At 43.5% G+C, this 144,179-nt stretch overlaps 1 protein-coding gene across 1 annotated transcript; it reads right to left on the minus strand.

The window, feature by feature from the left end:
• Nucleotides 1-49,501: 49,501 nt before the first annotated feature.
• TES (testin LIM domain protein) lies at nucleotides 49,502-100,288 on the minus strand. Its single transcript, XM_090042240.1, has 7 exons — nucleotides 100,143-100,288; nucleotides 75,098-75,183; nucleotides 58,905-59,157; nucleotides 57,307-57,633; nucleotides 52,914-53,129; nucleotides 52,263-52,421; nucleotides 49,502-50,954 (listed from the first exon to the last, which is right to left on the minus strand). Exons 1-7 carry the CDS (start codon nucleotides 100,167-100,169, stop codon nucleotides 50,763-50,765), a joined length of 1,260 nt encoding a protein of 419 aa, XP_089898366.1. The 5' UTR covers nucleotides 100,170-100,288; the 3' UTR covers nucleotides 49,502-50,762.
• Nucleotides 100,289-144,179: the final 43,891 nt, after the last annotated feature.

Consider the following 144,179-nt stretch of genomic DNA (forward strand, 5'->3'; position numbering starts at 1 on the left):
AACACCCATCCACTCATGCACCTAAAATAAAGTGAAATGAGAAAAGTACTTAAAAAAATGTTTTTTAAAAAAAATTGCTTTAAACTAAAACAAATTCTTTGAAACTTTGGGCATTGGCTGGTGGATGAGGCTTGTTCTACTGAAAAGATGTTTTCTTTGAACAGAAAACATGAAAGGCACGCTAAAGGCCAGTAAAAGACTCCAGTTCTTTTTATCACAGCCCATCTGCCTCTTACAACTTTTGCTCTAGTGAAAGATTAATAGGTTTTAGGCCAAGGGCCATTATGATCATCCAATCTGACCTGTATAACATATCATAAATTCCACCCACTGAACCCTATAATCGTGACTGAGCTCTACTGTATCTTTTAGAAAGAAATGCACTCAAAGGCTCTGAATGATGGAAAATTTACATTCTTTGGAGATCTGTTACTAAGTCTAGTTACACTTACAGTTAAAAGTTTTCACTGGGATGGATCAAATCTTTATCAATCAAGTTTTTTTTCTCATCTCTCTTTTTCAATTTTTACCTCTAAAAGGGAAAAAAGTAAGGGAAGGCGTTCTTTGTCACTTTAACTTATTTACTGTTTTCTACAGGCGAAGCTTGGAATAAAGTAAAATGGCAAGAGAAAATGGAAGGGAAAACACTCTTTCACACTTTTTTAAACTAGAAAAGTATGAAAACTAGAGAAAATCCCTTATTTGTTTACAACACTTTTCTAATGGGAAAAATAAAAGCAATGCTTTCTTTCACCTTTTAATTTTTAAGTTATTTCACAACTTGGAAATTTTTGAGAACAGCAAAATGAAAAATAACAACTGAAAAGCAAAATAAAAAAAAAAATGAAACCACAGATCTTGTACAATCTAACACACTCAGTGATGGAAAGGGAGAAAAGGATAAAACAGTGAAAGGGCATGTATGGCAATGGTGCGACGGCACCATGCTTTAGTACATGCAGTGCATGGTTAGATTTTACCACTATGTCGCTGTAGCGGCACGCTATGCCAGGGGAGTGCACCAGTATGGTAGTGTAGGTGGTGATCATGTGTAGACCCATGTGATCGCTATGTCACAGTAGCATGCTGTACAGTGATGTAGCAAATTGCTATGTTACTGTAGGGTGATGTGTAGACATGCTCAAAAAGACAGGAAAACAACAGAACATAGTAATTCAAATAAAAAGAATGAAAAAAAGAAAAAAATTCTGTTTCAGGGCAAAACGGAAACACTTGGAAACGCTCAAATTCATTATATCTTAGTGGTAGCCTTTTAATGCTATTTTCAGATAAAAATTACAGTGTTATGTCCTTTAATTACAAAAATATTAAAAGAATTAATGACATCATAAATTTGGAAAGGTTGAGAGCTTCAAGATGATATAAACAAACAAAACCAAAGCACTGAGAAATGAAAAGATGGAAGGAAATCAAATTAAGATCAGTTTCCAGAGTACACAGTACATCTATTACCAGCTGCTAAACTAAATGTTCCAACTCTCAAGTATTTTCCTGGTGTCTGCAATTGAGAAGTCATTAATTTAGTCAATGTAGTTATTAAATGTACCCTCCTTTGCAGCTTTTTCCTTCCATAAACTATGCTGGAATTTTAATTTGTGTACTATGATCACATCACATGGGATGGCAAGTCATAGTACCTGAAAATAGATAGCACATATCTCAGGTCCTGCTTAAATTGACACTTCTACCAGTAGTCACTGCAGTTTTTGAACCATGCTTCTATTATATATGACAGTGCTTTTCAACTTTTTTAGACTCAAGACTCATTAGAAATGCCAGTTTTTAACTTTCACTTGTTTCTTGACTATGGAAAAATAATACGGCAATCCTTCTGTTGCAAAGAACTCAGAAGGACCACAGTTGGTCAAGATGTTCTTGACACTATGGATTTCTATTTGAAATTTCTGTGTTTATCATTTGAATCACGTGTGGGTATTTGCATACTTAACAGGGCTAATATTGAGCAGCACCCTGAGGAACACTTAAAAGCACATTGCAGCACCCATACCTTGACACCTTGGCTGGGAATCACTAATGTAGGGAAATTTTTATTCCTCCATGGAAAACATACTGATTTCCAAGGAGAAAAATAAATGGCCAGAATACTTACTGGAATAGTAGCTTGTAAACAAGACATAGAGTCTCAGCTGGCATAAACTATCCTACCTTCTTTGACTTCAGTGAAACTATGCAGTTTACTCCAGCCAAAGATCTGACCTTGGTAGTTGCCAAGACACCATGACCAGAATGAAGCATAAGGAATGTCGGTGACACCGTAGGGCTCCTGGATTTGGGGAACCCATCTGTTTGTCAGAGAGCAGAACCAGAGCTGGATGAAATTCATTATCTGCTCTCCCTTTTTAGCAAGAGAAGTGGAGACAATGCAGTACTCAGTCAGACCTCTGGCAACCAGAGTCTTCACAAATCACAAGGCTAGGTCTGCCACATAATCTTCTCCATAAAGTCCACTGGAGTCCATAAAGAGATTCAAGTAACATAAATTTTGTTCCTTTTACCTCCTTTTCCCATTTACTCAGACCACATCATTCCCCACATTCACACATTCTTTTGATATCCAGGAAAGAAACTAGTGGGTTTCTAACATCTGTGTATTTTAGGTAATTACTTATGTTTTTCTAGTGAATTGCGGTTAATGAATTGTAGTGGTTGGCAGGTTGGGATTCCCACAAGGCCATTTAAATTAGATTACATTAGAAGACAGTATTTTGAGTATAATTTTTACTATGGTTTCAGCTCTGCTGAAAGCACATTTCACATATGGGCTCAAATCTACATTTTAGCACATCTTCCTATTATTTGAATCACTTGTACTTGAACTTGCTCTGTTCATTCCTTTGGTATTTGAAAAATATACTCTTGTCTCACTTCTCAGTGGATACTATGCTGTTAACAGGAACAGGACCAGAGTTTGTGGTGTCTTTAGGAAAGATCCTGTCATTTTCTGTTTGCATCACAGTACCCACTACTGTTGTGATATTATTAAGTGATTATCTTTTTGTGATGGGCATTCTGTGCAGTAGGCATTGTGATGGCTAAATCATTTTGCGTACTTCCAAGTATAGTGGGCATAGGAGACAAACATCTTGCTTGTTATCATTTAGCAGTGTTGCTGTGTGGATACCACAGTATATTGTCTGCTCTGGGGGGTGGCTTGTTTGTGTGTCTTTTTTTATAAATGATTTGTCCCAGGTCCAGTGCTTCTAAGGTAATACATTCATTTGTTTGAGCTTTGTTGCCTGAAATTTCAGCTTGTAAACTTTTCCTATTCTGATTGTAATTCACATTGTTCTGGTGAGGTTATGATCCTACCATCACATAATTTATATTTGATTTGATATGACTGTCAACTTTCTCTTTTTTCTCTTACATAATTCCTGCAAAGTGTCTGTAATCTATATCATTCGCCAAAGCACTGTCTGTTAGGTGTTCAGTTTCCTGTTTGCTTCTTTATCACTTCCTTGGTTTCCATTTATTTCTGTGCTGTTGCATTGTCTTTGTCATATCCTGATTGTAACAGGGAACCCTAGCCCTGTCACCAGAAGACAGGTCTGCCCCTTTAAGGCCAGAACTTTCTGGGCACAGAGTGCTGGTAAGGAGGGGGTTAAATGCTGAGCTTGGCCGGCTGACCAGAAGGGGCAGGCCAGGACTATAAAAACCCTGGGCAGAGTGGCAGTAAGGGGCAGCAGCCAAAGGGGAAGGAGTGTATCCCAGAGCTTCAAGGAGAGGCTTGGTGAGTGGTCCAAAGGCTGGAGGTGGGGAACTATGGAAGACCCCAGAGAGACAGCAGCAACCCCAGAAGAAAGGCTGTAGCTGATGGTGAAGAATCGAAGCACGAGCCCTGCGTAAATGTAAGCTGGCATGCTGCCTTCTTTAATCACATTTTTTGGGGGCAGTTATTGCCCATGGACAGGACTGTTCATATTTCTTTTCATTATTGAATAATACTGGCAGTTTGGTTGAGGCTAATGGGAAAGGAGGAGGCCTCATTAGGACCCCACTATACCATGGGAGCCTGGCACCCATGTGGGTGTAGGATCTGGGGTGTACTGACCCTGGCACCAGAGAAGGTGCAGTATTTAGGATACATAGGCCCTGGTGCTAATGTAGGCACAGGATTTGCCGGGGGGCGGGGTACAGACCCCGGCACCAGAGGGCACAAGCCTAAAAGGCCAGAGTGGTCTGGTGCCCCTGAGGTACAGTTTTGTTAGCTTTTTGTGGACTGGGATGGCATGGGTTTGGGGCCATTCCCCGGCCTTGAACTTACAGTCCCCTGGCTGTGGGGCCAGTGGCTGGGCCTCTGGACCAGGGAGGCTGGGCTCCTGATTGGAGCAGAAAGGAGTACCATGAGCCTCAAGACAAGGAAAAAATGCTAGAGCCTCAGTCACACCCTGTTTGGTGGGTTTAGACAGGGGGGCCTAGCTAGAGAAAAGCAAGGGGTCAAGGCCCATGGAGGTGGAAGACCCCAACATATGAAATATAATAGGCAGTTTCCCGCTTACAAGAACATCAGTATAACAATTTTCCATCAAGACGTGGCAGGAGAGTAGAGAGCAGGACACAAGAAACCTTGATGTGGACATCAAGGGCGACCCATGTAGGGTACAGATAACAGAGAAGATGGCGCTGGGGAAGGCAACTTGTTACATTGAACTTTATAAAGTGTTTATTTTATCTGGTGTTCACTGCATTAATCTCATACACATGCAAAACCAGATTTCTTATGCTTACTTGCTTCTCAGGTTTGATGCATTTCCCTTTGCTTTTCTTGTCTTCAGTCTTTGCTTTTTTTTTTTTTTTTTTTTGCCACAGCAACCATTGCATTTTTACCTGACTTATATTTGTGTATTTGCTTTGACAGGAATTTTTGGTTTTTATATATTTAATTTATTTTTCTGTGCCACTTGGTGAATTATCTCTGCATCTGGCCCGGATAGGCATTAGGATATAAACGTCTTTGTTAGCTTTGCACATAGCAATAAGTGAACAAATTTATTTCTGAGCATTCTTGTTCCAGTTACTGCAACTTCCCTCTCTCCTTAATAATCTAGTATAATTGTTAATTGCATGAGTCATCCATCTTGTAATTTGGCACTGTACTAACTATTGTTTCTCCAAATTCTTGGTCATGTTTGCTGAAATGATGTCTTTCCTTTGTGACACTTTATACGCAAAGAAGTGGAAAATCAGCCTCAACATGTTAAACTCTAAAAGGACAATATGGAAAACTAAAGGAAAGTATTAGATAAAGACTTGAGATATTTACTTATTCTCAGGGCAGCTAAACAATCATCTTCTATTTTATTTCCCATGTCACATTTTTATATATAGCTAGGAAGATGAGATTTGAAAAATGAATTAAGTTGGCATAATTTTATTCCAACCAATAAATAACTTTTATCTGCCATGCTATTTTGATGGCTTTCTTCATCATTGCATCTGAGAAACTCTCAGATATTTATGGATTTATCCTCACAAGACTACTGTAAGGCAGCAAATTATTATCACTATATTGTAGTTGGGGAATTGAGGCACAGAAAAATTAAATGATTTCCAAAGTCACAGAAATAGTGTGGGGCAAAGCTTGGAGCTGAATCCAAATAAGCCTTTCCTAGTCCAGTGTGTTAACAAGACCATCCTTTTCCTCCTCCTCAGCCAAGAATATTCTGTAGCATACAATTTTATATGTGCTTTTGAGGTTATTTTTTTACGAACCCTAATGACTGCTTAGTAGCTACTGTCTTAATCATTTACTTTAAAAAAGATCATGTACAGAAAGGGTTAGTGCTGCTAACATGACATACAGAATTAAAATTCCTGGCATGTGAGTCACATCTTACATGTATTATTCACAGCTTTAGTAGACACTGAAATGATTGCAGTCCTCTCAGGGACACTTACTGATTTGCTCTAAAAGGACATGAAGAAAAAAAGTCTAGGCATGTGGCATCTGAACCAATGCAGGGGAAGTCATGAACTCTGCATTTTAACTCTCCCTTGATTCTTGTAACCGTGTAAGCTGCATCTCTTATGATGCTTCACAGATAATTGCTTTGGATTGTATGTATTGTGTATCAGCATTGTTGTGCTATGTGCAACTAAATGGGAGTTTTATATCAACAGCTGAACCGAAAAACATCACGCTACATAGTGACCTGAAGGTAACATTTCAAAAGGAATATAGAGTTTATTTAGAGGGGCTGGGGGCCGGAGGCTGGGGTGAGGAGGCACATAGCATCAGGGCTGGGGAGTGGAGCAGAGTCCCGGAGCCAGTAGAGCCTCATTGGCACAGGCAGTAGCTCCTCCCTGAGGTGAGGCAAGACAGGGATGGAGTCTGGTGCGGGTGGCTGGCATGGGGTTCACCGCTCCAGGGAAATGCTCCACTTCCCAGTCCTGATGCAGGGGAGCGGAGCACTTCCCTGGAGCTAGGGAACCCACACCAGGCTCCCGCCCCAGCCTCTCCTGGTGCGCGACCTTGAAAAGGCGGTGCGCAGCCACACTTTTAGTTGTGCATGGCCACGCATGCGCGCACCTTAGAGGGAACCTTGGTTGCAACCCCCTTCAGCTGTGCAGCACGTGCACTTGAGGTCTCTGAGCTCAATGGTTCATCAGCATGGCTGCTGCTGGAGAGCAGCTCAGGAACCCAGAGGGTGAACCCTGCTGCTGCTTGCCCCCTGTTTTTCCCCATGGCTGAATCTGGTGGTGGGCAAGGGGGGATGACAAAGGCAAGTGGCAGCAATGTTCACTCCCTGTGTTCTGGAGCTAAGTGAATGCAGACAGCTACACTGACAACCCGGTGAGCTCAGGGAGCTCACTATGTACATGCTACATAGACAAAGCAGGGTGTGGCTGTACCTCTGTCCATCCTCTGGGACCTCCTGATGGATGCTACTCATATAATATATAACTTAACAGGTAGGGCACTCACCAGAATGTAGGGCAGCTGGGATCAAATCCCTTCTCCCAATTCTGATAGGCTTTTCCCTCCTCTCAGGAGAGTGAGTACTTTAACTACTCTGCTGTAGGGGATTTTGAGATGCAGATTCCTCATTCTCTCTTGCTTAAGCTTTCACCCTTTATATACAAAATTAATTTTTTTTGAGTATGGACTCAGACTCTGTTAAGTGTCTTAAGTACTTAGTCTGTAGAGTTATTGTCACTTATACAAATTGGAACAGGTTTAGTAAGAGTGAGTAAAAGCGCCCCAACCCTCATACTCAGTTTCCAGGCAGTAAGAGAACTCGGCTGCGACGTGGGATATGGGAGGTGTTCATGGAATGTCGTGCATGTTTTCTTGAATACATTTTACTGATGTGCTGTGTGTGGTCTCTATGTATAAGTACCATCAAGCCATATTTAGCATTATCTTCGTGTTTATATACATTGTGGTATTTACTATAAAGTTATCTTTACATGTTATAGTAGGGCCAGGATTTCATAACATTAAAATGATTTTTAAGCATTATGCCTTCAACAATGAGTTTTGCACTGGGAACAGGATCAAAGCATAAACGGCTGTGAGAAGTTATCACTGGGAATAAGCATCTGCAATGGGAATGTTTAATGACCAGTCAAGTAGATGCTTGTAGATGTGGTCCAAAGGACATGAACCAGACCTTTCCAGCCAATGCTGAACAATTTTTACATTTTAAAAAGAGAGGCTTGTGGCAAGAATAACACCTGGAGAAAAGCTATTCAAAGAAAAGTCTGTCCATGGTTCTAAGGTTTTGAAAAGGGTGGGGTATACATGGTGTGGTGCATCATCACATATAATACAACACAATTTTCTCCAGGTAAAAAGAAACCAGAAGCTTTACTAATATCCTAGGGGCTTATGTCTATATTATGCAGTTACAGCTGAAGCAAAAACAAATTATACCTTTATTAGAATGTGCACTCATGTTCTATAGCATACTTTATGTGTTAAAAGATACACAACACTAGACAAAAATACTCAAAAGATGGTGTTTGTTTAGGCCTGTAGTCATTGGAATTAAATGCAGATCTCTTTAAGATTCATAAAACAAACTCATGCTTTGTTGAGCATCTTGACAGTGCATCTGATGCTTCACTCAAATTTATTGGCACACCTGGGTTAATGTTTTTAGGCTTAATGTTTTTAGCTAAGTTAAAAACAGTTTGCAGGTGAAGTAGGAGCTATATTATCCATCCTGCAGCATCCAGTAAGGGAAGCATTTGCCAGTTCTCCAACCTCTGAAGACATTCACCGGGCAATAAGACAGATAAAGAACAATAAAGCATCTGGCCCTTATAGCATACCAGCTGTGGTCTTCAAAGTTGGTGGGGAAACTATGACCAACAAGCTCCACATACTCTTTCACAAAATTTGGAACACGAGGAAATGCCTGCTGAACTAAGGAATGCCAGTTTTTAAAAAGGGAGATAGGTCTGATTGTGGAAACTATTAAGGTATAATCCTCTTCTCCATCGCTGGGAAGATTCTTGCTCAGAAAAATGGAAAATAGGCTAAAAAAAAAAAAAGGAAAAATGCCCAGAACAACACTAGGAACTGTAGGGTCTTTATCAGTTTGACCAAAGCCTTCAGCACTGTTAACTGTAAGTCTCTGTGGAAGATCTTGTTGAAGTTTGGCTGCCCAGGGAAATTTATCACCACCCTAAGACTCCTTCATGACCAGATGACTGCCTGTATCCTATACAGTGGCTCTGCTATAAAGCCCTTTACCATTCAGACTAGTGTCAATCAGGGCTGTGTGACTGCATCAATTTTGTTTTCCATCTTTTTTTGTGGTCATCAGGGTGCTCATCCATGAACATCTGCCACATGGCATGGACACTGAGTACAGGATGGATGGGACCCTTTTCTACCTCTCCCACTTCTGTGCCAAAACCAAAGTTACTTCACCCTCAATTGTGGAACTTCAGTACACTGATTGTGCTGTTGTTGCACATATGGCAGAGGACCTAACCAATGGCCCTTAACTGTTTCTCTCAAGCATATCAGTGCCTGGGAATGACCCTTAACACTGGAAAAACTACAGTACTTCACCAGCCTTCTCTGCCAATCAATTCTCCAACAAAGGTCCTCATTGACAGACAGGAGGTAAAGAATGTTGAACACTTCGCATATCTCAGCAGCCATTTCTCAAAGAAGGCCAACTTCAATGAGGAGATCCAGGATCTAACGTACCAGCTCTGCCTTTGGAAGACTGCATCATAATGTGTTGAATTATCACAACATCAGGACTCAAAGTTCCTACTATATAAGGCTGTGGTAATCCCAACTCTTTCCACAGCAGTGAAGCTTAGGTGACCTACAGGGACCTTCTGAAAAGCCTGGAAAAACATTACCAGGGCTAGCTTTGGAAGATCCTTGGCATAAAGTGGGAGGATCATTGCACAAATGGCAGTGTCCTCACCAATGCTAACCCCACCATATGTTTATTTAACGTCAGCTATGGTCGGTAGGGCACTATGTATATATACCTGATGTACATTTACCAAAACAACTGCTATACTCTCAATTCAGCCAAGGACAAAGGGCATGCAGGGGACAGAGGAAATGCTTCAAGGACACCCTGAAGTTGAACATTAAAAAGTGTGGCATTGGCACCACAAATTGGAAAGCACTAGCCTGGTACAAAGCTACATGGTGATACCTTGTGAGAGAAGGTACAACTATCTTGCCTCGGAGGCAAGAAAAATGACAGAAATGGAAGGGAAGGAAACAAGATTGAGAAAGCTGTGGTCTGACACTCTCTTTAACCACCACGTATGGCATTTGCCAGAGAGTCTGTGGCTGTAGAATTGGTCATCTTAGCCATCAATGGACTCATTTACAACCCTTTACTTGACTTGTAGGAGTAATTATTAAGGCTGTGCGAAGCGTCGGGTGGTGATTCAGTTCGGAGGAGATTTGGCCCGATTTGGTGGCTGAATCTGAATTGAATCAGGGGCCAGTTTAAAGGTCTGAATTGATACAAAGCTCTCCTAGCAAGTACTGGGGGAGGGGGACTGGGTGAAGGGACCATGGGGGGACTCCTGCCAGCCCCCCTGACCCCCACCTGATTCCCCAGCCCTCCCATGGCTGCCCCTGCCCGCTCCAGCTCAGTACTTTAAAAAAAAGCCCTGGTGCTCACCAGGAGCTGCCAGGTGGGAGGAGATCCCTGCTGTCCCCCACTGCCCCATGCTGCATGGGGGGCTCTGCTATAAGCCCCACACCCCCACTCACTCCCCCAGACCCCCCACGGGTGCCCTGCCTGGCCAGCTCTGGTCCTTTAAGAAAAAAAAAATGAGTAAAGCCCCGGGACTCACTGCTCCTGCAGCGGCCTCGGGGCTTCAGGGGCTTGTACAGAGCATGGGGCAGTGGGGATCACCCCTGCCAGTAGAAATGGTGATTCTGGGGGAGGGGTTGGGGTTTTTTTTTCCCCTCTTAAAGGGCCAGAGCTGGTCTGGACAGGGCACCTGTGAGGGGGCTGTGGGGGGAGGGTCAGGGATTCATGGAGAGCTCCCCATGCATCATGGAGCAATGGAGGGCAGTGGGGATCAGCCTCCCCATCCAGCAGCACCTGCTGAGTTGGGGCTTTTTTTAACAAGTACCTGGAGCTGGGGCAGCCATTGCTGGGCTGGGGGAGGGGTGGGGGATGGGAGTCAAGTAAACTAAAATGAGCCATGAAGTCAAGTAACTCCCTCTGTCCTCCCTGAATGTTGCTGTCATTGCCAGAGAGTGGGTGCGTCTATACAAGATGCTTTACTATGAAGTAAGTCTATGTATCTACACGTGCACATGCTTACTGCCCAGCAAACCTCTCTAATTGCAAGTAAATTTGCAACCTGCAAATGTAAAGAGCAAATTTACTTGTGATTACTTACTGCACATGTAGATACCTGATCAGATACCTGGATGATGTAGCTGGCCCAGTGAAGCTGATGTCAGATGACCATTGCCTCAATACTTGTCATGTTTGCTTGTGTTAGGACACTAATAATGTTGGTGCATCTATCTTCCCACTGAAGGATCTTCTGCTGGCAGTGTTGACGGTATTTCTCCAGTGACTTGAGATGTCTCTTGTACGTTGTCCACATCTCAGCTCTGGACAGTAAGGTGGAGATCACAACTGCTTAATAAACCATGAGCTTGGTTTCGGGTCTCATGTCATGATCTTTGAACACCTGTTTCTTCAAGTGTCTGAAAGCTGCACTGGCATGTCTGAGGTGACGTTGGATTTCTTTACTGATGTCAGATTTCTGTGAGAGATGGCTTCCAAGGTACGGGAAATACTCAGCGTTCTCTAGAGTCTCACCATGAATCTGAATTACCGCAGTTGGGGACTGCTCATTAAGAACTTGTTGAAGACCTTAATCTTCCAAATGTTATTTTTTTTTTTTTTTGTGTATGCCTCAGTAAAGAAGTCAATGATTGCCTGAAGGTCTGCTTCTGAGTGAGCACACATTACAGTTGTAAGAAACCAGTCCATTGTTGTGCCGTCGCACCTGCACACCACGCCCACATACTGCCCCGTATGTAGTATCCTATGTGTCGGCATATCGCCGCTTACAGCCCTACTGGCCAATGGGCACGTGCGGCCAGCATAGAATCATTGCGTGATTTCAAGTAATTGAGCGCGCCAGTAACTTCCGCACTTTTAAACTGCTGCACTTTTTAAATCAGGCCATGAATAGAATGCCTGAAGCTGATTGGATGAAAGCGCACCTCAGGGTTGCGACGAGTATAAAAAGCGGTGGTTAATGCCGCTCGGGGAGGACTTAGCAAAATCCACCAAGTGTGCAACTTCCACACAGCACAGGGACCGGCCACCCCTGTGCCTCCCGCCATCGAAAACTCCCGGTGTACCCCTTTCCTGGTTAGCGCATTGGACACCACGAGCAGTTCTGCTTCTCGGTAACTAGCGAATGGAAAACAAAGCGAAATCCTTGTAAGAAGTCTGCAGCCTGCACTTCTAACACGGAGCGTAAGTAAAAATAAACTTGTTTGAAACCATACGAGTGAGTTCCCTGCCTGCCTTTATAAATCCAGATACCTGTCGAGAGCGAATCCCTTTTGCGACCCACTCGGGGAAGCAACAGCAGTGTCATCAATGTATTAGAATTTGATGACTGAGGTCAGGGTGATCTTGGTTTTAGCTCGAAGTCAGCTGAGATTAAACAGTTTACAATCCATTTGATAGTTTAGCTCCACTTCAACTGGAAGCTTATTGGTGGTCAGATGTAGCATCACTGTGTAGCATCATTCGGTGGCCATCTGCACTTCAGATGGACCCTCTGCAGTGCTTCTTAGTCGACAGAGTAGAAGGCTTTCATAAGAATTTATGCTGTTCCTGGAATTTTTGCTGCTGCTGGTGAGTTGTGAAGATCATGTCAGCTGTGTCTCTTGATGAGCTAAACCTGCACTGAAATTCTGAGAGGAGATGGTACAGCAGCATTCTTGCAATGATCTTTGCTGTGGCAGGTAGCAAGGTGATCCCTCTGTAATTTCCACAGTTGGACTTGTCTCCCCAAGAATTCAATAGATATTATGGGTAAATAGCCAGATAAAAAAAACATAGTTAAGGCTTGCCATGGGAGAAAGTTTTAGTTTAGCTCCTCAGTAGCAGACTGAGTGAAATAGGGTGACAGGAGAATTTGCAGGAAGCTCTAACAGGAAGGTCAAGGCAGCAGTTGCCTTCTAGCCTGTTGAGCTGAGGAGGCTCTGCATTCATACAGCTTAGGGCTAAGAAGCAGGGATAAGGTAAAATCATTGTTCTGATATTTTTTTTTAATTTGTTTATTCTTGAAACATTGTATCTTGACATATGTTTACTGATTTCTTGATTCCTCATTTTGTAATAAATCTTTTTGTTATCTTTTATAACGTATCAGTGATAAATATGATTTCAGAGCATTTGACTATACAGGCAGGCTTCTTCTATGGAAGGGGTATCTACAATTTCTGAGCACAGGACCAGATAAGGGTCTGATTCTTTTAGCTAGCAAACTCCCTCTATTAAGAGCTGGCCAGAGCTGGGTGAGATGGCTAAAGCTGAAGTGCCATAGTTCAGGGACTTGACATTGGAGCATCTCAGACTGTTCTCAGTGGTTAAGCAACATATGGCATAGAGGGGTTGGGGGCTGTAGGGCACCCTGGAAGGTATAAGAACACCCCAGGAGTGTGTCTCAAGAGCATGTCTGGGTGCATCACAAGGGGTCTGAATCAATTTCTCATACATTCCAGTTGAGTGCTATAACCACTAGGATACTGATTATTTTTGGGGAGGGTGAGAATTCTCTTCCTCATTTTTCAAGAAGTGGGAAACCCTATGAGGAGGTTTGTGGCTGAAGATCCTGAAAGGCAAAAGGCTCCTGCCTGTCCAGACAGGTACGTGCACTTATCCCTGGACAGGTAACTTGCTTGTCCCCTAAGCTTTGTCCCCTAGCCCCCGCTCAGATCATTTCTGGGGATCCCTAGCACTGCGCAGACAACGTGTGTGAATTGCTCAGGGCTCAGGATTCCACTGGGTACTTCGTGGACTCTCCACTGGGTTCTTAGGTGTTCAGTATCTAATTATCTTGGAAGATCTGGGCTTCTGGGCCTCAGTTTCCTATTTGCAAAATAGGAATAAGAAGCCATTCCCTGCCTTGCTGAAGATAAATATCTAAAATATCGTGAGGGGCTAAGCTGATAGGGCTATTGTTATTAATGGGGGACTTTAGCTGGATTGCCTTACAACCAGGTGATTCAGTTAAGTATACAGTAGAAAGTGTGCATGGGTGAAATCTTGGCTTTCTCAAGTCATTGGGGAATTTTATCATTGACTTCAGTGTGGCTGACTTTCACTGGCTTTTCTAAAACCATAAAATGGAATTAATGACTTCATATCTTATTTAATAAAAAAAGATAAAGCCACGGTCTGACTTGATGCAACTTTTATTGTTTTCTCAGTGTTCACGCTTTCTCAAGTGTATTCATCATCAAACAGTTCTTTAATTCAAAAGTCCTTTTATCTGAACTAGCCTCTTTAGGTTTTTATTATTAAAATCTGGTTATCATAGTCCAAATGTAATTTGTTAAGGTTTTGGAAAGAAGCCTCCAGATACAGTATGTACTGAAGCTAACTGACCTGGGAGAGGAAGAGTTGAAGGGAGGGTGTTGTACTGTATTTCCAGACTTTTTACATCTTCCAAACTAGGAATCGAAAGTATTCAACTCTCACATTGTAGTTATGCATGTGTATACAGTAAAAGTATTTCAGTAGCTTCTACAAGATTAAAGTAGGTCCTAGGTTCTACTTAGCAGCAGCTGGGGTGGTCTAACTTTCCCTACCAGCACCTGTTGGACTGGGGTCTCACATCAAGTAAACTATTTTCACAGTACAAAGGGAGGCTAAACTATTGGGTACATTTTAATACTTTCTAGTATTAGTCATAATTGCAGTGACTCATCAATCTGGCTTAAAAAGTAAAAGCAGATTTACTCATCATTGGGTCTGACAGTTGGCAAATAATTGTTTTCCCTCCATGAATCAGACTTCTATTTATTTAGAATAATCATGAAGGAACTGGCTGTTTTGTGACCTTCTAGGCTGGTGAAAGGGAACAACTGATTGTTTTGGCATCATCATGTTAACAGAACAATGCAAAACTGTAGATAAGCAACTGCACTCCATTTGGCTGAATGCACTGGGCATCTCTGCATGTCACAGTATTCTAGTTGTCTGCATAATTCTTTCCCATTTGCAGAAACAACAATTTTTATAGAAATAAAATGAATGTCATACTTTAAAAAGCAGTTTTTAAGATAATTCTCCTTCTAAGGACATAATGTATTATTTTTTTAATATATAAGGCATCAGTGGTTTCTCAAAAGTCTGCTATAAGGGTCCTGTTGCAGAGCCAGTTATCAGGGAAGTTTGCAGCATGCCTAGCTATTGGACAGACATTACCCTGCCAGATGAATATGAACACTTCTCATGCAAATTATGTAGAAGAAAATGAGATGCCAGTAATGTTGAAACCAGTTTGAGGGCAGCAATCCATAGAGGACAAGAAGCAATATAGATAACAGACCTAAAATGTATTCTGTGACTGCTTCATGACAGTGGAGCTGACTGAATTTAAGAGGCTAAGAATATACTCTCCTGCAACAATTAACTGGTCACTGCCTCTTATTCAGGCAAGGGAAACCTGAAAATGGCACTTTCAAAATACATATTTTTCTTTTACTTAAAAACTGAATAGTCTTGCTACAGTGAAGTACACAAAATCATTTCTGAATCCTGGCATCATGTAGGCATTTTAATGAAGCTTTTAAATTACCTGGAATATGTTCTGTGAATGCCAGTAAACATTCTTCAGTGCTACTGTTGTGTTTGTTGCATGTTCTTTGCACCTTGCTATTTCTAAATTGTTTTTCTTTAGCTCAAGCTTTAATTTTAATGCTTTAAAATGTAATTTAATATTGGTGTTTACTGAAGTGAAATAAAGTGAACAATACAAATATTATTCAAAGATGAACAAACTGGAGATGAAATCATGGCTTCAGTGAAGTCAATAAGGGCTAAGTATAGACAGTCAAAAAGCCTGAAGCTGAATTGATTCAAACTAGGCAGCTTCCTCTAAGCTGTGTAGGTTGAACCCATAACCAACTGAACTGACATTCAGTTTTCAATGGGAAAGACAGGGGGAGATCTGCACTGACCCAGGCCAATAGGTAAGGGGTACAAGAGCATGTCTTCCAGCCTGCTGGCCATTGCCAGCCCAGGCAAGTGTCCCCATCCCACTGTTGTTCTCCCACAGGGGGTTCAGGAGGCCCTGCCTGGATGCTGGCTCACCTTGGGGGAGCCTCCCCCTCAGGCAGCTCTGGCAGCCCTGGGGGGCTCCCTGTCTCCCTTTCCAGCTGCTGATTGCTTCAGCCACTGCCACAGGAGCAAGGGAGGAGTCCTCCTGGCCAAGGGCCTACCCCTGCTGCCCAACATGGGGGCAGTGAGAAGCCCCCACCTTGGGGGGCTTCCCTCTACCCCAGCTCAGGTACTTCAGCCTGGGGCAGCCCCAGAAGCTAAGGGGAATCCTTTCTAACCCCATGCCTTTGCTTTAGATGCTGGAGTTTCAGGGATAGTTTAGGGAGTGGAGGGAAATTCCTCTGTTCCCTGCATTAGTTTTGTCCCAGACTCACAGCAAATAAGGCAAAACTGGCTGTGGAGGAGCAGGAAAATTTCTCTCTGTTCCCTCAAGCTGCCTGAGACTTGCAGGGACTAAGGCAAGGTTTGGGACAGAAAGATTCCCCTCAGCTCCCCGGGGCTGCCCCAGGCTGGGGGACCCTGGCTTGGGGTGGGGGCAAGCCCCTGAAAGGCAGAGGTTCCCTGGTGCCCCTATGTTGGGCTGCAGGTGCAGGCACCCGGCCGGGAGGACTGCTTTTCCCTCCCTCCTGCGGCAGCGGCTGAAGCAATCAGCAGCTGGGAAGGGGGAAGTGGGGAGAGGAGAGGGCTGCCAGGATCTAAAAAGCCCCTACCATGGAGGCATTCTCTCCTCCCATGTGCTGTGTAGGGCCTGGATAAGAGGGCTGAGGGTCTGCTCCTCTACCCCTCCCTGTCCCTATGGGCTGGTGGACACAGGCAAGAAGCGGGCTAAGGAGCACAGGGGCAAGGTAGTCCCTGCTCCACTGGAGCAGGCAGCATAACTCAGGGCTGCAAAGCATCCTGGGATGCTGGGGGAGTGTGTGTTAACTTGAGCCAAGAAGGGATCTGGGACAGAAATTCCATAAACTGGTTTGATCTAAATTAGCTAAGTCGGATACTATATCTGACCAGGTTTATCTTAAACTGGTTTTGGTCATTTTGAAAGCAGTTTATATGCACTGAACTTCAGTTCTGTTACAAGTTTAAACCAGTTTCCAATCACTTAAACCAGTTTATGTGCATCTTCTGTCCCTAGCCTATGAGTTTTTTGTTATTGATTTCATTTTCAATCATTTCCAATATTGTTCTCATGTAGAAAGCTTAAGTAAAACTCTACCAAAGTCAACATGTAGCTAGGCTCCCCTCACAGAAAGCAACTTGAAGAGTCTGAGCTCTGAGTGCTGTTAGGCCTTTGAATGCCACAGCTCATAACCATCAGTTGGAGAATTGTCCTCCTAGATGCATGCTATTAATCCCATTAATATCAGATTATTAATTTGAGAGTGATTATTAGCTAGGAGTTTTCTCATCTCGGCTGTGCTTTTCCCCTGTATTTAATAGGCTTCCTAGGGCTGTTGTGGAATTTCCTTTATTGCAGATTTTTAAGAACAGGTGAGATGAATATCTGTCTAGAATGGTTGAGGTTTAGTCAATACTGCCTCATTGCTAAGGACTGGACTAGGTGATCTCTTGAGTTCCATTTGAGCTCTGCATTTCTAGTCAATGCCATAACTTACAGCAATTCAGGATACTAGTGTTGACCTTAAATGGCCTGCACTGTATCAGGGATAGTCTTCTCCCTTCTACCCCATCAAGCAAGAGCAACCTCCTACAAGCAAGAAATGACCATTAAATGCAGCAAGTTCACTTGGGGAAAACACATGTAAGGTAATTTTTGGTAGTTATCCCTCTACTCTGGAACTCCCTTACCCTTGGTGCCTACAAAAGCCCAATTCTGGACATCTAGAAGTGCTAGGCAGATGTTTAGTAGGAGAGGCAAACCTACTGAAATGATCTAAGTTGTGTGGCTTTCTGTAAGTGGTGTAGTTTAGACTGGTAGCAAATAGAACACGCCTTTGGTGGGGGGAGGGGCAAATCTTGGACCAGGTTCCACCACTTTTAAACCAGACTTCTGGTGTATGTGCCAGACTTCTGGTCTGTAAGGGTCTAGAGAAGTTTTCAGTCACTTATACTGGTACAAGTGTAATGTCTGTACCTGGCCTAAAGGTGATATTTGGTTAAAGAAAGGGCCCAGTAAAGAGTTTCCCATTAAGAATTTCCTAAAGATAATTTGACTAAAGTTATAATGTACTTTACTTATTATATGATGAATTAATTTCAGTTTATTTTTCTCATGAATGAATGGTTATAAATAGGATCTGTAACTGACCAATCACATAAGTCTGAAAACAAGATATAAAGTCTATATTATATAATACTTGTGAGGTGCTCATTATGCATTTAGACTTGGATCATAATGTGATATTTATTACTATGTAGCTCAGAGAAGAGGATACTTCCTTGGGAGTAGTGGGTCAGGGCTTTCAGCCCTTTTTTCCAATGCTACTTGTGCATTTTATCCAATAACTTTGTGAAGCAAAATGTATAAATAGTTGAAGGGGCAGGAACTGAGAGAACTAGCCTGAGTGATCACTCTCCTTATAGCATTTTTCCACAGCTGTGACCAACTGAGATATCTGTGCTGGATCTTTATTTGCCTATAAAGGAGGAGGCAAAGCATTTCTTAAGAGGGTCTGAACTTTGGAACTCACTTCCCTCAATTACTGTTTGAATGAGTTCAAATCTTTTGACCTTTATTGAGGGTGCAAAACCAGTCTGTTCTCCATGGCTTATGGTAAGAAGAGAGAAGCATGAGAACGGAGATTGAAGTGAAAGAGGATTTTTAAAAGACTATTTTCTTCTCATTGACTGTGGGTCTAGAATGTTGATTAAATGGGTGGCATTGTAAACTATAACAACTGTATATTAAAATATTGACAAGAGCATGTAGGGTGCATGAACAAGAATTGTTATGCTTTTCTGTATAACAAAATTAATACAAATCCAGTGGATAATACATCATAATTTTGTTTTTGTTTTATTCAGCAGAATATTATATTCTTCCAATATGAAGAAAACAGATGGCCACATCTTCAACAGGTGTAGTGCCACCGCAGTCAATGAAGCAATACCAGTATATGGCATGGGCACATAGATGAGTGGGAGTCAACTCAAATGTCAAGTGTTCTCTGCAGCTGCAGAGGTTCTCAAAGATTTTCCCTTCCCAGAATCTGTCAGCTTTCCAACCAAACCCATTTTGTATGTCTGCAGCCGTATCAGGCTGTGATGTCTGTGAATCACTAGACTGGAATGTAGCATATGGACACTGGTGCTGTGAGCGAGTGGGTCAAATGATTAATTACCAAGACTATGCTTCACCACACTGGAAAATAGTTTTCCTCACAATACCTTTGACAGTACTAAAATCTAAGAAATAGATTTCTAGACATAAATAACATATCTGTATTATCAGCATTATTTATCTTCATTATGAAAGATATTTATTTGGGTAAAGAGTCTAAAGCTGTCCCAATAATATTTTGAACCCACTTCCTAGACAAATTGGATGTGTTCAGATGAGTGCACTTGTGCAGTATGTGGCACTGCAGACCTGCCTGCAGTACCGCATACCATACTTACCCTACTCTATCCGTCAAGTTGAAATTGTGCAGTCACAAATACAAGATTCATATGTCATACCTTTATTCTCAGCAAGACCTTAGAAAAAATCATAAAGGATCACATTTGACAGGGGCCAGCGAGTAACACAGTGGTAAGGGGCAACCAGCATGGGTTTGTAGCAGGCAGATCCTGCCTGACTAACCTGGTCTGTCTTTATGACCAGGTCGCAAAGTGCTTAGATGCTGGGGAGGAAGTAGATATTATTTACCTGGATTTTAAAAAGGCTTTTGACACAATGTTGCACCCAGTTCTTATGAGCAAACTGAGCAGCTGTGATGTGGATTTTTTCACAGTAAGGTGGGTTAAACATCCAGAGAGTGATGTTGGATGGGCTGGTTTCTCCCTGGGTGGGATGTGGGCAGTGGTATCCCCCAAGGCTCTGTCCTTGGACCAGTACTGTGTAATATCTTCATCAGTGATTTGGAGGAAGGTGTTGAAAGCACCTTGTCCAAATTCACAGATGACACTAAACTATGGGACATAGTAAACACACTGGAGGGCAGGGAGTGAATTCAGGTAGATTTGGACAGACTGGGAAAGTGGGCAGATCAGAATAAGATGCAATTTAACAAGGATAAATGCAAGGTGTTGCACCTGGGGAGAAAATTTCCAACACACCTATAGACTGGGATCTCTTATCCACTGAGCACCACAGCAGTGGAAAGAGATCTCGGAGTCCTGGTTGATGCAAAAATGAACATGAGTTGCCGGTGTAACAAGGTAATAAGCAAAGCTAACTGCACTCTTCCTTGCATCAGCAGGTGCATCATGAGCAGGTCTAGGGAAGTGATAATTCCCCTCTATGCGGCATTGGTGAGGCCACAGATGGAGTACTGCATCCAGTTTTGGGTGCTGCACTTCAAGAGGGATGTGGATAACCGTGAGAGAGTTCAGAGGAGGGCTACTTGTTTAGTTGAGGGCCTGCAGGTAAGATCATATGAACACAGACTGAGAGACTTGAATCTCTTCAGCCTCCACAAGAGAAGGCTGAGAGGCGATCTTGTGGCTGTCTACAAACTCATTGGGGAGGCCCAGCAGGGAATAGGGGGCACTCTGTTTACCAGGGCGGCCCTTGGGGTTACCAGGAATAATGGCCATAAACTGAAGGAGAGCAGATTTAGATTGGAAATCAGGAAGACATTCTTTACGGTAAGGGTTGACAAAATACTTAATGGGCTTCCAAAGGAGGTGGTGCTTTCCTCTACCCTGGAGGTGTTCAAGAGGAGATTAGATAGGCATCTGGCTAGGATTACTTAACCCCAGAGCTCTTTCTGCCTGGAGCAGGAGGTCAGACCTGATGATCACCAGGTCCCTTCTGACTCTAGAAATCTATGAAATGTCTCGGAAGGATGATCACAAGAGGGAGCATGACTAGGTTCTCATTTCTGCTTCCAGAATAACATATACTTTTAACTGTCATTAGTAAAAAAACAAAATTAATTCTGGGTGCAGAGTGGAAGCCAGGACTCACCTTTTCCAGCTGTGTGACCTCCCCATAAACTAAGAGTTCTTTGCATACTTATGCTCTTCCGTTTCCAATGACTCTTGTATTTATTCTCTGTGACACAGTTTCAGTAGTATGAATGGAAAGTCCTTTCTTAGCATAGAATGTAATTCAGTAATAGGTAAAGACCTACTGAAATAGGGATTTCATGGATTTGGCAGATTTTGTGAAATCCTGTATGGTCCATGAAATCCACAAAAAGAAACTTACTGAAAATAAAATGCTGGTTCCCCAGAGGGAGCCGGAAGTCCTTACCATGCTGTGGCCCAGCTGTGCAGCCCAACCGGGGGGAGGAAATAAAGGGGGTGCTCACATGATGGCTGCCACCCCCACCACTTGCCACTGATTGTCTGCAGCGGCTGTCTGTCATATAACCCCCTCACTGAATCATCTTCGTGCCCCAGCCAGGGGCCCTAGTGTCTACATGTGCATTGCAGCAGAGTTATTTACTCTGTAGGATAGTACTGTTTGTAGGATAGTACTTGTGTTCTGGCAGTACCGTACCACAGCAGTTAATTAGTTTACTCCATCCTAATAGCACTGCATATGAGATGTTGATGTTTTACTGCTGAGATAATTAGGCAACTCTACAGTAAATGTCTCATGTAGATGCACCCTGTGTCTCTTTGACTTTATATTTAGTTTAATGTAATCTGAATCTGGTTTTTTTTTTTCATTTTTTTGGTTTCATTCAAGTTTAAACTAGATATAAAATATTCTATTTTGTCACTAAATGTAAAATCAATGGGCGCGTACTGATAAGTGCTGCCATGTGGTATGTGGTGCCTTCAGAACCACATACTATACATGGATGTGTTCTCTGTGCTGCAAGGCTGCACTGCCCATACATGTGCTGCTCCAGTATTTTTTTTTCCCCAGGGTTATATTTTTACCCCTGGATACCCAGGGGTCAAAAAAATCTCCAGAATAAAAAACATGGAGCAGAGCACATATGGGTGGCATGCACTGCTGAAAAGCAGAGCTGGGTTGCCTGGAGCTGTGCTGTGGTTGCCAGCCAGGCTCCTCCTGGCAGGATCACCATGGCTGAGGCCCCCTACGGCCCCAGGAAAGGCTGCTGGGGCCAGCACTGTACTGCCCTCAGGCTCCTTTACCACTCCCAGAGTAACTTGCTGTGTACTAAAGCATGCATGGCGTGGGCGTTCCCTGGGGACAAGTAACTGTGGCGCAAGGTGAGCTGTGCCTTCTTGTCTGTGGGAGGCCAATGAAGGCAAGATTCAACTCCTTCCAGAAGTCTCATGCCCTTTGTAGGTAGCCCATTCTCTTATGCTAATAAAGTACACACCTTCCTGAATCTACTTTCCATTGCTATTTATACAGACAGGACGGATGTCATGATTCTTGTTTTGGAATTTTTTTTTTTCATTTAAAGGAGCTAAAGACCACACAAGCTCTTGGCAGATATCAAAATACATAGTTACCCAAAACATTGGCTAGTTACTTTAAAGCAGTCCTTTGTAACCCCTGGCTTTAGTTATGTTTGACTGGTTGCAAATGACTTTTTACATGCATGCATTATCTTGTTGATCCCAATGGGTTATTAGTAAATTTTTGATGGAGATAAATCATACAGTACAGTTCTTGATGACAGCTTCATTCCTTGAACAGCTAGCATTTGGGAGCAGCAGTCTGCCCCAAGCTTTTCAATTGCACAATCATGTACAAATGCCTTAAGTCTTATAAAAATGTTTAATACGTACTGATGAGGCTATACAGCTTCCAGGTCTGTAACTAGTATGTGCAGAGTTAGTATTGAGTATTGTCATATGGCACTGCCACATACAATATAGGCATATCTTGTGTAAGAAAAACCATAATTATTTTCTTACAGTTTTGGAAAGTAAATAATGAAACTTCTCCTATTTTTGTGTTCTATTAATGTAAAAAAGAAATAGGGAGAGATACTTGAAGTTAGATCACATATATTTTCTTTGACTCTTAATGTTCTGTGACTGTAACTAATAATGCACTTTGAAATAGTGAGACTTCCATTTTGCGTTTGAATGTGTTCAGACTGATAACTTTTAATATTTTTAATTTAAATTGTAAGTGACATACAAAAAGGTTTAAAGTACCAGAGGCATAACTAGCAAGGTTTGAGCCCTGGGCAAAACCCCTAGTGCAGAAGTGAGGAAGTGCTGCTGAGAATTAGAGAGAAGGGGATGCTGAGCTGGGTAAATGGGAGGCCAGGACTCTTATCTACTTGGGATTCAGAGACCCCGGCTGCTGCCACAGTGTGGTCTGCCTGGCCCAGATATTGCAGCAGTATGGTGTCCTTGCACCTCTCCGATGCTGCTACATTGGCCACAGCACACTCCCTAGGAACAACTATTTTGGTACCCCTCTAATTCAAGACTGATGGTGTCATGCCAGTCCATGGGTAACCTGGTTTGGGACAAGCAACCAAGATCTGAGGGGAGCATGCATTGTCCAAGTGTAGAGAAGCTATGAAGCCAGAAGCCAGGAAATCTGTTTGAGGAACCCAGTCAGGGATTCAGAGAGTTGAGCAGAGTGCAAAGTCAGGAGGCTAGCTGGGTCAGATATCCAGGAGATCAAACTGGAGTTGCATCAGGGAACCAAAGGGTCAGGTCAAACTTGGGGTCTGTGAGCAAGCTGGGACGGATAACCAGAGAGGGCCAATAGGAGCATAAGTCAAGAATATACAAGATTGAGCTTTGTTGCCCAGACTCTTCGTCTTCCAGATTAGGAGTTTTTATTGGAAGGGAAGAAGGGTTAACTGACCCTGGCTGACCACGCTGGTATCAAGGAGTGGATGTGTGGCTAGGCCTAGAAAGAGGACTCAGTCCATTTGTGTGTGACCCACTGTGTTACTGAGGAGGTGGCAGACTGAGATGACCAGCTGTGTTAGAATGAGAACCAAGGATCAAGGCCATAGCTGGTTGTAATGGTACTGGTTATGCTACTGGTTATGCTAGTGGTAAGTTTGCTGAGAAATAAAAGGTTTGGTGCTTCAAGGTAATGTATTATCTGGACTAATCTCAAAAAGGTCCTAAACACAAGCTTAAACTTTAGGAGTGTTTAAGAGCTTTGTTGTATCAGGGCCAGGGTGCTTAGCATATGGCAAGGTCAATCTCGTCATCTTGAATACTGTCTAGCACTTGAATTCCCATTGAAAGTAAAGAGCATTAATAACTTTAAAAAGATGTCAGGACTAAGTTTGTACAGACTTGCATAACGCATCTCTGTCTGTGTCCAGTTGCAAAGGGAACTGGAGAGAGAGAGTTTGAATATCTCAGAACTCTTCCCTTAAATAATATAAAGCTGCAAATAAAAACACCAAATAATATTTTCAGTTAGGTCTTATTAAAGCCTATGGAGATGAGAATGTTTCAAGCAGAGCCAGAATATTAATCACAAGCTCATTTGTTATCATTCAGCAGTGACATTCATGTGTGTATGTACTGTGACAAGGCATAAAATGTATGTGGAAAAATAGGGATATTTGAACACTTTTTGGATAAAAAGAATACTTTGGCTTATTCAGATACTATGTAGAAGCCAGCAAACCCAACTTCCCATTGCACCTCCTCAAAAAAATGAAGCCCCAAAGTGTTTGTCACAAGGTATTTACCATTCATTGTAGTACTTTTAGATTCATATTTACAGCCTCATTCCCAAAGCTGTTTTTATATAGCAGTCTTTTTATATAGTGCCAGGCAAAAATATGCAGCATCTTGACCTTGAAAAACTGAAACCATATTTATGGCCACAGACAGGCATGCATTTGAAGCACTCCAAATTCCACTTCAAATTTGGAGCACTTCACTGCCATACAGATAAGTGATCATGTGTTGGCATGCAATGGTGTTGCTCTCCAGCTGGGGTGAGATGGGGATTGCTTGCTCTACCAACATTTCCCTGTGCTCCAAACCTCCCACCCCAGAATTAGGGGTGGGGCAGGGGCGATGCATAGGGGGTGCATGTGGCAGTGCACCCCCTACAAAGGCACCGCTGACAGTGTCGACAGCACCTGCAGGAAGTCGCTGCTTGCCACCCTGCCGCCGACACTGCTGGCAGTATCTGTGGGCAGTTCGTGACCCCGCGCTGGTCACTGCCGATGCTGCTGGTGGCAGCTGTGGGTGGTTGCTGACCATTGGTTAGTGCTTGCCACCTCCTGCTGCCATCAGTGCCAGTAGCATCTGCAGAAGCTTCCTGCTCCTTCTGCTGCTGCCATGCCCCGCCAGCTGCTGGGGGCATGAGTGATTCATGGGGTGGGGTGAGGTAGACTGCCAATGAGTGGTCTCCTGTGCTGTCCTTGGGAACCTCCAAAGGTGGAGATACAAGGAATCTTTTCTCCAGCCTTGTTGGAGACCATGGATCCCTGCATGTCTCTCAGCCTCTAACCCAGTGGTGTAGCATGGGTCTCTAGCACCTGGGGGCCAATGCTTACATTTGTGCCCTCCCATCCATGGCCGATCGCTGATTGGGGGGGGCAGCGGCTGATCACCAAGTGCCAAGGGAAGTGCCAGCAGCGAAACTGGAAGTGCTGCCAAGGCACTGCATAGCCTCCCTCTGCCCCCCCGCATCACTATGCCACTGCTCTTGTCATAGAGAAGTAGGGCTGGAAGGGAGGTCATCTAATTGAACCACTTGCCTGAGGAGGTCATCCTTATTCAAACCAATCCATAGAAACCATAATCTAAACTCTAAATGAGACTGGCATCAACCTTGACACCACACAGACCTAACACCCTAACCTGCCACAGGTAAAGAAGAGGAACAATGGCAGCCAATGTCCTGCCTCTATGAAATGTTGTCAATATATGCTTATGAGGTCCTGGCTAGAGGGCCATACTCCCTGCTACAGAGAATGGCAACCCCCCCAGTCCATACCAATCTGACCATGGGGTAAAATTCCTTCCTGACTCTAAGTATGGCAATCAGTCTGGCCCTGAGAAGAGGGGAAAGACCCCCTAGCCAGGAACGTCTGGGTTTGGTCCCAGAGAGAGCAGAGAAACTCTAACCTACTGAGGCAGAGAGCCATGCAGGACCCTGGAGATAAGGATTCCTTGCAAGCCTCTCTGCATCTGGAGGTTCCAGTGGATAACTACATGCTCAGCAGAATATGGGGGACACTGGAGGGCTGAGCAACTCTCTGTTGCAATTGGTGGTGTAGTAATAGAGGCTATAATTTAGAGATTCTTCCTATGAGGAGACTGAGGGACTTGGGAATAGGGAAATGGTTCCTTAGTAAGAGAGCAGCTACCTAGTTGGTTAGAAAAAGATAAAGGGTCTGGCTCCATATTGAAGTTTGCTTTTTTGGTTCTTCTCATTCATGTATGCCTGGTGCTCAATACATGTGGGGTATACAGACATTTCAGGAAGTGCTACAAAAGAAAGTGCTTTAAACATATTCCTCATTTTTGAGGACCATTTTTGAAGTGCTTCAGCCATTTTTGAAACTCCTTTGGCTATATACATCTGTATACTTGCTTTTTGGAGCATTTAAAGATATTTGGAAGAGGCCAGCTTGCTTGCCTCCCCGCATAGTATCTGAATAAACCATCAAAAAAAAGGAAAAGATACTTTTTTATCCAAATGTTACATCTGTCTAAGTCTTATGCACGTTATACAGATAATTCTGTAAAACTGCTCCTATTTTATGACTGTTTTGAACAAGGTTAAAATGGCATGTATGTCATCATTCTGAGAACATAAGCATATTGCTTTGGTGTTAAGGCCTTGGAAAAAATTACTTTGAATTATTTTTCTGACATTTCTTTTCCAAAGTGGTGCAAATATGTAAAATACCACTTTTCCTGTCTAGGGTATTGTTTTTTTAGGCCAAGAGGAGGAATGGATTAAATAATTCTATTCTGACTTTTTAAACATATTGTTAGACTTGTACAGATCTAGTCAAAACAAAGCAAACACATCAGATTTGGAAGACTGTGTTCCATGCTTGTATTACTTATTTACCATTTATCTGAAAAAGTGCTTTACAGCTCTTCTGTTGACAGTGCTATCATAGTTGTGTGGCAGTCTGTGTATTGTGTGGTGGTTCTCAGAGCTTTGTTACACAGTAATTTTGGGCAGCTCTTGGAGCTCTGAACACCTGAATTGTCCTCGCATCAACACCTGACACTAGTTTTAAGCACTCCTTAGGCAGCTCAAAGTTATGCTGCTCCAAAGAAGGATTACCTCTGATCTGTGTTGCCCAGTTTGTGTTATACTAAGCTAAGGCCACTCTAGGCTACACCTTAGTGTAAACACAACCTCCCATCCCCTGCTGGCCCAGATCAGATCCACTGCTCACCCCACCCTGTCCAGCACCCCAGATCCCCACTCACTGCTCCTCCAACCCCCCACCCCTGCTTATGTGTGCCTGCCTGCACTGTGTCCTGGTGGAGCAGGTAGGGAAGGGTTCACCTGCCTGCCCAGCTGCCACCATTGCTGCTCTGGGTTGGGCTCAGCCTGGAAAAGAGCAGCAGCCAGGCAGTGGTGGTAGTGGGGGCTGGGCAGGCAGGTTAATCCTTTCCTGCCTGCTCCTTTGGGACAGATAGTGTGGGCAGCCGTAAGGAAGTGGAGTGGGGGGAGACCTGGGGGTGGGTGTATGGGGAAGGAAACCTAGGGCCAGGAGGGAACTGGGGGATCCTTGGGGGACAGGGGGAAAGTCTCTTGAATGTGAGGTGGGGAATTTTACTTTTTAGTCTTTCAGGCCCTTGCTGGCCTGAACATGTGTCTGCTCCAAACTCAAGCTAGCACTAACATTGATCAACATTTGAGCAACTCAGTGTAACATGTAACAAGGCCCTCAATCCCTCCTTTTGGAGCTGTTCCACTTAGTACATTAACATGTCTTGACGTGCCTAAAGAAGTGTTATTTTTCTTTGGCCACCTTTGAAGATTTGGGAATAATCACAGGCCTGGTCTTTGCAGATCGTAAGATTGGTTCTTGCTTTATGCTTTTTTTAGATGCTGAGGTATAAACAGCAAGGGTGTGAAGATTAAACCCTTCAAAGTTTTTAATTCCCTTGAAGGGCACCATCTGCTTTGGTGTTGAACAACTCTGCTTTCTCAAATAGCAGGTACTTCACAAAGGTTGGTACTTCCTTGGAAAGTCACATTCTTGCAGTGCAGATGGCTGCTGCATGACCACAGCTCTCACTGTTGAACAGAAAATTGTGTCAAAAATGAATCTCTTTGGCTCGTTGTTTTCTAGTGTATTTCTGTTTTTAGCAGGATTTTGCATTCACAACTGTCACTACTTCAGACAATGATACTGTGACTACTTGGGACAACGGCTGTCATAGATTTATAGTAAAGCAGGGCTAGAAGAGACCTCAGGAGATCATTTCATTCAATCCCCTGCTGAAGGCAGGATCATCCCTAGGTAAACCCTTCTAGAGTCTGGACAATTGTTTTTCTAACCTGTTCTTAAACACTTTATGAACAACCCTCTGGCACAGCTACCAGCCACAATGCCCAAAACATCAAAAGCACCCTAAATCATTTTTTGCTGTAATCTTATCATATAGGTATTCCCAAATTTAAAAAATCCCTTTGTCTGTATACTTCATACACTGTATTCCTGAATTATTTTTATGATGAAGACCAAGCCCTGCAAAACCTTGCTAAGCTGTGGTGCATGGTTTTTCCATTTACCTCTTTCTCTATAAGCAGAATCCAATAAAGTGATTTCTTCAACCCACTCACAGCGTGACTAATACAGAAACCCTCCTTGCTAAATGGTAATAAATCAAGTATTTAGGATATCAGGTTTTGGAAAGGCTTGGAGGTGCTGTGAACCTGCAGCACTTTTGGAACAGAGTGTGCATTCCAAGTTTGTTCAAGTGCACGTTGTACAATTATTCATGAAAGCAATATAAACTGCTTACATTAAGAACAGAACTGGGCGTAGGGCAGCAAATTCAGCAAGTATCTAAATAATGCCCTTCTTTCTCCTTCCCCAAGCTCCACCCAGTTTGAGAGAACCTCTATGTTCACTTGAGAAGACTGTTTATACTGCAGTGCATTGCAAATATAGTCAAAGCTATACAATAAAGTCTCACCCCAAAGACAAAGGTTGTACTATATTATTGAAATACATCCTAGCTGTACACTATGCTACCATACAAGGCAGCTCTGCATTCCTGCTTGTAACCTTTTATTACCTCCTGAATTTTCTAGATCACTGCCAAACTTCTTGTACTTCATGGAATGATTACAAGCTTTTATAAATATAAACCTCTGATTCTATTTGGCAGTTCTGTATGGGAATGCCAAAATAAGATAATAAATAACATATTAAAAGGAGGTCTGGGACTCTGGTTAATAATAACACTTAATATTTTTGCATTCTTTTGCTTTTCCAAAGGTTTAGCGAATTGATCCTCAAAATATCAGTGTGAGGTATTCTATGTTTATTATGCCCATTTTACATAGGGGTTTAACTGAGGCACAGAATGTTAAAGAATTCAAGTAATGGTTTGTAAGAAGACAATAGAGGACCCGATAAGAATTTCAGGCATTTCTGGGTTGCTGATCACAGTGCTTTGTCCACTAAGCCACATTGCCTCCTGTATTATCCTAAACACTGCTGTTTACAATAGTACTACACTACAGTTCTGGGCAACAGCATTAGATGAAGGGTGTCAAACGTATAGTTTGTGGGCCAGATTGTTAGCCCTATGGGACTCCCTGGGGGACTGGGAATTCAGGGACAGGTGAGCAGGGGCAGGGCCTGCCATCCCAATCTGGGGTACAGATTCACATTGGGGAACCCAGGGGCAAATGACAGCTGCGTTAACACCTGATACCACCATTGCCACTCCGGCCTGTGCAGGTGATTTGGTTAAGGCTTGGCGTTGTTTTAAATAACGAATTTAAGAAATTAAAACTGAGCTCTAGAAAGTATTCCCCCAAACTATAAGCAAAAAGAAGCCATAACACTTCTGTAAGTTTACAGAAGTCTTTTAAAGACTTTAAAAAATGTGCTAAATGGAAAAGAATTTTTATTTTTGAAAGCTTGCATTGAATTCCTGGAATGCAGGGAGATGTTGATTTGTATTCTACCCACAGTGTTGTTGGTGTCTTGTTCTGGTAGGTCATTTAAATGTTTTCTAAGAATTGATGAACTATTTACTGATTTCTTAGTTATTTGTAGCTATTCCTGATTCCTGTATTGCTTCACAATATAATAAAAAAAAAAATCATTGCTAAAACGTGGCCTTATAAACTTTCAAAATATTTGCTAGAAGCACTTCATAGCAATTATCACTTGGAACTTTAAAGCTGTATTTTTATTTTGTGTCCTTAAATACTATAATGTAAATCTGTAGATGATAGTTAAGTCCCTATTCACTTCAGTGAAACTAGAATGTCACACAATGGGCACATCCAGATGAGCATGTGCATACGGTTTGTGGTGTTGCAGACCCATCTGCAGCGCTGCAAACTGCATACATCACACATGCAGGTGTTTGCTGTACTGCTAATTTACAGTGCAGGTGGGTTTTCTGACACTAGGAGATCCTGGTGTAAAAAAATCCCATGGCAGGGAAAAGTGGGGTGGTGCACGTGGTGGCAGTGTGCTGCCAGAACCTGGAGCCTGGTCGGCCGGACCCACACTCTGGTTGCCAGCCAGAGTGCGCATGCCCAGATTGCCACTGCCACTGGTGGAGCCCCAGGACCCCAGGTAAGGCTGCTGGGGCCAGCTCAGGTGCTGGCCCCAACCTTTCCTACCCCACCTGGAACAATTTGCTGCATGTCAGAGTGCACATGCACGTTATGTGCTCCTGCATATGCACAATTCTGTGCTATTTGTCCCCAGGAAAATGTGCATATGTGCTCATCCAGACCCACCCAATGTGGCTAGAGGTGATGAACCTTTTTTGTTATGGCTTTATGTTTTTGTGCTAGGACTCAGGTCTAGAATCTGTATAGAAGTGCCTAAACTATAGATGCCTGAGTTGGACATCTAGGGTCCCTATACATGTCTGGAGTTAGGCATTTCAGACTACTTCCAAAACACAGAGTAGGGAGCAACATTGGCTACCCAATTGAGGATGTTGAAAAAGAAGTTTCCTCAACTGCATTGTGTGAGGGGCCTTATCCAGTTGATTTGTGTGACCCTGGGCTCAGAGTACATTGAGCAGAAGGAATGCCTATGTCCTGGATTATGGTCAGGTTTAGGCAGGAGACAGGCACTGAGATACTCAAACTGGAGAAGTTCTTGGCATGCACAGAAGCTTTGGCCAAGATTTTAAACAGGGATGTAGGCCTCAGGGCACTCGGCCAGAGAGAAAAATCAAGCAAGAAATTAAACTGAGGAAAGGGTGTCTTATATTGAAGTTCTTGCTCTTGATACTTGATATTTTATCTAATAATTCTTTATTGTAAAAAAAATAAATAAATAAAAAATCAGCCATCCCAGGTGAAGAAACTAAGGATTTTTCCCAGTGACACTTTTGTATAGCTGGTAGGATCCAACTTGAGCATCTCTGTTGCAGGTTTTAGGTTTAATTAAGGAAGAGACAAAGATGTACGACTTCTGAGGTAGAGCAATGCCAAAATGTTTAATAATTTCATAGACATCATAGACATCAGGGCTGGAAGGGACCTCGGGAGATCGTCAAGTCCAGCCCCCTGCCCAAAGGGCAGGAAGTCAGCTGGGGTCATAGGATCCCAGCAAGATAAGCATCCAATTTACTCTTGAAGGTGTTCAGTGTAAGTGCGTGAACCACCTCCACTGGCAGACTGTTCCAGACCTTGGGGGCTCGAACAGTAAAGAAATTCTTCCTTGTGTCCAGCCTGAAACGGTCTTGCAGGAGTTTGTGACCGTTCGACCTCGTCATCCCTTGGTGCGCTCTGGTGAACAAACGTTCCCCCAGATCCTGGTGGTCAACCCTGATAAACTTATAGGTGGTCATCAGATCACCCCTGAGCCTGCGCTTTTTCAGGCTAAAGAGTCCCATGTCTCTCAGCCTATCATCGTAAGATCTGTTTTCCTGACCTCTGATCATGCGCGTGGCTCTCCTCTGGACTCTCTCAAGCTTCTCCACATCCTTTTTGAATTGTGGAGCCCAAAACTGGGTGCAGTACTCCAGCTGCAGCCTCACCAAGGCCGAGAACAAGGGGAGAATGACGTCCCGGGATTTGCTCAAGAAGCATCTATGGATGCAAGCCAGCGTTTTGCTTGCTTTACTAGCTGCTGCATCACACTGAAGGCTCATGTTCATCTTGTGGTCAACCATGACCCCCAAGTCTCTTTCTTCTGCAGTGCTATCCAATGTAGCACTGCTGAGCCTATAAGTATGCTGCAGTTTTTTCCTCCCAAGGTGGAGAACCTTGCATTTTTTGGTGTTAAACACCATCAGGTTCTCGTCTGCCCATTTGCTGAGCCTGTCCAGGTCAGCCTGGATCACCCGCCTATCTTCTGGCATGGATGCTTTGCCCCAAAGTTTGGTGTCATCGGCGAACTTGGCCAGTCCGCTTCTGACATCAATGTCCACATCATTGATGAAGATGTTAAATAGTATAGGCCCTAGGACAGAGCCTTGAGGGACTCCACTGCTCACAGGGCACCATGATGAGTGACTGCCATCAATTACAACCCTCTGGGTCCGACCAGGGAGCCAATTTCCCAGCCAGCGGATCGTGGTGGAGCCAAGGCCACAACTGGGCAGTTTGGCCAAGAGGTGATCATGGGATACCAGATCAAAAGCTTTTTTGAAGTCAAGATATATGACATCAATCTCTTCTCCCTTGTCCAGGTGATAGGTCACCCGGTCATAGAAGGAAATGAGATTGGTCAAACAAGACCTACCCACAACAAACCCGTGCTGGCTATCCCTTAGAATATTAGCCTGGGCCAGTCCCTCAAGGATGGCCTCCTTAATAAACTTTTCTAAGATCTTCCCCAGGATAGAAGTCAGGCTAATGGGTCTGTAGTTAGCCGGATCCACTCTCCTCCCTTTCTTGAAGATCGGCACCACATTGGCCTTCTTCCAGTCTTTGGGCACTACACCAGAGCACCAGGAGTTTTCAAAGATCCGTGCCAGGGGCTGGGCTATGACGCTTGCCAGCTCCTTGAGTAACCTGGGGTGCAGATTGTCAGGGCCGGCTGACTTGAAGGTATCCAGCTTCTCAAGGTGTTCCTTCACGAGGTCAGCATTTATGGAGGGTAGGGGATCCCCATCACCCGGATCTCCCTGTCCCATAGCAGGCATGGGCATCCCATGGGACTGATGAAAGACTGACGCAAAGTACCTATTTAATAGGTTGGCTTTTTCCTGGGCGTCAGTTGTCAGTTGCCCCATCTGGTTTAGCAGGGATCCAACATTGCCCTTGCTTTTCCTCCGGCTCCCCACATATCTGAAAAAGGACTTTTTGTTGTCCTTGATGCTTGAAGCTAGTTGGAGTTCAGTTGCAGCCTTGGCTTTCCTGGTTTGGTCCCTGCAGGACCGGACCAGCGCAGAATAATCCTCCTTGGAGGTGAATCCCGTCCTCCATCCTTTGTAGGCTTTCCTTTTTAGCCGCAGGAGGTCTGCTAGGTCCCTGGAGAGCCAGGAGGGCTGCTGTGCCTTCTTGTTGCCTTTCCTCCGTGTTGGAATAGATTTAGCTTGTGCATTGAGGATCGCTTCCTTGAGAAGCAACCACTCTTCTTGAACTCCCATCTCCCTGGGGTCACGGTCCCTAAGGGCCTGACCAACAAGCCTCTTGAGCTTGCCAAAGTCAGCTTTTCTGAAGTCAAGGACTTCTGTGTTGCTGACTGACTTGCCAGCTTTACGGCGGATGGTGAAGATGATCAGCTCATGGTTGCTGTCACCCAGCTTCCCATCGATCACTAGGTCACTGATTAGGTCATCCCCCGTAGCCAGTACCAGGTCGAGCAGCACTTTGCCTCTCATTGGCCCATAGACTTCTTGAGTCAGGTAGAGGTCATCCACGCATGAGAGAAAGCTTTGCAACCGCTCAGATTTTGCTGAGTGATCTTCCCACGAGATGTCCGGGTAATTGAAGTCACCCATGACAACCAAGGTCCTGGAGCAAGCGGCCTCAGTCAGTTCCCGGGCGAACTCCTGGTCAAGCTCAGGACTTTGAGTGGGAGGTCTGTAGTAGACTCCCACCGTTGTGTCCCCTGTGCCATATTCCCCATGAATTTTTACCCAGAGGGTCTCTAGCTTTCCATGCCAGTCGCCAACATCAGCTTGCAGGGACATGTAGCTTTCCTTCACATAGAGAGCTACACCCCCTCCCCTTTTGTCAACACGATCCCTCCTGTACAGGGTATAGTCCTCTATACCCGTGGTCCAGTCATGGGTGGAATCCCACCAGGTCTCCGTTATCCCAATGATGTCATAATTCTTTGCATTGAGCAGGAGGATGAGCTCGTCCTGCTTGTTACCCAGGCTCCTGGCATTAGTGTACAGGCAGGCAAGTGTGCCCTTAGGGGCTCTTGCCTTGCCCACAGATTGTGCCAGGGCTGGGGCAGGGGTGGGATCCCTTAAGTGCCTTGGTCTGCTGGCTTTGCAAGGGTTGCTCAGTGGGCCAGCAGTGGCAGTAGTCTCCCCATCCCCCAGCGGGCTTAGTTTAAAGCCCGGTGGAGCAGGTCAGCCAGCCTGGCTGAGAAGAGCCTCCTCCTCAGCGGGGAGAGGTGGAGGCCATCTCTTCCCAGCAGCTCGCTGCCTCTCTTGCGAAAGAGCGGGCTGTGGTCATGGAAGCCAAAGCCTTCCCGATGACACCAGCTCCGCAGTCTTTGGTTCACTGCGTGAATCCTCCTCTCCCTCCTCAGCCCATAGCCCGAGATTGGGAGGATCGACAAAAACACCACCTGAGCTCCCAGACCCCTAAGCCCCACTCCCAAATCCCTGTAGCACCTCATGATCTGGCTGGGAGTGCTCCGAGCTGTGTCATTGGTGCCCACGTGAATAAGGAGCATGGGGTAGTGGTCTGTGGGCCGGAGGAGCTCTGGGATCCTCTCCGCAATGTCTCGGATGCGGGCCCGCGGGAAGCAGCAGACTTCCCGGGCTAAGGGGTCGGTGCGGCAGATTGCCCCCTCAGTCCCGCAGGATGGAGTCTCCCACAACAAACACCTTTCGTTTTGTCTTGGGGAGAGCGGGGGCAGTAGCTGCGGTCGAGCCTGGGTTGCCTGTGGGAGCTGGCAACTGAGCAGGCTCTGCTGGGGCTGCAAGAGGTGCGAACCTGTTGCTAAGCTCCGGTGAGCGGGGGGCCTTGGTGCGGCGGGCCTTAGGGCCCTTGACCACCTTGGTCCATGCCCCTGACTGGGCAAAGCAGGAGGTCCCAGAGTCCTCCTTAGTCCTGGAGGGAGACGGTGCTCTACCCTGCGGCTCCCAGGGGAGAAGGGCCTGGCAGTAGGAGTCTATCTCCTGCTTACAGTCCCTGATGGCATGCAGTCTCTGGACTGTGGCCTGGAGCTCCTCCAGCTGGTGAACCAGAGACCCCAGTAGGGAGCAGACCCCGCAAGGCGAGGTGGCCATGATCCTGGGCCCCAGAGCCTGAAAAAGGGACAGGCAGCCCCCGCAGCCAATAGCCAGGGGCTCTGTCTGCGTGGAGCCCGGAACCATGGGCTCCATCTGGGTGGCCGTCTCTGAGGTGCCCGGTGGGGGGGCTGCAGAGCCCGAGGGGACCCTCGGAGTGCGGCACGTGCCCATCCGTGTCATGTCTCTGGTAGGCTGGCTACGGCTGAGGCTGACTACTCTGGGGGGGTCGCAGGCAGGGTCTCATGCCCTCCCATGCCCTCTTCTGCGCGAACTCCGCGCTAACTCAGGCACCTGTTTACGCAGCCTCTTCTCGTGGCTCCGGTCACGTGGCTGGGCCAAGTAGGGGCCTGGGCGGGGGCTTGACCTGGCCCGGCTCCAGGCAGCTGCCTCCTCCCAGGGAGCGAGGAGTTAACCCCTTCCCACCACGAGCCCGCTTACCTCTGGCTGTGCTGGGGGTCGGCAGCAGGCTCTGCGGCTGCTGAGTGGGTGTCTGGGGGGCTTCGGGGGAGCAGGGGCACAGTGGGCTTCACCCGCGCATCTCTCACCGCTCCGGAGCCTAACTGACCTTTTTTTAGTAGCAAAATCCAGAATAGACCCTGTTATACTTAAACTGTAACTACAATAAATTAAACAAGCTCAAGTTTTTGGAACTCCAGGTCAAATCTTTTGTTAGCAAAAGATTCTGTTGTCTTATCTGATCTGCTATATTTTGAAATTTTCAAATTAGTTAGATTATTAATATCTTTAACAAACACCAGAAATGTAAATCTAGATTGAGAGAGAACCCCCAATACCATTTAATAATATCTAGATCTTACCTAGCACTTTTCATCTGTAGAATTCAAGTGTCTTAAAATAATCATTTATTGGTCTTGGGCAGCATGTGCTGCCTTCACATGTACCACCTCACTTTTTTTCTGCATTGGGTCTTTTGCCCCTTGGATCTCCAGGGGTCAGAAAAAATCCCTGTACTGCAAGATAGCAGGAAAAGAAACTGGCATGTACAGAGTGTAGTGCCACAGATGGGTCTGCGGTGCCACCTACCCCATGGTCACACCTGTGTGGATGCAGCCTCTGAGTTTACCTTGTGAATCATGTATAGGTGTTTGCACACACACAAGCTGTGTGGCACCCTTAAAAGGATCTCATGGCCCCCCAAGATACTGCAACACCTTGGTTGAGAATTTGCGAAGCTTTGGTAGCCGATTCAACGTGGAGGAAATTTGGCCAGTTCAGCAGCTGAAATCTCCAAATCTGAATTGAATCGGAAGACCCATTAAAAACTCTGAATCGAATTGAAAGCCTCCAAATTGATTTGCAGAGATTTGGAGCCGATTCAAAGATTTGGCCATAAACTAAACAAGCTGCAGTCCTCGGAAGGTGGCAGCAGGGCATAGCCCCCACTCCCAGTGCTGCTGTGCCCGCATACCGTGCCCCTTGCCTTGGCTGGATAAGTGGTGGCAGGGCAGAGCCCCTGCTCCCAGTGCTTTCTGCCACCTGCTCGGAGCACAGCCCGACCCAGCCTGCCCTGAGCAGATCCAGGGGCACACACCCATTTCCATGCCCTCCCAGACCAGCGGTGTGCAGTGGGGCTTAGTGGTAGGAGCCCCCCTACCTGAGTCCTGCACCCCGCCCCCCGGTCTGGCTGGGCAGCTTGTCCCAGCTGCAATCCCTCCCTCGCTCTGCAGGCATTGATCTGCCACTTCCTCCACCTCTTCCCCTCCCCCCCCCCCCCCCCCCCCCCCAGCCCACCACAACAGACTTACCAGCTGGAGGCAGCTGTGTCCAGTGTCCTCAAGGACTGTTGCCCGTTTTAGTCCATGGCTGAACCACCGAATCGGCGATGAATCTTCATATCTGATTTGGCCAAATTGAATCAGGACAGTGATTTGAATCACCAAATCAAATTACTGTCCCTCTGAATTGGCCAAATCCAAATCAAATACTTGCCGCTTCGCACAGGCCTACTGAGAATCACTGCTATACCATCTAACCAGTATATTGTCATATTGTATGATCTCAGTAAAGGTATTCTACCAGACTTACTCCAAGAGCTCCTTTTGACCAAATCCCACCCCTCTTGGGAAGGCAGTCATAACCAAGGTTCCTGTTTCTCTCTTTAAAAATCACAAGTTCTCTCATAAAAATTGCAAATTCTCTGATTAAAAATAGCAAAATCTGCAATTAAAGTGAAAAGCCACTATATATATAGGTATCAATTGAACACAATGTTTTATTGATCTATTTACAATTTTAAAGCGATTTGGAAGCCTACCAGTGCCTCAATCACTATAATAAAATAAATTCTAAGTAACTATAAATTTAGGTATGTGATTTTTGGCTTTTTTATCATGGAGAATCAGAGCTCCCACTGCCCCCATCGCTCACCAGGATGCAGGTCCAGACTTCTCATTCCCAAGCTACAGTTCCCCAGTCCTGCTGGTGTCCCTCACTCTCCACTCACAGCCTGCCCACCACCCCCATCCCTGCCAGCAGGGGCCTCCAGCTGCCAGGGCTATAGGGCCAGGGAGCTGGGTCCACAGCCCCCTGCACCCCGCAGCTGCATCCAAGCCCCAGTTGCTATGGCAAAGTCGAGTACGAAGCCCAATTCCCCCTCCCCCATGGGCAAAGCAGCTGGAGCAGAGCCTGGGGGAGGGGGGTGGAGGCTGTCCACTGTGGGTTCGGGGCTCCCTGCCCTGCTGTCCTCCCCCTGGGGCCTCCATGGCCCAGCAGGTGGGACCCAGCATGGAAGGACAGAGTGGGGATGGGCAGGGAAACTCCGTGCCACTGCTGGGAACTCCTCACTGCCATGGTTTTCATAGACATTTGGGCTGGAAGGGACCCCGGAGGATCATCGAGTCCAGCCCCCTGCCCTGGGCAGGAAGTCAGCAGGGATCACAGGATCCCAGCAAGATAAGCATCCAAATGTGTCCTGAAGGCGTTCAAAGTGGGTGCTTGAACTGCCTCCGACAGCAGTCTATTCCAAACCTTGGGGGCTCAAACAGTGAAGAAGTTCTTTCTTATGTCCAGTTTGAATCGGTCGTGGCGAAGTTTGTGACCGTTCAGTCTTGTCATCCCTTGGGGGGCTCTGGTGAACAGACTTTCCCCCAGATCCTGATGAGCATCCTGATAAACTTATAGGTGGCCACCAGATCACCCCTGAGCCTGTGCTTTTCCGAGCTGAAGAGGCCCATGGCTCTCAGCCTGTTATCATAAGGTCTGTTTTCCTAACCTCTGATCATGTGTGTGGCTCTCCTCTGCACCCTCTCAAGCTTCTCCACATCCTTTTTGAATTGTGGAGCCCAAAACTGGGTGCAGTACTGCAGCTGTGGCCTCACCAAGGCCGAGAACAAGGGGAGAATGATGTCCCGGGATTTGCTTGAGACACACCTATGGATGCAAGCCAGCGTTTTGCTTGCTTTACTAGCTGCTGCATCACACTGAAGGCTCATGTTCATCTTGTGGTCAACCATGACCCCCCAAGTCTCTTTCATCTGTAGTGCTAGCCAGCATAGCACTGTCAACCTATAAGTATGCTGCAGTTTTTTCCTCCCAAGGTGGAGATCCTTGCATTTTTCGGTGTTGAACACCATCAGGTTCTTGACCGCCCATTTCCTGAGCCTGTCAAGATCCGCCTGGATCACCCTCCTGTCCTCAGGTGTGGATGCTTTACCCCAGAGTTTTGTCATTGGTGAATTTGGCCAGTCCACTTCTGACACCAATGTCCACATCATTGATGAAGATGTTAAATAGTATAGGCCCTAGGACAGAGCCTTGAGGGGACCCCACTGGTCATAACGTACCAAGACAAGTGGCCCCCGTCGACCACCATCCTCTGGGGCCTACTGCGGAGCCAATTCCCCAGCCAGTGGATCGTGGTGAGGTTGAGGCAGCAGTTAGCCGGTTTAGCCAAGAGGTGATTGCGGGATACCAGATCGAAGGCTTTTCTAAGTTTCGATCTCTTCCCCCTTGTCCAGGTGATAGGTCACCTGGTCATAAAAGGAAATGAGATTGGTGAAGCAAGACCTACCTGCAACAAACCCGTGCTGGCTATCCCTCAGGATATTGCCTTCAGCTAGTCTGTTAAGGATGGCCTCTTTTGATAATCTTTTCCAAGACCTTCCCCAGGATAGAGGTCAGGCTGATGGGCCTGTAGTTTGCTGGATCTACTTTCCTCCCTTTTTTGAAGATAGGCATGACATTGGCCCTCTTCCAATCATGGTGATGTGTCCCCTGCCCACCCAGCAGCAGTGAGAGACACAACCCCATGCTGCCACTCCTGCTGTTGCTGGGCAGGCAGGGGGCACTTTGCCAGGGCAGCGTGGAACTTCTCCACCCAGCACTGCTCTGCCCTGCCATGCGGGTTGCATTCACTGGGCTATGGAGGCCATGGGGGGAGGGCAGCAATGTGGGGAGCCCAAGCCCACAGCAGACAGCCCACCTCCCTCCCTGTGCACATCTCTGGGGGCATGTACCCCCTTTGTCATCCTGGGAGTGCACGCAGTGGGAGGGAGCCAACCTCCCCCTCACCTCCAGGATGAGCTACTCTTCACCAGGCCCCTGTGGCCATGCATTCCAGCCCTGGGCCCCAAGCCACACACACCATCCTGGGCTGGGCAGCAGCTCCAGCCACAGCCCTGCCTAACTCACTCCCTTCCTCCCTCCCTTCATCACTGTGGGGGCCTCAATCCCACCCACCCCCAGACTTACCTGTGGGAGCTGCTGTCCAGGTTGCCTGGCAGCCATGTACAAGTGTATGCATGCACATGCAAATGGCACGCGCTGCCTGACGACCCTTCTCCTGCACCCCTCAGCCTCTTTCAGGCTGGAACTCTGCCAGCCTGCAAGGAGCTCTCTGCAAAAGTGAAAAATCAGAATGTTTCTCTGTTAAAGTGAAAATCCTTGTTTTTCTTGGTTTAGGGGAAAATCTATGGGGTTTTTTCATTTTTCTGTGGGAAATGGAAAACCCAGTTCCCTAGTCATAACAGTAGCAACAGGTGACTTTTTGGAGGAGGAAGACTACATTCCTCAAGAGCTCTGCAGAGTTGCACCTGTAGCTGAAGAGCCAGACCACCAACATGAGAGTCCCCTTTGAGCTTTGAGAAATAGGTGGTGATAGTGATTTGAAAACTAGCGACCTGAACTGCCACCAATCATTAGCCAACCAGTTTATTGTGGAGAAATCTACCAATGGATCTTTGAGAGGTGTCTGCAGCCATCCAGAAAATATCCACCCCATATTTCCTGAAATTGTTCAGTCCACAAGTTATCAGTGGATTTGTCCACATGAGCTTCCTCAGCTGCATTGGGATGATCAACAAGACACATTTCTGGACCCTTAGTTTTCCCTGCCCTAGCTCCCAGATTATCAGTAGAAAGACTTTCTCAGCTTTTTGCTTTCATTACTCCAAGGCTGACCAAAGTTACAAATGTGTTCTCAGACCTACTCAAACCAGGCATTGTACAGGTTGGAAATGACTTTTCTGTGGAGCTGTGAAAAGAAGGTAAATGATCAGTAGAAAATGTCAATATTTTTAGAATTTGGTTCTGCTGCAATTCAGAATGAAACATCAACATTTCTAAGTTCTGAATCAGAGGGAATGCAGGGATGGCTTGTGGATGGAGGTCCTAAGAGGCTTTAAACCTTGAAGCCCTGCAGACTGCTGAGGAAACCTGCTTGGTAGGCAGAGAGCTAATAGACTCCTGACTAGATTCTGTCAGACCCTCATCCAACTCAGATCACCTCCACAACATGTTCTGATTTCAGTGCATCAGCAAATGGCAACAGAGATTCTTTGGTCAGATTTGTCAACCATTTCTACTTCTTATATTGTTCATTTCTCTTATTCTTATTTGTAAGTGAGGTTGGGAATGTGGGGGTGTGAGGAAGAGAAGAGTGTGTGATAGCCTCAGCTCAGATAGCAGAAAAACAGATACTACTTGGAGTGCTTTAAATGATGCTGACTTTACACTGTACTGTTCCCCTTCTATGCTTCTAGAGGTTTTTAAGACCTGGGTAGACAAAGCCTTGGCTGGGATGATATAACTGGAGATGGCCCTGCTTTAAGCAGAGGGTTGGACTAGATGACCTCCTGAGGTCCTATCCAACCCTAATTTTTTATGACTCTGTGACGCAATACAGTGAGTGCACCTACAAGGGACACTTACCAGCAAATTAATGTAGTTTACTGTGAAGTAAGTATGTGCATCTACACATGCACATGCTTACTTCACAGTAAATCTCCCTAGTCTTGAGATAAGGGTCTTTCAGCCCAAGCCCAGCAACTGCAGGGCTAAAGCTGGGAAATAAGCATCTCCCAGCAGCAGCCCTGAGGCCATGGAGCTGGTGCTGGGAGCTCCTTGCTGGCAAGGTCTTGGGGAGCTTGTTCCCCACCCAGCTCCATGAGCATGAAGGTGGGGGCAAAAGGCTGGGAAGCTTGTTCTCTGCCCAGTTCCACAAATGCAGAGCTGGGGGTTTGCTCCTCCCCCAGCTCTGCAAGCCCAGAGCTGGAGGGGGAAATGCCTGCCCCACCAGCCTGTTCCACACCCAGCTCTGTGCTCACAGAGCTGGGTGATCATGGAGTAGGGGCTGGGAGCTCCCTACCTGGACAGTTCCCAGTCAGCCCCAGTCTGGGTGAGGAAGCACATGCAGACTGGAGGTGGCTGGAGACGGTCCTGTTTTCAGGCAGTCCCCAGCCAGCTCCGGGCTGCATGTGCAGACTTCCCTGTGCAGCCTAGTGTTGGCTGGGAACTGTCGCGGTCAGGGGCAGGCCTAAGCCCTGTGCCCTGACTGAGTGATCAAGGCACAGGACTTGGAAAGAGCTGCAGGGGTAGGGCAGGTCCCAGCCCCTGCCCTGATCCACCGGTGGGGCAGCTAGAAGCAAGCTAGCTGCCCCACTAGCAGATTGGGGCGGGGGGGCTGGGACCTGCCCCTCCCCTTCACCTCTTTCCAGCCCCTGGGCCCCAGGTTGAGGAGCCAGGGCCAGGAGCTCCCCATCCCAGCAGCAGGCAGCCCCCTGGGGCTAGAAGACAGCTATCTCCTGGCCTGGTGCTCCTTGCCAACCTCAAGGCTAGCATCCAGGGGGATCCTGTAGTTCCCCCTGATGGCCACAGGGGCACATTGCAGGGTTGTAGGGAACTGAGAACAAATCTTCTCCCTAAACTCAACGTGTGTAGACACCTACCCATAAACCCTTACTGTACAGTAGCTTACTCCACGGTAAATCTAGGCTGGAACAAATGCATGTGTAGATACACCCTGTAGTGAGGAGGATATTTAAAGAACACTTAGACTTGGAGAACATTATTCCCTTGAGAGGAACTCTCTTGTACTTCCTTCCCCATATCAGGTGGCTTACTCACTATATCAAATGCAGTGAAATTGCCACCAGAATAGTAGTCACATACAGACCAGAATACATTTCTGTTTTGGGAAATTTAAACTGAAACAAAATTCATTGCATAATATTTGATTCCTGGTAACTGCTGTCATTTTCCCTCTTTCATCCTCTTCAAAATCAGTATCGTTAAGGAAATCCTTTCCTCCATTCTCATTAAAAAATCTCAATCTTTTTATTAAAAATTTACTAGGCCTTGTCTGATCTAGGATACTATGATACAGGCAATATCTATTGCATATGTATGGAACAGAGTCCTTTGTAGGGTCATGGTTTGTTATAGTTAATGTAAAAAAAAATCCTTGTCATTATTTTCTATAAGCAGCCTATCTAGGGCAGCTTTTGTTTGGATTTTATTATAATCTTTCTTTTTCTTTTTTTTAAGTGAGTAAAAAGGTAATATGTTCATCAAGGCTGATTAGATGCTCTCACACTGAACACAAGTGATTTTTTTTTTACAACAATGCATGGCCTTAAGCCAAAGCTGAACAATGCCTGGCTTAAACTTTACTTAATATGTCATTATGTCATTACTGGGGGAAGGGGGAGGGGAGACCAGCCTTGCCTGGTTTGTTACACTTTGCATAACAGAAAACCAGCTTGAAGAGCCCACCATTACAACTGCAACTATGCTACAATAAAGCAAGCTGCTCAGATATACTGTGAGGTTCTACGTAATGACTGATGCACTTCTGTACATTTGTTGTTTACACGAGGACAATGTTGTAGTGGAGCTCTGTAGGTTGGGTGCAGGTTATATAAAGTTTGTTCATGATTTACCATTCAAGTAGCCACTCTTCTCGTTAAAAATAGTTGAAAATGAACAGTTAATTTTCTATTTTGCTTGACAGATTACTTTTCACTTCTCTTCTATTGTTAGGACTCTTTAGATTATTTGTTTCATTTGCTTCCCATTTGTAGGGCCTCTGATGTTGTATTTACATAACTTTATTTACCATTTCAGTAATTAAGACAAAATTATAGACACAAGGGTTACTAATAGTTTGCTTTTGTGTTACAAGGTTTTGGGAAGAAGGGAGAGGCATTCAAGCTAGCAACAGAAAAAGTAGACACCATTTCAGTTGTGAAACTAAACTTTTACAAAAAGAAACTAAAGAACATTTCACCTTAAAAGAAGGTTGAACAAATGCTATGAAGTAATACTTTCTTCTGGAGCAACTGGGAAGAATATAATGCTATTTAGCAATAACAGCTATAAATACTGGGAATGTTGTTTCCAGAATATGGAAGTGTACACACACACACACACACACGTGCGCACGTGCACGCACGCGCGCACACACACGTAGATTGACTGGTCATGACACCCTGGATCCTGACCATAATTCTTATACATCTGGGAAGCACCCATTCACATGGCTGCTTTGGTGGCTGTCACTGAGGATGTGTCTACTTGCCAGTCCCCTCTCTGTTCATGAAGGTCCTGGAAATGAGGCAATGAAGTTATGCTAAGATAGGCCTGTGCCACCACTTTCAAGTGAACTGGAGACAGCAATCTCAAGAGTGGGTGTGGTCTCAGTGCAGCTTCATTGCTTTATTTCTGGGAATGGCGTGCATGAAGTAGGAGAAAGTAAGTGTGCTTCAGAGTGACACTTGCAAGAGCAGCCTTTATGAAGTATAGATTTCCTCTCAGATGTAAAAAATTCACATGAGAAATGACTCATCACTAAGAATAAGAGGTATAAATCAGGGGCAGGTTGAGTTTTGCATTCTAGGCATGCCTCAACCTGGATCTGAGCCAATGTCTCACTTTCTGGGTGAGTGCTCTAAGCAGTAGTAGGCTATCATGCAAAAGCTGGACACCCCTACTATTACCAGGACTGTTTGAGAGTGAAAGGCACCATGAAAACCTTGCTTTCAACAGGGCACTGTCCTGAAATATAAACACAGTTACATGCTGTGGGGCAGTATTCCGACTGTCTGATCATTCTGTACAACAGCTGTGTGCATTAAGCATATAACAAAACTCCATACCTGGGGTTTAAAGATGAAAAAATGAACCTCAAAACTGTCTGTAATCAGCCCTGGGTCTTCCACACAGCATATTAAATGCTTTTTATTCTTACTTCATTGGCACACATATTTAAATAGCCTGGGGCAATAGATTTCTTTCACATAAACACACAACTAAGAAAAAAATAAAGCCTTGCAGTAGGTATTTTTTTCCAGACAAGTGAATACCCCTAGTTTATAATGTAAATTTAGTCCTTCAATGTGTCACAGTTCATTCCAACTGTCTGTGGATATTGGCGCCATTTCTAAGTTCCCTTTTGTTAACTTTATCTTTTTTTTTAAAGCTAGGCTTTTTTATCAGTTCCAGTGGAACAAAGTGGTGCCTTGCATTTTCCTTCACAAAATAGAAGGTAAAAAAAAGACATACTGTTCTTTTATTAATCTCAGCATTAACAGCATCTTAATATTAAGGTACATTCTCCTCTGCATCGGCAGGCCTTTATAGAACAGTGACTCCAAGCACTCATCTTCACTGAATCTTTATTCTGAAAAAAGGAAAGATTTTTGCATAGACACTTTAAATAAAGTGACTGGTTTTAATGAGTAAAGAAATCCTTATTTTTTGTAACAGGAATGTTACAATGGCTATGATACTATTTTGGTTCATTTATGTGTGAAGCATCCAACTAACTTGCCAAGAATTTGCTTTATGTTGTCCTAGTAGCCCACAATTGCCTGTTTTCAGATTAAATGTTGCAAGCTCTGAGTAAAATAATTATAAATGCTACCAGATCTGCAAACAGAGTTTAGATTCTGCCCATAAAAATGCCTTTCTAGTTTCTACATGCAATTTATAATACCACACTCTGCAGGCAAAGTTTGGTGTTGAGTGACACCTATGCCATCCCATTGCCTTCTGTGGGTTTGCATCATATAATTCAGGGTTGGCCAGCTTGCAGCATGGGGGTCACAGGACTGTGCTTGTGGCAGATTGTGGATAGGACAGGCAGGACAGCAGCAGATAGGGCACAAAGTAGAAAGCAAAGCAAAGCAACAAATGGGGCAAGGAGGACGAAGTAGAACAGGAGATCAGGCAGGGGAAGCAGATTGGATTGGCACTTGGGGAGCATCCTGGGTTAATTTGCTGCATGCCTGCCAGAAAGGTTGGCTCCTACTGCTATAACTGGAATTTAGCTACACAACTCCATTGACAGTGCAAACAAACAGAATCATCATAGTCCCTCTCAAAGAGTTGAGTCCTGCACTTCCAGCAGGAGTATAATGTTGTAGTCCATTGATTCCATATAAGAATATATTTAAGGAAAACGTATATAATGTTCAAATTGGATGCTTTTCGTTAACATTGTTGCTTTTCAAGGTAGAACTTCAACATTCATTTCAAAATATCCATTTGAGAAGGGAATCAAGAGTACTACTTAAAAGTATACAGCATACTCAAGTATGCAGAAGCCGATGGTCTATTTTTAGGTTATTCTGATGCATAAACCTAGAGAAATCCCTACAACAAACAGTGAAAAAGGGTGTGCTAGCAGTTAACTGAAAATCTCCAAGCCTTGTAGAGTTTAAGAGGTTGAGCTTGTATAAATTGTAAAGGACACTGTAAACTATCCTTCTTGTAGCTATTACCAGTGCAATTTAGCAGCCCTAATCCCTGGTTTTTCCACACAATCATTTGACTAAGAAAATCCTTCAATTTTTCTGTCTCTACCCTGCCTCCCAATCCTACTCATTCCTCTAATAGAAGTGCTATAGTAAGTTATATAAACAGCCAGTCCTTTCACACACCAAGGCTTTTTCTGGCTGACAGATGCATCAAACATTTGGTTTCCCATAGGAGAGGCAGTTCAAATCACCGGGGAAAGGAGCCAGGAGGGTGTGGGCATTGAGGGAGTGAGTTTGGTGTCAGGCTGGCTAGAGCCTGCTTGCAAGTTTCTGAGGGGAGGAGTGAGTAAACTAGTACCAGAAAGTGATGGGCTTTTGAGGGGTTTTGCTTAACCTAAGTTTGTTAAACAAAACTGTCCAAACCTGGGACACTGTCTGTTTATTCTCTCCATGGAGGACTAGATCTCCAGTGTGAATGAGCCACATGTTTTACAAACATGCAAAGCACTCTCTCTAAGTTTCCAGTATTAGACTCTATGCAGATAGGGATAATTGCACCACCACTGCCAAGCAATTATTTCTGCAAAACACAAAATGTTGGCTTTACCTGGTGACAGCCAAATTATATGGTATTTTAAGAGCAAAATGAACATCATCTTGACCAATTAAGGTATCCTTCACAAAGATCAAATGTAGTGCCACAATGCAGTTAAACCAGGATGATAAGGGCAGGAGTTCCATGCCAAAAGAGTGCTGTGGCATTTTTAAAGGCAACTGGTGATTAGGACCTTGATTTATGTAGTCACTCAAAACATGGCACCTGCACTAAAGGGTGGGTGTGTCTACACGTGTGCTTTAATACACAGTAGACTATTTTACAAAGTGACATTACGTTAATGCACAGTAAAATAGTCTACTGTGCATTAAAATGTTACTAAAAAAAGTGCAGTAGAGCATTTGTACACATTAGCACAGCCTAATGTGCATAAATTTAGTACCTCACATTAATTCACATGTAGACGTACCCACAGTTACTTAACACTAGGGGCCCCTTTGAGGGAATGAAAAAATGTTCCCCCCACTGCAAATTTGGGGGCCTAGGGGTGCAAGTTGGGGGGGTTGGGTGGGGCACCCATCGGGGTGGTCTGGGGGAGCAGGGGGTGAGGCAGCCATGGGGGGCTGCAGCAGCTGGTGGGGGATGGGACCAGGTGGAGCAGCAATTGGGGGGCTGGGGTGGGGCATGTGGGCCTTGTGGGGGGGGTGGTACCCCTGCAGGGGGCCATTTGGCCCCCAGTGGGGGGCCATACCCTTTGTGTGGGGGCTGAACCCCCTGTTGGGGGAGTATAGCCCTTGTGTGGGGGCCATGGCCCTGTGGGAGGGCAGCAAAATATGTATTCATGAATTCATGAAACCTGTATTTAGAGTTCATTTTATTATTTTCATAAGAGACTTGCTTTAATATTGTAGATATATCAATAAAACACTGTCCAACTGATCGCTGTCTCTGTCTCACTCTCTCTCTGTCTTTATAGTGGTCTTTTGTTTTACTTGTGGAGGAATATGGATTTGGGGGTATTTTATAGTGACTTTGGGATTTTTTTTTTTTAATCAGGGATTTTTCAGTTTTCCAACAGGGAACACCAGAATTCCTGCTAGGGAGGCCAGTGGCAGGACCCTGCCTGGTCAGAGCTGGCATCTTGGACCCATCTGGCTGTGGCTGACCTCCTGGACATATGGGGCCAGGAGGACATGCGTTTATAGTTCAAAGCAGGCCACCACACCCAGAACATCTTCCAGGTGATAGCTGCCCAGATGGCCGGGCAGGGGGCACAAATGGCAGTAGTGCTGCACAAAGGCCAACCCTGCAACTGCAGTCCACTGGCAGCTGGCCCGGAGAAGCAGATGCCTCTATTGGCTTTGCAGTCCCTATCTGAGTCTGGCAGGTGCACAGCAGGTCACAGCCAGGCAGCAGCCCCCACTGCCAGACTGCTGCAGTGGGTAGAGGGTGCAGGGAAGTCTCAGGGCTGCTTCAGCAGTCTAGCTGGCACAAAGGGTAGTGTCCCCAGGTACCAATTGGCTGGGCCCCAGAAGCTCCTGAGAGCTAGTAGCCATGAGCTACTTGCCAGAGCAGCTTTTTATACTGCTGGGGCCAGGACAAGGCAGCTTTTTATACTGCTGGGGCCAGCACAGGTGCTGGCCTCAGGCTCTAGTACCCCCTGGCTGAAGATCTGGGAGGAGCCAGGCAGGGTTATTTTGCACCAAGTGGCACAATTTGCTCCACAATAAAGTTCATATCCGAGCACATACGCTGAAGCAAAGAGTCCCAGCTCAAATTTGCACTTCTATTTGAGCTGCTGCAAGCACACGTGCTTGCATGTGTGGACGCACCCAGGAGATGAAAATGGTTCAGAGCAAACTCTAAGAAATTTATTTTGAGGAGTTGCTTTCCTTACTTCTCAGAACTTCTTGATTTTCACTGTAGGTTCCCCCCATCTAGCAGCTGAAAACATCTGAGCATGTTAAGATTTCAGACTTGTAGCCCTAGTGGCATGGGTTCATGTACTTTAGGCATTTCCGTTTGGCTTGTCAGAATGCCCTGAGCTCAGAATGATTTTCCATAACAAAAAGACCAGGAGACCTGTGTTTATGAATTTGAAGCAGTAACTTTAAACTGGTAACTGTTCATGTAGTGTAGCAAGTCTTATTTTGCAGTTCTTCAAGAGGATTGTGAAACATTTTTTAAAGATTAACAAGCAGGCTGAGAAAAATAACAAAACTCATGATTCCTTGTTGTACATCTTAAATACAAGACTTTTGGAGCATAACTGGAACTAGTCTTTATCTGAGCAAAAAGTTAATTCAGATTAACAGCCTAATCAATACATTTTGATTGACTAGATCTCATTTTTTTTTTGAGTATAAAGTGCAGAAACACAATACAATCAAATATTGTCTTCTTCAGAACAGCTTAAGGCTTGTAATAACACAAAGGCTGTTTTTGTCCTTGAAATTAACTCCCCCTGCTGTAACAAAGGCAAAATTACAGCAGTTTAACAAAGAACAGAACAAAAAAAACCTATGAAACTGAAGTGAGCAAAGCATTTTTATTTGTGAGTATTAATATACAAACACAAGTATTTTAATCTTTAAAAAGAAGTGAATTTAAAAGTTGCATAGTTTTATACAAGGCCAACTGCTTTTTCATCCTGTTTGGCAAACTTATGACAAAAATAATTAAAATGTTTCATAACAGAACAACAACAGAATTGTTATTAGAAGAGGAAAAAAAAATCAAAGGAGGCAATACATTTTGAGTTGCACAGTAAGCAAAATTAGTACCTACTCATTTTTATTCGAATACAAATACTGAAAGTCTTGAAAGAAGACTATTTAATTTCTGCTGTTCCAAAGAACCCATGGTTTATCATTCTAACTTTTGAATAACATTTCAGATCATTCTAAATTTAAAGTCCTTCATCTTTTATAGAACACCAGATTCTCAGAAATGCCCTTCTGTGCCATTCTTCTCTCTCAATAAAATTCACCAAATATTCCAAAGGCAAAGACATTTACAAATACTGGGTAAGCTCATTCAGTCTTCTTTTTAGAACATCTGCAAACACAACCCCAAAATCAGACTGGCCCAACTGTCATTTTGAATTAACAGGAGACCTCACTCACATACTCAAACTTGAAAATGGTTCTCCTTTGATTTCATATAAACTACTACAGATGAAATATTCCCAGGGAAAAAAAAAAAAAAAGTTATGAAGTAAGCTGACATAAGCACAGCTGGAATCCAACCTGTATTCTATAAAACTGTACATGTTCTTGTTTGGTGATATTAAACATTTTATTTAAAGTGCTTGATGAAAGCAGGAATGATTTAAAACTGGTAAATTCATTTACTGGCACAACTGAAGTTGGAAACTCACACGTGTTATTTAAAGCATATGTAAACAGGCAGACAAAAAGCCGCACACAAGAAATATGCTCTGCTGGGTTTAAGTTTTTCCATTTTCTTTTTAAGTTTTAAAAAGAGAGATAAAAGACAAATCTTGGTGAAGAGAGCCCTTAAGGAATATAGTTGATATAATATTTTCCTACATTTCAAGAATACAAAGAGGTTTGGTATAAGGACTTAAAAGAAGAAAATAGTGTAAAAGTATTAGTCATAATTAAGGAAAGATGATTACAGAGCAGATATCTTAGTTAATCAAAGCCTTTCGGAATATGCCATTTAATAAGTACAATAATTTTAAATGCCCCAAAATTACATTTTACAGTAGAAATGCAAAGGACTTTGGAACATGGTAATACTTAAGTTCAGGCATGCATGTTGCTCATCTTCTTAAGACATCATCTTTTTCTTACATTCTACTGAACAGAAGACCATTCCTTCTATTGGCATGAACTTTTGGCCAATGAGACACTTGCTACAACAAGAGCACACGAAGCACTCTGGCGCAGCATGCCAGTTGAAGCTGTTGTAGGTCACGCGCTGAACTTCTGGATCTATAGCATTCTGACAGCCTTGACAGACCTGATAAATATATAATAAAAGTCATATAAACATACATTCTTTCTCCTATTTTTAGAAGAACTGGAACTCCTGAAAAGTAATGGGAATTAGTTTTGAATGATAGGAATACCAAAAGAAAGAAATATTGTGTTATTCTAGGACTGACGGAAGCTTTAAAATATAGGTCAGATATTACAGCTTAGAGGAGGGAGAACTATGGTTTAAAAAAAAAAAAAAAAAAAGCAAAAAAAAAAAAAGCACAACAACAGAAGAACCCCAAAATGCAGGAAAAAAAAAAAGAGAGACAATCTTAACGCCAAGCAGTTTCAGAAGCAGAATTGTTGAGATAGTTGTATAGCATCATAACTTTGCTATTGTACTGCACTGAATTGAAATAACTGTATACTTGGCTACTGTATATGGTCTCTTTAAATGTTTTGGATTCCTTTAGACACTTCAAAATGTTCATTTGTAAGTGTAAGTCTTTAATGGATGTCAGATGTGGAGAGTAAGCATTATGGATACAACTTGCCAGTAGTAATACAGCACTGGATGGACTTGATGAGCTGCACTGACACTGGTAAGTAGTTACTGAAGCCCCACACCAGCATCAGCTTCTCAAATTTCTCACTTACATTTTTTATCACTGAACTGCCATGACATGACTCAGCACTGACAGTAGTTCCCAACACCAACCCAAAAATTACTTTGTCACATCTTTCTTCCGTGGGCATCTTGTCTCATCTTCCACAGTGGCACTATGCATCTTCGCAATTTCTATTTTATAAGGCACTATGAAAAAGATTTGTTGGGTTTAAGAACATTACACCATAACCCACTGCTGGATGGAGCTGCATGAGCTAATCCTGGAAGTAGTCCTTGATCTGGCAGGGCCCTCACTGGAGCCAAACGAAATAGTGAATAGTATATTTCTAAACTACGTTGGTCAAGCAAATGCCAAAACAAATGATCAACAGGCTTTCAGAATCAAAACAATATAAATCTACCTTCCTTAAATATGATGGAGTTAAAATGGTCAATACAAATGGAGATATGTATGGCTGTTTTCATACCTTTCTACTTCTAGGATGTCTTAGTTCAAGTTTACATTCTATGTGCTTTCTGAATCGTCTAGTAGATTAAGTGGATGCACTTTTTTAAACACCTTATGAAAGCAGAGGACAAATGATTGACTTTGGCTCAAACAATTCATAGCTTGGATATTTCTGTCCAACATATGAGTGAGAGTGTGACTGAACATTGTATAAGTGTCAGTGACTACACACGTTTCTTTCTTCTGTAACCTCAAAATGACTTCAAGTATCTTACCGCAGCATGGTTCTTCACATAGCATGGTTTGCAGATAGGCTTATCATTTACCATGACATAGATTTCCCCAGCCAAGACACAGTCACAGTCAAAACAGCAGAAGTGTTTCAGGTGCCAGTTTTGACCCTCTGCTTGGGTATATTCATTGTTGAATATCAGCTGTGAGGAAAAAACAAAACATCACAATTTATGTACTGAACAGTGCTTCCTTCCAGGCAGCTTGCATTGCAGTATCACAACTTTTCAAAATGTGATGGGTTTAGACCCCTTTTTTCAAATCCACACCATTTTTAGAAACACACCCATCTAGTGTTAATGTGCATGATTTTGCTTTTAAAAGGCCTCCAGTTCCTCTGGTAAAAGCAGTAGATTCCAATGGCATTATTCAGTTTGCTCTCTGCATTAGGCATGCATATATTTGTATAATTTAGGAAGGACACTCCACCTAGTGTTCTCACTGAGAAAGTAACTGAGACTTCAGCATAACATGCTAGCTAGTATATTGTAGTGCAGTTTTTCAGTATCTGGCCATCATTTAATTCTTTTTTAAGAAAAAGAAGTACTTTTTTTTATATATGATTGTTTTCAGGAAGAGAGACTGAATTATATTAAATGTTATATGGCAAATACCCACACTGAGGTCTTGCTTACCTCATCGCATCCAGCACATCGGGGTTTCTCACTGTCACAGTAGTGCCTTCCGCAATAAAGTTTTCCATTCTTCCAGAAATAGATCATGTCTACTAGAAGCTCCTTGCAGATGCAGCAGACAAAACAAGCTGGGTGCCACAGTTTGTCATAGCCTGCACGCTCGGCATAGATGGCTGGATCACCTTCTTTCATATTCTGGTTGCAGCGGTAGCATGACTAGAGGAAGCCATTAAACAACAGAGCACATATATCTATGATGCGTATTTTAGTAAATTTGCAGCCTAAAACTTGTAGCCTAATATTAAAGAGGCAGAGTGACTTCCATGGTCAGTGTTAAATTTTGTACCAAGCCCAAATGTAGGTTTGTTCAACCAAACAGTACAAAAAGACATATGCCATGTAGGCAGAGTTCTAATGCTAGTTACACAGATAATTTTACCATAAGTCTATTAGAACTAGAAGTATAATATGGCTCCTGGAAAAGTCTGGAAATAAAATACCACATCTTACTACAGATCTCTGCAGTGTCAAAAACAGCATCCATGAAGTAAGGTGAACTTTAAACCATTAGCTCAGTTCTCTGGACCTGATTTTTTTCTACTTAACACCAGCAAAACACACCGAAAGCTATGAGTTACAATGGTATAAAAATCTGCTGAAGAAGAAACACTTTGTGGTTTCTGTTTCAAAATTACTGTGTAGGACTACTTTCCAGTTCTGCCAAGCTGCTTATGGCTGTTGTCCAATTATCAATCTTGGACAGGAGAAGGATGAGAGATAAAAAAATTATAAACACAATTATACTACAAATAGTTTCCAAAAATTCTAGGGATATTCTACTAATATTTATACATGATATTGAAATGCTTGTCAGCCAGTCAAAAGAACAGATAGTGTGCATCTTACTGAAACATAATTTTCCAGTCTATTCATCACTTACTTATTTCTGTACTCTAGTTGGTTTGGATGTCTGATCTATGGTCTCATGGTGTGGTTTCTTCCCCATGTCATAACTATAGTATGAATCTGAACTTTTTACTATGACTAACTGTTACAAATTTCTGTTCTGTGTGCTGCTTTAGATTTTTCTCCCGAAGTATCTGTCAATAATATAATATATTTAGTTTCTTACTTCACATAAACGAGTCCAAAAAAAACCCAAAACAATTGGGCCTATAAAGCAGCTGAAAAGGAAAGTTTGACTACTAAACCCTGGACCAGGCCTGTTTCCAGTCTCATCAGGTCGCTAATGCCCACTATCATTATCTGTGCTATGTTACCATGGTAGCTGTGCTCACCCAAAGTACCTGAGCTTACAAACTTCTAGGATGTTTAGATGAGAGGCAGCTGGCAGTAGGACTGTGCAAAACTTTAGCAGCCGTTTTGTTTTGGAGGTGTTTTGGCCTGTTTCAGCACCTGAAATACCACATCTGAAACGAAATGGAGGGCTCCGAAACATCTCTGAAATAAAATGAAACTATCTGAAATGTTTTGGATGTTTCAGAGGTGGGCTTGTGAGGTAACAAACTCAGAAGGGTGGGGTGTGTGAAGGAGTGCTCTCATATTGACATCTGTAGCTGGCTAGTGTCTGTGATCTGTCCCTGAGGTCCCTTCCAATCCCAGTGCTCTGGGGGAGGGACAGCAGCCTGCTGTCATCCTGCACGCAGATCTGTGGGCCTGCACCCCCCTTGGAGGAGTCTGGCACAGCCCTGCTACCCCCCACTGTGTGTGTGGGGGGGCTCTGCCACAAGCCCTCAGAGGCCCTGATCACTGTTGCTGTAGCCAGTGAATGCAGGGCTTTTTTTTTTTCTTTCAGTGCTGGGAGGCTGGGGCAGGGCAGGGCAGTCATGTGGGCTTCTCCTGTGGCTCCTCCCACCCAGGGAGAGGCAAGCAGAGCAGGAGAAGCCGTGGGAGAACCTGCAGCCACCCGGCTGTGCCTGCCTCTTCCTGGCCGATCTGAAATCAGTCCTGAAACTGAAACAGATTTGGGCGAATCGAAACGGATCATAGTCCCTCTGAAATGGCTGAATCAGAGATGGAAACGAGACACAGCTGTTTTGCACAGCCCTAGCTGGCAGTAAGGCATTTTTCTGTGAAGAAGGAAAAGTGCTCCCTCTTCTGATCAAATGTAATCCAGATCACATGACCTCTAAGGCATGTAAGATTTATCAATTCTACCATGGCCATGAACAAGCGTTACATTTGTTGGGCGAAAGGGTTTTCTCCTGGCACACAGAGAGCATGCAGCCGTTCAAGAGATTTCTTGCAGAAGAGAACTGCTTCTTCTGCAAAATGTTAGACTGGATACCTACAAGGAAGATATCCCTCCGCATAATTGAACTTGAACAGCCATACTCTACTGTCAGGTATGAAAGACACCTGATATCCCACAGCCCTCTGCTCTCCCATAAATGACTGGATGATAACAGATATTCAGATTAAGTGCTTTAAAAGTGCATCCATCCATACTTATGTTACAAGCATTGGATACATTGGATAGAATTTTATAATGTGTAAATAAATTGCAGAATCTACACATAGGTGTTTTGGGGCGGGGGGGGAGAGAAGGGATGTAGTGGTGTAGACAAGCCCCCCTTTCACCATAGCCACTGGATGATCTGTGCACAAAAAAAGTGCCCCAAAGCCACTCTTGCCCTGCTCCAGCTGTGGGCTCCAGCTCTGTAGGTAGCTGGACTCAGCAGGGGACAGCAATGGCAGCACACAGGTTCCTCTTTCCAGCACTTGCCCCTCTCTGCCCCTCCTTGCAAATGTTTCTTGCTGGCTTGGAGCAGGTGCTGGAAAGGGAACCTGTGCACCACTGACATAGCCACTGGCTGCTGCAGGTGCAGGGGAGTGCCAGAGGTGCTTCTGACCCACGCCTGCCCTGCACTGCACTGCAGGGGCCAAGCTGGGCTTGGCAAGGGATAGTGGCATCAGCAAATATGTTCTCCTTCCAGTGCTTGCTCCCAGGCACTGGTCATCAGAGGGGGAGGACAATGGACAAGGAGCAAGGGTTGGAAGGAGGAATGCATGTGCTGTTATTGTTGTCCTTAGAAATCTGGAACCTTGCACACTTGTTCCCTGCAGCATACAGCCAGACCAGGGCAGGACTGGCTCTACCCACCCTGACCTCCAGGTCAGCCAGCGACAGCAGCAGTGGTGTCAGTGGAGGCTGAGTCCCCTCCCTTAATGCACCTGATCCCAGCCTGGCTATCCAGTGTCCCTCACTGACCTGGGAGCTCCAATCACACCTTGCCCCTATCCCCCTGTGGTCTGACGGGTGGTGTACTGAGCCCCCCTTTAAGAAATCCTGGATCTGCCCAGGAGTGGGATACACAACCTATTTAAATCATAACCATTAAAATACAAGAATGAATACTCATATTACAGATTACTTGTCCACCCAATCATTATTTTATGTCTTTCCAAGATAGTCCACAGTTACTCAAAACACTTTCATATTGCTGAAGTTCTCTTTCTAGGCAGCTTGAGTGATTTTATTTCCAGTAATTTTACTACTGTTTGCTGTTTAACCTTCAAAAGCAAAGCAAGAAAGGTCAATCTGTAAGAGACTGCTGCAATTTATACTATTTACAAGTTACTTTAGTTATCCTGAACTTATTTTGTATTCATGCACAGGCATCTGAGGAAGGAAGCTAGAGTTTGCATGTTCTAATAGGAACAAAGAAAGCTTGACTAAAATGCTTGTAGCTGTTTAAGAATGTAAAAAAACCACAAGGGAATATTTACTTGACTCATTTTTGTGGAACAGAGTTCTATTAAAAGATCCAGTTCAGATGCTTTGTTGCGACAATGGAGCACTATTACTAATAATAATCATTAATGCCTTGGTCTTCAATACTGAGTGGGATTGAAGATCATTCAGAGAAGAAAATGTGGATCTCAAAATGCAAAGCTAGCTAGACAAAACAGTAACTATAGAACCCGATTAGTGAAGAAAGTTAAGACTACTTCAGTTTGGTTTCATTCAGTTCTATATATAAATTACATTATTTATTCCTTTCCCAAGCAAGAGAAGACAGAACAGGCTACTAGGAGTATTTTCCCCTCACCTAAGCATTCTTTTTTTTAATATCAATAAAATACTGAGCACTCTTCCTAACCATGACAACCCTGGCAAATCCTATATAGAGAGATTAAGGTACAATTTTGTATGTAATCAGGAAGAAGAGATCTAGACACATTTTTATTTGCTATCCATTATTAAATATTATTAAGAGTAGCAGGTTCTTACTGAAATATTTTAATGGATATTTTCAATACTTTCTTCTCTTCCCATTCTCTTAGCATTTCAGGGTAACACACAAGCTCCAGTTTGAATGCTCTCTCAGCCATCTACCTTTCTGCATTACCAGCTATCTATTATACTTACATACTGAGATCCTTTTTGACCTGCTGATTTGTCCTCCATCGCTCCTACAGCAGCTGAGGTGCTTTTGTCACCATTATTTTTGTCAGTGACTTTAGCTTCCACATCACCAGGCAGCTTGACATCACCCACACCAAGTGCCTCATTCTTGTATTTCTTCACAAACTGCTCCATCTGCTTCACTTCATTAGGAGATAACTCATGACATTTTGAAGGATCTTGATCATGAGCAGGCAGCTGCTTAGCCAACTGTTTCTTCCTGTACTGAGCGCCTTCTGAGCCAGCCACAGGCTGTTTCTCCTTTGGAAGCATCTGCATATACTGTCTAGCCTAAACCAGGAAGAATTAGATATATCAGATGCCACTTTAATTATGGAATCTGGCTTTTTAAACAAATAAATGACTAAAGCCATCTTTATTGCAATTAGAGAACATAACATTTGTTAATAGTAAGATCCTCTCTCTACAGTAATAGTGAGGTTCTCTACACACAGTGATTCCCAAAATATAGTAGTCAGAAATAAGCTCAGTAGATGAATTAATTGGCTTCTGCCTCAAGTGAAAGAAAAGCTTGTGGTCAAGCCATAAATAATATTTAGCAAAAAAGCATGTTATTTATAATCATAAGGAGTAATTCTAAACAATTTAAAATTTATGTAGCATCATGCTACAAAGCTGTCTAAAAATACTGATCTTGGACATATCTGTATAGTAGCTATTTTAGGGATGTAGAGACAGAAGCTAGGAATTTTACTAAGCAGCTTGCACAGGACACAGAGCTACATATAATTCTAGCAAAACCAGGATACATATTAAATAAACCCAATACAAAACAAAAAAATCCCCTGTAAATAAATGCTAAATCCTGCAAAGTTCACATATGTAATTTTAAATTAAGTCACTGAAAAAGGATACTGCATCCTAGAAAACTAGGAGACCACAGATAGCTTGTCTCCACTTATGGATCACATTACACTGCGATACATAAAGTCAACAATTCAAGTTTAAGTAGTAAAGTTAAACTCCCCAAAAGGCTATCCAAGCAACTCATCTGGTTCAGCTGCTAATAAACTCAAGAGAGCTTTCCTTTTGGATGTCAACACTGAACTTGTTCTTACCATATACAGTAAAAGAAATGTGCAAGACTGTTTCTCTTAACTTTAAACAATGACATAAACTGTAGGGTTTTTTTTTAAAAACAGTTCATCTAACTTTTATTCCCCCCCAAGTCTTTCTAAAATAGGCAGATTTAGGAATCTGAAAATCCTCTAGAGTGCAATTACAAAGGACACAAGCACATCTCTCTCCTTCCAAAATCTCAAGTCAGGAAATCAACATTAAAACTTTTCATAACGCTGGGAGTAATGGGACTGACTGAATAGCCAACACATTTTTATTTGAAGAGGAGGAAGATCAGATCTTAAAGTTGCTTGGATTTTTAAGAGATAAGAAGGACAAGAATTATAGTAAAAAACAAGCATCCAACCACATACAACAGATCCACAAAGACTAAAGGGTTACAATGTCCCCTTAGTAATCAACATGAAAGAATGCCAGTAAAATGTTACCATTAAGTAAATAAAAAGACAGATCATACTTACCAGTGTCTGATTCTGAACAGGAGGAGCCCATTCATAAGTCACAGTATTGATGGTTATATTCTTCTTGGCAGCTACTGGATTAGTCAGTATCATTACGTTGCGTTTGTACATGGGAATACCATCATTTTTCAGCTTTGCAATAAGGGTTGTATATTTTGTATCCTCAAAGAGTTTTCCCACTTTCCTATCTTCCTCATTGCTTGTAAGGACATCATGCTCTTCCTGACCACACTTACAGTTTCGACATATTTTTCTAGAAGTTTAGAAAAAGGCAAGTTGAGTATGCGTCCCAGCTGTAGGCCACAGCTCATGCTAGTTACATGCACAGCAAAGAACCACCAACAAAACATAACCACTACCTCCTTATTCAGCATTTGTATAAGAATACAGAGCATTTTCCAGGTTAACCTTCTAAAACCAAGAACACTGTTAAGATTTTTCCCCAATCATTTCTGTATTATTTCATTGTTTGATCCCCAAGTTTTATAAAACTTCATTTTTGTCCACAGAGAATTATACTTCCCTCACTCATCTTTTATTGCATATGTACATTGTTTGGTTATTGTAAAGAGATTTAAAATGGATAATGCTGTATTTACTAAAGGCAAAAAATACAAATCTCAAGAAAAGTACATGAAGGAATTAAAACAAATTCATATTATACAAAAATCAGTATTAAAAAAAATACATGAGACAGTGTTTAGCCTGTGTTTAGCCTACAGCATGTGTTTAGCACAATCAAGGTGTATACAGAATCCTCCTTAATGTATAACACAACAACCCACGCAACCCAGTTGACTTTAGTTGCCATAAAGGAACAAACTGGTATCTTATTACCTAATTTTAATTAAGGGATTCACACAAATCAGCAGGGTCTTCAACTGGAGGAGTGCTTTAGCATGTGTGATCTGCTTGGTTCTTATACTAAAGAGCAGACAAGCAGTTTGGTATATTGAAATTGGTCAAGTTGGACATGACTGAGAAACTGCATCCACACCACATTGTTGTTAGTTTCTGCCTGGCCTAGAAAGACAATGGAACCAATATTTTAGCTTGTTGCTTTAAAAAGAATGAACCACTTATTCTACCATTTACTTTTGACACCAGTTTGACACAGTAACTATATTTTAATCTCTTAAAGAGTATAAAGAGATAAAAACAACAAAATCAAAATTTAAAATACTATGGTCAAAGTCCCTATTTAAAGCACAAAAACCCCATTAGAAGGTGAATGACCAAAGAATGAAAGAAATGGGATGTTAATGGGCTGGAAGTTTACACAGAATTATTTCTTTTCCGCTATCTGGAACAATTTAAAAACTATTTCTCATTCTGGGATATATTTAACATTCTATAAAAGAGGGAGGTTATGATTTACTGTAACGTACTGAAATAATTGTATTGCTCACCATTAATCATAATAGACAGTGTAACATTCAGATTTTATTCTTCTTCTACACACATTCTCCACTTATTAAGCAGTTTCTAAACGTAGAGTTATTTAATGAACAGTTCCTAAATATAGGCTTTAAACTCCCCAAATGACATATTGCCCCACCATTTCTGTAACATTTGGTTTAAGACTGAATATTCATATCACAACCTATTTATGTTTAATATGTTCTTATATTTCCTTAAAATAATTTCTACACATAATCACAACCACACACACGCACACAGACCTCCTTTCCAATATATTTCTTGATCATTTTTAACTTGGTTAGTAGCCATGGTAACTAACTCTTGGATTGGAAGGGTTGTTTGTTTAGGCTTTGTGCAATAATGTACTAAGTTTGTGAGGTAAACACAAGACTATATGATGTTTAAGCCAACATGAATCTTTCTTGTAACAGATTTCCTAGTACGTGGTTCTTCTGATGGTGTGATATTCCTATATTCTAATGCCTTATCATGTCTAGACTTGCATTTCTTTTTTGTCCCAGTGGCCAAGTTTCAGGTGTGCATGCATTTCACCTTCCTCCAGATTCTTGTCTCTCTTCTGTGTGTAATGGGCAAATGTTTGGTGGTGTCAGCAAAATATTCCCTTCTACCACTACATTTTGGCTGTTGGCAGATGTACAAAACAACAAAACAAGATGCACTTTACCAGAAGCAGCAGTGGGTTAGTTCAATCCAGCTCCGCAGCATCTGTTTAGACCTGGTGCTTCAGCAAGGCTTTTTGGTGCACTTTATCTAAAGTGGATTCAATCAGCTATTAGATAAAAGTACAGAAAAAGCTCCACTAAGCACCAGAGCTATACAAATGTTGGATGAGCTGGGTCCAACTTAACCCAGTGCCTCTTCTGGGCACGTGCTTGGCTCAGCGCAAGGGTATACAGAGTTTAAAATGCCTTTTTCTTTTTCTTCAGTCTGTAAACAGCGTTTATGACCAACACGTGTAGCTTATTTCCAAGTGAAAGGTTTGCTCTTAGGAAACGACCTGTCTTTCCTTTGCAGTTCTAGAAGTCTTGTCAGTCATAGCACACTTGTGACCTTCGCATAAACTTTTTATTTTTTTTAATTCTAATTTTTTAATCCTTTACTCCTTTTAATACCACTGACCATAGTAATGCTACTACTGTATGTACCAAAGTGTGTGTGTCTCAGTAGCATAACTGAGGGCTGGGATGCGACTGAGGAAGCAGCCCTAGGCACTACCTTTGTGGGAGGATGCACAATAGCTGACTGCAGCACTGGCTGATCACACAGTTGTGATGGGCATGGCACTGACCCAGGAGCAGAGCTACGATTGCTACACTTCTGGTCTTGACATTAAATACTGTCCTGAGCAGCTATTAGACTTCCTGTGGGAGTACGTGTTTATCAATAAACAGCTAACCATATACTTTTCTCTTTCCTCTTGCTCTCTCTCTCTCAGCATTTAACTTTCAATTCAGATTAAGACAGCAATATGGTGGTCATTCAATGCAACTGACCTCACTTCCCAGGTAAACTGCACAGACTTATGATGAGGAACTCTGCAAGAGGTTCTTTAAACTGGAATATTAGGCCTGTTGAAAATGCTTCGAAGTCTAGTTGCTTATGGTTCTATGGAAGTGTCTGCTAGTTTACCTACTTAACAGAAATATGAACATTAATTACTAACAGTGAGGCAATTTCAGGGTGGGGAGGGTTAATGAAAAAGTCCATTGCTACTCAGCACCCACCCAAAAATCTTGGCGCTTCCTCCTTACCACATATCACAACTGGTCACCAAGCCTGGCTATCCTTGCTTTTGCTGGGTCAGTACATGGTGGTCCTGGCTTTTCAGATACAGGCTTCTACTCCAGAGCACTTTGATATACCAGCTATTTAAATACCCCATGGTTCCAGAGCTATGTCAATGAGGCCATTGCAGCCACTACACTATGCTTCAAGACACCGATTCAACTATCTTTTTATTGTTTTTTCATGCAGACTTGAAAGGCAGGCCTCACTTCTCCTGTAGCATCTCTAGCCAATGTGAATGACAAGCATGAGCATTTTCAAATAAAGATATGGTTTGCTCCCTTATTTCTTTAAAGCCCCAACATAAAATTAGTCCATATCTGAGTTAGATATGCGGGAAAGAAATGAAAAGCACTGACTATTAGGTTAAACATCTCATTCTTTTTTTAGTTACCTTCTTTCAATACTGCAAACCTGTTTTAAAGAGGAATCAGGTAAATTAAGTCCCTTTTTTGTGCTGTACATTGGAATTTTAGCTTTCTAGTTTCAGGGGCTACTAGAAGTCGCTTTGTAAAAAAGGTACTTTAGCGGGTTATGGTCATTTTCTATTTGAACAGCTTCAGCTCTTGAATAAAATGGGTGACCTTTACCCATGTGACAGTTGTCACAGGATATCTTTTTTCATTTTGGGCACATCTTCATTCCACTGGTGATTACAACCTTGACATCACATTTACTAATTGCATGAGTAATGGTCCAAATCTCATCTCACTGGTATAGCACATGGCATGGCTGCTCTCTTAGTTCCCATAATTATTTTAGATGGATTGATTGGTCACCAGATCCTTGATGACTGCATCATGCTGTGGTAACCATGTCCATACTGCAGCTTTGTCTAGTAGTCGTCACTTCCATTCCGAAGACCAGCAGCTGCAGTGTGTGGAGGTGACAGCAACTTCTGGCTGCCCTGTGTCATTGGCACAGTTGTGCAGCTGAAGCAGGAGCTGCTACTCCCTATCCCTCCTATGTCAACACCTGGGGCTCCTGCCCCAGATGCCCTATCTTATACTACTGCCCAAGATGCGTTAAATAATTTTCAATTTACAAGTCTTAATACACTTTAATGTAGGTATTTATTATCATGTTTTTACCTTTTTAGGTTGACTTGTAGCCCTCTGCAGGACAAGCAGCAGCCTGCATATAACACTGTAATCGATTGCAATTTCAGCTTGTTTTAATTTGGAGCCAGAGAAATGAATCTAGTTAATAGGCAAGGGAGATTTTGTCCCCATTTTTACCATGTCATCTTTCTGCCTGTAAAGCAGAATGACAGACTGTATCATGCTGGTACCTGCAAGTTCTGTCGGTAAGTCTTTCTCCTTTTATGGATACTTTGCTTCAGAGATGATACCAAACAGTATTCAACCAACTCTCTCTAGCTGTGGGTGTCCAGAATTTGGTGAAGTACTTGATTTCCTTATTTCACAGTACCTGTTGGTATACTCTTTAGAATCAAGTACTAAAAATATTTTTGTTTTTGCCATGTCAGAAAAATATATCATCCACTGCTGTTATGCAATACTGAGCTTTTCCAGTACTCCATTTATATTGCTTGTGACTATACAAACACAACTTGCCTGGTTTCTTCAATGGCTACCATGCAGTTCATACAATTTGATTGCCATGCCTTTGGCAAGGATACTTTTTTCCCTTATTTGCTTTATTAATCCCCTTATAGTTTCTATAGACACTCTACGAGCAGGCACTGGACAAGTTGAATTGCTTTATCTATTTCCAGTGGCAATATAGCTGAAAGACAGCCTGCTCCTTCAAAACTGAAGTTATTTTAGCAGGTTTGATACAGAAGTGCCACAGTAAATTAATTAAATGCCTTTTTATTTAGTTTGTGTGGTTACAATAGGAATAATGTATCCAAAGGTTAGTGTTTTTGGCTTATGTATGGTTTTCCTTGCAATTTGTCTTACTGTTGCTTTTATTGCTCAAAAAGTTTTAGGCAATGTATTTTGCTTATTATTTATGCTATCCAGCAAGTACTGAAATCATACCATCATATACTTTTAAGTTAGCCTTGGCTACCGACAGCTCCTGTGGTCTTAATGTGCGGTGCAAAACAAACCACCAGGTTGTTATTGGCATTCAAGTCCAATTAATATATTGCTGCTTTATCTTTGCAGCTGATGCCAGTCTGTGCTGTAAGAGAACCTAAACACTTATAAATACCAGAGATGTATAAAGATGTCACTCTCAAGTCACCATGTAGTTCCTCAGTGTGGCTGGGACTAATGGCAGCTTTACCACTCAGGGGCAGCAACCCTACAGCAGTTACATTTGTTATTGTCTGTCCCTCATGCCCCTAATTACATGAAATCCTGAAAATTTAAAAATTGATAAAAATCAAAATTAACGCTTAGAAACAAACAAACAAACAAACAAACATCAATATTATCCATCAAAATTCCTTAAGAGGCTTTGTTGGATGATTTCTCACCAGGCTTACTGTGTCTGACAACTTCCATAAGCCACCTTATATGGCCAGCAACAGATTTTTATTTACATTGTATTTGAGAATGTGCTTTCCATAAGCTTTGGTATATTCTTTGGATTTTCATAGATTTCATAAACATTAGGGCTGGAAGGGACCTCGGGAGATCATTGAGTCCAGCCCCCTGCCCAAAGGGCAGGAAGTCAGCTGGGGTCATAGGATCCCAGCAAGATAAGCATCCAATTTACTCTTGAAGGTGTTCAATGTAGGTGCTTGAACCACCTCTGCTGGCAGACTGTTCCAGACCTTGGGGGCTCGGACAGTAAAGAAATTCTTCCTTGTGTCCAGCCTGAAACGGTCTTGCAGGAGTTTGTGACCATTCGACCTCGTCATCCCTTGGGGCGCTCTGGTGAACAAACGTTCCCCCAGATCCTGGTGGTCACAACCCTCTGGGTCCGACCACGGAGCAGTTTCCCAGCCAGCGGATCGTGGTGGAGCCAAGGCCACAACTGGCCAGTTTTGCCAGAGGTGATCATGGGATACCAGATCAAAAGCTTTTTTGAAGTCAAGACATATGACATCAATCTCTTTTCCCTTGTCTAGGTGATAGGTCACCTGGTCATAGAAGGAAATGAGATTGGTCAAACAAGACCTACCCGCAACAAACCCGTGCTGGCTATCCCTTAGGATGTCAGCTTGGGCCAGTCCCTCAAGGATGGCCTTCTTAATAAACTTTTCTAAGATCTTCCCCAGGATAGAAGTCAGGCTAATGGGCCTGTAGTTAGCCGGATCCACTCTCCTCCCTTTCTTGAAGATCGGCACCACATTGGCCTTCTTCCAGTCTTCGGGCACTACACCAGAGTGCCAGGAGTTTTCAAAGATCCGTGCCAGGGGCTGGGCTATGACGCTCGCCAGCTCCTTGAGTACCCTGGGGTGCAGATTGTCAGGGCCGGCTGACTTGAAGGTATCCAGCTTCTCAAGATGTTCCTTCACGAGGTCAGCATTTATGGAGGGTAGGGGATCCCCATCACCCGGATCTCCCTGTCCCATAGCAGGCATAGGCGTCCCATGGGACTGATGAAAGACTGACGCAAAGTACCTATTTAATAGGTTGGCTTTTTCCTGGCCGTCAGTTGTCAGTTGCCCCATCTGGTTTAGCAGGGATCCAACATTGCCCTTGCTTTTCCTCCAGCTCCCCACATATCTGAAAAAGGACTTTTTGTTGTCCTTGATGCTTGAAGCTAGTTGGAGTTCAGTTGCAGCCTTGGCTTTCCTGGTTTGCTCCCTGCAGGACCGGACCAGCGCAGAATAATCCTCCTTGGAGGTGAATCCCGTCCTCCATCCTTTGTAGGCTTTCTTTTTTAGCCGCAGGAGGTCCGCTAGGTCCCTGGAGAGCCAGGGGGGCTGCTGTGCCTTCTTGCTGCCTTTCCTCTGTGTTGGAATAGATTTAGCTTGTGCATTGAGGATCGCTTCCTTGAGAAGCAACCACTCTTCTTGAACTCCCATCTCCCTGGGGTCATGGTCCCTGAGGGCCTGACCAACAAGCCTCTTGAGCTTGTCAAAGTCGGCTTTTCTGAAGTCAAGGACTTCTGTGTTGCTTGTGTTTCATACTTTCCCTGTGTCTTCCGTTTCATTTACTGCATGTACGTTTTAACAAATTAGAAAGGCTCATTTTTAGTTCCTTTATGTTACTTTCTATTACTAGAAACTGTCATATTTTAAAAGATGAACTGATTCAGCAGTCACAATAGTCAGCCGTTTTGTGCAGTTAGGCAGCAAACTGACTTGTATTTTTAAAATGCAATCAAGAATCTGAAGAAATGGCATTTTTCACATGGCCTTTTTTTGTGAGTTGCGAATACTGCTAGGAGTTTACATGCACACTCCTAATCTGCTGCTGACAGATTCTGAGGCTCGTGGAACACAAGGTGGCCTTTGTCCAAGACACTTAACAGTGGGGTTGACACTACTGTTTCCCTTTTACAATCTCACAGTTTTTCCATATCCAACTGTTAAAATATTGCCTGTTTTTTGTCCACCTGCTCAAGGACAGAATTTTTTGCATGCTATCTCCCCCACCTCTTCCACTTTCAATATTGTTATCTTCTGATTTCACCAAGGACCTGACTCACTTTTGATACCCTGCTCACTGTTCAAGCAAAAAAGAACAAATGTCAGGAAAGAACAACTTTTAGGTTTTATTCCATTCTACGAACTGTTCCCCTATCAAGCATTTGCTGAGAGTGGAGGTCTTCAAGTTCCTAGATAACCTTGTATATGTAAGCAGACTATTATTTACAGTATGTTACACCTTACAAACAGGGTACAACATGTCTGTGAGGTCAGTGTTGTACTGTACTAGAACACAGAGGTTTAAGTGACTTACCCAAGACTACACAGAACTAGTGGCAGCCACAGGATTTCCATTAAAAATTGGTGATTCCATAACAGTTGGTTAGTGTTAAATGCTTTTTATGAGTTACTTTCCCACCAACCCATTAACATGTTATAGCATATCAATTTTTTAGGCTAAGTCTTGAGATTCATTTAGGACTCCTTCTCCCCCCATCTTCAAGTGGTGGGAAATGGCTTAGTGGGTGACGTGACCTCTTCATTTTCTTCTTTTATCCACTCCATTCCATACCGTGGAGCAAAGCAGTAGTGGGAGTTGGAGCGGGTGGAGGAGGAGTGGAGGGCATGACTGCAAACCAGGTTTTAGAGGTCCCTGGAAGGTGTCATTTAGATAACATTTAGATGCAGAAAGATGTCATTTATGAAATCTCTTATTGCTTGTTTTTCTATTAACTAGAGCTTCCTCTCCTATCTACACTTAACACGCAACATGCTAAAAGGTTCAAAAAGCTCTTTAGCACTTCACTTTCGTGCCTACCTCAGAGGCTACCAGAAATTTGGCTCTGATCTTAAGGTAACTTATTATACAGTTACAATATAGCAATACTAAAGTGGCATATAGTTATGTAATTTTAATGCTATCAAACTGTACCATGGACTTCAGATACAATTATTATTTGCAGTGTACATCAGTGCAGAGATGATTCTTATTTCCCACTTTGGCCTGCTTCAAGTTCAGAAGATCAAGACTGCAAGCATCTCACTCCTATTTTCAAAATACTGGTTTCCAATAGTGCTTTCCATGACTTTAGCAGCCAGAAGAGAAGTAACTAGTAACTTGTGACATTCACATTGCATTACAAATTCTTCAAATTGCATTTTAAAGAGATGTATCAGGACAGTCCATGGTGCTTTCATTTGTGACTTCAGAGCTTACGCTTCCATCTAGTGGAAAAGTATGCAATCATATTATAGCACATTACCAGAAGGAAAGGCTGGTTAGTGCACAAATTTCTTTTTCCCTGCAAAATTCTATAGGGAAGTTTTGCTGTCTGTAAGAACTTGTACTGCAGTGTATTAGCTCTGCTAATGTGGAGTGCAGGAACCATACTTCACACCAGGCTGCCCCACTTATTTGGCCCTGCAGACTGGAACCAAAATGTGGGGCTTTTTGCATGCCAGACAACCCATCTCTGGTGGCAGAGCAGCAGCTGGAGTAGCTGACAAAAGAACTGAAGGGGTGAATGCCACTGCCACTGGCCCGCTTTTCCTTTGCCAGTCTGACTTGCAAGTAGTGATCAAAGACCCCAAATTGAGTAGCAGCAGCACTCATCCCCTCACTTCCAGACCTGTGCCAATGCAGCCATCACACAAAACCCAAAATGTCACAGTTTAATCCCTCGTGGGCTCCTTATTGGATACCATTGCTTCAGTCAGTTCATTTCTTGCTTTATTTTAATAAGACTATATGGAACCTTATTCTCAATTAATTTACTTATTTGTTATAGTTGTCACAAACTTAAAATTCTTGGGAGACTGCCTGAACAAAGGGTGTAAATTGTTTATTCCTCATCTGAGCAGGATCTGACAATGTAAATCATCCTGTAAGCATGCCCTTAGCTTCCACCCCAGCTTCATCAGTTCTGCAGTGGGCAGAAGACAGAGGGCATTAGCCTGACCTTTTTATAGGACTGACTGGGGAGAGGGGGAAGCCAGCAGTGAGGACAGTTGTAAAGTTTCATAATTATTGCATTATGATTGAACTCCACACTACTTGTAGCTATCAACAAAGACCAAGTACATATGTCAAGTACAGAGACATAGTTTTTCCTCCCCTCCAGTCCTTGTCCCAGCCTGGTTCACATTCTCAGTTGTATTTCTATTACTGTTTATAATTTGTAGTGCTTCTGCTGCTGCAGAATATAACACCTTTTGTTTCCACCTTCTAAACCATCTTGAAGCTTGGACAAAGAGAGATAATTATATTTTCTAGCCTTGGACTTCAAAACAACACAGAGCAAGTGCCTGGCACCAGCTAGCTAATGTGCGTTTCATAAGGCACCAGATGCTTTCAGTCTTGTTCTCTAGATAGAAATTCTGAGATCTCTGAACCCAAATGCAGGAGAATACCCATTGCATCTTCGAAGTGCATCAGTCTTTTCAGGTCGGACAGTAAAAGGGCAAGACAAACTCGATTCATTGAAAAGTAGATTCAGTTCCATCCAGTAGATGGCATTGCTAGACTTGTGTCAAACAGAGTAAGTACACACACAGCAGACAAGCATGCAGAATGATTAGGTTTAGAGATCTACTTCATGACTTCCAGGCACAGCAGCAGAATTTTTTAACTACTATCTCCACCCTTCCGCTAAGGCCCACCTAATAAATGAATATACAATTAGGCTGATCAGTAAATTCAAAGGTAAGGTTTTGTTCATTTGTGTGACAAACTGATTGCCATTTAAATTACAAGGTTTTATTTCCAGCTAGTATGGCTAGAAGAACAGATTCAGATGTCTCTGTGTCACATAGGTCTTCATTTTCTATATCAGAACAAAGGACACCCCTTCCATTTATACAGCGCTAGACATTATAGACTACCTGCCTTCTAAGAGTCTTAATGGCCTATCCAGACCCAAATGATCATCTCTTACATAAAAAATGGATTCTTACTTTCATTCCAAAAGTGACAATCTTGAGGGATTTTTTTTTTAAATTGGCCAGCATGTTTGTGTGCTTTCCCCCCACCATGTTGTTTCTAGTGCCTCATAAAATAGAAGACTAAAATCAGTAAATGTTGATTTCACCTCTCACACAGACAGATGAAAAAAAATATTTCCAACACTAACAATCAAAATTTATAGAAAGGGAATGCAAGAAAGTGATGGCTGATGGAGTGTGTGATGAGTGATGAACTGTGCTGACTATAGTTTGGACTGCAACTCCCAGAAACCCCAGGGGACTGAGAACAGAAGAAGACATTGATGAGACATTGTCCGAGACATTGCGGAGAGGATCCTGCAGCTCCTCCGGCCCACAGACCACTACCCCATGCTCCTTATTCACGTGGGCACCAAAGACACTGCTTGGAGCACCCCCAGCCAGGTCATGAGGCGCTACAGGGAGTTGGGAGTGGGGCTTAGGGGTCTGGCAGCTCAGGTGGTGTTTTCGTCGATCCTCCCAGTCTCGGGCTATGGACTGAGGAGGGAGAGGAGGATCCATGCAGTGAACCAAAGACTGCAGAGCCGGTGTCATCGGGAAGGCTTTGGCTTCCATGAGCACAGCCCGCTCTTTGGCGAGAGAGGCAGCGAGCTGCTGGGAAGAGATGGCCTCCACCTCTCTCCCCGGGGGAGGAGGCTCTTCTCAGCCAGGCTGGCTGACCTGCTCCACCGGGCTTTAAACTAAGCCTGCTGGGGGATGGGGGGACTACTGCCACTGCTGGCCCGCTGAGCAACCCTTGCAAAGCCAGCAGACCAAGGCACTTAAGGGAGCCCACCCCTGCTCCAGCCCTGGCACAATCTGTGGGCAAGGCAAGAGCCCCTAAGGGCACACTTGCCTGCCTGTACACTAATGCCAGGAGCCTGGGCAACAAGCAGGAGGAGCTCATCCTTCTGCTCAGTGCAAAGAATTATGACATCATTGGGATAACGGAGACCTGGTGGGACTCCACCCATGACTGGACCACGGGTATAGAGGACTATACCCTGTACAGGAGGGATCGTGTTGACAAAAGGGGCGGGGGTGTAGCTCTCTATGTGAAGGAAAGCTACATGTCCCTGCAAGCTGATGTTGGCGACCGGCATGGACAGCTAGAGACCCTCTGGGTAAAAATTTGTGGGAAAAACGGCACAGGGGACACAACGGTGGGAGTCTACTACAGACCTCCCACTCAAAGTCCTGAGCTTGACCAGGAGTTCGCCCGGGAACTGACTGAGGCCGCTTGCTCCAGGACCTTGGTTGTCATGGGTGACTTCAATTACCTGGACATCTCCTGGGAAGATCACTCAGCAAAATCTGAGCGGTCGCGAAGCTTTCTCTAGTGCGTGGATGACCTCTACCTGACTCAAGAAGTCTATGGGCCAACGAGAAGCAAAGCGCTGCTCGACCTGGTACTGGCTACGGAGGACGACCTAATCAGCCACCTAGTGATCGATGAGAAGCTAGGTGACAGCAACCACGAGCTGATCATCTTCACCATCCGCCGTAAAGCTGGCAAGTCAGTCAGCAACACAGAAGTCCTTGACTTCAGAAAAGCCGACTTTGACAAGCTCAAGAGGCTTGTCGGTCAGGCCCTCAGGGACCATGACCCCAGGGAGATGGGAGTTCAAGAAGAGTGGTTGCTTCTCAAGGAAGCGATCCTCAATGCACAAGCTAAATCTATTCCAACACGGAGGAAAGGCAGCAAGAAGGCACAGCAGCCCCCCTGGCTCTCCAGGGACCTAGTGGACCTCCTGTGGCTTAAAAGAAAGCCTACAAAGGATGGAGGACGGGATTCACCTCCAAGGAGGATTATTCTGCGCTGGTCCAGTCCTACAGGGAGCAAACCAGGAAAGCCCAGGCTGCAGCTGAACTCCAACTAGCTTCAAGCATCAAGGACAACAAAAAGTCCTTTTTCAGATATGTGGGGAGCCGGAGGAAAAGCAAGGGCAATGTTGGATCCCTGCTAAACCAGATGGGGCAACTGACAACTGACGGCCAGGAAAAAGCCAACCTATTAAATAGGTACTTTGCGTCAGTCTTTCATCAGTCCCATGGGATGCCCATGCCTGCTATGGGACAGGGAGATCTGGGTGATGGGGATCCCCTACCCTCCATAAATGCTGACCTCATGAAGGAACACATTGAGAAGCTGGATACCTTCAAGTCAGCCGGCCCTGACAATCTGCACCCCAGGGTACTCAAAGAGCTGGCAAGCGTCATAGCCCAGCCCCTGGCACGGATCTTTGAAAACTCCTGGCACTCTGGTATAGTGCCCAAAGACTGGAAGAAGGCCAATGTGGTGCCGATCTTCAAGAAAGGGAGGAGAGTGGATCCGGCTAACTACAGGCCCATTAGCCTGACTTCTATCCTGGGGAAGATCTTAGAAAAGTTTATTAAGGAGGCCATCCTTGAGGGACTGGCCCAGGCTAACATTCTAAGGGATAGCCAGCACGGGTTTGTTGCGGGTAGGTCTTGTTTGACCAATCTCTTTTTCTTCTATGACCAGGTGACCTATCACCTGGACAAGGGAGAAGAGATTGATGTCATATATCTTGACTTCAAAAAAGCCTTTGATCTGGTATCCCATGATCACCTCTTGGCCAAACTGCCCGGTTGTGGCCTTGGCTCCACCACGATCCGCTGGCTGGGAAACTGCTCCGTGGTCGGACCCGGAGGGTTGTAATCGATGGCAGTCACTCATCGTGGTGCCCTGTGAACAGTGGGGTCCCTCAAGGCTCTGTCCTGGGACCCATCCTGTTCAACATGTTCATTAATGATGTGGACATTGGAGTCAGGAGTGGACTGGCCAAGTTTGCCGATGACACCAAACTTTGGGGCAAAGCATCCATGCCACAAGATAGGCGGGTGATCCAGGCTGACCTGGACAAGCTCAGCAAATGGGCAGATGAGAACCTGATGGTGTTTAACACCGAAAAATGCAAGGTTCCCCACCTTGGGAGGAAAAACCTGCAGCATCCTTATAGGCTCGGCAGTGCTACGTTGGATAGCACTACAGAAGAAAGAGACTTGGGGGTCATCATTGACCACAAGATGAACATGAGCCTCCAATGCGATGCTGCGGCTAGTAAAGTGACCGAAACGCTGGCTTGCATCCATAGATGCTTCTCGAGCAAATCCCGGGACGTCATTCTCCCCTTGTACTCGGCCTTGGTGAGGCCGGAGCTGGAGTACTGCGTCCAGTTTTGGGCTCCGCAATTCAAAAAGGATGTGGAGAAGCTTGAGAGAGTCCAGAGGAGAGCCACGTGCATGATCAGAGGTCAGGAAAACAGATGTTATGACGACAGGCTGAGAGTCATGAGGCTCTTTAGCCTGGAAAAGCGCAGGCTCAGGGGTGATCTGATGGCCACCTATAAGTTTATCAGGGGTGACCACCAGGATCTGGGGGAACGTTTGTTCACCAGAGCGCCCCAAGGGATGACGAGGTGGAACGGTCACAAACTCCTGCAAGACCATTTCAGGCTGGACATAAGGAAGAATTTCTTTACTGTCCGAGCCCCCAAGGTCTGGAACAGTCTGCCAGCGGAGGTGGTTCAAGCACCTACATTGAACACCTTCAAGAGTAAACTGGATGCTTATCTTGCTGGGATCCTATGATCTCAGCTGACTTCCTGCCCTTTGGGCAGGGGGCTGGACTCGATGATCTCCCGAGGTCCCTTCAAGCCCTAATGTCTATGAAATCTATGAAGTGAACAAAGTTGATGAGGGAGCTACAGGCGAGCAGAGCCAGGACCGATGGCAGCTCTGCCACTCAGCTGATGGCAATCTACAGTAGTTTCTAATCCACCTGTTGTTTACTCTTTTACACCTTGCTTATAAGGTGTTCAGGAGACTGCTGTGTACAGGCAACCCCCGCTTAGCACTCTTAATTTATTCCTGAAAAACTGAGCGTTAGGTGAAACGAGCGTTAAGTGAAACCGGAAGTATTTGATGACCCAAGATGGCAACCATGAGTGTTATAATGGAACTCGCTGAGTGCTAAAAGTGAAATCAGGTATCCATTTCAAATGAGTGTTATAGCGAAAGAGCGCTAACTGGAACAGCGTTAAGCAGGGGTTGCCTCTATCTACAGAAAACTTAGTACAACAGACCCTGACATTATGTTCTAGCATAATACAAATACTAGATTGCTGTGGCTTGTACAGGTCTTACAATCTAACCCTTGTACAAGGAGACAACAAAGGGAATCTGATAGCAAAAGAACACTGAGGTTTACTGTTGTGCCAGGTTCGAACTTTATTTCTTTGTTTTCATTTAAACCAAAAATGATCTCTCCCCCTACCCCTTGCTTCCCTCTCTGCTGTAGTAAGGTCCAGCACTCATAACACCCCTAGAAACCGGTCAAATTATTACAGGTACCCATAGACTTAGTTCATGCAGAATTAAGACGCTGTTCCTCTGGGAAACCCCTGCAAGTTTTAGCAGAGGTACTTCATAAAACACAATTTTTAAGCAGCATTTTATATAAATACAAAATTATACAAGCTATTAGACCAAAACAAAAGGCTCATGATTTACTATACAAAATTCTGGGCCCCAACAGAATCAGTGTTTCAAGCCATGGTGACCACACAGCTCAGCATGTGTGTTCTTCAGCTAGTCCCCCAAAGGATCCATATGATAACGAGAGAGAGAAAGAGAGAGAGAACTAGGTGCTCTTGTCAGGAGTCCTGGGATCCTCCAAAAGTTCATATGAGATGCGACTCAGGGCAACCTGGTCCAGCTCCACCTTGCAGAGGGCGGGGCCATACTAATCATATACAAGAGGCAGAGGGATTCTGGATGAACTGTCAAGAGCCCTGTTTGATGATGTCTGCCAGACATTTAAGGCTAGGATGAAATAGGAATTATTGGAAATGGGAAAGAGAGCTCAACTGTGTAAATGAAGAGGAAGTCCAAACATATTCAACGTAGCAGCAGCTCACAACAACTTGAAAAAGAGTTAGCACCAAGGGGGGCTGCCTGCAAATGGGCACTAGTATTTATTTTATTCAGATAAGCTGCATTAAGCTATCCTTGTGGTAGGTTCCCATCAGTATGTTTACCTCGTATGGACCACGTGTTTTATAGTGATGCTCAGTATGCATTTTATCCAGTGTGTTTAATCAATTTCATATTTGGTTTCTATTACTAAGCACATGCTGCTTTTGGCAACAGTTTACTGATAAACAATGTATTTAATGAGTTTTTCTTGTATGAAATTATAAGATGAGGGGCTTCCCCCCATGCTGACTGGGGAAAAGCTTCATTTTGTACTTAAGGAAGTTGGGGGAAGGAGTATACATAAAATTACTACATAATTGTGGCCTATAAGCTTAGCCCTGATCCTGAAAGACACATACTTAAAATTTACAACCAACACCCCCCCAATATTTAATTTTTAAAATAAAGTGGATAGTCTTAAGGGTCTGGGACTATTCTCAGATTTTAAGGTTAGGTTAGCAGTCCTTACCTCCAGAAGTGTAGTTCAAATCCTTCACATTTATCCTTGCATTTCAAGCATGGAGCACCAAATCCTTGTTCATGGCCTAAGCCCATCTGTTTAAAAGTAAAAAGAAAGTTATTATCCAGTCTATAAAATTTACATGTTACATCACCATCATTTTCCCCTTGTAATATCTGATGTTGAAGGCACTAATCAACAAATAAAAGTCTGGATGAATTGAAAACAGTAAAATTTGAGTCACAGAATCAAGAATGCAATCAGTACAAGTAAGAAGAAATCGTAAGTGTTATTTAGTAGATTTCTAGACTGTAGATGTGTGCAATTTAAGTTATTTATAGTAAATGATGCAAGCTACAAGCAGGAACCGAATCAAACGTGCGTTAATCTGCATGTTTAATACTCAGGGAGTATGTTTACATGAGACATTTACTGTGCAGTTGACTAATTAACTGTGCAGTAGGTCTGTGTGAAGCGACTAGTATTCACTTTGGATTCAGCTGATTCGGGGGACAGCAATTCAATTCAGTGATTCAAATCACTTTCCCAAACTGATTCTGCTAAATTCGATTTGGAGATTCAGCCACTACTGAATCTCCAAATTGAACAGGCCCCATCTCCTGCCCACTCTCCCAGCCCTGTCAATGGCTGCCCCACCCAGCACCAAAAAGAGCCCTGCACTCACCAGCTCCTGCCAGGCAGGGGGCTGATCCCCACTGCCCCTCGCTGTATGGGGGGGCAGGGTTTGCCACAAGCCCCCCAGAGGCCCCAACAGCTACTGTAGCAGCCAGTGAGTGCGGGGCTTTTTTTTAAGCATTGGGACACTGGGACTAGATGGGGGTCAGGGGCATTCAGGGGGCTGGGGGAGTAGACAGAGGATGGGGCCTGGTGAAGGTCCCCTCATGGTCCCCTCCCCCTGCGCCGTACTTACCAGCATGGAGTCTGAGTCCAGCTCCCTGTAGTGGCGAGCAGGGACTGTCTGAATCTCCCCAAATACATTAGGAGGCTTTGGATTGATTTGGACCTTTTTTTTAAAAAATTGGTCTCCCGATTCGATTCGGATGACAAATCTCCTCTGAACTGAATCAGCAACTGAAGCTTTGCATAGCCCTACCGCACAGTAAACATCTCAGCACCTACACATGCACCCTTAGTAGCATGTGTGAAGTTAATGAAAAACTTCTGCAGCAGAATAGGACTTACAAATAAGCCCTAACCTGCTGCAGAGGTTTTTTAATGTGGAGCAGCACATGTGCAGACACTGCCCTGGCTGCCTGGGGCACAGGGTGCTTCCACGTGGGGCTAGCTGGCAGGCAGCTTGTGCCCCAGTCAGCCACTCCACAGCAGGGGGAGTTCCACTGGAGCAGTCCTGTGACCCCCGAGGTCCCCTGCCAGTTTGTATTGCTCTGACTGGGCTTCATGTGTTATGCCTGAATAAACTCTGGAGCAATATGCTCTGGAGTTTTGCTTTGGGTACACATTCAAATGGTGCACCTGGGAGCAAAAAACCTCCAGAGCTTACAGATGTGCCAGGAATAAAGAAAGATAAATATAAAATTACTGACTAGATAGCTTTTGTCACTGAAGTATTAGAAGCTTGGCTTCCTATTCAGAAGAGTTACTATGAAAGAGGTGACAACATTCACCGTCACTAAAACCAACTCCTCTTTCTAAGAGTCAAGAAAAAGATATATCCAGAAGGGAAGGAGGAATAAATGTTATAGAACAATGGTTTTCAACCTGGTTAGACTCAAGTTACCCCTCAGAAAAATGCCAGCCCTTTCCTTTTACTCTTCCTTTTTTGTTTTTGTTTTTTTGTTTTTTTTTGACTACAGCAAAAAGGAGCAATTTTCTGTTCTAAAGAATTCAGAAAACCCACGAGTCAGAATGTTTTTCACTATCTGAATTCCTAATTGAAATATCTGTGTTTATTTTGTGAATCATGTGTAGATGTTGGCACACCTCATAGTGCTAACATAACCTTAAATAGATCTCATGGCACCTTCGTGGAGAACAACTATTATGGAGAATTTCATACATGGAAAGATTAGAGGGGCTCATTGCTATGTAGTTTAAAATAAGGGAAAAAAACAGGAGATAATGTAAGAAATAGTACAGTAAAAAGCAATTAAGAAATATTTATAACCCACGTGGTTTCAGTGAAATTATTAGGACGAGTGCATTTACAAATTATACAAAAAATAAATGACATATCAGGACAATTCACAACAGAATATTTCAGATTCAAGTAGGATTTAGACAATCCTATAAAGCCAGGTTTTGTCGTTATAATGACAGTGACCATCAAACCTCACACTTTAATAGAAAAACATTAATGCATAACAGAGGGAAGATACTGTTATACTTGGACACAGTGTTCTACAATTGACCAGGCGTACATTTGATATGGGGAATTGAACAGCCATAGCGTAGTCTTCCAGAGAAGCAAAAAACACCGTCTTCCAGAGAAGCATCTGGTATATACCACTGTATCAGATTACAGTAATCACTGGTCAGTTCTGCTATGGTAATTCTTATGCCCCAAACAGTAACGTAAGAGTTTTGTTTAATCATTTTATAGTTGAGTTTAGCCAGCAGTTTTCAATTAATTATTGTTTTATAGCTTATGCTGCAACATGTGTTTTTAAAAGGAGCTGCTCTTTTGTAGTATGACAAATCATACATCTGCACCTGGCTTGTTTCTCTGTCTAGTATAATGCTCATTTAAAAAAAAATTGGCATACAAGTCCTCCAGCACAGAATATACATGATAAACTAAGTGTGCAGAAAAGGACATTCCTAGTATCCCAACAGTCACCTTCTGAACCTGAAACTTTTCATCTGTGCTCTTTACATTTCTTCCATGCATCCAGAAGGAGCATTACACCTTGAATTTCATAGACATTAGGGCTGGAAGGGACCTTGGAAGATCATCGAGTTCAGCCCCCCGCCCAAAGGGCAGGAAGTCAGCTGGGGTCATAGGATCCCAGCAAGATAAGCATCCAATTTGCTCTTGAAGGTGTTCAATGTAGGTGCTTGAACCACCTTTGATGGCAGGCTGTTCCAGACCTTGGGGGCTCGGACAGTAAAGAAATTCTTCCTAATGTCCAGCCTGAAACGATCTCGCAGTAGTTTATGACCGTTTGACCTCATCATCCCCTGGGGCGCTCTGGTGAACAAACATTCCCCCAGATCCTGGTGGTCACCCCAATAAACTTTAATAAATAAATGGATATACTTTGTCCTCTGTACCAGAAGTGATGTTAGGGCACTGAAAGTGGTGTAAATGCATAAGGCTTGCACTGATCAGGGGCCCCTGTTACATTATGGCTTTATTGCCCATGTTAATAGAAGGGGGTCTCAAACCTGGACACTTGCATGCCTGCCCTCTCCACCCCAGAAAAAAAAAGTGAACCTTACTACTTCATGTTTGAATGCCCCATAACTAAACATCCTCCTGCCGAACTCTGGAGCTACTTTCCTACTTCTCCTAAAAATGAAGATTTCAAATATCTCTTTGCTCATTTCAGACCAACTAAGATGCAGTGATGTTTAGGTGCTGGCATACTAGCTTGCTCTGGCAGTTGTCTTTGGTTGGAACTGCTAACCTGAATTCAGTTCTGCAGATGAATAATTTTGTCTCACTCAGCCCAGCTGAGTGTTTCTTATCCGGGCTGCCAATCCCCCGAAGCTACAGGCAACAGGCCTCACCTGCTCCAGCCCTTAAAAGTTAGTCCCAGCCCACAGTATCCTTGTCTAGGAAAAGGTGTAAATTCTTGCTTTTGATCCTACATGCATTTCTTTACTGGTTCTCTCTGGTTTTGACTCCTGGCTCTGACTCCAGGTAGGACCCCTGACATCCCCACATCCAGTTTTCTGCTCTTGAATCTAGTTTGACTTCTGGCTCTGGTGCATGATCCTGATTAACTTTCTGCTTACCTTGTCTTTAGCTCTTGACCCCAGTCTGTCTCAATTTCCACCATGGCTTGCAGTGCCAGTAGCAGACCCCTCCATAGCCTTAGCTCCTAGGAAGCCAGCCTGGACTGGACTGGTGCTTCAGATGTCTAACCACTAAGCCAGACTGCTCATGCCCCAGTCCCCAATACTTATTTACACATTTTTGGAGATCTAGCATTTGTTAGCTGTATGCTAACATTTTTTTTTTAAATGCATTATGCTGGCAGAAATAGCTTTAATATTGTAGGCATGGTGCAAGTTAGAAAAATGCATGATCCTGATTGAAGATTGCTGGGTTTGGGTGGGGGAGATAGGCACCTTTTAAATGTGATGCAAGTCGGGGGCCCTAGTCTGAGTTACATAGGAAAAGGATGGGGTATAGAGGAGGCCTTTCTTAGGATTTCAATAAAAATGCAGATTAACAGTTTAACTGAACTTTAAATAGAACATGTGTCCAGCTTACAAGTCTCATTAAGGTATGTTAATACAGTAAACAAGCCACAAAGTTATAATATGGTTCCATGTACAATGTGGAATAACTTCAGGGCTCACTTGTATTGCTCTTTAAACTGAACATGTGGCCAGTCGGGACCAGTACGTGGCAGACCCTGACATGTAGCTGAGTGTCAGGATTCAGTATGAGGTAGCCCTAAGGTCTGGGATACAGATCTCCCCTATCCAATTGGGCTGGTGGGGCAGAACCAGTCTTTGGATCCTGGACTCCTGCCCAACCCCCAGGAGGCAGGTGGGAGAGAAAGAGAGAAGGGCACAGAGAACCTGACATCCAGGAATGTCTTACTGATCTTGGACTCGCTGCACCTTGGACCTTTAAAAGCCACGTGTGATTCTGACATCCCCAGTGCTTGGGAACTCAAGGAGCCTCTCCCCTGAGGTCCCCATGCATCAGGGATGTTAGAAAAAGTCCCAGTATGAGACGACCCCAGGATTGGGAAGAGGCTTCTTGATCCTGGGGCCCCCATATTCTGAGACCTGTAAAAACCAAGGTGTAATGGCAGGAGGTGCCATACTCTAAGTCAGGGGTTGTCAGCCAGGGGTACACATACCCCTGGGGGTACTTGGGAAGCCCCTAAGGGGTATGCAGCAGCAGCGTGGAGAAGCAGGGACACTTCTGGTTTTGCCACTGTGTGCAGGGGACCTCCCTGTCCTTTCCTTCTCTGCCCCCCCCAGCGCTCAACCGGCCAGGGGACACCCTGCTCCTTGACCGGCTGCCGGGGGTTCAGCAACCAAGAAAGGGTTGAAAACCCCTGCTAAGTAAATGCCTGTTAGTAGCTTTAGTAAACAATTCTTTATAGAATCAAGACATTAGTTGTACCAGTCAACTAATCATCAGGAATTAAATAAAAAGCAAACCAATACCCATTCTGTTAGGTTGAAATCTCCAAACAAATCAATAATATAGGACCCAATGCTAAATCACATCACATGAAGATGCACGTTGACTTTCAGCCATTACTGGAAAAAAACAGAACTCTCATGCAGTGACTAAGCATCCTGTTTTAAACATAGGCTGAAGGGATCCAGTCACTTAAATGGCCAAGTTTATCTCAATAAATTGGGAAGAGACAGACAACGCAGCAGCAGACAGAGGAGGGAGTAGAGGCAAAACGGCAGCCTTTTCAGGAAGCACAAGAGAGGAAACAGCACGCTGACGAGTAGATCAGATAAGGGAAAGGGACTGGAGTGGCACTGGGAGGAGGCTGGAGACAGTACTTGACTAATTTGTGGCACAACTGTCAAAAAAGGTTGATTAGACAACTGACCTTATCAGAAGGGAAGGAACCAAGGGATTCCGAGACTGATAGTTTCACGTGGTTCAAAACAGAAGCTATCTAGAAAATCTACAGACCTTAACAAGGAATGAGATTCTTTCTAGATCTGACTTTATCCCGGCTCTAGGATGGATGAAGTGCTATGTATGGACTAAAGGGCTCAAAATTTATGGGGATAAGGAAGGAGGAAATCCAGGGGCTGTGTGCAAGGAACTGGCATTGGTACAAAGGCCTAGGACCCCAATAGACTCCATTATATTATTATTTTTTTTATATTAGTGGTATGATTGTTCACCCAGCTCTAGGTTTCCCTCACTTTATGCTGCACATGTATTCCTGGAAAACCGCACATAACTTGAATTTGCATAAAGGGAACCCATTTTATAAAGTAACAAATAGGGATATGTTCCAAGACCTCCCCTGTACTGAGCCCCAGACCCATTTCTGTCACTTTTACAAAGACAATTTTGGTAGTCCCCAACAGCAGATAGTAAACACAAGCACAGGGTGCTATCACAATGGGGACGGCACCTACAGAAACACGTGTCACAGACAACAAGCAAGGAGCACAGATCCACATAGGAAACATTATTTTGGTGTGTGTTACTCCCACAATGTACTGCAAAGTAGCTGACTGTAGGCTTCCATGACACTGTTCGCATATGAGCAAATTTACATCACATATAACGAATTTTTGGTATTAAAAAAAAAAGTTACTGAATAAGAGCAAATTCGCACATACAGAACTCACATAAAGCAAGGGAAACCTGTAGGTCTCATGCAAAAGAAGGTGCAGTTCTCAAATTTATGTAGGAGTTTTACATCAAAGACATTTAAGGTTGTTTCATTAAATAAAGATAAAGTCTTATAATGCTGGTGTTCCTGCCTAAATATATTTCAGTTAGCATCTTAAATGCAGTTGCTTGGCAAGTCACTAGCAAAAATGTAGTTACCTAGTAAATAAGCAATGTATTAGTCAACATTTTCTAACACACTATAATGTAAAATAAGTATTTGAAAATATTAAGCTATACAATTGCTTAAGTGTACGTTGTTAAAGCATAGCTTCCTAGGCAGCAGAGCTATACCAACTCAAACACAAAGACTGTTTCAGGGTTGGCAACATTTTCTGGTGGCAGGCTGATTGACCCAGCTTGGGTCTGAGGGGGCTGGCATTAGAACCTGGCTACCACTGCTCCCCATTAAGCACCTGCAATGCCAGTAAAGCCCCTGCTACCCAAAGAGATCAAAACCTTCCCACCCTTGAAATGATCAACCCCCACCCCCCAAATCCACATGCAATGGTTCTATGGGCCAGATGCAGGCCACAAGTAGATCCTGGCTCTATCTGGTCTCGAATCTACATGGATTGATAATTTTATCAAAAAAAGTTGTAGGAACTGTGCCTTCGAGCTTGGCAGCCATCGCTGATTATTTCACACCTGCAGGACAATGAAGTCCCACCCATCCATGGTGCTCTCTCAAGCCTAGAAAAGAGCTCACCAATGTCCAGATGGGCCAGCCTACAGTTCCTAACTATTGGCTGTAGCATCTAATCATGCTCTTCAGCCAGCTTTTCCACAGCAGAATCTGTTTCACTCTTACAAATGAACAACTACCAAAGAACTGTGCTAACTAATTAGCAGGACAGATTTGATCATGCTCTTTGGCCTGCCAGTGGTGGGGGAAGATACCTGGCCCCAGGTTTTTAAAATATGGTGGCCGTTGTGGTGATGGGGAATAGAAAAAGAACAAAAGGGTGTAGAGAACAGCATTGTGGAGGTTCATTCCCCACCACCCAATTTTCTTGTCACAGTATCAGCTCCCCATAATATGTCCTTGCAATGTCTCATTGTGGATTGCATTAGTAAGTGCCACAAGGACCACTGTTAGGTCTATCACTTATGAGTTGTGGTCCACCTGAAAACAAACAAACAAAATTCAGAGGCAATTGCTTGTGGCAAGAACAGCTGGCATCTGGACAAGCTTTCTAGTGTATACTTTTGTGGTTCATTACAATTCACGATCATAAATCAAACAGAACTGTGTAATGCAGACTAAACATTATTTTCACACCTTTCGAAATAGCTAAAGATCCATCAAAAGCATGTTCTCTAAGCTTGGCTGTTAATTCATGAACTCTGAAGTTGGGAGCATGTTATCCAGGAAATATTCCTGCAAGACCGATACAAGTCTGTCTTCAGCACTACAGACTGGTGATGATCACAGAACTAGTTGTTTGTGACTAGTTCAGCAGCTGACCAAACATGGCACAGTTGTTGCACTGGAAGAATCTTCAACTTAACTATTCCATTTTCTTCATTAATTAGTCCCTCTCCTCCCCTTAGAGCATGCTTCAACCCTGGGGAGCAAGGGTTTGTGGTAGACCTATGGCACTGCTGCTTCTGCCAAAAACTTGTCTGCTGTTAGTGCATCCAGAAATAACAAACTGTGCTGAACATATGCCTAAGGAGAGAATGAGGGAGTCTGAAAAAGGATGGAATCAATTTTCCCATAAATGGAATTATGGAATAAATTAGATAGATTGGTCAACTGAAATGCTGCCAGAGGAAGGTTTCTGAATGTCAACTGCTGTTAAAAAAGTGGAGCTCTCCAAAAACATCTGGTGTTTTAAACATACCCAATGCTGATTTAGAGACAGACGGTATGGAAGATATTAAAAGTGATTGAGACAATTTGTTTCTTGCTGCTTTCATGACTGTCCCAGGGGAACGAAGGCAGGGGCACAAGAGACCCACCCCACAATGGGGCTCGGCGGAGACAACCTGACCCTGCAAGGAAAGCCCCAAAGGCAGGGCAAACTTACCTGTTACATGGCCAGAAGACACAAAGGAGCCGTGCCAGGATGAGATGCCTGTGCAGTTCACCAGCCGGCTCCATGAATAAATAAAAGTGGTGCAGGCAGATGACGTCATTACTGAAAGCAGCCCAGCAGAAATAAAAGCCAGAGGCAAAATAGCAACTGGGGAGGCACAGCTGGAAGCAGACGGCAAAGGTGCTCCCCACACCAGGCACAGGCTGTGCCAGCTGACATCAAGGGGTTTGAGGAGAGACTCCTTGGAGGGGTTCACAAACCCCTAAAAGATGAGGACAGCGTCAAGGGACCCTGAGATCCACAGACGCCAGGATCGTGAGTGGGGACAGACTGAGGCCCTACTCCCCTTTTCTTTTCTTTATTAGCTTGTTCTTTAGTTAATAGCCCAGAGGGACCTTGGATGGAGGTCAGGGTCCTGGGGCAGCATTCGAGTTGAGAGCAGATAAGGGGCGCTACAGGCTGTAGTGCAGTTAAGGGAGATACAAAGGAACATTGGAGACAGCCTAGCATCCCGAAGACCCTTGTAACTGGGTAAAAGCATCAAGGGCCCAGCAAATGAAGAGGGTGCAAGAGCCAACATTAGAAGGCAAGCCCAGCAGATCAAATGGCTGTCCTGAAGGCTAGCACATGGCTGGGGTGTAGGGGAGGTGGAGCCCCAAGAATTCCTGCTAGGGAGCATGACTGAGTCGCAGGGGACCACTAAAGAGAAGAACCCCACAACTGGAAGAAACACCTTAGTCATGGCAGGAGAGTTTTGGGGTTTCCTTCAGGAAGAACACGAACCCTCAGAGATCACAGAAGTAAGTGCTGCAGCCAGGCCCAGGTGCACACTCCAAGGCAGCTAGGGAATGCCTCCTCAAGACTAGAGAGGCACAATGATTAACACCCCCTTAAGAGTAAGAGTATTTTAATTGGTCACAGCTAAGTGACCCCCTCCTCCCCTGAAAAAAAACACAACAAAAAACCAAAAACAAACCCCTCCCCCCATGCTTTAAAATCAGCCAGGAAAGGAACTGACATCTTTATATCACAAAGCTTTGGCAAGTGTTTACTGCTACCCTAAAACCACAGTGGCCAAATGTAAGCATTTAATAGTCTGTTCATAAGGATGATATACTATAGCACACACTGCATTTTAACCATAAACCTGAATTATCATGGATTTATAACTAGAGCACAAATGTTTGAGCTAAGCAGAAACTTAAGATAAACGATACCCCTAGTTCCCTGACCCTTTTTATACTAGGTTTGATTTAAAGAAAAATATCAATCCAGCACATTGTGAGATCCTGTCTTAAGTGATTTTTGTATTTTCTAGTAGTGTTATAACTTAGAAACTGATGTCCTTTATTTTCAGAGGGATACAATTAAGAGTGCTGACAGTAAATGCTTTTCCCTAGTGTTTGTCCAGATGTCTCACTATAAAAAGATACCACACACCCTGCATTAAAATGATATAAGTCATATCTCAATGACCAGTCTGTGGCTTAAAATCACTAACAAAGGTGCAAAAAGCCCAAGAAGTTGAGGTTTGGAATTCACATCTATTTAAGTTTCCAAAACTCAGATACATTCTTACTCTCCTACCTCGGCATACATTACTGGCATACTGAAACTTGAACTATCAAGGGTTTTCTATTGCCCTCCCCTCCCCTGTTTACAGTTACTTCTATCTTGTGACAAGGCATTGCTCATTGATAAGGACATAGGCATTATTGCTGTATGTGCCTTCTTAACTACCATGTGGGCTCTCATTTTGTTAATGTTATAAAACAATATTTTTAGATACAAAAGAGGTCAAATAATCTAAAAGTTTTATGAATATGATCTAAACATGCAGTCAAAATTTCTGGTTCAATTGATGCATCTTAAAATAGGGATGACTATATTTGACAAGAGCTCCTGCTGGAATTCTATGAGAAGATATTTTGTAACCATGAAGAGTGCTCCCCTACCCTGCTCTCAACAAATTACATCCACATAGGGTTATGTGTTTAGAACTCATCTCTCAAGCAAGATGTAAAGGAAAAGAAGAAGTAGGAATTAAAACAAGGGCACCATGACCCAAGTTGTCACTTCTGGAGTTTCTAGTGCAATGCTTCTCTCTTCGAGGCACACTTCCTGTAGAAAAATCTCCATCCATGAGCTCCAACTTGCCTAGCTACCTTTGAGCCATTTGAAACCCCTGCGCTTTCCCCACAAAATCCTAAAACCTGACATCTAGTCCCAGAAAGAAAACTAAAATATCATTAATCAACATGATCTTAATCTGATGAAAACAGAATCTTCCATTCTTGCAGCACCTTTGTGACAAGTTGTCACATCAATGGGAAACAACAGTTCATGCTGAATGGTGGGAAAAAGTCTTCAGCATCCTGTATTTGGAAGGTTTCTTCTACCTTGCTTTTAAAAGAAAAATATTAGATGAGTACTTACTAAAGCATTCAAAACATGTGAGGAAGTTTATTGCATCTTTTTGGTACAGCTGTTGTGGGGCATTGTATAGAAAATGGAAGATCTGATTAGAGTATGAACTAACAACATGAATAGATGTGGAAAAGAAAGTAAAAAGATATGCCTCTGGCTCTCTTGTTCTCTCAACCCAAGAGTCTCTTGCACACATACAGATTGTCAGTTTAGTATAATATAATTATAATTTTGTATAACTGAGAATTATACAAAATTAATAAGGTATTAGTGCCTTACGGTGACAATAATAGGTCAAAAGAATCTCCCGTTCTTGTTTTCACAATAGGCAAGAACAATAAAATCGGCATCTGCTGCCAGATAAGAAAGCTAAAAAAAGCCAACCACATACAAAAAAGCCAACCACTATTAAGACTTAAAAGCAGCTGTGGAGAAAGTTCATTTAATACAAGCAGCAAGAGAGGCCAAAAAATGCAAACAGCAAGAGATGCCAGGAAAAACATTAGTGAAGATGTTCATAACAGTACAGAAAAGAGCATAAATCAAGGTGTTGCCTATAAAAGGAATAAGATAAGGTACCAAATGTAACAATTAATTTGTGATACAATATGTAGCTAGAGAATGTTGCATGCAAATCAGAATGTAAATATTAAGTCTTTCCTATAGCATTAGAAAAAGAAATCTAATGACTATTAGTCTTTAGAAATAAATAGTTAAGGAAAGAATACCAGTTGTGTTTATTCAGAATGGACAAGTATAGTGTAGATGTGAATGTAGCTAGCATAACAGATACAGGAATTAAGCCATTGTCATAACACACAATACAAAAACATTCATCAAACAACTCTGGAAGCAAGCTGAGACTTACTGTATTTGTACTAGTACCAAACACAGTGCTCAGATCTTTAAGACTATTATTTTGTAAGCTCAAGGAGTTTACACAAACTAAAGAGCCACACAAAACAAACCGCTATTATTGTTAATTATTCTAGTTTTTTCACACTTTGACTAAATACAAACAGTCAAAAACCCTGAGGGTGAATCAATTAAGTCTTTGCAGGTTAGCCTAAGCTGCATAGATTGAACTGATAAGCAAGTGAACAAACATTCACTTTTGAATCCAGAAATGCAGCCTGCAGTGGCCCAGGTCAGAAGCTGGGGGTGCTAGAGCTGGAGCAGACAGCGTGGACCAAGGCTAGCCTTCCTGCTCAGCTGGAACAGACAGTGTGGGCCAAGGCTAGCCTGCCCAGCGTGTGTGTGCGTGGGAGTGGGGGGGGAGCGGGGAATTGCAGGGGAGGAGCATCCTGGGATGCTAGGGGACTGTAGTTAACTTGAATCTGGAGTGGGATCTGGGACAGAAGTTCAATATACCGATTTAAACTAAAATCAGTTAAGGCTAATACTATTTCCATTCAGATTTATCTTAAATCAGTTTTGGCCATTTTGAAATGGGTTTATGTGCACCGAATTTCTGTTGTGTTATGTATTTGAACAAGTGTCTGATCATTTACATCGGTCTGTGTGCAATTTCTGTCCCTAGACTTTATGAGCATAAAAAGTAGACTGCATACAGTATAACAGGGGTTGGCAACCTTTTAGAAAGGCACAGTAGGTGCTTGCAACCTGGCTGCTGGCATGGGCATCCCCTCTGGTGGTGGTAGTGGTGCTGGGGAGTGGGGAGGAGGGAAAGGGGAGTGGCCACCAATGACTGAGGGAAGAGAAAAGGGAGGTAGGGAAAGAAGAAGAGAACTTACCTCTAGAAAGCCACACCTGCCACAGAGGAGTAGGGAGGGAAGAAGAAAGTAAGCAGTACCTGCTGCCCACCATGAAGGAGGGAGGTGGGAGAATGTCAGAGTCACATGATCAGGTTTATGGGTTGCTAGACTGACCCCCCATGCACTGCACCCAGTGCACAGGCTAGAATCGAGAACCTGCACCATGCAAAACAACACAGGATGGGCAGTCTGATGCATGTGCTGTATGCAGTGGCTTGCTGGACCAGCTCTGCGTGCTGGCTTTGGGGCTGGTCTGGATAAGGCCAGGCCAGAGTGAGTGCACAGGGCTGGGCTGGTGGAGGACACACACTGCATGCAGTGCCCCATGCTGAAGCCAGCATGCAGGGTGACCTGTCCAGCACCATATACTGCACACAGCACGTGCTGACTTCACAGCTTACTGTGCACAAGGGGTTGGCAGGGGGCACATGCTGCCTGCAGGCTGGGTGTTGGCTGCCTTTGGGATGGGGGGAGGGGGGGAGGGCACAGCCTGGGCTACATGTCCAGACTGAGCCCATCTCTATCCCATGCGGCCTGCAGCACCAGGTCCAGCCTGCATGCTGTGGGGCTGAGGCATGCAGTATGCAGTGTTCAGGCTAGACCCAGTGCCATGGGCACTGCACAGGGGGATGGTCCCAGTCCAGCAACTCTTACCAAACCTGTGGGGCCAGATAAGTTTGGCATCCCTACCACAGAATTACTGGAGAATGCAGAATTAAAAAAACAGGTTTGCCTAGATTTTCTTTTAAAGCAGTAGCATTTTACAAAAATTCTAAAAGTATTCAGTGGTTGGCAAAGTCAATTACAGGGAAAAGCAGTGGTATAACAAGAGAAATTTCTTGACCAGAATTTTTTCTATTCCAGAACTTCACTGAACTGCAAAACAGGAAGGAAGGTGAAGATTCTTAAAATATTCACGGTTTGTTCTACTCTGTAACATTTGAGGTCTTACAAAAAAAAGTCAGTAGAAGGTCAAACCTCTCCCTTTCAAGATTTAGGTCTTTAGGAAAGGGCTGAAAAAGCCACTTAACCTACACGGCTCTTTGATCCAAGATAAAAGTATACAAAGATGCAATGACTGGAAGTTGAAGCTCAACAAAATTCAGGTGTGAAATAAGGCAATGTACTTACTGTGAGGGTGGGTAAATAATCACTGGAACAACTTACCTAGGGAGGAAGTAGACTGCTTGCCACCCAAGATCTTTAAAGCATATTGAAAATCTTGCTAAATAATATACTCTAGCCTAACCAGAAGTTCTATATCCTGTTTAGGTTATGAGATTGTAATATGTTAACATTATGTTGAGAAGTCAAATTATATAGTCACCCTTATAGTTCTTCATGCTGTGAGTGACAAGTTGACACTTCATTACGGATGTGGAAAAGTTGAGAGGGTCCAGAGAAGAGCCACCTGTATGATCAAGGACTTGCAAGGCAAGCCATATGAGGAAAGGGTGAGGGACCTGGGCCTCTTTAGCCTACAGAAGAGAAGGCTGAGAGGGGACTTGATAGTGGCTTACTGCTATATCACAGTGAATCAGGAGCTCAGTGAACAACTGTTCACTAGGGCACGCCCAGGGAAGACCAGGATCAATGGATACAAATTCTTGGAAGGCCGCTTCAGGCTTAACACTAGGAAAAACTGGAATAAAATTCCTTTCAGAGGTGGTGCAGTCGCCTACCCTAGATTTTTTCGCCAAGAGGAGACTGGACAGTCACCTCACTGGGGTCACTTAACCCCAGTTGTCTTCTTGTCTAGAGTCGGGGGGGGGGGGGCGAAGGGGGAAGCACTGAACCCGATGATCTGCAAGGTCCCTTCCAGCCCTTAACAATCTATGAATAGATAGATTCACAGATAGTATTCTGGTGGGTCCTTTATGGCAAGTTTTTCCACTTCAACAGTTTCTACTGACTTACAATAATGCCAGACTAACCATACCCCTCAAGTGATTCTGGATGCTAAGCAGACCTGGGCCTGGCTAGCACTTGGACAGCACACTATGGAGTTACAGTTAAACTCTTGGGACCAGATTCTATTCCACATACTAGGCACCTAAGAGGACTTAAGCACCTAAATTTAATGTTATTCCACTCTAGCCAAGTCTCTGAAAAATCTATTAATATACCTACCTCTGTAAAACACCACCATTGATCATCAAGACTGAAATCACAGGAAAAAAAACAGGAAAGAGGAAAACTATCCATATTCATGTTTGCTATTAACTTTCCAGGAACTCAGGCAGGGTGGAATAGGATTCCACATCAGCATGCAACTTTGCTCATGCACCTAATAGGTGAAACAAAATCTGGCCTTTATTATAGGTCAATAGGTCACAGCCTTTACTGTGTCAACCCACAAATCAAATGAACAGAAAGACTTTTATTCAGCACCATTGTCACTGCTGAGCTGATAAATGAGAAGAGAGAAAAAGAGGACTATAGTTTCATTACATTTCTGAAGAGGGTAGGAAGTAGAATGGTTGTCCGGAGCACCTATTGTGGTTAGAGGCCTTTCCTGATTTCTAATTTTCTTAAATGAAGAAAAGCAATTATTTTGAGATGAAATTAACAATGATTGGAAAGAGAAACATTCCTTCTTCATCACTGCATGTGTGCATGCACACACACACACACACACTCTCTCTCTCTCTGAGGTTTTCCTCCCCCACAGATAAATTTTGTTTAAGTCCAAAGCAGAAATCATATGTTTTCTCTTCCATGCAATTCATTACACACAATGAGGAGCCAATCATTTTGGCAGGCATGCCACAAATTAAGCCCTGTGCCATAAGTGCTATTCTGATCCCCTTCCCATGCATGATCTCCTGCTCTGCTTTCTGCTCCCTGCACCTTCCTAATCTGCTCCATGCCACACACACAGGCTTCCTGTGGTACGTGCACCAAAGGCTGTCCAGCCCTATATGCTGGAAGATGCGACAGGGCTCAGCTGTGTTATTACAACTGTTTCCATAGCAGTAGTAAGCTAACAGGAAACGCATTTCAAGAATGGAAACTTCACCTTGTAGAACACAGATAACTTAAGAGTTTGTTCCTACATATCCTTTAGGTGTTACCTCACAACTGCCCCTCCTAATGGACTTGTGAACTTTACCTCTTCTGTCTGCAGCTTTCCAATATATAGGAGTATATTAGCACTCAATCTTGCAAATGCAAAACACAAATCAGACATTCCACTTTTTAGAGCAGTGCTTTCACAAGCTGATCCCTCCCCCCATCTCCCCCATCAATCAGAAGGATGCTTTTACAAAGCATGTACTGTACCATGAAACTTGTACAGAATAATAGAAGTCACTGCCAGGCTGTCTCTTCCTCTGTCTGGCAAGCCGTGTGATCATACTGTAAAAGCATGGCTTGTAACACAGGGCTGTGACCTACTGACTCGTTTTACAAAGTTCAGCAGTGTGACAGAATTCAGATTTAGTGGAACCTTTGTTCTCGCAATGGGTTTAATGAAGTGTTAACTCTTCAGTCATCTGGTATCCTTACACAGGATTTCAAACAAACCAGCCACTATTTCGGTTATGTACAATGTAGGTCAATGTCTGGAAATACTTAAAAAGTCTAGTTTTAAACTAGCATTATTCCTTTCAAAACTTCATTTTTACTGTACAATCATCAAGGAATTTTCATTTTCCCCTATTTCAATGACAAACAATTTTATTTAAAGGCTACTGAATTATATAGGTGAGAACTAAAATAGGTGGTTTAAAGGGAAAAACTAAAGAATTGCATTACTTTTTCCAAAAAGCACATATGTTAACAATTACAAGGGAATCAGATTTATTTAACCCAACTACAGAAATATACACTTTCCCTCTTATACCTTTCCATGAGGTTCTTCTTTTGCATGCTTCTTTGAGAACCTTTTACAGTTCACTTGCAGAAAGTTATAAAAGCAACAAGAGGGACAGAATCAGTTTCACCAGCATATGCTCCTTGCAATTTGAGGCCAATTTGTGAGTGCCTCTGCAATCTCATGGAAACTAGTAAATAGCAAAGGGGGATGGAGCAAACAAAGGTCTGTGTGTACATATTTCTGCAGGGTGGAGTATGAAAATTCAATTTGGTAATAGTGCATCTGTATGTCTGGTATATACCGGGGTAGTTTAGAACAGGACACAGATTACTTTAACGTAGTAATTTGTGTATGTGTTTTTTAAAATAAATGTCATGATCTTTGAGCTTGTAGGTTGGCTACACTAGAGAATCAAATACACAAATAGAATGCCACTGGTAGTCAGCTGAGTTAAGGATGGCAAAAAGAACTTTATAATTCATCAAAATACTGCAGAGGAAGCAAATCGATTAGCAAGATGAAGAAGTCAGAGGCCAATCCTGAGATGCTAGCACCCTGGCTCCTAGGGCTGTGTGAAGCTTCTGTAGCTGACTTAATTCAGAGGAGATTCAGCCTGATTCGGGGACTGAATTGAAAAAAAAAAAAAAAAATTGGGAGAGCAATTAAAAGCTCCAAATTGATTCCAAAAAGTTTTGGCTGCTTCGGAGATTCAGCCATAGACGAAACAGGTGTCAACTGCCTCCAGCTGGTAAGTCTGTTGGGTTTGGGGAAGGGAGGGATTGGGGCTGGGAAAAGTTGCCCAGCCAGGGCAGAGGGTTGTGTGTGTGTGTGTGCACGTTATGCAGACATGGCACTGCTGGGAGCAGGGGCTCTGCCTTGCTGCCGTTTGTCCAGACAGGGAGCCGGGGGTGGGGGAAGGTGGTGGGCAGGATACAGTCATGGCTTGCTCCAGGCAGAAGGGGGCGAACAGCAGCAAGGCATATCCCCTGCTCCTACCACTGTTGTGCCTGCATCCTGCACCCCTCTGCACTGGCTGGCAAGCAGCGGCAGAGTGCTGGGAGTGAGGGCTCTGCCCTGGTGCTGCTCAGAGCGAGTTGTGCCTGCACCATGCTCCCCCCTGTGCTGGCTGGGCAAGCAGCAGCAGGGCATAGCCCCCGTGGCTGCCCCTGCTGAGGCAGCCGCAGGCACATCCGGAGGTGCTGTGGGAGAAGCCTCCATGGTTGCCCTGCCCAGCCCCAGCCCCCACCCAGCCCAGCACCCTGGCACTTAAAAAAAAGCCCCGTACTCAGTGGCTCTGGAAGCAGCAATCAGGGCCTCTGAGGGCTCATGGCAGAGCCACCCCATGCAGTGTGGGGCAGTAGGGGACAGCAGGGAATCACCTCCCTCCCCATCTGGCACCTGTTGCATTGCATGGGTGCAGCGCGGTTTGGCAGGACGCTGCGCGGTGTTCTGGGAGCTGAGGCAGCTCCACCTGTCAGCCGGAGCCTGGCATCACTCAGCCCCAGTGGCCCCAGCTGCCAGACAGTGTGCAGCGCCCTGCAGAGCTGCGCTGTACCCACACAATGCGACAGCTGCTGCGCAGGTGCCATGGGGGCATGATCCCTGCTGCCCCACAGGGGGGCTCTGCCACGAGCCTGATGCCCCAATCACTGTTGCTGCAGCCAGTGAGTGTGGGCCTTTTTTTTTTTTTTTTTTTTTTTTTTTTAAGTGCTGGGACTAGGCTGGGGCCAGGTGGGGGATGGGGCTGGGCAGGGTAGGGCAGCCATGGGAGCTTTTCCCATGGCTCCCCCTGCCCAAGGAGAGGCAGGTACAGCTGGAGGATCCGCAAGGGAATCTGGAGCCTCCCAGCTGTGTCTGCCTCTCCCTGGCCGATCCACAATCACCGAATCTCTTCAAATCAGCGCTGAATCTTCCAAAGTCAATTTGGCCAGATTGATTCAGGACAGTGATGCGAATCAAATTGCTGTCCTCTGGATTGGCCAAATCCAAATTGAATACCTCCCTATTCGTGCAGGCCTACTGGCTCCCCTACTTCTCTACTACAAAGCTCTTAAAATATTTGAACTACAAAATCACTTCCTCCTTAGATCACAAAGCAGCCAACAAAAGTGATTGTTTACTGACAGAAAGAAGAGGAATGTGAAATTGCAGTGGGTAGGGAAGCGGTTTTATTTCTACTCTGTCCATTTAGTCTCAGGGGTCATCTATACACATACTCAGGGGTGGGGCTTTCTAATTAGGACTGTTCCTGGACAGCCGCTCTAATTAAAACAGCTCACTGTCACGTATTTAGCCCCCCATTGAGTTTCAAAATGACTGCAGCATCTTTTAGCTAAGTTAATTTGACAAGGTTTAGCTAAAGTGCCCCTGTGGCTGTTTTGAAATGTGTGGAGGCTTGATATACATGACAATGAGGTGACACTACAGCATTTTAATTAGAATGGCAATGAGCACATCTATAGGCACGCAGGGTTCTTGTTTTGGAGACAAAGTAGTCTCTGGGGTTTTCTAATATATAGTCAAGTTGTACCAGCATGCCTAAACCAAATGTAAACATGGATTGGTTCATATCAGTGTAAATCCCTATGAAGATTTATGTGAACCAGCTTGAAGCATTCAGCAGTTCAAAAAACATTTGTTTTCCTATTTTTTTTTTTCTTTTCACAAAAATCATAGAAAGATGTGGCTGGAAGGGACCTCAAGGAGTCACACAGACAACCCCCCCTACTCAATTTATCCAAAATTATTTGAAGGCAACAGCAGCCTTCAGGAAAGGTAACACGTATGTGCAGAGAAAGGAGTTATAGGTTATGGGACTCTGCATTCAGGATCTGGAAGAACCCCAGATGTACCCTGTTAGAAGGCTGATCACTGTTAGAAGCAGAGAGGATGAAATGAAATTATGCTGCAAAAAAAGGACCATTACACATTGAGAATGGATGAGGTCTCTTTTTCCTTCTCCAGTGTCTATCAGCAGTGTACGTTTTGGAGTTTTCATGCTACACCCCACTTGCTCGGTCCAGCTTTCCATCTGGTAAAGTGTGCACCAGTCACACTACATTCGGGACTACAAATAACTACGGTCACCACATCCTCCTTTCTTAAGTGTCTGGTATCTGACCTGATGTCAGGGCAAGTTTCTCCCTAAACAGAAATAAAATTCTTTACTGTTGGCATGCCTTGAGTGCTTTATCAGTTCTGGGTGGCAAAGCTTGACTGATACTGATAAGGAGACAAATAGGTTTGTTTGGTTTTTTTAAAGAGCATAAGGAAGTTTGAGAAAAATATCAAGAGTATGAAATAAAGAGGGGCTTAGAGAGAAACAGGAGAAAAGAAAAAATGATTTAAAAAAGAAACAGTGGTGGTTCAGTTGTTGTGGGCTGTTACTCATAGTAGGGCAAAATAATTTAAATCCAAACGCTAAACTTGTTTCTTATATCACCCAGGGGGAAGACAGAGAAAGAAGAAAGTAGTTGGATGGCAAGGGCTGCTGATTTACTACAGCACATATGGTCAAAGAGTGTGGCTTTCAGTTCATCCAGTCACTCATCTGTCAAGGACTACCAACTATTCCCTCAAGGAGCACATATGGTCGCTGTGCTAGTTTGGAAGAAAAAACTGAGGAAGGAGAAAGGAGCTTTTTTATTAATATTCCCAGGGGCAGGGTGGAGAAGTCTTCCGTCTCTCTGCATTCTCTGTGTGGAACCAAATACAAGTTCAAATACAATAGGGAAAGTAGGCCAATTTATAGAGATGCAGCTGTGCTATTCTTTTGTTGTGTCACGTTCCGAGTCTGGATGTCTGACATCAGGTAATTAAGAAGAATCTTTGGAGAAAGACTAGTTTTGTAGCTGAGACGAGGAGAGAAAAAGATGAAAGTTGGCTAAAAACACAACACAGGCCAAAGAGAGAAGCTATTGTGTCATAATATTACATTTGACTATTTCCATTACCTACTATATGATTCAAAGCAGATGTTCAGCCATGACAAATCTGCTCAAACCATGACCGAATCAAGGGAAAGAAGAAATTGATAACACTTATATGCTTTCAGATCTGATTTTCTAAAATATGAAAACATTGTAAATCTGCAGTCTTCACACCAGTCTCCCTGGCTCCCCATTTCACTTACAAAGATGAGGTAATCTCTCAGGGAACACTAGGGCCTAAATTTTGTACAGGAGTTTAAGAGATTTTGTTTCATAGATTGTAAGGCAGGAAGGGAACTTGGAAAATCATTGAGTCCATTGTTAATTCTATTCAAATAAGTTCATTTTCACCAATTACAAGCTACTATGTGCACCTTGCTCTCATACACTTGCTCACAGGCCCTAATCCCTCAGCTGTAACAAGTAATGCCCAGGTTTTATTATTTTTTAAAAACATACAGATTATAACACTACACAAGGAGAAGACATAGAAGGTTGGAGTAATAATTTATAAGGAATCCTGGATTTTCTGAGATGGCACCAAGTTCAGTATCCACAAAAGGTGACTGGTACCAAATTTGAAGAACTGGTTCCAGAGGGGCAACAGGCAGCAAGCTGGGTTTTCCATTTGCCATGGAAAAATATGGTAAAACCCAGATTTTCTCATTTTAAGGAGGAAAAAGAAAAAAAGGGATCTTCTCCTTTAAAGGAGAAAACCATGGGAAACTGGGTTTCTTGGCAGGTTGGCAGAGATCCAGCCTGCAAGGGGCTGGGGGGAGTGGGAGGAGGGCTATCAGCAGGAGATGCCACGAGTACATGTGCACATGGCTGCCAGACAGCCTGGAGAACAGCTCCCACAGGTCCCCAAGGGTAAGTCTGGTGGCAGGGGAAATTGAGGCCCCTCCCTAGTGAGGGAGGAAGGGAATTGGGCAGGGCTGGGGCTGGGGCAGCACATGAAGCTTGGGGTGCATGGCTGCAGGGCCCAGGTGGGGAGTAGGACAGAAGTGGGCTGCTCATCCAAGGTGGCGAGTTCAGGGTGTGCACAAATGTAGACTGCCCATGGTAGGCTCTCTGCTCCGCTGCCGCCCTCTCCCCCGCCTCAGGCCCTAGTAGCCCAGTGGGCTGTATCCAGCACAGCAGAACAGGGTGGGGAAGCTTGATGCTGCTGCCACAAGCCTTGCACCACCATGGTGAGGCACCCCCTTCCCGCCCGGCAACAGTGGGGGTGGTGGCACGTGGCTGTGCTCTTTGCTGCTGCCGGGCGGGAAGGGAATACTTTGCCGTGGTGGCGTAGACCTCCCAGAGATTGCACTGAGCACTTCCTTGCCCATCCCCGTTCTGCCCTGCCACACCAGATCCCTCCCACTGGGCTGTGGAAGCCCCAGGGGGAGGGCAGTAGGGCAGTGAGCCCCAACCCTGCAGTGGGCAGGTTCCATCCCCCCTCCCCATCAAGGCTGCTCAGAGCCACAAAGCAGTTGCAGGGGGGGCGGGGAGGGTGGCAGCCTCAGGTGGCCCCGCATCCTGGAGAGTGAAGGGGACAGGGGGCGCTCCGATTTTCCAGGATAAAAAACCCAAAATAAAGCACCAAAAGACATTTAGAATTTATTTTATTATAGTGATGGAGGTGCTGGTAGGCTTCCAAATTACTTTGAAATTGTAAATATATCAATAAAACATTGTGTTTAACAGATAGAGTGGCATTTCATTTTAATCATGGAAAAACATGGACTATGGGGTTTTAGTTGGAAATTTTGTGATTGTTAATCAGAGAATTTGTGACTCAAACACAGAAAACCATGATCCCTGCTGATCAGGGCTGCTGTTTGCAGACAGTAAGAATGCACGAGGCTCCAAAATTGATTAGCTGCCATCAATTCCATGACTCCTGTGTGTCAATTATCTGGGGCACAGTCCTGGCCTTTGCTTCCCGAAACTTCGTTACTTTAGGATTCGTGAGTTGTTAACCAACAGTTGACCATGTGCCGATGACATTGCACATTTTAGTAGGGTAATAGTCATGATGAGCAGAGATAACCTGAGCAGGGTACAGGGGACATGAGGAAGCTGGCAGCAGCGCAGCGTTGCTGTGGCTGCTCTGCTCTACTCCACGGAGCCCCCCCAAAGCATGGGGCCCGGGGCAGTCGCTCTGATTTGCTCCCCCCTAGGGATGGCTCTGATGGCGATTCAAGAAATGCGTGACAAGCAAGGGTTTTTTCACAATCTCTATACAGTTAGCTCAGTAAGAGATGTTCAACATGCTTTCAGGCACAAAGTAGGCCAGACTTGAAGGAGAGCACTTTGTGCCTGAAACCCGTTTTAAATGTCTCCTCTCAGCTACATGGTTGGTCCAATAAAAGGTCACCAAAAAAACCCCACTCTACACTTTTGGTTAATTTCTAGTAAAACTAAAGGACTAAGCAAGTATTTTTAAGACATCACATACATACTCACATTAGTAGAATTTTTACCCTCACATCATTTTAATACCATCATAGAACCACAGAAAGGAAGGGTTGGAAGGGACCTCAGGAGGTCATCGAGTCCAGTGGTTCTCAAACTTTTCTGTTCCACAACCTATTTGTAAACATCAATGGCCAGTCCTGACCCACTGCCTCCTGCCCCCAGCCTCCCAAGTGTGGGTCGGGGGGACGGGGGAGAGCAGCCCCTCACAGGCTGGAGCTCTGCCAGCCTGTAAGGGAAGTGCCACCGTTTCCTATGTTTTTCTCCTTGAAAAGGAGAATCCATTTCCAAGGTACTGCTCTGCTATTCAACTAGTGCACTCATTCCCCTTTTCTCCCCGCATCCACCCACCCTGTCTTTCACCCACTGACTCCTCAGTTTACATCTTCACTGACGGCCTGTCTTGCATGCATATCAGGCCAGCCTCTGGCTTCTTTACTATTCATTCCATCCCGGAAGAGCGCACACCAACTTCAGAAGCTTCTTCAGCCTGAAGAAGGGTTTTTAAACCTGAAAGCTCGCTAAAATTTTTCCCCCCCAACTACTTAAGTTGGCCTAATAAAAAGATATCAGATTCACCCAAAGAACCTTCTCTGCCTTGATTGATTTTTAAAGTTTGTTCACAACCCTTTCATATATTCTTGCAACCCACTTTTGGGTTGTGACCTGTGGGTTGAGAAACACTGATCTAGTCCAACCCCTCCCCCCCACCTCAAAACAGGACCATCCCCAACTATATCATCCCCGACAAGGCTCTGTCTAGCTGGGTCTTAGCAGCTTTTAAGGAAGGAGATTCCACAACCTCCCTGGGGCCAGCCTGTTCCAGTGCTTGGCTACCCTCTTAGTCCTCAAGGAAGTTTTCTATAATATCCAAACAGAACTTCCCTTTCCGCAACTTGAGACGGTTGCTCCTTGTTCTGTCATCTGCCACCAGAGAACAGCCTAGATCCATCTTTTTTGGTGCCACACTTTAGATAGTTTAAGGCTGTTATTAAATCCTCTTTCAGTCTTCTCTTCTGCAGACTAAATAAACCCTCAGCCTTTCCTCAGAAGTCATGTGCCCCAGCCCCCTAACACTTCATTGCCCTCTGCCAGATTCTCTTTGCAATTTGTCCACATCCTCCCTGCCCACTTCCCTCAATCTGCTAGCAAAGCTGCTACTAACACAGCCGAGTATGCTATTAGTCATCTTTGTATCCAACTTAACTTCCCTTGTAGCCATCATGCCTTAAATGGCTAGAAATAAATAGCCTGTAAAAATTTCTTAGCAAAAAAAAGTAATCAGATTTGGACCTGAAAGAAATTTTTAAAAAGAAAGACTTACTAACTGCTGTTCATAGTGACAAGACAAGCCACAAGAACACAGAGCGTGCACAAGCCTGCACAAAGCTGTTACTTCTAGAGCCAAAATTTTAAGAGAATTGTTTACAGTTTAAGCAACGTCCTCAATGCAAGGCGCCGTCTGAACCTGTCAAACTGATCGCTGGCTAAAGTGATCAGAAGAAGCTTTTATTTACTGCAAAGTCCCTTTGAAGACCAGGCCAGAAGCCCTTTAAAGGAGCATCCAGAACCTGGTCCCTGCAGCACCGCACCTGCCTTGCTGGCAATGGGGGCGTTGGGCACTGGCAGGGATGCAGCCCCTCAGGTACCCACCAGCTTCTCCCTCCCAGGAGCCATCTCTGAACCCCTAGGCTGACAGGAGCCAGGGGAGCAAAGCACCTTAGAGACTAAGCGAAGGGGAGACGCGGTCACTATACTGGTGCCGGAGAGACGCTTCGTGACCCCTCTGCGCCTACTCACTAGGTCATAACCAGACATATTTACGCCCCCCCCCCATTCCTGCACAACAAGTACCGCGGGGGAGGACGAGGAAGTGGAGAGGTGCCTGCGCGGAGGCTGTCACAGGACTCCTTAGCGCCGCCGGTGCTCCGCAGGAGAGGCGCTCGCGGCTGAGCGCGGCCACGGGCCCCCTCCACCCCCGGGACTGCGGGGAAACTTTCCGGGGAGGCAGCGAGTGCGTGCGGCATGCACTGCCCCTCACGCTACCGCCCCTGCTCACTCACCTTCCGCACTTTGCCCTCCAGCTCCATGGCCGGCGGCGGAGCTCACACCCAGGGACTGCGGCTGCGGCTCCCCAGCCCCGCGCTCAAACTTCCGCTGCCCCGCGGCACTGGCTGGTGCGGAACAAAGGCAGCGCGGCAGCCAATGGCGGCGCAGCGCCCGGACGGCCGCCAGCCAATCGCCGCCGCCGCCCGCTACCTGGTGCTGGCGTCCGCCCTGGCCGCGGCCGGGGGCCGATTGGCGTGAGGCGCGTGTGCCCGGGGCAGCCTGGAGGGCAAGGGACCACGTCTCTTCTGTGCTTTCTTGCCTGTGGTATGAGGCGTCTGTAATCAGGAAGGTGGCAGCAAAACCTAGTGCCCACCTCACACCATGGGGATCTAGGTAGGGTTGCCATCATTCCAGGTTCAAACAAGAGGGCATCTGTGGGGGCAGGGGCTATACGATTGTCGGAGGGGACAGTGACATGCCCTTGCCCTGCTCCTACCCCTTCGCCTCACTCCCAAGTCACAGCCCGCCCTCGCCCCCCCCAGCCCCGCTGCTGCCGCTCACTCCTGACCCACAGTTCCCTGCCCCCCAGACCATGCTGGTGCCCCTCACTCCCAACACACAGACCTTCTCCCCCCCTGCTCCTCCCCGCTGATACCCCTCACTCCTGACTTGCAGCCCTAGTGCCGTAGCAATGAAGTTTGGCACCCAAAGGGAAAGCCTGCACAGGCAGCCCACCCTCCCCCAGCACACAGATCAGGGGGCACACGCCCTCCCATGCATGCTTGGGAGTGCATGCAGTGGCAGGAGCCATCCTTCCCAGGTTCTTGCACCCCCTGGAATGAGCCGCTCACAGATCCATCCTGCATCCTGCCCCTACCTCCTGTTAGTGCCCCTTCACTTCACCCCCACCCCAACCCCACTCCACTGTGTAACCTCCTGCCAGTGCCCCTCACTCCCAACCTATAGCCCCTGCCCCCCTCAGCCCTGTTGTCCACATGGATCCCTGCTGTACCCAAAGAGCCCCTTCCCCCCACCCTGCTGCAGACCCAGGTTTGATGCTCACACTCACTTGCCCGCAGGTGCCAGGGCCTGTGCACAGAGCACGTGATGCCCTGGCCTCCAGTCACCTTCCCTGATCCCCCCCAGGCCCAAGCAGCTCCTTGCTGGGGTAAGCTGGGAAAATGGTGGCACAGGAAAATCTCAGACATTTGCTGATATTTAAAAAAAAATGCTCAGATGAAGATGGGAGGACCCCAAAAGAGGATATGTCCAAGAAAACCCAAATTTAGGGTTTTGAGAAGGGGGGTGGGGTGCAGACGGTGAGGGGCATCATCCCATGTAACAAAACACCTCTTTTACTCGAGTTAAAAAAAAAGAAGCTTTACTAATAGACGAAGGGCCTGGGGTTTGATTTTTCAGTTGAGGTTGAAGCCAAACACAAAGGGGACTTAAAAGCTTTCTGCAGGGCAGTGAAATAGGAGCAGCTAAGAAGTCTTCAGGGCCATGAAGACTATTGACTTCCTCAGCAGTGCTTGATTAGAAAACCAGAGAGACCTTGGGGCACCATCCAGCCATGTGGAGAGAGTCGGGGGCAGCCTGGCTCTGATCTAGCCACATGAGGAAGGGGGCTTAGCACAACCCAGCTCAACATGGGGGTGAGGGGTAGGGGCAATATCATGACACACATGGGATCGTGATCTGGCCTTGATTCGGCCATGTGGGGCAAGGGGGCAAGGCCTGGCCTGAATCCAGCCATATGGGGCTTGGAAATTTGGCAGCAGGGGAGAAGGGTAGCTATACTGTTTGCCATTGTTACCCCATTGGCAAATTTCCCAACCTGTGGGAAGCCCCACAAGTCAGATGCCAGGGCTCCCTGGGCCAGATTTGCTCCCCAGGACAGAGGCTGAACTCCCCTAGTTTCAAGTGAAACATTAACATGTATCACTTACACTCTGAATACTTGAATACTGTAAAGAAAGTAAAAGAGTAAAAGGAATGTGTCAATAACTCCTATTTACAAAAGACTGGAGGGAATCTTGAGTTACTTGTCAGAAAAAGAATCAGTTTAACATGTAAAAACAGGCAGCTTTGCAAAACAAACAAACAATCTGAAAGCTACATCTTGCATTCTTCAAGCAATGCAAGTCAGGATATATTCTCTGCATATTTCAAGTATAATGCACAACTTTGCCAAATGAAATTAGGCCAATTTCTTCCCCAACAAAACCTTAAAAAGGCCTTGCAAATTATGTGGTTAGATTCTGTTTTCAGTCACATCAGTGTAAATTTGGACAAAATTAACTGGATTTGCTCCAGCGGATTTACTTCCAGATTTACAGTACTATAATTGAAAACAGTCCTTGGTTTCATAGATTGTGTTGTAAATTTTAATATGCCAGTGATTTTTATCTATTTGCTACTCAAAGAAGTGGTGTTATAGAAGTTGTACTGTGAAAGGTCATATAAATATAACAGGAATCACAAAATTAAGGTGGCATGGGCATTAGTGTTTGTTAAATTCAGGTCTTGTTTATCTGAATTCTTCAGGCTAAGAATGTCAAGTCCCATATAAATTTTCTCTTTCCAGATTTTTAAAAAAATCTTGGGGGGGAGACTGGGGGGGCAGGGAAGACAGACATATGCATTAAAAATGCCTTAGGCAGCATTTGCTGATAACTTGAAAGATTATTTTGTTTCACTGATTTAGGCAGCTAATAGTCTGACACAAACACATGCCTTGCCTTCCCCCAGACTGCTCTTAAATAGCTTTCACATGCAGAGTGCTCAGTTTCTTTCCCCAGGGGCTAGATCTGCCTTTCTTATAATTTTTTTTTGGTTTTGTTTTTTATATTTTTACTATTGCCACTGCTTGTGGATGAATGATAGCAGGCAAGGGAAAATTAATACAGGATTCTAGTCTCTGAACCCCACTCCCCCTCATCACAGCAGTGACTGAAGGATCAGTCTTTAGAAATAACAACATTCTAGCTGACTGCTGTATTTGAAACTTCAGTAGCAGCCAACAATGTGCATAACTAACGGTGCCAGCTGCTTCTTACTCTGCTCTATAGAGAGATCTAACGCCAGTCTGTGATGGCCCCTCTGGTTATGTCAGAATGAGAAATGAGAGAAGGGGCAAGGCAGGCACATCAAACTATGGACACTGACAGGGCCAGCATGTGCTTGACTCAAGATTGGTCTGAAATTTTGGGGGAAGAGGGGGGAAAGAGGGAGGGAGAATGCAATGTTACAAGAATATTTAAAGTTTGGAAGGTCTATCAAGCAAAATCTTAAAAAACGACCTATAATTCTAATGCAAAATCTTACTGGATACATTTTTACAATGCCAATTTGAAAAGTGAAAGTGATACCGTCTGAGCCAGGTCTTCTATATTAAAGATTCACTTACTTGCCCAAATATTGTAAGAAATGCATTTAATAAGATTACATTTTTAATTTTTTGTTTAGGGGAAACAATTTTTTTTTAAAAAAAGAAGAGTTAAAATTGTGTTTTGTAGAATATGAGAACCAGTGTATTCTAGAGCATGTTAGTTATTATAAAAATAGTTATTCTGAGTAGCAAGTAAGCTGTACTTTTTCAGCTTGGGTATCATAAGGTTTGCAGGATAGTCCTGTAAGCAGATTGGGGTACCTGCTTCCATGCAGGCAGGCTTTGGCCCTTAGGCAGTGTGAACAATAGTCCATAAGTAAGTGTGGGTGCCTGCAATCTCACTATCAGGCTTCACTTCCTTGGGAACTCCTGAGCCAATCCTCATAACACAAACCAATGATTCTTGGTCCAAACAAATTACTAAATTAAACCTTTAGCTTTATTAAGAGAGGGCCCTTTATCTCTGGCCCTTCCTAAAGGCAAACTCCTCTGGGTTTCAATCTGCTTCTTGCCCACAAAACAGCTGCTTCTCCCAACTTAAGCTCCTTGCTGTCACCCCCACTTGGGCTTTTAATTCCCAGCTAATCATTCACTGCTGTTCCTGGGTTGGGTACTCCACTTAAAGGGCCAAATCACCTTGCTACAAGTTCTTTTGCTATTCACTATGGAAGTTTAGAAAATGATACAAAGCTGTCCAGCTTACTTCCTTTATTAGATTTGTTTTGTGCTTCTCAAGGATGGAATGTTCTTGTGATTTGTACAACTTAAAAATGTATAAAAGGAAGGACAGGTTACCTGGTATGTGAGCACAGAAATGTAGTAAAGCTTAAATAGCTTTCTATCTGCTAATTTGTACACAAAGCCTACAGAAATTCTTACGTAATGCAAATCTGCTTTACCCAACATGACAGCTCATCTTCTAATCAACACATGGTTGTGGAAACCTCTAGTGCTCCCAGTTCAACAAAGGATCTACTTTAAGATCTTAGGCAGGCAAGATTCTTTGGGTAGATGTGGTAGCTTTTATCAGACCAATTAAGTAATAAACCTACTAAGAGATATCTAATAAAAGATACCACGTCTACCCAAAGAACTTGCCTGCCTATGTGCTTAGACCAACATGGCTACAACCAGCAACCCTACTTTAAGTAGCCTGTATGGCAGGTCTTGTAAGACTTTAGTCTTCCAGTTCTCTTGAGGATCTCAGAAATAACTTCCCCTTCCTTCTAGGTGTATTGTGCATAAAGCATGGCTATGGTCCAGATCAGTTCCCAGGGAGGGGTCAGGCATCAGAACTGGATTCAGAAGCCATAGCCAAAGTCAGGACAGGCCAGGGTCAGAAGCCAGAGGCCAGAGCCAAAGGTTAAGCCAGAATCAAGACCAGAGAGCTAAAAATCAGGGAATAACAGTAGTTTTACCAGGATTGGAAGCTGGAGTCAGAGCCAGTTTCTGAAAGAGGGAAAACCAGCAAGCAAGGTCAGAAGCAAAAACTTTCACCTTTTCTCAAACAAGAAGACTGTGGACTGGGTCTGGTTGGAGTGGGTGGGGCCTGTTTTTTGTGGTTTCAAGCTGCCCTGTTACCCTCCCTCAGCCCAGCTGGGACTAGGGTGCTGCTCTGAGCTTGCTTCAAGTGGTGCTTTATGACTTGTCCTGATATTTTCATTGGGAGTGGCTGGGTCCAGGGTTCTGGACTGGCTTAATTACAAAATGTAGTGTTATATAGCTCTGTCTCTCAGGGTTGTGAAGGTGTGTGTAATGTGGCAATGACCAGAGCAGTGGACTGGGTCTCTCACAGGGGATACAAGGCTATGCAACACAAGTCAACAACTTATGGCTGTGGGCCAGATTTGACCCATTGTAACAGGGGGCCTTCCTGGGGCCGGTTAGAAGCTGGCCACCCATCTGTTTCTGGGCTAACTGCCCACCTGTTTCCTGCCATGCCGTGATGGAAAATGATGACGATATGATCTAGGTGGGAGGCTGCCCATTTCCTGCCCCAATGCCGGGGTGGGGGGTGTTATCTGGAGCTCCAAACATCCACTACATCGCAGCCTATACCTTGCAGATGGCATCTAAGCTCTTAATGTCTCTGGCCCCACACTGGGCCTCATAGCCCTCCCATCTGGACCCCAACTAGATCCCTCCTATCAGGCTTGGGCTGCCAAGCTCCCTGTACTCTTCCGTCTCTTGGGTGTGTCCCCCCCAGGACCTTTGACCACACAGGCCCTGGCCTCACCTCCAAGGCCAGTTGGAACCCCAGGCCCTCAGCTCTGCATGTCCCTTGTGGTGAGCCCCTGGCCTTTTTGACCCTTCTGGTCCTGGCCCAGGCCTTGACCAGTTGAGGGTGCCTCAAGTCAGGCTTCTGAGCAACTAGCCCACACTGTCTTAATGGGTCCGCTGTCTCAGGCCCTACTACAGGGTTGCTCACCTGGTTGTAGGGGCTGGGGTTATTAGGACACCCAGCCACCTGATCTATTCTGTGTTTTACTAATGGTACACTGATCCCCTGCTGCTCCTACTCTGTGCAGAGGGCTGCTTTTTCACACCACTAATGCAGCCTCCATATACGGTTGCTGCCAAATTAGCTACTCCAAACTGTGCCTTGCCACAGTTTTAGTTGACACATTTTTCAATGCTGACTACACTAGAAGCATGGGAGAACAGCCCTCTGTGTAGGGCTGAGATGTTAGGGGTGGCCCACGGCAGGGGATTGGTGGCCCTGAGTAGGAGCTGGGTTGCAAGTGCTGGCCTGCTATTAGTAAGAGGTTGCCAACTGCTGCTGCAGAATATCTTGCTGTAAATCTTACCACTTTTTGAGCAGAATACAAAACACATCTCAAATTTACCTTTTTCACAATACATCTCTTCAGGAAAATACATAAAGGAAGAGAAAAAAAATAATAGTTTTACCATATACCCTTCTGGAAACATTAACAGACTAGGGTGAGTAAGCAGTCTGGTGGCCTGATTTTATACTTTTGGATACACTCAAATACCACAGTGATGAGTGCATTATAAGTACGTTACTATTGACATTTATCCAACTCTGAATCTGAAATAGGATGATGTCATTATGCCGATGAATAAAATTTAACATTTACTTCTGGTGAAGCTAAATTCAATTAATAGTTCTTATGTCTAAGTATGTAAAGTGGCTGAGTCACTTTGATTTGCTGAATTCTGCAATTGGCTGGTTATGCTGGTTCCTTAGGACTTCATATGTTATAGCTAATGACAGTGTTGTGCTTTTAAGATTTTTTCCTTAAGTATAATCTTAACTATAATATAAATACAGAAGTCTGTTTTGTCTCAACGTGTATTAATACACTGATTTAGTTTTTGGAGAAGAGTTCAGTCCTAAAAAGGGATGACATTTGCCTTTTTGTGTCTATTTAAATATAACAACTGACGCAATAGATGGGGGGAGCATAGCAGAGAAGGCAAGATCCAGGAAAGGACTGAAGTAATATAATAGGTGATATGTAGCTGTCTAAGTCCAAAGCTGTAATCCAAGGCTCCATTTACCTGCTGCATAATCCTAAAAATGACTAAACATTTTGATTTGTCATCCCTTGGGCACTTAGGGTTCCATTTCTGGGTGTGCTCAGAATTCCCCCAATCCTTCCATTTTTCTGTCAATCTCATACTTAAGTCCAGATGGCAACCAGAAAGTAGGTGCTTCTATGCCTAAATCCCCTGAGGGGCTTGAGTTAGTAAGAGATCAGAGGGCTGGGCAGGAGGGGTAGGTAAGAGTTTTGGTCCCCAGTCCTTGCACTTCCCAGCAGAGTGCTTTGTAATAAGTAGCATATTATGTAATGTTCAGGGTGGGGCGGGGAACTAGCACAACTAAAACCTTCCTCTGACTGTCTTTTAAAAGCAAAAATGTGAGTCATTTTCCAATCCTTAAAAGAGAGAATGTAGGCACTTGTCTTCAGAAGAGTGTTTTGGGATATTGACCCCAAGTGGATGGAGATGCCAGACAGCAGCCTGAAATAAAATAAAATGCCAGAGTTCCAGAGAGGAATAAAATATAAGACACCCCTCTGTCTACAGCCTTTCCTTCTGCTGAACTCTAGAGGCACAGACAAAAGTGGTAATTTTCACCTGATCTGGCCCCTGAAAGCACTCTACAGCCATGACCTAACACAAGTACATGGCTGCAGAGCACTTTAAAAGGGCCCAATCCCATGACAATCTGAATCTAGGGCTGGGTTGATGCAGCCCAGCCCTGCTCTTGGTGCTAATTTCAGAATGGGAGGATGGGGTGGGAGTGGAGGGATTTTGTTCGGGGGGGTGCCCAGCCAGCACTGGAGGGTGCCTGGAGGCCAGTGCTGGAGGGTGGAGAAGGTGGATTGGAGCTCCCCCCCTGCCAGGCGGGGAGTCTCCAATACCACTGACCCCCACTCCAGTGCAGGCTGAGGAAACCCCAGAATGGACCTCCATCTCCTGTCTTCTCCCTCTCCCATCCTGAGACAGCACCAGAGTATGGGAGAGGGGGCTGGAGCTAGGAGAACAAGCTGTAGAGATTCAGCCTCTCTCCCTGGATCAACTCCAAATTGGACCTCGATCCCCCAACCTCCTGACCCAATAGCTAATGTCTGTTGGGCTGCGAGGATTGGTTTAACTCAGGGTGGGCAATTATTTCAGCTGGAGAGCCGTGTAATGAGTTTTGGTGAGCTGTCAATGCCCACAAGGGTAGCCCTGTCCCTTGACAGGTGCCCTGCAGCCTGGTTGCCATCTTGGGACCAGAAATCCTGCCCCTAACCCCTAACCTTTGCCACCAAAAGCACCTCCCCTTGCCCTTTGAAGTAGTCCTTTTGGGAGGGGAGGGTTGCCATCTTGGAACCAGAAAACAAAAAATATACTGAAAGTCAAAAATCTACTGTAACATATTTAAATTTGATTTAAAAATATTTTTGTCATGATCTCTGTGTGTGTACTGTATATAGAGATGATTGCATAACTCAAAAATAAAGTCTTGTATATTGTGTGGAGATGTGTATAGGGTGTGGCTGGGGTGGATGTGTGTGCATGGTGGGGTGTGTGGGGGGGCATAAGGTATGTTGGGGGTGTATATGCAGGGGGGTTGTGGACATAGGGTGTAGATGTGTGGGGTTTGTGGGGGAGTGACGGAGGGTGGGGTGGTGGGGACCCTCCCACACTCCCCCCCTCCTTATGGCACACAGCCCCGCCACGAATAGTAGCAACAGCAGTACATGTCAGGTGCTCATGGCACTCATGGCCCACACAGGCCATGCTGCCCAGCGATGTATGGCTCTGGCCGGCACTGCATGTAATGGTAAGGAACACAGCTAGGCTGGCCTGCCTTCATTGCGTGTAGCTACCCTCAGCACATGTGTAGTTCCTGGCACTCATGCACTGCTGGGGGAAGCCCCATATGATGGAGCCAGCTGCCTTCCCTGCTGCCTGCCGTGCAGGTCCCAGGACTCTGCCAGGAAGCAGGGGTGGGGCTCCCCCCCACTTCCAGTGGAGTCCCAGGGCCTGCACAGCTGGGTGTGGGGATGACAGATGGCTTCAGTGTGTGGGGCTTCCCCGGCAGTGCCTGAGTGCCAGGAGCTGCACATGTGCTTTGGGTAGTCCCACATGATAGAGGCGGGAAGGCTTGGCTGTGCTCCTTGCCACCACGTGCAGTTCTGGCTGGAGCTGTGTGCTGCCAGGTGGCAGTGCCTGTGTAGACCACAAGTGTCTTGAGGGCCCCTGCCTGCTGCTGCCGCCACCAGTGGCAGGGGCTGTGTGCCATGTGGGGGGTTCCTTACACCCATACCCTGTCCACCCACTTTCCATACTTTTACCACCCTCCAACCCCAGGTGAAGGCTCCATGCTTCTGCCAGCCCCAGCCCCAGCCCCAGCTCTGTGCTTCTGCTCAGCTGTAGCTCCCCATCCACCCACCCTCTCTGCTTTCCTAGCTGCTGCCCAGAGCATGCACTGCAGCAGGGAGATGAGTAGCTGCTGGATGCCAGGAAAGCCAAGCAGGCTCCCTGGCAGCTGCAGCAGTGACAGCACCAGCCCTGCCTGGAAGCTCCATGCCGGGTGGGCTGGGTACTTCCATACATGAGGGTGGGAGTGAGGCATGGAGGCTGGGCAGGTTACAATTAGTTGGTGGGCACCCACAGGCCAGATGAAAGTGCCCAATGGGCTGGATCCAGCTTTCTGTAAAATGCCATGAGTTAGACTGAGCAGCTGCACTTCTGACTGCTTCTTTAGTAGCTATGTACTGAGCCTGATGTCTTTAGACTTTTGTTCACTATTTTGGCTCTTTTAGCTTTCCTTTAAATATTGCAGTTAAACTCTATTCACTTTATAGGTAGCCAAGGCTGTCACTGAATTCTGGATTCCACTCAGGGGATAGCTCTTAAGAGGCAGGCATTACTTTAACAGTAAATGCTTAACATTTAGACTCGTAAGTATTTTATTGGATCCAGCACAGGAATCAATTACTAAGAAAAATGGATCTGTTTGTTTAGTTCACATTTTAACTTGCCAGGTTTTACTGCTAGTAATAAAATGTCAGTAATTACAAATGTTACCTACTTGCACAACATTTAATTATTTAACAAATCTATAATTAAAACAGATAAAGATATCCAAAAAATAATGCCAGAAAAATACCAGTTGAACTTAGATGTACCTCTTGGTTCTGTAAAAAACCTATTCACAGAAGCTGTTATTGTGCAATATTTCATTTGATTTTTTTAAGTGCATCTGCTTCACATAAACATATAAAATAAAGAAAATAGAGAAAACAGCAAAAGATAACCAAAGCAATTGTATTTTGTTGTGTGAGTTGCTTTTCTTGTTTCCATGTACATATTTTAGTCAAAATACCCATCTTGTCTCTGTATCTTTTGCTCTAAGGAACAAAATTAAATGAAACTGGCTTTAAGACATACAGTGATTTTTAATGAAGTTGGTAACATATCAGTTTTCCTCATTATATTCCTAACCAAAAGACACCAAAAGAACATCTGATTGCAAAAACTAATATGCCATTTATTTGCATGCCACACATACCTTCCCCCCCAAAATTATCCAGAATTGGGATATCTGTCTTAAGTGGGAAAGTTGATTTTCCCCAGTTAAGAAGAATGGAGAAGCCAGAACATGGCTGCTGCTTTTTTTCCTTTTCTATGTTTTTTCAGCAGAAGCATAGAGGGGAAGGGGTGAAGTAGGGGCTGATCCAGAGTGGGGGGAGTGGGGGATGGTGAGAATTGTGATCACACCTTGGTTTGATTCCTGTTCCACCCAAAGTTTAATGCCAGCTGCCCAATAGCCTCAGTGACATTTCTATTCAGGCACTGCTGATGGAATACGTTGACTTCATGGCTCATTATAATCTACCTAATTCCTGCTAATGGTTCTTCACTTCATCAGTGTTAATGGCCTTTCTTCTTTTTAATGGTCTTGATGTTCCACTAATCAGGCTATCCTTTCTTCAGCAATTTTGCAATTTATTAGCTACTCCTGGTTTCCTGTTATTTCACAGCCCTATAGATTCTTCGTAGTTCTTTTCAAAACCGTAAATTTGCCCATGGAGTCCAGTCCTCAGTAGGAACTACAGTTTTAGCTTTTGGTTGAGCAGCCAAGAACTGCTCACTATTCAGCTGTCAAAAGCACTATAGTGTTGCCCAAACAGGAAGGAGAGGCTGAGCGAGCTGAAGATTAAGTTGTGTTTCTGCTCTATATCTCCATAACTCTGGAAAAATCTTTTTCTTCTTCATTCTGCCTTCTCCAAAACAAAGTAGTATCTTATTTGGGGGGGTGTGTTATGTAAAAAGATAAGATAAATTGAGTTGGCTGGGAATTTTTAAGTGAGATAGTATTATGAAAGAAAATGCTCACTACCAAAACTTTCCACAGGATTATAAAGGTATCCATAGGGATGGAATTCCTGGGCAAAATGAGAAAGAAAGAGAGTCCCTACCATACAATGTCCAATAATTCTTTGATGAGGATGTTCACCTGAAGATCCACTTCCAGCTCTGCTTGATTCAGACCAAGTATTTGAACCACAGTCTAAGATGAGTGATCTAACTTCAGTGGTCATACGGCATTTCTGAAATAGCTGATCATAGTGCTCTCTATGAATTTTGATTAGAAATGTTTTGGTTTTGTTGTGCTTCAGAATGGGAAGCATTGATGTCAAGAGATAAACATTTTGATATGTGAAAGCTTTCATGGGAATGATTTCTCAGCTCAGCGCTATTAGTAAAAAGAAAGCATGATCTCTTACTTGGACTCCCTACAATGCAATGTAACTCCAGCATGTCACAGCTCTTTTTCACTATTTGTAATTTATAAATTAAGTGAATATCATTTTCAGGAGGCATATGTAGCATATGTATCAACCAGACAGAAAAATAGTTATTCTTATGCCATAAGCTTAAGGTATATTTAATAACCTAAAACCTTGACTTACAGAAGATTTATAATATTTAAGTAAAATAGTCATATCACATAAGGCTGTGCCTCAAGGCTATAAATGCAAAGAAAATTGCTAATTATTAACTGACTTCCTTAAGTTTACATACGTAGTTAGGTGCCACTGTGACCTTGGTTAGCTAGAGCTCACCAGAACGACTCAGTTAAATCTTAAAAAAACAACCTCTGTGCATCAACCCTTGTGCATACTGGATATCTTTTTTAGGTGCAGAATGGACTCCAGGCTTGGTGGTACAAACAGAGCCTTTTTCTCTCAGGTGGATTAATAACGCCAACAGAGTTGTGCAACTTCAAATTAATACTTGAAAAGCTTAACAGTTTAAAGTCTCTCTGTCTGTCTCTCTTTTTCTCTTACCAAGAAAAAACACTAATTAGACTAGCAAAACAGGTACCTATTTGATGGCTGGTACTCTACTCTGCCATATAAATGATAGTTTGATCATAGAATGAGGTTCAGAAATGTAGTTCTCTTTCCTATATCTGCAAGTAAAACGAAGGTTAGTATATTTTGTCTAGGGATAAGTTTTAAAATGTTCCTTTCCATACAGTCCCTGGGGCCTAGTACTGCCCCAGGCCAGCCCTGTGCGCTGGGATCAGGCCCCAGATTCAAGAAGCAGAGCCTAGGGCTTTCCGCAGGTCTAGAGATTTGGCAGCAGGGGAGCTGTGGAACCCACTGTTCCAATGGCTTATGATTTTTACTATTCTGAAATCTTTGTTCAGACTTACAGGATGGAGTACAAAACTAAATGACATTTACAGTATGATAAAATGGAGTAGCCTGTGCTCCCTTTCTTTAAATACAAGCTCACATGCCTATTCTGTGGATTGCCTTATTTAGGCAGAATCCTGTATTTGCAGAATTCCATTGGCTTCACATTGGACTTCAGGTGGGTCCTCTGTGAACATTTTCCTGAATTGGGACCTTAGTTAATATTGTAAAGTGGATGTACATAAGTTGTTGCTGTAGAGTTTGATTTTAGTGTCTTGTTACAAGAACCTACATTGAATTTGTCTAGAAGTGACTTGGATAATATCTTAAATGAGTGGTGCTCAACCTGCAGTCCCCAGGCCAGATCCTTGACACTGTGTTGTCTGGCCTGTGGGACTCCCCATTGGTCTAAAAATTTGGCAATGGGTCTCCCCATGAGTCTAGAAATTTGTCTGCTCCCCTGATGCCAAATCTCTGGACCTATGTGAAGCCCTAGGTCGGGGTGGGCAAAATGTGTCCTGGGGACTAGATGCAGCCTGCCAGGCCATTCTATTTGGCCCGCGGGGCCCCTAAAAAAATTTGAAAATCAATATTTAGCTGCCCTGGGCTGCCTGTCATGTGGCCCTCGATGGCTTACTAAAACTCAGTAAGCAGCTGTCTGCCCAAAATAATTGCCCACCCCTGCCCTAGGCTCTGTATGTTGGATCTGGGACCTGATTCCAGAACACAGGGCTGGCCTGGGGCAACACTAGGCCCTAGGGCCCAATATTTGTGTGGTGGAGGGGGACTAGGAGGAGGTGGTATTGGGCCCCCAGGACCCAGTTCCTGCACATAGGGGGACTGGAGGGGCTGGCACCAGGTCCCTGGTACCCAATCCTGGCATGTGTAAGTGGGAGGTGGTGGTCTTGACACCCAGGAATCAATCTCAGTGTGCAGGAGGTGAAAGGGGGTGGTTCTGGGCCCCAAGGAACTAATGCCAGCTTGCAGGGACAGGAGGGGGTAGTGCTGTACCATGTGCTGCACCATTGCTCCCTTGTGTTGCTGTAGGCTACAGAAGCTGATATAACTGAATCACACTAATGTAATCAGCTATCTAGGCTCAAACTTTTAACTTTTTTTCCCCTTCATTTTTGAGTGCTTCAGGAGGGATCATGCAACTACAACACTGTCCCTAACAAAAAAAGGTGATAGTTGTGTCAAAAGTGGAATAAAAATAAGAGCAAATTGAATTCTTGCCTAACAGCATAGAATCTGCAAAAGCTTACAAAAAATTTAGTGCATTTTTTTCCTAACAAAAAGCAGCATGAGTTTAACTGGATCAGCAATTGGGTCCTATCTTTAGGTAGGCCCTGATCCTGCAGAGACTTGTCTATGTGCCTACATATTTGGATACTCTCACTGATGCCAAAGGCTAGTATTTATATGCATAAAATTAAGCTTGTTGTGATTTGGGGATAAATACAATAAAATATTGGGAAGAGTTTAGACAGTGCTGTCCACATATGGAGCTGGTATAGACAGGAGTCAGGTGTTAGATTCAGCATTTTCAGGGAAAGGGTCAAGCATCTGTGTGTTGAAGCAGTCCTAGTGAAGTGAGGTTCCAATCCTAAATGATGCCTTTGGAAACTACCCTAATCTAACAAAAGAAGTTAAACAGTTCTAGTTAACAAAACAACACCTTCACTGATCAGTCACCTGACTATGACTGTTGAGTCATGGGTGGATGGATGTGCCAAAGCTATTGAGAAAATTTGATACAAGTGGGTAAACAGGAAGAAAGCTGGAGATCTGATACTTTGATGGCATCAATATACTTCACTCAGGGCTGTCAAGGAAATAGTTAACTTGGCAACTGAATGCTATTCAGAATGCGTCTTATTAAGGCTACAAATAAGAGTGGGCCAGAGACGCAATTAGAATGCATTTGGTTAGAAGCTAGCTTGGTGGAGGTTGTCCAGCTTAAGGACCTGCTAGATCCAAGTGCTCTGTGAGGAGGACTGTGGAGGGAATCTGCTGAAGATACAGGAGGGTCTGAGAAGGAGAATTTGGTCCTGAGGGGCCATTAAAAGATATTAGGTAAGGATTTTAGAAACTGAATTCGAAATATGGGAGAATTAGGTCAAATACTCTCACATATGAGGACATGTGAGAAAAGAAGAAGAGTCTCTTCTCTGTAGGTTGTAACATGAGCCATCTTGGGGTCGGTCACTACACTGGCTTGCCCAGCTGTGCAGGGCACGCCACCATGCCTTGATGTATCAAAGTAGATGGAAAAATGCAGGAGGCTGCCCATTTAATTGCCCTGATGCCAAACGTGAAATACATTCCACCGAACCTGTCCTCACTGTATCCCATACCTCACAGATGGCATCCAAATCCACTATTACTCCCCCAGCCACTTAGGTGGGCTGCACTCAGCCTCCGATCCAAACCTGGCCTCAGGCATCCTCAGACATGCCTTAGCCTCATGCCCTTCCCTGGGGCCTCTACCTTGCCCCCTCACTGGGACTTCTACCCTGTCTGGACACTGGGCCTTATGTCCTTTGGGCCTCAAGCCTACCCTGCCCCCTCACCAGGCTGCTGGGCCTTACACCCCTTGGGCCTCAGGCCTCATTCTGTGGGGCTTGACCCCAGTCTCAGGCCCCATTCTATCAGCCTGGACCCTGTCTCAGGCTTCATTTTGTAGTCCTTGGCCCTGTTCTTTTCTGCCGGGGTGTGTTCCCCTAGCCTTTCCCCTCCACAGGGTCACCCATAAGGCAGTGGAGGCTGAGACTTTCTGGCACCCCATACTCACCTTTCACTGGGGAGGCACAGGTGTAGGATTTCCTGGAGACTGTCCTGCTGCAGGCAGCCCCACCACACCATCCAACCACAGCAGGGTGTAGTTTCAGCTTACTCCCCAGGACCAGGAACCTCTCATCCCCATAGTTCCTACCCTGATCTCTTAATGTTCTGGGAGCAGACTCCCCCAGCTGGGCATTGTTACTCCAGAAGCATCCCTGCAGCAACTGCCAGCTCTGCTCTCAGGGCTTGATCTTATACCCCAGCCCCCCAGCATCTCCACCAATCAGGCAGCCTCCTGACTACCATATGACCACTTGATTGGGTTACTCCCACCTGAAGGCTGGTCTGCATCCTGCTATGACCCCTTGAAGGAGCAAACACAACCTGCGCTCTGTCACAAGATGTAAACATTTTTTTCTATCTAAATAAAGAAAATAAACAGAAGATTGAGTTTTTTTTACTAACTTGTAGCACTACTTCTGTGTAAAGGGTGGTTCTTCCTTGCCCATGCCCCCCTTGTTAAACAGTTGTTTGCTGTACTTATGCTGATCCTACTTTTACTCATTGCAAATGGAAAAAAAAAAAACATTTCCAGGAAAAAAAAGCTATATGAAAAAGGTCAAACTACAGGTTCTTGCTAATATTTCCTTTACTCTTCCCAGCTATTTTCTCTGTTCTCCTTGTCTCTATGCCATGCCAATACTCTTTTTTTTCCTCAAAAGGATTCTTTAATGCCCTACCTCACATATCTCATTTATTTCTTGATTGCTTCTTAACTAAGTATTTCTAATTCCATTAAGAGTTAAAAATTATGGGCCCCTGAAAGTTAAAGTTTTCTAGCAGTTCACATAACTTTGCTGAACTTCAGCCTTTGGGGATCAACCCCTCGATGGCAGGTACCTACCTCAGGCTGTTGTCTTTCTCCATCAAAAAAAGATGGCATGGGCAGGGTGGGATGGGGTAAGGTGGGTTAGGGGCATTTGATTCTTTTTCAGAACAAATATTGTATTGTGTTCATGTTAAAAGTACACAGCTCTTTCATTTAGAAGGTGTAACAAGAATTAACTTTTTTTTAGTAGGTTTGGGTGTTTCTTGTAAAGTTTCTGGCATTTTTACTAAAAGCAAAGGATTAGATTAATAAAAGAACACAGAGTTAACCTAGTTTACTGTCTGCTGGTTAGGCTTGGAGTAGTGAGGGAAGAAGGCTTTGTAACAACTACAAGCCCACCCTTGGAATAGGACTCGGTGCCTTAGGTCTCACCATTCCTTTGCTGCTACATCCATTGGTAAAATGTGTGGCTCATCTCTTAGCTGTTGTCCACATTGAACTTCTGTTGGAAGTCTACACATTTGATCTAAAGGTTTTGCCTTTGCTGAATCATGCATGAGTTGTATAGTTCTACATGATTGCCTTTCATTTGTTTGTTTTTTGTTTGCTTTCTTAAAAGACCTTGGAAATTCAGTATGAAAAACTGCAGCACAATACAATTCAGGGCCTGGGGCCAGACACTTGAAAGTTATGAAATGCCAGAACTAAGGCTGCACCAATTAGAAGTCTTCTCATTCCTGTGAGCAAAAATACTGTTATGCACGTGGAAAAGCAAGAATTTTGTCCTTTTGAATTCCATCTACAATTCAAAGGCTCTTTTAAAAGCATCAAATGCATGTACACTGCATAAATCTGAATGCCAGTTGGCAGTCATTCATGGTACAGTATTATTTGTGAAAATTGTTTGATGTTGCTGTAATTGGAAGCCTCTTTAGACTACATAAGTGGCTTGTTAATCTGATACAAACATTATTAATATCAAGCATCTAAAATATGATGCTTTGATGAAACTAAGTGGAACAATCTTAGACTTTACAATAACAAGAATATTTTTGGGGACTTTCACATCCGCTTTTTATAATACATTTATAATTTTGTATTAAACTTCTGGTATCATTCTGATTTAATTTTTTTAAGACATTAATATTCTAGTCTGATAATATTTGCTGATTAGAAGTTATAATATAATTAAGTTGAATTCTGCCTTGTTGCCATAAGAGTTTAGGAATCCAGTTAAAAAAATCTGTCACCTGTATTTTCTGCCTGCATGTGAATGATGTGGTAATGATCAGGTTAAGATTAACTTTGTAGCTTGCAAGATACTCACTAAAGTCTATTATATTGCCTGAGGGGGATTCCTGGAGAGAAAGAGCTTACTACCTAGCCAGCTCAAGAGATTACATTTTCCTTGGAGTCTTCAAAGTTCCCACCCAGAGAGAAAAATAAGTTTTAATTTGGAGAGGCAGACTAGATTTCAGATGCAGCTGCCCTTTGGCAATTTCCTCATTCAGAAAAGTCTGTCCTTATTCACAGAATTGTCTTTGTGGTCTGTTTTTGTTGTTCCAACAAAAATAAATTACAATTCTAACCTCCTTGTTACAAAATCCATGCAACTTTTCCTTTAAAAATGTGAAAGTGACAGGCCTAATCATCACAATATAAAAATAGATCAGGCACAAACTAGACAGCTATTTAGGGGAATAACATGCACACAATTCTCATGGTCCCTCAGACCAGGAAGACTGCTGCATCAACTTTAGCAAAGTATTGATTGTGTGTTAATACAAAATTAAGGTAGCAAACATAAATGCTAGAATCAGCAGATGAGTGGAGGGAGGAAGAAGCATCAGTGTCACAATAATAACTCATACACATTACATGAACAGAGCCAAATTCTCTTGTCATAACAGATATCTAACCCACAATGATTTTTGGTGCCCATTTATATCAGTAGTGAAAAACCTATAGTATGGAAATGTTCCTTATAATCCCTTACTATACACAGTGCCAACCTCATAGCTTACAATATCAGTAGGGTTAGATCAAAAAGACTGGACCAAGTACATGCACTGTAATATAATGAAATGGACAGTTCATTATATATTTCATCAGAAATTTATAGGTAGTCTAGTCTTTGAACTGAGCATCTTTTTGTATTGATCAATTCAAAGCAAGGGCAACTGATGCATTCTCTTAAACGTACAAAATTAGTTTGGCCTTTGCTTCAGTCTCTGCATTTCCCTTCTATGGCTGTGCAGCCAGGGGTAGTATCAGGAATAATGTTAGGGAGGTGGAGAATTATATTAAAAATGTCACCAAGATCCTTTACTAGTATAGTCCTATGGGTTTCAGTCCTAACTTGTCTTTAGTCAGAGTAATTGTTTGATCATCAGGGATCTGGGTTGTCCATTTGCCACAGACAACTTTGGAAAACCATGGATTTTCTCCTTTAAAGGAGAAAAATGTGGGAATCACCAGGTTTCCCCTTGCAGGCTCGCAGAATTCCAGGTGCTTGGGGCTGGGGGGAACAGGTGGAGGCCAGTCAGATGCAGGGGTCACCACGAGCATGTATGCACACACGTACACGTGACCAGCAATGCAGCCAGGCAGCCTGTTGGAGAGCAGCTTCCCCAGCTGCCTGCAGCTAAGTCTATGTGGGAGTGGGCATAGGCAATGCATGGAGGGGAGCAGAGACAGGAGGCAGATTGAGGCAGCAGCAGTGGCTTGCACTGAGCCCCCACAGTGAGGGAGGGAGTGGGGCAGGGTTGGCAGCTGGGGCTGGGGACATGGGTGGTTCATTTGGGGGAGGACATGGCAGGGGCGGGGGATGGGGCTGGCTCCCTGCTGCTGCATGCAGTCCTGGGAAGGGGTCAGGTGCCACAGACAATGTATTGAAGGGGCCATGGGGGGCCATGTGGTCCCCCAGTTTTGCACATGCACAGTGGAGCATGGGGCTGCAGCCTGGCTGGACTGGCATGGACAGGAGCTGCTTCTGCGGCCTAGCAGACAGGACTGGGTGCAGGAGGGCAGAGCAGGGTGGTGAGAATCATTGCAGCTGCTGCTGCCACCATTGCCACTGGGACCCCCACATCAGCCATGCCACCAGCAGCACGAGGAGTAGCAGACCTGGGGTGGGGGAGGGCAGGGCATGCTGCACTTACCTCTTTTTGCTGCCAGCTAATCAAGTGCCAAGCTGCAGCTTTACCCCAGAAGGGAGGTGGGAGGCAGCATGGGCAGCCTGAGAAGGGTGGTGGTGGCAGTGGCTGGGCCATGGTGGTAGGGTATGGTGGCCCCACTGTGGGTGCACAAATCTGGGGGGGCATATGCCCCCCATAAACCTTCAATGGGAGTGAGGGGAAATGGCTTGCACAGGGGAAGGGCACCAGCATATCAGGGCTGTTCAGTGCCACAAAGCAGTGGCAGTGACAACCACAGTTGGACCTGCATCCTGGTGAGCAAAGGAGCCAAGGGAAGCTCTGATTTTCCATGATAAAAAAATTCAAATGCCAAAATATATAGGCAAAATATGTAGGTTTCTAAATTGCTTAAAAACTGTAAATGTATTGATAAAACATTGTATTCAACTGATACCTATATATATAGCGGCATTTCATTGTAATCATGGAAAAATGTGGATTTGAGGTTTTTAAATCAGGGATTTTTGGATTTTTTAACAGAGAAAATCAGGATTCCTGAGACCGTCCATATCTACTTCTTGTTTTCTTGAAGAACTAGACAGTGCTATCACTGAATAAAAACCAGCTGGCTCAAGTTTAATCCATACAAGGAATACTTGTGGCAAGTACAGGGAAAGACTTCAAAGAACCTTAACCCTGCAGGCCTTGCCATGAACTCTGGGCATCTGTAACAGGGAGCAAGAAGGCTGCAGCAGGCTGAGCTGGCTCTGGGAGGCCTAGAAGTGAGAAAATAGGCTAATGGCTAGTAAACCAGCGGCCAACACACAGGCATATCTGTAGCTACACAGGTAGTGGTTACCCCTGGAGAGTAATCATCTCAGGAAACAAGTGCAGAGCAGCAAGTGTTACAGGGCAGGCACACCAGCAGCTCAGGAGCACAGAGCTACAGGCAGCTGGGCTAAGCCACAGTGGGGAAAAGCAGGCTGGTCATCAAGTCCAGAATGGGAACACCTGTGGGTGACTGGAGTGTCATCTGACAGGAAGGGGGCTGGACTTAGGAGGCACATAAAGCCAGTGCTAGCTTCAGGGGGAAGAGCTTTGCAGCAAGATGGCTATAGCTGAGCTAATGCCTGAGATTCTGCTATACCTGGGAACTGCAAATAAGGGGATAAGGGCTTGCACTGAGCTGGAACCCAGGATGAGGAGGGTTTTGTTATATAGACAGTGGGCTTTTACAGCCAGAGGGCTTATATTTTGGTCTGCAGTTTAAAACAGTAGACCAAAAGTGCCTGCAAGGGAAGAAGAAGGTTGTAAGGGTGCCTGTGGGGAACAAGAGTGTGTTGAGCCCTGCCAGGGGTTTATGATGGTGAGGCAACAGCCAAGAAGGCCCAAGCTTGGGCTGTAAGAGGTGAGATGAAGGAGTCCTGAAGCTGGAGGGTTAAGGCCATAGTTCAAGAAGGGTGAGAATCAGGGCCAGTGCCCAAAGCTCAAGAGGGCAAGAAGCCTGAGAGGGTGAAACCAGTGTCCAAGAGGGCTAGAGCCTAGAAGCCAGGTCTGGGGCAGTGGGCCTAGGCAAAGGACCCAGCTAGAGGAAAGGGGCAGAGACCAGTAAGGCTGAGGCCCCAGCAAGGGTATAATGGCCTGAGGTGGCATTGCATTGTCTTGAGGGCAAAGTTATGCTACCTATGTGATGACCAATAACATTTATAAGGCATGGTTGTGGTTGTAAGGGAGGTCAGAGACCATAAAATTAGCCCTTAAGGAAAGGAGAGCATGAGAATGTGGACAGGCCAGGAGGGGCCCATCTGACGCCTGAGGGCAGGATGGGGATCAGCAGGGTTTGGGAAACAAGGAGACGACAAAGGTTCAGTCTGAGACCTTGGGGGCAGCCTCTCTTTTCCCCAATAAAACGGTAACAGAAAGGCATGGCTGGTGTGGGAGCAAAAGAGAGGGTACCTGGAGAGCCAGAATTGGGCAGGAACCACAAGGCCACCAGGAGGGTGTCATGCAATCCCTGGGACTCAGTCCTGCTACAACATTCAAATGGCATCATTTGCAGAAATATATTTCCCATCTTTGGTTGGCTAATCTAGTGCACACTTTCTTGTCAAATACGTTGATAACAATCGTATTGGGTGTTGATGTTGTCTCTAGGGTAGATTAATACAACCTGTTTTACTGAGATCTGACAGCAAAAGATGACTCCAGGAAACTTTTTGGGTGAGTTTAGGATAGCTTGTACAAAGTATCAGTATTCCATTACTAAGTCTTTTAACCATGTAGCCTCCCTGGGTACTTTGTAACTGAAACCAAAATTATCTGTTCACATTCAGCAGGGAGACTATAATACTACTAAAAATAATACTAATACTACTAAAAATACTCAGATTAATCTAATGGACTTACTTGCCAGTTTGCTTTTCCAATACCTGTACCATTCTGACAGGCAGTAGAGATCCTTTTACCAAATGTTGGTGAGTGAAGAAAAGCCTACCTTCCTGCAGCACTCTTTCTCAGGAAAGGTGTACTCAGTCGGAGACTTCCCAAACTATTCCAATAATGAAATACTTTAAAAGAATGACATCAGAAGATATTCCAGAAAATGATTGGACTATCTTAAAAAAAGGAGTGGGTCTTTAGGTCTGCATGAGGGCGATCAGAAAGTCTTTTCAGTGGATTAGAACTGGTCATGTTCCTGCATTGCCCAAATGATAGTAACCTGGCATAAACAGAGGGCTAATGTGAAAGACAAAGCAGTGAGGGACTTTAAAGGGTATACTGAAGGATGTCATGCAATATTAGCTCTGTTAGGTGTGCAAACATCTACACATGATTCACAATATAAACGAAGAAATTTCAAATAGGAATCCTTAGTGTCAAAAACATTCTGACCTGTTGCAGTGTTTCTGAGTTTTTGCAACAAAAGAATTGCTGTATTATTTTTCCGTAGTCAAAAAATTAGTTCAAGCAAAGGCCTATGGGTATAGGAAATAAAAACCAAACAACAACCCCCCCCACAAACAAACAGCAAAAAACCTGAACCCCAATACCTGATCCTCCCTGCAAAGAACTAAGGGAAGTGTTTTCTCCTCCAACCCCTGACCAACCAAATTTCATTTATCAAGTTCCTTTGTAGTAATTTTAAGAGCTATTTAAAGATGCTTTATCATTTTTTTTTCAAACACATTTCTAGAAGATGAGTGTCCATTTCACTGACTTCAGAGATAGAGACATCTCCCATGAAATAAGCCTTGATAGACAAGAAGCCTCATTACCCTGGACAAGGTGAGCTTCCTTAATGCAGCCTCTCACAAAGTGAGATTTAGTGTCTTTAGAAGCTGATTAAACTCTATGTGAGGCTCCAAAGAGGATACACTTTGTTACTGAGCTACATAAGCTGCTTATTTGTCTATGCTCTTTGTCTATCTGTCATTTTGAATATTTTCATTTATCATTGTGTGCACATGGAGTAATTCTTAACTTTTATAAACTGTATTTTTTGAAGATGAAAATGCTTGGTTAATTAGATTTTTCTGTTTTTCTTTCGGTAAAGTTCAGTAAAACTGGCTCCTGCAAAAACTTCAGTGCCAAAAGCTTCTGAGGTTTGGTAGGTCTGCACAAAGGATGGGTGTGAGTGTGTGTGCACAGACATATGTAAAGATGGTATAAAACTCATCCTGGTGCTTCCTTGATCCGGCATATTTTTCTGCAAAGCGTCAGTCCCCTAGGACCATGTTAATGATACATAACAGGTACTTAATTTATACTGACTATACGTGGTACCAAAGTATCTCATTTCTTTTGGATATCTTCCCTGTCTTGCTACACTGGCAGCAAGAATGGGAATAAGGTTAGAGCCCCTAAATTAACTCTGCTCAAATGAAAAGATATTCCTATTCAAGTGACCCCTTGGGTAGTTTATAGTGGCTTCAAGGCCAGTTAACAGTGCCAGTCACATCATATCAAGAATTTAGGAAATCTTTAAAATACTTGAACTTAATGCAGGATACTAAAGACTTCTTTGTCTTTTTCTTTTATTGTTTTGTTCTACCAGCTACACAAAATGTATTGAATTGGGACCACTGTATTTTTCTATGGGTTCTTTAAAACCATCTAAAATATGGTTGCTAGAGGTAGAAGTTTCCTCCAAGGCTCAAAATAATTATTCTTTGTTGTATGAGGGAGAAGTTTTATTTCATACCCTTCTTTTTTCCTCAAGCATCAAAGTTAGCTTAACTTTTGAACAGAGTCCAAAGAAGAAAGTACAGTGCTGGTGAAAGGTCACAGTTCATCAAAATAAAGCTCAAAAGATAATTTTTACTTAGCAAATACATCTCGATTTTCTAGCAAATTTAGCTCAATTAAGATCACATTAGGTTGTTGAACAGTTGTGGAACATGTATTCTTTCTTTTTCCTGAAACCTGCTTCCCTCTTTAATTTTCAAAATGTAGAATAATTAACAATGGCACATTGTCTGTGACTAGGAAAAATATTATCTTTTTATCTCTTCTAAGTCAGGGTAGTACAAAAACAGATGGTTTATAGTAATACAGAAAAATACAAAGAGGAACTTTTCCTCCAAAGTTAGAGACAGTTTATCTTGCTATGCCAATGTATCACATATTCATTTCAGAGGTACTCTTAATAATGTGACAGAAATAATTAACAGGGATGTAGACATGGGAAACATTTGTGTTAAAGGCTGGGAAACCTTGTCTCCTTATGCTACTGACACGATATAAAATTAGCTAATTTTGCATTTGTAAGTGCTGTAAAACTTGAGACAGTCATGGAGAACAGGGAGATTCATATACAAACTCACTGCCATTGTGCTTTTTCTCTTCTTCTGTTCTAATGATCTCTGCTGTCAACCTTGCTAGTGGTGGTTGAGGAAAGCTCCTTTAATATTCAGTGGAAGTAACATAGCTAGACCCCATGGTAGATAATGAGGCAAAAGTGAACATTATTGCAGCAACAGAGCACAGGCCAAAAAAACAGTTCGAATTTCAGATCCCAGGTTGAGGTTGTCAGCCTGGTAGTTGGATGCAAGGTAGGAGCAGACAGGGACCCCTTGTTTTTGTAAACTGAAGAAAGTTGAAGAAGCCATTAAAAGCCCCATTAAAACAGGAACCCCACAAAGCTGTTTGGACTGTCACTTTTCAAAGTGAACTACAGTTTAACATGTAAAAGTGTTTACTATGGCATCATATTTCTCACAACAGACAGTAGAGGGATCCTTCTAACTAGGGCAGGTCTAAGGGATGCACCACCACTGTCCCCTATTGACCTGGGAGTCACTCCTATCTCAGGTTGTGGCTGCATGGGGTGCAAGGCTCAGCAGGGGATAGCTTCCCTCTTCCTGCATCTGTTTTCTGCCACCTCCTCCCCAGCGTGCCCCCCACTGCCTGGGAGCAGGTGTTGGAGGGAAGAACTTGCTCCACACTGCTGCCACTTTTGCCAGCTGACTCAGGCACAAGGGGAGTCCCTGGCTAAGCGGTGGCTGGAGCAGGGCAGGAGCAGCTCTGGGGCTCCCCTTGCCCCTGGGTCAGCTGGGGACAGCAGTGGCAGCAGGGGGCAGATTCTCTCACCCTTCATATGGTGTTCATCACTGGCCCAGGGCCTCCAGTCACACCTCATCTTCATCGCCCTAAGGCCTGAGGGGCATGTCCTGCATTCCTCTTTAGTAAATCCTAGATCTGTTCCTGCTGGCTCTAAATTCCAGCTGGCAGTACACGTATCAAACCATCAAATAAACCTTAGCCTGCAACAGGTGTAATGGAAGTTAGATACTTATGATTGGTGGTAAAAACCCTTCAGACCTGGCAAGGGAGCCTTCCAGATCACTGCTCCTCCATATGCTGTGTTCCCTAATGGAGCCATCCTTTGTGAATCTCTCTAGTCTTTTGATGATTACTGGCTGTGCACTAGAAAAATAGATATGGTTCAACAGCAGTAAATTAGCTTTAGGAGGGTAATAGGTTTTACAGCTGTGTACAAAAAAGATTTCTAAAAGAAACTAAAACAATACTTGTCTTTAAGAAAAGTGGATTTTATGGCATTTTTAAAGGGAACTGTTGTAGAGTCAGTGCTGTTTATTTTTCATCAGTTCAGTAGGGAGAGCATGTATATATTGCTCTAGAAATGGGACCAGTGAAATTGTTAATGAGATGGGAATCTGGCACTGGGTGTTGCTTTGTTTATAAGAAATTACCCAGCTGGTTAAATGGTGGTTGCAGTGAGGGGTATTTTTGTCCCTAATGTAGAGTTAAGTATATCAAACTGTAATGTTTCTTTGCAAGAATATAGCAGGCAAGACTATAGCAGAAGGGTGTTGCTGTTCCTGCTATAAAAGCTCCTGCTACAGAAGTTTGCTGCCACCTCATGGGTCCCTGAAGTATTATTTTTCTTAAAATAATTAATTGCTATTGTTATTGGTTCTGAAGACTCATTTCCTTATTAATCTCTCTCTTGTTGTTTGTATTAAAATAACAAGTAGAGGCCCCAGTTCGGTTTAAAGACCCATTTTCTTCTGGGCTAAATAGAAATTCACTGAGGTTTTCTTCATTTGGGAAATATTTTAATTTTTAAAATATAATAATTATTGTTGTTTCTTTGCAGGTGTATTGTATTATTATTTATTTTTAGAATTTTTTTATACCTGGCATTTTAAAAACACGATTTGATAGTTTGTAACATTACTTATACTTTTGGCTATTTTATATATACATTCTTCTGAGGATAAGTCCTAAAACATATGTTTGGTAAGACTTTTAAGGCTGTTAATGCACAAAGGCCTAGACGCTTTGTTGTTGACTTACTGTAGACCAGGGTGAAATATGGCCTGTGGGCCGGATGCGGCCTGCCAGGCCATTCTATCCAGACTGTGGGGCCCCTAAAAAATTTAGAAAATTAATTTTTATCTGTCCCTGACTGCCTGTCATGCGGCCCTCGATGGCTTGCCAAAACTCAGTAAGCGACCCTCCACTCAAAATAATTGCCCACCCCTGGTATAGACTATAAGGTCTAATAGGAGAAAATTGGTGGAATTTGGTCTTGTATAAGTAGAAGATGGAATGTTATCTTTTCTTCTATTCTTCTTGGAATAACTACACCTTGGTCTCAAGAACGCCATAAAATTAATCCTTTTTAAAAGCAATTTAAAGCCCTTGCATCTGAGCAAAGGATAATCAGCTTAGGAAATAAATACCCCTTCATTCCTGTGAAATCTGGCTAATATGGAAACAGAAGTTGGACAAGAGCAGCTTTGAGGTGCTAAAAATAAGTGACTACTTCAAACGCAAAAGTAAAAAGAGAAGTTACAAGCATATTTTTTCATTTATGTATTGGAAATTGCACCTTTCATCAAAAAAACCCCAAAACAATCTCGTTTGGGATGATGGATGCAATGTGTGGCTTTGCTATTCCTGTAGAAAGTTATGTAGACAATGGTTTTGTTGCCATTCTGCACCGAGGGGAAAAGACAAGACCTTTTGAACTTTTTCATAGAAAGAGGATCCAAAATAGCAAATAGTCCTCAGATGTGAGACACCTAGGCTCAGTACACTCCATTGAATACTTTCTAAGGGAGAGTCCTGCTGCAGGTAAGCTAATAGCCTTCTGGCTAGCTCCATTGCCTTGGATGTGTGTTGCTGAACTCAAGTGTCCCAGAGTGTGTCCCATTCTGTTTCTCTAGTACTCCTGGGTTGCATTACTGTTGAGCATATCCTGCCCATCTCCTTGCACTCAAAGACCCCAAACCCAGAACTGTGGTAGTGAAGCCATGCAGAATGTTTTCCCCCTGTCCCTTCTTAGGCAGGGTGGAAATAGATCTTGAGAGTAGTGGAGCCTCAGGATGGCTCCGCAACCTCATTTTCAGGTGTGGTGTATGTGAGTGGGTAGTGCATGCTCAAGACCCATGCTCCTCAGGAGCATGAGAGAAGTAGTTTACAGGCATATTCCCAAATCCTAGAATGGTGTCTTGACTGTCCAGTTTAGTTTAACGCACTCTTTCTTACTGATCAGAATAGCCAGTCTGGAGCTGACAAATCTTAGCCATTTAGAGTTTCACCCTGCTGGTGAAAGACACTTTTTGTGCAAAGTTAAAACAATTCCTGCTTTTGAACTTCAGGAGTCCAATTATCCTGGGTTCCAGTTTTGGGTATTTTGTTTGTTTCTCCCTCTATACATATCTCATTACTACACTTTTTAACTTTCTACACGGCTATCTCTCATCAACACACACAAACACACACACGTATATGGCATTTGTAGGAAAAAGTTTGAAAAGAAGCAAAGTTGGTAATAATTGTAGCTACATTGTGAACCCTCTAGTGACTCTACTGCACCCTCTAGTGGTTGATTGCAGCTTAGTAAAGCTATTCATTCTCAAAAGCTCCTGTTGGTATAAAATGCAGGGGTACATTTGCTAAATGATACAACTCATAATGAGTTGTATCATCCTTCAAGTGCTGTGCTCTCTACACAGGCTCCCTGAAATACAGGCTCCTGATCATGGTCATTTCCTGATATTCAGAGTCTTCTGTCAGATTGACCTTAACTGCTTGGGACACTGACTCTGCTGCTGTGATTATGGCCTGCTGAGTTCTGCGGAGGCAATCCTGTTCCTAAGTCTCCTCAGGGTATGTGATGGACCTTTCATAGGAGGTGGACCTGGCACATGAAATTCACTCCTACAGGAAATAAAAATGACCACTGTGCTCAGACTGCATGAAGAACTACATTTCTTCAATTTAGCTTATTCCCCAGTATTTTCCTCTCACTCAAACTGCATTCAAACAAAGTCCAAGCAAGGTTTGTGATGTGTGTGATTCAGGTAATGACTTAATTAGGTTGGACAAATTGCCTAATGGCATGCAGTTGTTCAGGGACTGCGGGGAAAAACAGTCAGCTGGCAAATCCTAGCCTGAGAACATATATATGCTGGTAGCCGGAATTGAAAAAATACACAGGCTGCCATGCAGTGCTCATCCCTATAACTCATGTCCTGTTTTAATTTATGGGCAGAAAACAATGGTGTATTGTTAGAACATGATATTTTTTGTTCTATTATTACTTAGCATAGGGAGAAAAATTATGTTTGTGACATGGCTTACTGGTATAATTCAATCCATAGGTCATGTGATTAGATACAAAGGTAAATGAATATTCTTTGATCAGCTTTACTCTTAAGATACTTTAAATTCTACTGAGACTAGCACTGGCACAAAATTGGCCTGAGAAAGTTGCTGGAACTGGATATATGATGGTTATGGTTTGTCTTATCCCTCCCTGCACAAAAGGGCGTTAATATCTAGTTCACGTGTTGGTAATAGGCAACCAGGAGAAACTGCAGAGGGGAGATCGGTCATACACTTCAGGGACATCCCCTATATAAAACATATGTTAATCTACTTAAGAGGTCATGAGACCATAGACCTTATGGTCTATAGTGATCAATCTCCAGAAAAGAAATTTGTTACTTCAAAAATGAATGGGGAATATTGTTCACTACCATAAAAACTTGATTAAAAATGATGCTTAGTTTGTTAAGCCTGCTTCACATGAACTCCAGCTACAAGGACAATTGGTACTGAACAAAACAAAGCAATCAGAAGGTTCTTCAAATATTTTCCAAGCCGTACTAGACATAACTCGATCCTACCTAATGTGTATGGTCTCAAATCCTGATGCTTAGTGCTTAAATACCACTAAATCTATATTTCATTTTTGTAATTGACTACTTATACTAGGTAGTTGAAGATAATTTACAAGATTTTCTTTCAGAATGCTGTAGTTTTTTGGTGTTTCTTCTTGAAAGATTGTGGAGGACAGATGATGTCCCTGAAAACTAAAAAAAGGTGGACATAGTACCTATACTTACATTTTTTAAGGTAAGAGGAGGAAGGATCCAGGACATTATTGAGCATCTAACCTAACTTTTTGTAATTTTCTCCTTAATCTTTCCAGTAAGCAAGTCATTCTCTAAGTACCTAGAAAATAAAGCATTAAACCCCCCACCCAAATAAAACCTGAGATTGGTTTGACAAACATTATTATTATTTTTTTTTATGATAACTGGTTTATTAGACAATGGGGAAAAAAGTAGATATATTTTGACTTCAGTAAAACTTTTGATACTTCTATATGACATTCTCATAAATAAGCTAAGGAAATATTATGTACATGAAATTTCTATAAAATAGGCAAATAACCATGTGAACTTAATCTTAGAAATTATCGTAAGATATTCTATGTTAAAAGAAAAGGGTATTTCAAGTAGGATTCTACAGGGCTCTAGCCTAGAATCTGTTGCATGGAATATTTTTATTAATCACCTAGATGATGAATAAAAAGTACACTTAAAAGTCCATGGATGACAGCAAACTGGAAGAAGTTGCAAAAGCTTTTAGAGCAGAATTTGAAATGATCTTGATATATTAGAGAAGTGGTTTGAAATCAACAAGGTGAGATTCAGTGAAGACATATGCAAATACTGTACTTACGTAGGAAACATCAAATGAACAGAAACAAAGTGAGGAAAAACTGTTTGGCAAGACTGCTACAGGAAAGGATTTGTGGATTTACAATGGATCAAATTAAATATGAATTAATTATGTGATTCTATTTGTGGGAAAAAAGGGCAAGTATCATGGTGGGATGCATTAACCTGAGTGTCCTATGTAAGATGTAGGAGTAATGATTGTGCTCTGCTTGTGCTAGTGAGGTCTCATCTGTAATATTAAGCATCACATTTTTTAAAAGAGATACATAACTGGGTGAGAATCCAGAAGAAAGCAACAAGAATAAGTTTAGAAAACACGACTTATGATAAAAGATGGAAGGAGCTATATTATTTAGTTGTTTCTTCTAGAACACAGAAGACTGGGGGTGGGGTGGGGAGGAGGGGGTTGTTAAGGGAGATTTGATAATGGTCTTCCAATATGTAAAAGTTTGTCAAAAAGTGGGGAGTTATCATTTGTTCTTAATAGTCACCGGTAAAAATCTCTGGAGTTAATTTTATTCCAAAGTAGGTTTTAATTTTTTTTTTCTTCTAACAATCAATGCTAACTGCTTTGGTGCTGAGACACAGAAATAAGATACTTAGAGGATCTCTTTCACTGAAGAGGAAATAAGATAGAGGATCTCTTCCCCCCCCATTTTAAGAGCAAGTTAGGTAGTCATTTGATTTGGATGGTCTAGATATATTTGTTACATCCTTAGTGCAGGGGACTGAACTAAATGATTTCTTGAGAATCCTTCCTGTCCTACATTTCTATGGTTATAACTTTCTTTAGCCAGTTGTATTTCTATGACTGTATTTGCCTTCTTATAAAATTATTGAAAATAGGTTTTAAAAAGTTTGTATAATGTACTTATAAATTCTTAGCATTGGACTAACTCTAGTGAAGTCAGTAGTGCTCAAAATTGACAATTTTACCAATAAATAAGAAATGTACACACAACACATCAAAAGTATAAATGAACTTGGAGAGATTCTGTTGTGCTTACTCATACTTTTCTATGATGAGACATTCTATGACAAGTCTTCCCTCCCCCCACCTCCTCTTTGCATCAGAGTGCTAGCCTGGGGCCTGGGTTTGGCAACACTCCTGCCCTTTGAGCAGTAAGCAGGGAAAAGCCTGGTGAAGGCTGCTTCCTCCTCCCCCTTCAGGCATACCTCAGCTGGGAACTGTGCAGGCCAGGGTGGGGGTTTAAGCCCCTCCCTAATCATCACATCGTGCCTGGGCCTGGCCACACCCCTGGCAATGCTAGCTCAGCATTGTGGAAGGGAAGGGAGGGCTGCTGTAGTGCCCCCCGACTTCTAGCCTGAGCCAGTGCAGGTATGTGCCTGCATTTCCTGAATCAAAAGTGAATGTGTAGTCACTTGCAAATCAGTTCAATCTCTGCAGGTTAGATTAACCTGAAAAGATTGAATCCATTGAGGCATGGGCTTTTTGAATGTCTGTCCCTAGCCCAAAGGGTTTTTTAATCTGATTTCCACCATTCTGTTTTTTGTCCCTTGCTCCCTCGCACTTGTTTCTTGGGGCTGTATGCAGTGCATGTTCCAGTTATTTTATTATTCTGGCAATTATTATCTTCTTATGATTTTCATCTCCTCTTACACTCTACCATTATCATACAGTTGGTCTAGCTTGCATAAGTCAATTTTTTGGGCATGCCTCTAATGAAATCACAGTATTTTGACATCACTTTGGTGTTCTCCTGTTTTGGGGCTGCTTTGAATTCTCTGAGTATCAAGAATTTCTGTATTGTTTATTATTATTTTAAATACAAGAATCTTTTTTTCTCAGGAACTTGAAGGATACTACCAGGGTAGCAATGAAATGTACCCTATTGAGTGAGGAGTCACCTTTCTGAACAGTTTGGAGCTATGTTCCTGAAGTTCTAAGTATCTTGCAGTACTTATGCCCATATAGGGATCTTTGACAAAGAAGAGTTTACAAAGTTATGGCTGTCTTGTCTTGTGATTTTAATTTGTTGATATGATTCAGTAAATTTAGAATCAAAATTCAAGTCATGTATGATACGGTCAGATGACACAGTGACTCAGCAGTTAAACTCCAGCATTCACCACAACAGCACCTCTTGGGAGTTTCTAACAAGAACTAGACTGCTATTAGTTTAAAAATTACTCAGGTTCAATAAAGAGGAAGTACCCGAATGTAGAGTAGGGAAGTATATAAAAACGTCCTACAACTAAACAGATAACAAACATAACATCAGTAAGGTCTCCTTTCTTCCTTTTCCAGCTTGATTGCTATGAGAATCAACCCATTCTAAAGAGACAAACAAGATTGTCAGGAGACTTGGCATTTAATAAGTCAAGGGGAATTTTATTATCAATGTCAAAAGGAGTAAGATCAAGTGACCAAGAAAACAGGTAAATATATTACTGAGAAGAAATCTATTAATGGTAACTCTTTCTCTTTCTACCATTTTCTCCCGTGTCACAACATAGCATATATGTTGTGAAGACTGTCACCTTAAGAGTCAAAGCTGGTAATATATTTTCAAACAACATACCTTCAAAGATGCTTTCCTTAAAAGTTTCTTTATACCAAAAAGCAATTACATCTTATAATTAATATTGTGTGTGTATTTGGGCAAGTGGAGAGGAGAGGTATTTACTCGAGGAATTTCAGTCAATTAAAATTTGCAAAAGTGCGGGGGATTAATTGTGGATAGAAGTTAATCTTTTATAGGAATATCGATGTATTTCTCATGTTATTATTTATATCCATATACAAGTAATTGTCCTTCAATGAATTCTCAGCCCTAGTGGAAGGGAGTTCAGATTATTCAAATGCTATTGCATGATGCTAATGGCTTCTATTTGTGGCCTATCTGATAGCTCATTGAAATTATGAACCAGGCTTGTTTGTGGTGGTCAACAACAAATCAGCAGCAAACTTGCACAATAATTTGGCAATTAATGATGTGGGGAAATTTAAAAACAATTTTTGGCAAGATTCAGTCTTGACATTTGAATTCAGTTTGCAGGTAGGCGCTTGGAAGGCAAGACCCTTAACAGTAGTTCTTAACTGTAACATTTTAGAAAAGAGAGGATTGAATTTATGCTTTGTAAATCTTTAGCAAATAAAAAATCCCTTTCTCTCTTCATGGATGTCATTTCATATATATCATAGAACAAGAACTAATGAAGTCATGAGGTGTAAGACATAGAATTTATTTCACTAGTTCCTGACTAAACAAGGAAAAATATCAGTTGAATTAGTTCCAAACATGTTTCAACATCAAAAATACCAGGAGTAACTATTTGGCACCTTTCTCAGACCTTGAAAGATGTATACTGTTATGTGCTTTCAACCACTGTCACAATTTAATGGAATTACACTCAACATCTTGTCTCCTTTTAAAATTACATAAAAGTTCATATTGAAATATTTTTGATTTAATATAAGGTCTCTATACTTAAAATTGAACTGGTATGTAAAATGTTAAAAGTTACATATGTTAAATTTGTATCAACACTCTTGGATAGCAAAGGTAAGTACTCCTTTGCATTATTATTTAACTTTCAAGATTAGAAAAATACAATAATAAAACATACTTATTCTATAACATGGGATGTTTGTTGGGGAAAGAATAATGGGGAAGATAGCTTCAGTGGAATTACTTTGCAGAGCAGATGTTTTTTAAAAGAACCTGCTATTCTTGTAGAAATGTGTTAAAATTACTCAGTTTGCCTGTGAGTATTTAAAACAGTGATGCTGTAATATTAGTCATTCATTTTAAGAGTTTAGTGTAATAAATGCAAAATGAATCTTCTGTGAAAAAGAGGAAGCAAATTTGGTTTATATAGCTGACCTTGCCTTAGAGGAAGACTCTGCTGCTCATTTAAAGCTGAATGAAAGTTATACTATATTTGAAAAGCTAATAGAGAAAATATGACTCCCAGATAATATACCTACAGCAATATTGAAGGTAATATTTTTCTGAATCATTTTACAAGGAATAAAAGCACAGCAGAAAACAATAACTACTACAGGAACTTTTATGACCCATCAAAGAAACAAACTTCACAACATTACAAGAAGTGAGCATTAGCTCACTAGAACATGCAAGAAGTGAGCATTAAAATATTTTTCAATTATTTTTCTGAATTAAAATGGTACCTAGAAATTCCAAACTGGTGGCGCTCACTTTTGATATCCCATGGCTACTTAAATCTTAGAATCTTAATTTAAACCAAGATTTATCATGTTGGCAAAATAGTAAAGCTAGGTTTGTATTTGAGGGAGAGGTGTAACAATAACACAAAAGTGTTTATGCATGTGCTATGGAATTCAGTATTAGACCTAAAAATTCCATTGGTGCACTATTTTACTATATGTTCTAAATTGTGATGATGTGATGCTGATACTAAGCAGATGGCATGGTTAATATTTATTCTTTAGTATTCTTTTTTCAGGTTCATTCTTCTGTTTCTGCTTTTTTTTAAAAAGTAGTATCTTACAAACTCATATGGGTGCTGGCTGGAGTTCAGATATGAGCAAACTTTTGTACATGATTCTGGCGATATTTTTAGCACTCTGATTTAGAACATGCTAGGGCTGACTCTGGACCTTTAGGTCTAAACAATTCAGAATGAAAAGGAAATAAGCCTGGGAATCTATATTTTGTGATTCTTTGTAAAGTATGCTAATAGAGAGTCCCTTAGATGTGTGTGGATTTCAAAATAGTAGGTTTTAACTTGGAGTTAAGCTTGGACCAGACTCCTCCATCACTTCTTAATATGGTCAGAGCATGCAAATCAGGTGGGGACTAATCCAGAGCTCAGTTCCTGACTTGAGTAGCTGGGGTTGGTGCATGGTAATAAGAAGGCAATCCTCCTCTCTTGAAGGTTATAGAAACTCTTCTTTGTGTGGCAAACCATTTCAGAAGGAGCGAGGGCGCAGGAAAGTGCCAGATCTTCCAGCCCTAGATCATCTGGGCCCATTCCAGCATGTTAATGTGAAGGGAATTTGAGCAGATTAGGAAAACTGGGCAGCTTCCTTGCTTCCAGCCTGTTCTGTTGTTCAGTAGAACCAACCTGCTTCTGTTTTGAAAGGCTTGAGGAAAAGGAACCTGGACTTTTCCTGCTGTATGAGAGAAGGGGGGGAAAGAGAACACATTTTTCTTTTCTTTAAAAATTTTGAAATTCAGATCATAATTGTCATGATTTCTAGTAATTTATCCTGGTTAAAGCAGTCTCATAGTGGTCTAAATGCTAATTACAAAAAGAACTATAACAGCAACAAAGAACAGGTTTTGATTCTGCATTTCTGATGAAGCTGAAAAATTTGTTAAGTGATGAGGAATTTTGATGGAGCCCAAGTGCAGTTTATTGACTAAGAAAATATACATTCAACAGTTTACCACAATGTGCCAGAATCTTACACCCAAACCAAATATTGTTTTTTCTATTTCACATAGTAATTTGTTCCTTTGCAGTGATTGCACTGTAGTTACTTTCCTAGAGCATGTAGCACATGTTGGTCTAATAATAACAGTGTATTTTAAATCCTCTGGAACCACCTCTACATAACTAAAGAATCCAATTTCTATGTACACCCACTCAGGTATATGTATGTTTCCTTAGCTGATATATAATTGGTTGCAAAGAGGTGAATGTGATGGGGACACTGCAAGAAACAAAAAATTAAGTGCAGGAATTAAGACAAACTATTCCAGAAGGAGAATACAATGAAAACCAGTTATATTGGAACATATACTTCCTCCTTTCACATTCTTCTGAATCTGGTGGAGTTTAATAGAATCTGAGTCTAATAGAATCATAGAAAGAAGAGGTTGGAAGGGACTTCAGGTGGTCATCTAATCCAATCTTCTGTTCAAAGCAGACTCATCCTTGACTAAATCATCCCAGATAAGCATTCCCAGATAACCTACTCCTAAAAACTTCTAAGGGTAAAGTCTCTCTGGGTAATGTTTAAGCAGTGTAAGATTTAGAAAGTTATTCCTGATATGCCACCTGAATTTCTGTTGTTGCAATTTGAGATTTGCTACTTGTCATCTTGACCCCTGCAACCACAGAGGATAGTCTACCACCATCCTGTTTATAAACACTATTCATGTAGGCCAGGGCTGTCCAAGTGGTGGCTCAAGCAGCCTATGAGTAGTTAAACTGCAGCCCGTGGGGCTTGTCGGCACAGCTGCTGGAGCTGCTACATTGGCCTGGGTTCAGAATCCAGGGCATAAAGGATGCTGCCACTGGTCATCCCTCTCTTTTGCCACCCCTTTGCCCACTGCTGTATTTGTTGTCCTTGATTGCTGTTGTTGACTAAAATCCATAGTATGGGTAATGGAGGGGCAAGTGGCAGTAATGCTCATCTGCTGAATTCCAGGGATATGCTGATAAGCCACTGCCCTGCTGCTGGATGTAGCTCTTCTGGCTTGTGAGAAGTTCTGCAGTCTGGACTTGGCCTGTGGAGTCAAATCAGTTGGATATCCCTGATTGTGGGCTGCTATTAAATCCATAGTCAGTCTTCTCTTCAGACTATATAATTCCAGTTCTTTCAACTTTTTTCCAAGTCACGTTTCCTAGATTTTTAATAATTTTTGTTGCACTCTGCCATACTCTTTCCAATTCAGCTATACCTTTCTTTAAGTGCAGGTGCCAAAACTGGGTACAGAACTCCAGGTGAGGCCTCACCAGTACTGACTAGAGTAGAAAAATCATTTTCCTTGATTTTCATGCAACACTCCTGTTAATACAATCTGTTATTAAAAGGCTATTGGCCTTTTTTTTTGCAGCAAGAGCTCACTATTAACCCATGGTCAGCTTGCATTCCCCTAAACTCCCAGTTCTCTACTGCAGCATATCCAGTCATTCCTCAAATCATAGAACCAGAATATTAGGGTTGGGAGGAACCTCAGGAAGTCATCTAGTCCAACCCCCTGCTCAAAGCAGGACCATCCCCAACTAGATCATCCCAGTCAAAGCTTTGTCTAGCCATGTCTTAAAAATCTCCTCTCTGTCTTCTCTTCTCTAGACTAAATAAGCCCAGGTCCCTCAGCCTGTCCTCAGAACTCATGTATCCTAGCTCTCTTACCATTTTTGTTGCCCTCCACTGGACTCTCTCCAATTTGTTCACATCCTTTCAGTAGTGGGGAGCCCAAACCTGAACATAGTACTCCGGATATGGCCTCACCAGTGCTGAATAGAGAGGAATAATCACTTCCCTTGACCTGCTGGCAATGCACCTACCAATGCAGCCCAGTATGCTGTTAGCCTTCTTGGCAACAAGGGAACACTGCTGGCTCATATTCAGCTTATTGTCCACTGTAACCCCCAGGTCCTTTTCTGCAGAGCTGCTGCCAAGCCAGTCAGCCCCTGTCTTGTACTGGTGCATGGGATTGTTCCATCCTAAGTTTAGGACTTTGCACTTGTCCTTGTTGAACCTTATGAGATTCCTTGGCCCAATCCTTCAATTTGTCTAGGTCACTCTGAATCCTGACCCTACTCTCTAGTATATCTACTACTCCCCCTAGCTTGGTGTCATCTGCAAACTGGATGAGGGTGTCCTCTTCCAGGCCGTTGTTGAAGACATTGAACAAAACTGGCCTCCAGACTGACCCCTGGGGCACTCCACTTGATACCAGCTGCCACCAAGACATTGAGCTGTTGATTATTACCCTCTGAGCCTGATGCTCCAGCCAGTTTTCTATCTACCTTACAGTCCATTTCTTCAGCTTGCACTTCCTTAGCTTGCTTGCAAGAATGTAGTGGGAGGCTGTATCAAAAGCCTTGCTAAAATCAGTGTAAACCATATCCACTGGTCTCCTCATATCCACAGACCCAGTCATCTCATCATAGAAGACAATCAGGTGAGTCAAGTATGACTTGCCCTTGGTGCATCCATGCTGACTGTTTCTAATCACCTTCTTTTCCTCCAAGTGCTTAGAAAGATCTGCTCCACGATGAAGATCTGCTCCATAGTACTCTGACTACATAGTACTGGACCCAGGACAGACCCTGGGGGAACTCCACTCAATACCTCCTCTCAGTTATACAGTGAGCCATTGATAACTACACTTTGAACACAGTTATCCAATCAGTTATACATCTACCTTAACAGAAGTTTCATTTTAAACAATATTTCCTTAGCTTACTATTGAGACAACATTGAAAGCCTTCCAAAAACTGAAGTATTTCACATCCACTGTTCTTTCCCTATCCACAAAACCTGCCTCCTTGTTGTAGAAGGAAATCAGGTTGGTCAGTATGGTGATGACTTTGACAAATCCATGTTGGCTGTCCTGATCACCTTAGTATCATCTGGGGGCTTAGATATTAATTATTGGATAGCACTTTCCATAAAATACCCAGGTATCATCCTAAACTGTAAGAATTAGATTTGTGAGGGAAATGTGTGGTTAATTTTGAAAGGATATTTTATAATTCTTTTTGCAAGATTTCCCACTAAAATCTTTTTTTAATGAAAAATGTATTTTTTTTTATTTGAAACCAATTGCATTAAAATGTTTGCTTTGCTGAAAAATAAAAATGTCTACTTACAACCATTTTTATTGAAACCTTTTAATATAATATACATTCAGCTTTTGGGGTTTTGATATTTCAAGTCAGGCACAAAATTCACTGAAAATTTAAGTTGAAACTTTTTGTTTGTTTTTCAACACAGTGAACAACTGAAAATTGTTAACCAGCTAAGCCAGTGTTGCTCAACCTCTGGGCTGTGGTCCAAATACACTCTGCAGAGCCTTCAAATCTGGCTTGCAGGCCTCCCCACAGGGAAATTTGGCAGCAGGGAAGCAGTGGCAGTTAATACCATCACTCTCCCCACTGCCAAAATCCCAAACCCTATGTGGTGAGTCAGAGCCGGGCACTGACTTCCCCCCCACCCTTCCATGTGGCCAGATTAGAACTAGCTTGTGTCCCCTTATCTCTGTGGGGCTGGGTCATGCCCCCTCCCCCTGCACAGCTGGTCTGGGGCTGGTCATGCCCCCTCCCAGTCCCCGCAGAGCCAGAGCACCCCCTCTTCCCTCTGCCCAGCCAAGATGGGGCTGGGCCACACCTCTGTTCCCCACAGAGGTTGTGGCCATGCCTCCTTTCCCCCCACCTGGCCAGGTTGGGTTTGGGCCATGTTCTCTCTCCCATAAACTGGATTACAACTGGGCCATGTCCACTTCCTCACTGCTGGGCTGGGTGAAGCTCCTTTTCCTCACATGACTTTATTGGGGCCAGGCTGCTCCTCCAGTCCCTCCACACAGCCAGACAGGGTTCCCCTGTGCATACCTGAGGCACCAGATTGGGTTCACCAGCCAGATCGAGCCCATGGAGAGACTGGGCACTGCCCATCTGGCCTCATGGACAAAAAGGTTGGGCATAACTGAGTTAAGCTATTAACAATTTCACTTATGATTTAGAATATAATCTGTAAACATTAAGTGATTTTTTTTTAAAAAGTGGTTTTCCATTAATCTGAATAGCAACTGGGTTAGGGGTATAACTCCTCTTCCTTCTATAACCCTAATGTTTTCACATACATAGATGCCATAGATGCTCTTTAAAAAAGGAACATTTGAAACCTTGTTTTTGCTGTTTGCAATTTTACACAAAACTAGCCCAGTTTAAAGAAACTGTGCAAAAGAAATTTAACACTATCTACCATTCTGGAAATTGTTCACATGGGCTATGTCCCATGTACAATTTGAACAGAGAGCTGTTGTTAATTACAGAACTTATGAGCTGTAGTCATGGGTCAAGATCCCGTGGAGCTAAGGACTGCATATAGAACAAAAAGAAAATCCCTGACCCAAAAAGCTTAAAATTTAATTGTAAGACAAGACCAACAGGTGGATACAGATGGATGAGATGATGTGCTTCTGGCTCTGAGTGATAGGTAAGGTGGTGGTATTTGTCAAGAAAGAAAGAAGGTAGATTTGAGGGCATGGTGGGCATGGCAAAGAACTAGATTCTAGCCATGCTGTGTGTGAGACGACAGCTAGATATCCCTGAGAAAATGTCAGAGGCAGGGTGAGGTTTTAGTTTGTGATGGAGTTAGATGAGGAGTAGGGAGGTAAGGCTGTGCATTATAAGTACAGAGATGGTAGATGAATGTGTGTTCTTGGATGAGATTGTCCAGAGTGTGTCTATACAGCACAGTATGGTCAGGATATCTGAGCTAGTTCTGAACAAACTAGTTAGTGTGGCACACTGGCCAAGCTAAAATATATTCGCAAATTAGCCCAGGTGAGCACTGTGTTAACAAGGCTGTACTGCTTCATGCTTATTCAGATCGGTACATCACTACAGACGGCAAAATAAATTCATGGGGTCAGTGCTAACAGCCAATCACAGAAAAATACTGAAATAGTACTTTTACTGAACATCATGGCTTATCTGCCCCTGCCTTTTACTCTTCCACTGGAACATTGCTTCTACCCAACTAAGGCAAAGCTTAATTTTTTTCGAAAGCCAACACTTTCAACAAGAAATTCAGCATTAGTGGACAAAACTTGATACTAAATACAGTGAGGGGATTAGCAGTGTACAAGGATGGAAAAGCTTTCAAGAAATGCATGCACTTGAAAGGTAAGGATATGAAAAAGGATAAGGAAAAAGTTCATGAAAGTGTTTGAAGACTTGGGGACTTACCCAGCTTCAGAACCATTTGAGGACCGTGCCTTGTTCTTAAAATACTAATCAAGATTTTTTTTAACTACAGTTCCATTAACATTAAATTATATCATTTAAGAAATAATTGTCTATAGTAAGACAGACACCACAGGTATTTAGTACTGTTCATTAATCATTTATCTTCACAACATCTGACTAAGATAAAAATGCAGCAATTACTGCTTGATTTGTTCTATTTATAAGGTCTATGACAGTAATTTTCTTGCAAAAGACACCCACAAGAATGGAAATATATATTTATAAATCCTTTTGCTCATGCTATTGGAAAATAATCAAGGGACAAGCTATTTTTGAAAAAACTTAATGTAACAATGAGCTTGCTTACATTGAGTAGAACCTTACTGCCACGTTGTCAGCCTAACTTCAGTGGGCTACTCAAGAAGTAAGGTAAGGGGCACAGCATGACAAACTATATTCTAATCTGGGCCTGACTCTTCATAAAATGTTTGATGTTCTGTAAATACGCAACTGCTGGAAATGTTTATCAGCATATGTAACAGTGATTGTTTAGTTATCTTAATAACATTTTTATTTGTGTAATATGACATTGCTGAAATTATGCACAGTGTGTCCCACAGCCACACACTTCCTCTTTCAAATGTCACCACATATTTTTAGATATAAAAATCAGAGAATCTATGTTCTTACAACACACCTCTGTCATAAGACATTTGTGGGGAAAAAAACAAAAATGATGCATGCTTTATATTGGTTGACTTTAATTCCAAACATATTTCTTCACTTCTTCCTTTCCTGGCAATGAATGCCGTTAGGTCAAAGAAATTGTAGAGACTATTAACATGCTTTCCTCATTCCATGTGTTAGGGGTGGGTTGGAGAAAACGGGAGGTTTCACTGGAGGGAATTTATTCTGTCAAGAGAAAAATCCCATAAGAAGTGATGAAGAGCAAAACTCTCTGAACACTCAAGTATTCTTGTAGCCATGATGGTGTGGGAAAAATATAAGAGGCAAGGATTTTTGTGGGCAATATCTTTTATTGGACCAACTGTATAGTTGGGAGGGACACAGACAAGCTTTTGGATACTGTTGTGCCTGTCCTTGGGTCTCCTGAGGAAGACCTGAGACTTGCAGAAGAGCACAGTAGTACCCAAAAGCTCTTTTGTATGCCTCCCAACTGTACAGCTGGTCCAGTAAAAAATATTCCCCAGGGTTTGATTTGGGGTCTTTTTAAAAAAAAGGTTGTCAAAGTGTGTATATTGCTTATGAAATCCAAATTATTTCTGGGTTCCTTTTGCCACTCTTAGGAGACTCAGCTCTTACCTAAGCCAAAAATGCTTACTTATGTGGAGTAACTGTTTTGCTAAAACCTAGGATTAAAAAACCATGAGTCAGGCTCCAAATGAGATGAATGGAATGGTTCTTTTTCACTTAGAGCTTGTCTTTAAGCTTTGATGGTTTAAGTCTGATTGCAGCTTTCAAAACCAGTTATATTATTTCATTGAAATGGCAATTGGACTTTCCTTTAAGTAACATCTTCTGAATCCTTTTTCTACATCTTGCCTCTTGAATGTTGAGCTAATTTGAAAACCTGATTGGATGTGACTTTGAACTGCCCTTTTTGTTTCCTTTATTTGAATTCCAAATTGGTGTTATTTTTTCTTCACCTGACCCTGAGCATACCCTGTAGTCTCTTAGAAGTTGTGTGTGGGGGGTTTTCCTCCCTGTGTGTCCCTTATAAATCATGTGAGAGTGACTCACACTCATGTTGTATTTACTTGAAATAATAAAATACCATGAAATGTACTATTTTTATAATCTCTGCTCAAGAAAATTATAGCGTATCATGTGACAACATAAATGTAAACAACAATTGCATTGGACAGCTCTGAAACACTGCTTTGGGTCTGACTTCATATATTTAGAATACTTGGGAGAGAGAAAATTCAGTGTGTATCTGAATGCATCACTTTGTTAAAACCATGCTATTTTGTTTGCTACTGGTTGTCATCTAGCAAAATTTCCTAAGTAAAACTTACAGTCAAAGTTGTGAATGTATGCTATTGTACATCTTATATTTCTTATATCATTGCACATTACTAAGGCTACCTTTTGAGCATACTCTGAAGTTTCCAAGAGTGCTGGCTGAAAAATGGGAACTGTAGCTCTGAAAGTCAAAGGTTCTGATATTTAACATTAGTTTTGAAGTTTCTGAAAGTGAGCTGTCCTACAGAGTTTGCAGTCTGGAAAAAAGAGATGTCCTCATTGAAATGGTACAAAAGATTCATGAGGAAGGGGTAAAAGGCTATATTTAAAATAAGGAGATTGTGTGGCTCCTTAAACAGTTCTATAGGTGTGTCTCATGGATTTTTAGATTGTGCATTTTGTTTTGTTTCTTCATAATAAATGATCATTCTGCTTGGAATTTCTTTGCAGAAAATTTGCCAGAACCTATCTGCATCTATTCCTTACTGTATCTCTTAAACAGGGTTTGATTTGGGGTCTTTTTAAAAAAAGGGTTGTCAAAGTGTATATCTTGCTTATGAAATCCAAATTATTTCTGGGTTCCTTTTGCCACTCTTAGGAGACTCAGCTCTTACCTAAGCCAAAAATGCTTACTTATGTGGAGTAACTGTTTTGCTAAAACCTAGAATTAAAAAACCATGAGTCAGGCTCCAAATGAGATGAATGGAATGGTTCTTTTTCACTTAGAGCTTGTCTTTAAGCTTTGATGGTTTAAGTCTGATTGCAGCTTTCAAAACCAGTTATATTATTTCATTGAAATGGCAACTGGACTTTCCTTTAAGTAACATCTTCTGAATCCTTTTTCTACATCTCAGATTTATTTAGGCTTCGATGCTTATTCCCAGAAGATTTTTTTTCCAGTACAGATTGCTGTAATAGAAGTTCTCCCTTTCATTCATAAGGACAAACAGGCCTATCTCTTTGCATCAATATTCATACTTTGCCTGAGCCCCTTGGAAAAAGATTTCCATTTTTAATGGTTTTAATTAGCATTTATGAAAAACTGTGGTTTCATATGATATAAAGTGACAGATTTAATTTGTTAAGTGGATAATAATAAAATGTGAGTTGATTTGTTTCACTAGTTAAAAAGGCTTCTGCTCAACGGGGCTTCCATGTTAATTCATTAAGCATGCTTTGGACCTTATGGAGGTTTTTTGGATTTAATTAACACAGCTCAAACTCCCAGGAGATTTAGTGTCCTCCACAATGTATGTGATAGCGACAGTAATTTAAAGGCTATTTATAGAACTTTGTGTTCATTTACTCTAAAAAAAAAGCATTAAAAAAAACTTCCACAAGAGCATTGTAATGCAGCAAAGGCTAGTGAAACCTTTAATTTTGTGCCTAAATGCAATTTAAGAAGTCATTCTAGGTGCAGAAGAAGGATGGTCTTCTGATCAAAACACAGGACTGCAAGTCAGAAGTTAAGGGTTATGATCCTGGCTCTAGTGCTGTGTTTCTGGGTAAATCACCTCAACCTATATATATATATATATATATATATAAAAAAAATATGTATTTAAAAATTGTACTTTATTTTGGGTTATTCTG

Source organism: Crocodylus siamensis, chromosome 4 (assembly GCF_052110815.1).
Source record: "Crocodylus siamensis isolate JL-2025a chromosome 4, ASM5211081v1, whole genome shotgun sequence".
In the NCBI taxonomy this organism is placed as follows: Eukaryota; Metazoa; Chordata; order Crocodylia; family Crocodylidae; genus Crocodylus; species Crocodylus siamensis.

What these genes read in the sequence shown, in the direction of transcription:
- TES (XM_090042240.1), bottom strand. Translation starts at nt 100,169, where the DNA reads ATGGAGCTGGAGGGCAAAGTGCGGAAG. An exon ending in TGGAGGGCAAAGTGCGGAAG is followed by an intron (nt 75,184 to 100,142) that starts GTGAGTGAGCAG and finishes ACTTTTAAACAG; the next exon opens with ATGGGCTTAGGCCATGAACA. An exon ending in CTGTTCAGAATCAGACACTG is followed by an intron (nt 57,634 to 58,904) that starts GTAAGTATGATC and finishes TTCCTGGTTTAG; the next exon opens with GCTAGACAGTATATGCAGAT.